This window comes from Lytechinus variegatus, chromosome 8 (assembly GCF_018143015.1).
Source record: "Lytechinus variegatus isolate NC3 chromosome 8, Lvar_3.0, whole genome shotgun sequence".
NCBI lineage: Eukaryota > Metazoa > Echinodermata > Echinoidea > Temnopleuroida > Toxopneustidae > Lytechinus > Lytechinus variegatus.
The window spans coordinates 37,502,819-37,646,997 of NC_054747.1; the positions used below are offsets into that span (position 1 = coordinate 37,502,819).

General features: G+C 37.5%; 12 protein-coding genes and 2 pseudogenes across 15 annotated transcripts in view; 5 read left to right on the forward strand and 9 right to left on the reverse strand.

Moving 5' to 3' along the window:
• Positions 1-4,826: 4,826 nt before the first annotated feature.
• On the reverse strand, positions 4,827-6,614 carry LOC121419696. Its single transcript, XM_041614156.1, has one exon. The coding sequence runs from the start codon at positions 6,612-6,614 to the stop codon at positions 4,827-4,829; it is 1,788 nt and encodes a 595-aa protein (XP_041470090.1).
• Positions 6,615-16,953: 10,339 nt separating this feature from the next.
• On the forward strand, positions 16,954-23,405 carry LOC121420459 (PIH1 domain-containing protein 2-like). The gene is made up of 4 exons (XM_041615103.1): positions 16,954-17,175; positions 18,358-18,481; positions 19,906-20,471; positions 22,127-23,405. Exons 1-4 carry the CDS (start codon positions 16,987-16,989, stop codon positions 22,262-22,264), a joined length of 1,017 nt encoding a protein of 338 aa, XP_041471037.1. The 5' UTR covers positions 16,954-16,986; the 3' UTR covers positions 22,265-23,405.
• A 1,160-nt stretch (positions 23,406-24,565) lies between these two features.
• LOC121419697 (piggyBac transposable element-derived protein 4-like) lies at positions 24,566-25,384 on the reverse strand. Its single transcript, XM_041614157.1, has one exon. The coding sequence runs from the start codon at positions 25,382-25,384 to the stop codon at positions 24,566-24,568; it is 819 nt and encodes a 272-aa protein (XP_041470091.1).
• A 17,193-nt stretch (positions 25,385-42,577) lies between these two features.
• LOC121419698 (trace amine-associated receptor 7d-like) lies at positions 42,578-43,835 on the reverse strand. The gene has a single exon (XM_041614158.1). It carries the CDS (start codon positions 43,580-43,582, stop codon positions 42,578-42,580), a length of 1,005 nt encoding a protein of 334 aa, XP_041470092.1. The 5' UTR covers positions 43,583-43,835.
• A 1,246-nt stretch (positions 43,836-45,081) lies between these two features.
• On the reverse strand, positions 45,082-46,058 carry LOC121419699 (annotated as a pseudogene).
• Positions 46,059-55,454: 9,396 nt separating this feature from the next.
• LOC121419701 (trace amine-associated receptor 4-like) lies at positions 55,455-56,437 on the reverse strand. Its single transcript, XM_041614160.1, is given in 2 exon segments — positions 55,455-56,380; positions 56,383-56,437. Coding segments are annotated over 2 exon segments (981 nt in total).
• A 2,270-nt stretch (positions 56,438-58,707) lies between these two features.
• LOC121420460 (serine/threonine-protein kinase fray2-like) lies at positions 58,708-69,259 on the forward strand. Of its 3 annotated transcripts, none has more exons than XM_041615105.1 (5): positions 58,708-58,777; positions 63,508-63,678; positions 64,445-64,588; positions 66,694-66,822; positions 68,034-69,259. In XM_041615105.1, the coding sequence occupies exons 2-5, from the start codon at positions 63,539-63,541 to the stop codon at positions 68,584-68,586; spliced, it is 966 nt and encodes a 321-aa protein (XP_041471039.1). In that variant the 5' UTR covers positions 58,708-58,777; positions 63,508-63,538; the 3' UTR covers positions 68,587-69,259. The 3 variants fall into 3 exon arrangements, with proteins under 3 accessions (XP_041471039.1, XP_041471040.1, XP_041471038.1); XM_041615106.1 differs by having other exon boundaries at positions 58,765-58,781; XM_041615104.1 differs by lacking the exon at positions 58,708-58,777 and adding an exon at positions 58,805-58,822.
• A 6,223-nt stretch (positions 69,260-75,482) lies between these two features.
• LOC121420855 (leucine-rich repeat-containing protein 58-like) lies at positions 75,483-79,809 on the forward strand. The gene is made up of 3 exons (XM_041615471.1): positions 75,483-76,228; positions 77,474-77,880; positions 79,507-79,809. The coding sequence occupies exons 1-3, from the start codon at positions 75,738-75,740 to the stop codon at positions 79,716-79,718; spliced, it is 1,110 nt and encodes a 369-aa protein (XP_041471405.1). The 5' UTR covers positions 75,483-75,737; the 3' UTR covers positions 79,719-79,809.
• An 11,958-nt stretch (positions 79,810-91,767) lies between these two features.
• Positions 91,768-99,718, reverse strand: LOC121419702. The gene is made up of 4 exons (XM_041614161.1): positions 99,664-99,718; positions 94,479-94,679; positions 93,692-94,102; positions 91,768-91,982 (listed from the first exon to the last, which is right to left on the reverse strand). Exons 1-4 carry the CDS (start codon positions 99,716-99,718, stop codon positions 91,768-91,770), a joined length of 882 nt encoding a protein of 293 aa, XP_041470095.1.
• Positions 99,719-99,860: 142 nt separating this feature from the next.
• On the forward strand, positions 99,861-105,100 carry LOC121420856 (dnaJ homolog subfamily C member 24-like). 2 transcript variants are annotated; one of them, XM_041615474.1, is made up of 5 exons: positions 99,861-99,967; positions 100,594-100,750; positions 102,067-102,193; positions 103,008-103,073; positions 104,762-105,100. In XM_041615474.1, the coding sequence occupies exons 2-5, from the start codon at positions 100,649-100,651 to the stop codon at positions 104,932-104,934; spliced, it is 468 nt and encodes a 155-aa protein (XP_041471408.1). In that variant the 5' UTR covers positions 99,861-99,967; positions 100,594-100,648; the 3' UTR covers positions 104,935-105,100. The 2 variants fall into 2 exon arrangements, with proteins under 2 accessions (XP_041471408.1, XP_041471407.1); XM_041615473.1 differs by having other exon boundaries at positions 100,589-100,750; positions 104,762-105,099.
• Positions 105,101-117,798: 12,698 nt separating this feature from the next.
• Positions 117,799-120,567, reverse strand: LOC121419703 (flocculation protein FLO11-like). The gene has a single exon (XM_041614162.1). It carries the CDS (start codon positions 120,565-120,567, stop codon positions 117,799-117,801), a length of 2,769 nt encoding a protein of 922 aa, XP_041470096.1.
• A 50-nt stretch (positions 120,568-120,617) lies between these two features.
• On the reverse strand, positions 120,618-122,207 carry LOC121419704 (uncharacterized protein DDB_G0271670-like). The gene has a single exon (XM_041614163.1). The coding sequence runs from the start codon at positions 122,205-122,207 to the stop codon at positions 120,618-120,620; it is 1,590 nt and encodes a 529-aa protein (XP_041470097.1).
• A 227-nt stretch (positions 122,208-122,434) lies between these two features.
• On the reverse strand, positions 122,435-133,764 carry LOC121419705 (annotated as a pseudogene).
• Positions 133,765-138,906: 5,142 nt separating this feature from the next.
• LOC121420461 (upstream stimulatory factor-like) overlaps positions 138,907-144,179 on the forward strand; it is a 26,792-nt gene continuing 21,519 nt past the window's right edge. The window contains 1 exon segment of the mRNA XM_041615107.1: positions 138,907-139,084. Coding sequence (XP_041471041.1) covers positions 139,053-139,084 — 32 coding nt within the window. The 5' untranslated portion in view covers positions 138,907-139,052.

The following is a 144,179-nucleotide window of genomic DNA, read 5'->3' on the forward strand; positions in this document are numbered from 1 at the left end:
AACTTGGCGCCATCCTAGATAAAATGCATCATCAACCCCCTAAAAATATGTTTAAAGGTGATATGTCAGTGTGGCTTGCCGTAAACGCATTTTCTCTCAATGCCGACGGTGGCGGGCGGTGTGCAAAGAAGATCATGCCTACGTAGGACATGTCTGGAGGTGTCTTTCCAAGGACCATTCTTCGTATCGCCCAAATCGGCTTTGTGAAACAGTTGAGCGATATCTCGTTCTTACGTAGAATGGTTCTACGAAAGACCATTTCATGCAACAGGCCCCTGTTTCCTTGAAAATCGATGAATCGGTAACAGTATCAAAACGTTCCAAACGTATGTGTATAAACTGATGTTGAATTTAAACAAAGATGAGCATTATATTCAGGGATAAAGGATCCGAGGGTGAATTTCAAATATTGTCATGGAACCATTAAAAATCGACAAACAAAAGAAAAAGAAAAGAAAAACAAGTCAGAAGAAAAAGAAAGAGCGCCCCCTAGTGCCGCATCAAGAACGGCAACGTGATGATACACGGAGAATAGTTACAAATAGAGGTAAATTTAAACTAAAAATATTTCTATTTTATTTAATCTTCCTTTTTTGTATTTCAATTATTTTATTGTGACAGATCGTCCATTGATTATGTTAAATGCTCTAAATCTGTAGAAAATGAAGGGGAGTGATGGTAATGAAACCGGTGACGTGTCGCAATCGCATGCCAAATCAAATGGGATAAAATAATGGCGATGGCATGGCACTCGCCTCGCCGCAGGAGTCTGGGGAGAGCAGCCATTGTCGCCCGCTGGATGTGATATGATGTGACTGCGTCTCCTCGTACTGTCCACTTCACCGCACGCAGGAAAATCAAGCCATTGAACAATAAGAAGTTGTGTGTTGTGGACAAGCTATGTTGGAAAGTTACAAATAGATGCAGAGGTTCGAGCCCCGGTCACATGTTTCATATCTTATCTGGATGATAAATGTCTGACAAAAGTTGACTCGAAATCCATTGCCAAGACCAAGTTCGTGTTTCTTTGTGCGAGGTTTATAGTATGGTTGGAAGGAACTACCCCTTATCCACCACCTAATCTTCTAAGCATCGTGAAAGGGGTAGAATACCTGAACAAGAACCAGACTTCAGACAGGATAGTTTTAGAGTCACACAATAACATTAAAAGGCTTTATTCTACAGATAACTCATAACCAAGACCATAGCTTTAGCAGCTTTCCCAAAAGTCGCACTCCCCTCCCTTACATGTATCAAGCAGTCCTCAGTAATATATATGAAAGCTTCTAGTGCAAACAATACTGTGTATGTCTGTAAACCCTTACACTCCCCCCCACTAAAATAACCCTATGGGTTTTTATTAACCACAATGAATCAAATGTAATACATACAATATCATGTCTTGTCATTAGTACATGCAACGATACTCCACTTATAAGTTCAATAAAACATTCATATACGAACTTGACGCTAGCAATTTAACAGACATTTTTACCCTTTGTTTCATCAGCGTAAAATACTCATTTGACTGAATAAACAAAGGACTAAATGCGATACATTAACATTTCTTATCAATAATTCATGTGACAAGATTCCCCCAATAAATCAGATATAACATGCATGTACATGTACAGTAAGAAACTGCAAATAGCAATTTAACAAGTCTGGAGGTGTCATATCCTTATCCTTTTCACCGTCCAAAAGCTAACAAACATTAATAGGCAATAAAACACCTTAAAACATCCCAGCGCAGCTGAAGGATGAGAACAGCAAAAGCAAAAGAACCAATCAAAATTTATCCAAACTGGAAAATGTTGGCTGATAACAAAATATCAAGAACAAACAGTATCAATATAATTTTGTACATGGTAATATGTAGCTTCACAGTGACACATTTGCATACTCAATTTTCAAAACTTTAGTATCTAAATTGTAATGAGGCATGCAGTTGGAAATATTTAAAGAGGTTTCAATGAAGTATTTTCGACTTAAAACAAATGATGTTCAGATGCTTACAATCACACTTTAGTTTCAACACATTTCTTTTGGTTGTTTGATGTTTTGATTTGTTGTATACATGTAACTGAGTATTCAAGAACGATATGGTTGGTACATGATGTAATCATACAGTTATATATGCATGCAAGTTTCATTTAGTAAATTAGATCTAGTTCACATCAGATTTTGTTGGTTTATATACTGCCTTTGTTACATAACTGAGTTCTCAGGAATTACTCGACCAATAGTTTTCACAATGTTCATAGTCCATTGCCGATGAAATCATGGGCAGAGTTTTAGCTGGTCGACATGGACAATGCGAATTTTGTTCTTATTCTTTTCATTCACAATCTCAAAGTTTACAGGAGTCAGTTGCTTGGTCACTACATACATTTCCGACCAACGGGGAGCAAGCTTTGCAGTGAAGCACTTCTTTGCATCGGATATCGGGTAGGTCTTGACCCGCACATGATCTCCCTCCTTAATATTGTTCTCTCTTCTCCGTTTGTCATAGTGTTGCTTGGCTTTACCCTTCGCTAGTCCACTACGCTGTACAATGTCCTCCACACTGGGTTGGCTAACACCATCAGAAGGGTTAGTTTCAAGTTTGTTGCTGAGGGGAGTGTTTAGCCTTCTCCCAAACATGAGGAGTGCTGGTTCTGTCCCAAGGGTATCATGAGTAGAAGTGTTCAAAGCGAAGCCAAATTCTGCTAGGTGTACATCCCATGAGCGATGATCCCCTGACACATAGGACTGAACCATGGCCTTCAGGTTTCTGTTGACTCTCTCCACCCAGTTAGTCTGTGGGTGGTAAGGGGTAATGAAGACCTGTTCCACTCCCCACTCCTTACACACTGCTGCTAATGCCCTTGCCCGAAACTGTGGACCATTGTCGGACAGTAGTTTCTTGGGGGGTCCATACCGACAGAACACTTGACGGACCAATGTGCACGATACCACCTGGCTGCTTGAAGACTTTAGGGGATCACTTCCGTGTACTTGCTGTAGTGATCCACTACAACCAGTATATGTTCATGTCCACCATAGCTCTTGGGAAAGGGTCCCATCAAGTCTACTCCAACAATCTCCCAAGGCTTAGATGACGATGTGGAGAGCATCATACCTGCTTTCTTCTGGTAGACAGGTTTGGTCTGCTGACAAACTTTGCAAGCTCGGACGAAACTGCGGACTTTTTGAGACATTCCCCTCCAACACAAGTTGTTACTTTTTAGTCGAGCGAGAGTTTTCCGCCGTCCCAAGTGCCCGGCGGCAGGTTTCCTGTGGCACTCATTCATCACAGCGCTTTGTAGTTCACTGGGAACTACTAAACGACCGTCCTTCTTCCACAGAAGCCCATTCTTCATTTCATATGAATGGGCAGGTTTGAAGTCAAGGTCACCCCTCTCCAAGTTCAAGATAAGGGGTAGGAGTTGAATGTCGCGCCTCTGGGCCTCGCGGCATAGTGTTGCATCGAGTTCTGGGATCAGAATCGGATTGTCCACATTCTCAGGTCCTGGAGCTTCATCTGGTAGGCACGAAGGGCAAATGTAGAGATCCATCATCTCTGCCTCCTCCCGAGTGATACCAACACAGCTTTGGTGGTACCAACGTCTACATTGATCGCAGAACACCCAGTCTAATACATCATCCTCTGGGTAAATGCAGTTAGGATCAGCACATTTCTCGTCATTATCACTTGAAGAGTTAGCATGGATTTCCTCGACTGCTCCAACTACTGCAGATTCTCCACCACATCTTGAAAGAGCATCTGGGACATGGTGTTGGGATCCCGGGCGATACACCACCTGGAAGTTGTAGTCCTGCAAGCGTAGTACCCATCGAGCAAGTCTACCCCCTTGCTTCCTTTTTCTGAAGAGCCAACACAGGGCTTGATGGTCTGTCACAACTTTACATGGTCTGCCTTCTAGGTAAGGCCTCCATTTTTCTAGGGCCCAGATTATTGCCAGACATTCCTTCTCGGTAGTACTGTAATTCCGTTCCGCACTTGACAAGGTCCGGCTTGCATAAGCTATGGTCTTGGTCAGGGAGTCTTGTTTCTGAATTAGAATAGCCCCTAGACCTACATTACTGGCATCCGTGTGAACAACAAACGGCAAAGACTTGTCGGGGTATCCTAACACTGGTTCCGACATGAGCGCCTCTTTCAACCTGTGAAACACTATGGTGCATTCGTCCGTCCACTCCCACATGGCATTCTTTTTCTTCAAGGCATATAGTGGGGCAGCCTTATCTGCAAACCCAGGGACAAATTTCTGATACCATCCAATCATGCCCAGGAATCTCTCTAGTTCCTTGACAGAGGTAGGCACCGGATAATCTCTGATAGCAGACACCTTATCTGGGTCAGGCTTTAGGCCATCAGCTCCAATGAAATGTCCAAGATACCTCATCTCCCTATGTAAGAACTGACATTTCTCAACATTAGCAGTAAGACCAGCAGCTCTTAATCTGGTCAATACCTCCCTCAGGTCTCTGTAATGTTCTTGTGGGCTACCAGAAAAACATACAATATCATCTAGGTAGACATAGCAACACCTCCCAATGAGATCCCCAAGGACCTTATACATCAATCTCTGAAAGCTAGCTGGCCCATTGACAACCCCAAAGGGCAGGACTTTAAACTGGAACAAACCATTTTCACAAATGAAGGCAGTCTTCTCCCGGTCTTCAGGAGCCATTCCCATTTGCCAATAACCACTTTTCAGGTCTAACGAAGAAAACACCTGAGCTCCATGCAAAGACTGGAGGATGTCATCGACTGACGGCATGGGATACGCATCAATCTTTGTAACAGAGTTCAACTTGCGTTAGTCTACACACATGCGATAAGTGCCTCCCTTCTTCGGCACCATGACAACAGGGGAAGCCCAGGGAGATGATGAGGGCTCTATCTTCCCACATTCCAAGAGTTTCGATATTTCTTCATCTAGGGCTCTTTTCCGCTCAGGACCAATCCGATAAGGATGTGAACGAGAAGGTGTAGCGTCACCCACATCAATGTGATGGCAATCAACATCTGTGAAACCTGGAATGTCACAAAGAACATCCTTGAAATCACCCAGGAGTGACTCAAGCTCTGCCTGCTCAGTAGCTGAAACATCTAACTTGGTTCCACAAGATACAGGGATAGTATCCCTGCCCTCGTCGAGTTCATAATCTGGGTACTCTGGCTCTCCAGACTGCATTCCTAGCATAGGAAACTTTACAGGTTTTTCAACCCCGAAACTGGTTCCAAAGCACCCTTCGCCAAAATCCAATACCAATTTTACTGCATGAGCAAAATCCACTCCCAAAAGAACTGGAGCTGGCAACGTCTTGACTACCTGAAATTTAACCTGCAAGGTACTAACTCCGAACTCTACTTCTGCACTTGTTACCCCATGTGGAGTCACGGTCATTTCTCCGAGAATTTTCAGAGTGGTACCCTCACTGCAAGGGGTCACAGGTAAAGACAACTTGTCACAGAGATCTGATGGCAGGAGCGAAACCGTAGACCCAGAGTCTACTAGCCCATATGTCTTAACATGTGCTTCTGTCTCTCCTCTCAGAACAAGTTCCATCATGGGTAGTCCTTTCTTTGGGACATCTGACAAGTTAGGAGTAATTAACTCTTCTGGAGCTACAAAGTTACAGTTGCCTGTTTCTGAACTATGTTGTATTGTGTTTGGTGCAGGTGTTTGTGTGTTGGGTGTGAAGGTGTATTTGGCAGACCTTACTGGGGGTGGCATGGGGCAATCCACAATCCTATGCCCCAGCTGGCCACAGCGGTAACAATTCTGATTAAATGTCCCTCTGCGGTTAGGATTTGAGTTAGTATGACCTTGGGAATAACTAGCAGTGTTTGGACGACTATCAGTCGTACCACCATGCTTCTTCCTGAAATTTGCCTCATCTCTGCGAGCTACTGAATTAGCTCGCCTATGCAAGAGCAACTCATCTGCTGTGCGGGCTAAGGCAATGAGTGAGCATTCATTGCGCTCTCTAAGTTTCAGCCGTAATGTTTCATCAACCACAGTGCTCAAAAACTGATCAATCATGATCAGATCAAAGCACCGTCTGACTTCAGGGTTGTGAAACGTAGAAGGCGTTACTTCCAGCCACCTGCAGAAGTTGTCCTGGAGACGGTTTGCATATTCCTCAAAGGTTTCTTCACCTTGTTTACTATCGGTTTTGAATTTAACTCTATAGGCTTCCGGGGTTAGCTGATACCTCCGTAGGATAACCTGTACAGCAGCATCATAATTTTCCTTTTCTGAATAGCTCAAGGAGTGAAAAGCCTGTTGGGCCTTCCCTGTCAAGTACGGTTCCAGCAGTTTAGCCCATTCATGTCTAGGCCTCTCTTCCGCTGTTGCCATACGTTCAAAAGTGTTGAGATAACATGATATATCATCATCTCCTGTTAGTCTGTGGAGCCCTGGTAACCTACATTCTACCTTAGCCTGTGGACTTACAGTCATCTTCATCAGAGACTCGCATAGCTGCTTGGTCTCTTGGTAACGAGACATCTCCATCTCCTTCATCAAGCGAGCCAAATCTTCAGCACTCATACCTGTCTGACTGGGCTGAGCACTAGATGGAGTAGTCTCTTCAATCATCTGTGGTAACTGACTTAAGCAATTGATTCTTTCTTCTTTTGTTTTTACTTTAATCACATCAATATGATTCAACTCACACAACCTCCCAATGTATTCTGCAGTAAAGTGATTCAAATATGTACTTCGATCCATGGTAAGAATGTAGCAAAACCCAATATTCAATGTTAAATTGAATAATATTTTATTTTTTATTTATTTATTTTTTTTTTGTTGTTGTTGTTGTTGGTTATGTCTCAAATAAATCTTTTACTGTTTATGCATTACTCCATGTGTTTATATTTAAGATTATCTATAAGATCCAGAGTGAAGAGTTTGTTGGTGTGTCTTTATTTACCTGTATTTATTTATTTATTTATTATTATTTTTTTTTTTTATTTGTTTACTTATTCATGTGTTCGATTTGACTGATTAGTCTTATTTATTTAGTTTAATTTATGCGTAAGTCTCAAGTATTAGTAATAAATGTTTATATTTCAAAATCTTTTGTATTAAGAGTCTGTTTCTTTCCTTATTCAATTCTTTTAACCTGTTTATTTTCCCTATCCATTAATTGTGTAATAGATGTTAGATCTGTTACTAGGCCCTATAACCCAGGATTTGCTTGATTTGTATATCCAGAGCAAGTTACACTTGTTATTTACTTTCTTTACTCACTTCAGTTTTCACTCACTGAATTATATTCTAATTAACATAAAACATAACAAATTATTGACCGTCTAACAACAGACCTATCGTTCAGTCACCTAATTTGGCAGCGCAGAAAAACAAAGGGGAAAGAACAAAAGGGAAGAAAGAATAAGAAAAGGTCAAAGGTCTGGAGAACATTCAACAAGAAGAAGTGAGGAGCTAGAAAAATGAGAGTGAATGATTGAGATTATACTTTGCTAATTTATTTTACTTTATGTAACTAGGTTGGTTGACTTAAGATCTAGATTCAGATTCTAGAATGACTGGCACAATTTCAAACTTAATTTCACACTCATGAGTCAATTGGAAATAGCACAGCAAAGAGTAATGATATGATCATTCATAGACAACACTAACCTTGAGTGTGTATGGCTATACACACATGTATGTGCATGAATAGTAGTGATACAGTCACATATATCTGCACACACACTACTGTACTGTGTACTGTCAGTAGAGGTGGGCTATAGAGGGTGACATTTTCAGAACATGCTCATCACACCTTAGTTTGATGAATTAGTGCACACTGACACCATAATCAGAAAAAAAAATGAAAAAAATGTGAAATCCAGGGTGCCCTGGCCGAAAAACCCGAAAATCCAAGATGGCCGCCGGATTGCCTTAAAAAACATGTTTTTGGCCATTACTTGGTCATTTTTTCATCTTTTAGCCTAGTTTTGGTGTCTAAACCTATGTTTTGGGGGTCACTGAACTCATTTATGGTATTCATTTTAATATATTAACTGTTCAAATTCATGTTATATCAGTATTTAATCAAATTTCTACTTATTTTCTCCAAAATGCGAATTCTTGCAATATGAATTCCTACAGATGACATGTGCATCACAATCAACAGTTTAAGCTTTCTTTTTTTCTTCTTCTAGTCTCATGCCCATTATCCCAAATGATATCCACTTTGTATTAAGGTAGGCCTATGCACAATAGTTCCAGCACAGCTCCCTTTATCACCGCATGTAATATACCACTCGATCTCCCCACTATTACAAACATCAAATAGGAGCTTCTCTTAACAGTCAGCACATCCCTCTACACATGTGTTGTATGTGAGTCACACATGTGAGATATTTGATGCAGGCAATATTATCTCTACCCTTGTTCAGCATGAAGTCAAGTTAGGGCTACGTGAAAAGTTAATTGCATACTATGCCATACATGCCGACCCTGAAATCCTTCCTCAAGAAGAGTGGTCGGTTGTAGCAGCATTACAGGCACTGACAATAAAGTATAGTTAGGACGGACACAGGTCATCCATGTGGGAGACCTTCGAGAGTGAGGTTGCATCTGCAGGAAAAAAACAAAGAAGCACAGCCTCTTCAATGAACATCAATTTGCTCAGATGGGATACACTGCTGCAGTCATTCTATATCACATCCCGGAGTATGAGGCGACATTGCAGAACATCGAATCCAACAGCCTACTTGTTCAAGCATGCCATCTGTACCTTGAGTGTGACTTAGTCATGATTGAAGATAATGGCCTGGTTCACATACTGCATAACCCTGAAATCCTTAACATGGTGGAAGTCAGCTCACAGAATGATCTAGTGACCATCCTCCCACGTCTTCATAATGATATGCTGAATAACAAGACAGACATGCTGTCTTCATACAAGGTACCATACTCTTTCCAAGTGGAAAAATCTGAGACCTTGTAGGCATGTATTTGCAGCAAATGTGTCAGCAAGCTGCCAAAGATTTGGATATTCAGAGAGGAGGTGAATATGCATTTAAGCAAACAGCAGAAACAGGTTTTGCAGAATCTAAAGCAACTGAACTCTAGAAACTCACACCAGAAGATCTCGTCAATCTACCTTCAAACAATTTGCAGTGTGAGCGGGATCTGTCAAAGTTTGACAAACTAGCAAAGCTTTCTGCTGCTGCTCTAATAGAAACTTCACTGCTAAGGGTATTTGAGATGATATGACCTTGAACAAGGCTGGTGTAGTACATTGGAAACAGTGACCCATATAACACTGCAAAAATGTTGGGTAAGAGTGAGCAGAAATGGGTGGAAGAGCAAAACATCCTCTCGCAGGAAAATCTTCAGCAGAATGTGGCCCAAGCACAACAAGCAGTAGAGTACCAGGTACATGTATGTGCATATAGGCTGTTACAGAAATGTAAAAAATGGGGAGGTCCATTAACAAACGTTGATGAGCTTCAGGATACCCAGGATTCAACCAAGTTTAAAACTATGTTACGTGCAGAGCTGTCATATCGCAGAAACACATCCCATCTAGATTACTTGGTGCGCCAAGACTTGTATAAGGTCAACCAACTACCGTATGTGAAACAGAAATGAAGGTGAACTTGACTCATCTATTGACTGGAGGAGAGTCTGATTATCTCCCTACCCCTTACTGCCTACTGAGGATGACATGCATTCAATCTAAAGTCATCCAATGGGATCACACAGTCAACTGCCCATTCAAACCTTGAAGAAAATACTGACAAAGACTAAGAAGTGGCATCAATGAGTTCTGCAGTGTGAGTGTGATATGGGATTACGACGATGAACGAAACTGGTATACCTAACATCGTGAGGGATATGAAATCGAGCACATGGAAAGATACCGGTACTTCAAAGATAAAAAGGGGCAGATCAGCATTAGCACTAGAAATGGCCAAGGCAAGCTGATGTACAGACAGTAATGCCGATGCAGATTCTTCTATGTACCCATAATGTACATGTAATTGGCTCATGGGCTACATCTTCCAGCAGAAACATTACTTTTGTGCTTGGCAATAAGCATATCATTTTACAATTAAATATGTATACCCACAGTGGAACTGTATAGTTCTCCCTGACTAGAGGTCTGATGACCAAATAATTGTTACTTTAAAGCAGATACAGTATTAGTACTGGCTCCACAGTTACCATGCATGCCGGGCATGTATGCCGACTCCGAATTCACTAGCCACATACTGGTACATGTATCTGCACGACAATGTATGTAGTTTTTGGTATATTTCTCGATGTATTGTTTAAATTGAAAAAAAACTTTTAGTAGCTCGAATTTATTATTAGTAGTATCATAGCTAGTATGACTTAAAGAAAATACAGAAAATAAAGTACAAAAATTGCGGTTGGGGTAGGAGTGAAGGAGAGGGAAAATTTAACATAAAATATGGGGGAAATGTGGGTTTAATGTAGAAGGTTAGGTTTTACACTAAAAATGTCATATTCAATTTCTTTGACCCCTAAAACATGGGGTTAGACACCAAAACTATTACAATAGACAAAAAATGACCGAGTTACAGCCAAAAATGTCTTTTTTTAGCCGAAATGGCGGCCATCTTGGATTTTTTACGTTTTCAGTCAGGGCACCCCGGATAACAAATTTTTTTCATTTTTTTTCTCAAAAGTGATGCCAGTAGGCACAAAGTCATCAAACTAGGGTGTGATGAGCATGTTCTGAAAATGTGACCTAAAATTTACCCTCTATAGCCCACCTCTACTGTCAGTGCAGCACCAGGGACTACACAAATCACAATGCAATGAACCATCAAACAATCCAAAAACAATCCATAAAAATCTTCCTTGTCCAGTAACATCCAATCCTGCTGACAACGCCAAATGAAAGGGGTAGAATACCTGAACAAGAACCAGACTTCAGACAGGATAGTTTTAGAGTCACACAGTAACATTAAAAGGCTTTATTCTACAGATAACTCATAACCAAGACCATAGCTTTAGCAGCTTTCCCAAAAGTCGCACTCCCCTCCCTTACATGTATCAAGCAGTCCTCAGTAATATATATGAAAGCTTCTAGTGCAAACAATACTGTGTATGTCTGTAAACCCTTACAATCGTATCTGCGAAAATATTCATCAATTTTACCCAGTTTTCGTCTCATATGTGCAGAAAATGGAGAAGATCAGAATCCCGTGTTTCGCTTGGCGACTCCGATTCAATCCGCGTATATATCGACAAACAACAAATGCGACGATTTTCCAATTGCTCATTTGCACCCGTCTTTTGAAATCGACCACCCGCGGTACACTAATTTACGGCCGATTCTTGTCGCGGTGGCGAATTATTTTTACTCTTTCAAATCAGTTCTCTATGACGTCAATATGCTAAATGATTGCCTCACTACTTCCACTACAAGCTCCGGCGCATGATTCGACGATTGACGATGGATATTTGTTCTAAAGCCGTTTCCTATCGGATTTCTTGGCTTTTCAGCGGGGTTTGGGTTTGGTCATTACAAATTTGAATAATTCTACTGAATTTTTACTTTTTGTTGCTTCTTTTTTCTCTCGTAAAATCAATTCTTGTCATTTCTATAGACACTGCACCTACAATTTATGTACTCTCCCGCGCGTATCGTTTGCAATACGCAATGATTTTAACGCGCGCGAGGTGGTCGGTTTCGAAAGATGTGGGGCCTGTTGCATGTAATGGTCTTTCGTAGAACCGTTCTACGTAAGAACGAGATATCGCTCAACTGTTTCACAAAGTCGATTTGGGCGATATGAAGAATGGTCCTTGGAAAGACACCTCCAGACATGTCCTACGTAGGCATGATCTTCTTTGCACACCGCCCGCCACCGTTGGCAATGAGAGAAAATGCGGTTACGGCAAGCCACACTGACATATCACCTTTAAACATATTTTTAGGGGGTTGGGATGGCGCCAAGTTATTTTTTTACCTGGGGGCTATATCACTTTTCAGGTCGACAAGACGACCAAAAGGGAAGTCATTTTAACTTCTCTGAGGGTAATGTAAGCCCAAATATTTTCAAAATATGTTTTCTTTTATTCCTTCTAGTCCTATCCCCACCCCTTTTCCATTAAAAATAAATAAACTTGAACTATGAAATGGGCTGCACTCCCTCACTGACTCCTTATGCTTTCTCAATATAGATAATTAAACAACATGAAAACAAATTTCTTAAAAAGCAATTGTGTAAGTAAAAAACGTGTTTATAACGTTCAGCAAAAAAAAGACACAAAACTAAGATGTTAAACATGCTAAATCATTTATTTTTATTCATTATAATTATTATTTTTAATGAGCTTGATTATAATCAATGAAAATTAATTCTTGAATGGATTTGGGATAACTTAAGATGTAACAAAACAAAGATCTGCAAAAATAGCTAATTGAATTTAAAGAGAAATTCCAGTAGTTGCAGTTAACACTGATTTCATGAGAAAGTCTGTAAAACAAGGCTTAATTGCCAGTATATCATCGAGGATCTAGATCTGGTACAGTTACTTTAACTGGACTTTGTGAAATCTTGAAATCTATGCTGAAAAATGTTCACACCGAAAATCCCCAACACAGATAAGCGCACGTGGGACAATGTATAATTATTGCTTAGGGCGTCGGGCCCAACGCCCTACCCGAATCCCGTGCTTATTTGCTGATTTCTCAGCAATTACACAATTTCTTCCAGAATCCTTTGGCACATGTATGCGTTTTATTTATACAAACAGACACTTTAGTGGTCATTTCATTGGATTCTGTACGAACTCATTTTGATATCGTTACCAAAACTAGCATTTACCTTTAAGATACAGATTATGCCCATAGATTACGAATCCATCACAATGAAGATAAGTTCACAAAGAAAAGATTATGAAAAGTCCATACGAAGAGGCGCATTTCAAATCGCAGGGTAGGCCCCAAAAGAATCACGTTAGTCATATATATTTTGTATATTCTTAAACCTTATATTCTTATATAAATTTCCATTAATTCAGTGATCAACTTTAAATATGACCAACGTTTATGATCGTTGTAATTTTTAGCATTATTTCCGGTTAACGTTATTTTTTCCATTGCGGATTACACAGCTTTTTCTGTTTTAATTATTATTGAATAGCACTACTTTATTCACTTGGCCATGTTTGCAACAATGTTCATATTTTCCTTGTCTTCAGATACTCAGCATGCAACTGAGGTATGTTTATACTCTAAACACTCACATTTGTATTTCTTGCGTTATATCTAACAAATAAAATAAATAAATTACATATTTCACACGCAGCCTCTCATATTTTCCTCTTTAGTCTCGTACAATCAGACACTGTTGATTTTGTTTACACCATTCAAACCCTATTTTTACCTCAACAAATAACATAATAACGCATAATTTGCAAAATTGTCATCAGAGATAAGTATTATATAAAATATAGAATACTGAACTACTATAATGTCTAAATTACTAAGTTAAATCAATTTTTATATCGGGCAAGGGTCTCTTTTGTTGAAATATCAATGAAAGGTGTCTTTAAAAGGACACCATGTTCTAAATAAGGGAAATAATGAACATTTCGATTTTATTCAGTTATGTTTGTGAATCTTTAAAGTTTTTTTTCTCTTTTTACCTCATAAAGTAAGCTCCATACATCAATTCTACAATCAGTAATAAATAAAACATCATTTGATCTTTTTTTATTGAAATAAATGATTTAAGAAAACTCGTCATTCCGAAATAAAAGGTTCAGGTGACGATGAAGACTAAATATTTTTCCGATACTATCGATATAAAACGATGTCGCGGACTTGGAAGACAAAATTGCCTTCGTGAAACGGAAAGCGCTGATTTGTCGCCAATCTTCCTATCTCGGAAGAATGGTCCTAGGATGTTCCTACGTATCGCTCATCTCGTCATGCAACAGGCCCGTGGTTGATATGTGGTAGTCTCACCATACAGTATAACCCCACACTACTGACTGTGACTGTAGGTGGTGCACTATCAATCGAAACGTGTGTCTAGAATTTCCTATGTTAATAATGGTTTCAAAAAAGTTGAAATGAATTGAAAAAGTTTACCAAAAAAATACAAATCTTTCTTGGTAAAATTTGTGATAAGGTCACTTGTGCTTCCTCAACTACTGTATATTTTTCTGTCCGCCGTATTAAAGGTCAAGTCTAGACAGTCCAGAAAAATGTTGATTTTAATCAAAGAAAAATCAAACAAGAATAGTGCTGAAAGTTTCATGAAAATTGGATGTAAAACAAAGTTATATTTTAAGTTATATTCTTTGCAAAATAGTTGTATGCAAGACTAAGTGATATTATGCAAACGAGAGTGTCAGTGTCCCTCACCATTTCTTCTGTTTTTTATTGTTTGAATTACAATATTTGGATTTTTATTGATTTGACATTAATGTCAAATTTTTTGGCAAGATGGTCCTTCAAGGGAAAATTCACCCTGAAGACAACTTTGTTGTAAAAATAGCAGAAAAAATAATAAAAAATATTGGTGAAGGTTTGAGGAAAATCCGTTAAAGAGTAAGAAAGTTATTAGAGTTCAAAATTTTGGATTTGTGACGTCATAAACGAGCAGTTGCCCCATGTGTTATGTAATATAAAATGTATGAATTTCAAATTTTGTATGGTTCCTGATGACTTAATTTTGTTTTCTTTTCATGATCTGGTGTGAAATCATTTGTCTATTGATATACAAAAGTTACAGTGAAAACCATTTTCAATTTTCTGAGAAAATGACATTTCATTGATTTTTTACCATTCGCTATGTAGGAATGCTGCTCGCATATGACGTCACAAATCAAATAATTGAAATTCTAATAACTTTTTAATTATTTAGTGAATTTTTCTCAAACCTTCGGCAATATTTTTTATTATTTTTTCTGCTATTTTTACAATAAACTTTTTGTCAGGATGAACTTCCCCTTTAATTAAGGACCATCTTGCCAAAAAATTTGTTGAAACAATGGTAATTCCACATGTTCAGGGAAGAAGAAAACTTTGTTTCACATGAGAATGAGTAGAAAATCAGAAAATTTCATATAATGAAATAAAGAAACAATAAGTGAAGTCATCAGTCCCCTCATTTGCATACTGACCAGGATGTGCATATTATTATCAAACTGTTTTGTGAAATTAAACAAAGATTTTTCAATGTCAAATCTTTCTTTTATTCCATCCAATTTTGAGGAAATTTTCAATATGCTTGTTGGATTTTCTCTTTTTATTCAAATCAATTTTTTTTGGGGTGGACTTGTCCTTTAAAGACCCAAGGTCTATCTTCATACATTGTTCATCTGTCATGGCAACAGCACTTCACCAGACCTTTTCATTGCATTCCATTCTCTCATTTATTTCCTCTGTTATGCTTCATAGTTTTCAATTCCTTAGTTCCACTCCACATGGCCTCGTTTTCTAGTTCTCATTAGTATTCAGTTCCACCTCATGGTCACCCTTCTATGATTTTAATTGGTTCCTATTTTTCAATAGGGTTAGTTCATTTTGTGGACACTTTCCTTTGTATTTGATTGGTGGAGTTGATAAAATGTGAGTGCATTGGCATTGGCACATATGATTTTAGGAGGCTAATGCCCGGTTGACACTTGCACGCATTGTGGTGCCCGCATTGCCCCGCATTGATGCGTGCCAGTGCGGGACACTTTATGGCACGACTTGGCTATATCAGTGTCCCGACACGTTCACGACATGTTTGCGCATTGTTTGCACATAGTTCGCGCATAGTTCACGCAGTGTTCGCGCATAATTCATGCAGTGTTCACGCACTGTCCCGACGTGCTTTCAGCAAATATTCTCGACACCCTATTCTGTGACGTATCTAGCGCAAATTTAAATATTCAACGCTCTTGTGTTGACACCCTCTACGTTTGTTGATTAGGACGACTCATACTGATCACGTGGTCTGCACTCACAATTTTGCGCATATCATTCGTGAACTATGCGTGAAGTATGCTTGACATATGCGCAAAGTATGCGCGACCCTGTCGTGAACTAGTCGTGAAGTGCGTGCCACTACCCCGGGGGTGTGCCTACTATTCTTTGCGCCACGAAATTTCTATTTCGATGCCACGCAGTGGTACACAGTGGCACGACTAGGTTGCGCATAGTTCACGAATTTGTAATGCGTGCCACAATTTTCAACATGTTGAAAATTTTGGCACGCACTGCCACGCACCTATCCGCAAGCTGGCACGCATGAGTGCGTGCCCATGCGCAAACTATGCGGGAACCACAATGCGTGCAAGTGTCAACAGGGCATATGTCAGTGCTCACCTGTGCCGACCACAAAGTAATGTTGTTAGCCTAACAGAGGCTAGCGCTTGTTAGCTCAGTCACATTTTTCGGATTGTGAAGTCAAACGGTTATTTGAATTTGAAAGCAATGCATTGTTGTAACATTAGGCATGGCTGCCATATGACCAGTTGTAACAGGGCTCCTGTTAGCGCATTGTTAGCGCTAACAACGCTTCAGTGCGGTCAGTACAGATATACGTGTACTGTATATTGCCACTGAGAGTCTTGACCAGTGGAAAATGAGCAGCTTTTTTCAGTTGAGGCTGAACTAAAAGCATTCTTTGTTACACCTTATGGAGGGTCCATGGATTGTCGTTTGCGAGTGAGTTCCATATTCCAGGACATATCAAGAAGAATTTCAACTATAGTAACTTTGCCATTATTGTATTACTTCCATGGAAAGCTTGATTGCATATTAGTTGCTGAACTCTCTTTTAGTATGGTAGTAGTCCTAATGGCTGCTACAGTTGGTCCGTACATGTGCCATGGTTGTACCTCTTTTGAAATGTCCCCCTGATTGTATAAGAATTCAATAATGTGCTACAGTTGTACATACATGTAGTTTTGTTGCCTGCCTGTCTTTTCTTTTGAACACGGGCCTTCCAGATCGTTCAAACACCACACGGTTATGATGGATATGGGACTAGGTGAAGATGGTGGTACACTGAAGCAAGCCTCTCATGTCTGGGCTATGCTTGATGAGATGGCCAATTCTGATCCTGCGGCATACCAGAGATTCATCAAGAAAACCATGGAAGAAGGAAAAGAGAACATGGATCTTCCCAAGCCATTCGCCTGCATGAAGACATCTATCATTGTATGTATTTATTTCTATCAAAAGTCAATGGCCCTTATTCTGAAGTCGGGTTTAACTTAAACTCAGGTTTAAAGTTGTGGTTTAAGTATGGACAGCCAATTGTTACATAAATCACTAAGAGTAGAGATATCATAATTCAGCTCAGTTGGCTCTCAAATCATTCATACATGTAATTGTCTCGGAAGTATAAATAGAGTGGTCGTCTTCACCATCGATGAATCCGGAAAGAGCACACTAAACATAAGAAACATACAACTTAATAAATACTTTGAGACTTTTGGCTTCCCATAATTTTAGCACAGAGTTAGACCATGGTCTAAGTTAAACCTGACTTCAGAATACAGGCCAATGAGTAAATGTATTATTGCATTTTATGAGTTTGTTTTCTGAAGCCTCCCCCTTCCTCATGAATTCATTATTTTTATTCCAATAAGAGTATATGGACTTGAAAAAATATTTCTTTATACATTCACCACCCTAACATCACATTATTGGAACATGAAGCCCACTCAATAGCAAATTACAAACATCTATATACATGTAAAGTACTTTCTTTTTACTGTTGAAGGGCAATCTGATTCAATAATTTCATGTGGCAGAATTCATGCACAGCAATGTCCATTTAGTGTATAGTATATCATAATATTCAGTATTAATATTGAATATTGTAATTGAAAGAGTCTCGTATCAATTTGTTTGAATTCTTATGTAATTGATGATTCATTTTTAAAGTGCATAAACATATTATATTTGCTTTTATATTTCATCTACATAGATCCCGTATATGTTTTGGCTGTACATCAAATTTTGTAGCTAGATCCCTTGCAGCTTCTAAAGGTTCAGACTTAGATGCAGTAGCCATGTTTTCCAGCCCTTTCTGGGGCTCTCAGATTAAATGCTATTTTTATCAAAACCTCTCATATACATGTATGAATTCATCATTGATATTTCTATTTGATTCAGACTCCATCAAAGTCTGTGTTGTACAGGTACATCAAGTTTTGTAACTAGAACCAGATCACGGGAACCTGCTACAGGTTCAGACCCAGATGAAATAGACATATTTTCCAGCCCTGTGGGGGGGGGGGGGTTCTTTCATATTACATGTATCTTCAAAGTGATCTCTTTATGTCCCCAAACCTCCCTTGATATATTCATCATTGGTATTTCTACTTCATTCAGACCCCATCAAAGTCTGTGTTGTATATCAACCTGTGTAGCTGGAAGAAGATCCCTAAACCTTCTACTGATTCTGACCCCATTGCAGTGGCTACAGGACCTCTTGAAGATAGCAAAGATGCTTCAGGTAAGAGAGGAAATCAGACCTTCTTCATACCAGAGAAAAAGATACATGAGGGCTGGGGGCTACTTTCACCCACATACATTTGTAATTCCGAAGCTTCATGTTTCCGAAGGTTTGGATATTCCGAAGGTTCGTTATTCCGAAGGTTCCTAATTCCAACGGTTCTTAATTCTGACGGTTCGTTAGTCCGAAAACGAAATGAGGTTCATTAGTCCAAAAACGAGGTGAGGCTCGTAATTCTGAAGGTTCATTAATACGAAAACGAAATGAGGTTCATAATTCAGGAGGTTCGTTAGTCCGAAATCGAAATGATTAACGAACCTTTTTTCGTTTTCGGACTAACAAACCTTATTTCGTTTTCGGAACAAAGAACCTTTGGAACAACATACCTTATATCGTTTTCGGATTATCGAACCTTCGGAATAACGCCACAAATGTTCGGATTAACGAACCCTTTTACGTTTTCGGATTAACGAACATCGAGGTATAGGCAATTAACGTGTTACAGAATTACGAACCTTCGGAATTACGAAGTGTAATCCTTTCGCCCCAAAATGCTAAAAAAAAATGCCCCAGAAAATCAAATATAGAGTCCTGGGAAATCCCCATTCATTGCAATGTTAAAGCTTCACCAATGTAAAAAGGTTTATAAAGCCAGTAAAAAGTTGTTAAAAGAAAAGTAAACCTTGAAAATGATAAAATGGATAATTAATTGCATACTTCATACTGACTTTGTATGAATCTGAGCAGAATTACTTAGAGTAATTACAGTGTACTTCATTTATTTGCAACGGTCAGGACATTTTTTTTTATAAAGGAATCAGTGAAAATCTGTTGTGTATTGATGGTTGAACAAAGAAAAAAAAGATGAATCTTCAAGATTTTAGTTCTAGATTTGATGACATGCCCAAAAGGCCTACACAAGGCACTCATGATCACCAAATAAAAACATACTGGTGTTTTAAATAAATTGTGTACCGGTAGTTTGCTCTTATAACCCTTCAAGCTAAACACAATGCAATGGAATATATGAATTTAAATTAATTATATAATTAGAGAATTCACACAGGACAATGACTTTGTTTACAATACATGTATGTAGTTTTCACATTTTCCTTATTTTCATGATAATACAATTTATCTAAATGCTGCATACATGTAGTATTACCCCCGGCTAATACTGAGTATTTGTTATATCAAGAGAAAAGGAAAATGTTCAGGAGCCTAATTGGAGCAGGACAAACACCTATTGACAATTAGCTGTTCCTTCAAGCGTATGTCAAGCCAGATTAGACAACATCGTTATTTGGCGCTGAATATTAAACAAAAGCAATGCAGCCCCTAAAATAGTATTGTGTTCAACCTGGCTGGATCTGTTACTGCTTTCTTGATTAAAATATCCTGTATTTTCATTTTATCATTTCCAGGTAAATACAGTGTTGTCCGATTGGCTTTCAATCCTTACGTTCTAGAAGAGAGTTTTCAAAATGCTGTCGATCGTGACCTTCTGATCAACCTCGGAATGGACTATGTGGAGAATCAACACAAAGTTAAACTCTCCAGGTCGTACAAAGAGTGCCAAGGCCTCAAGTTCAAAGGAGACATCTCCACGTTGACATCGGCAAAGCGGTTCTTCGGGAAGCGGGAGAAGACGGAAGCAGAAATCTTGGAGGAGAACCTTGCGGGACTCAGCCCGGACACGCTCCTGGGGAAGATCCATGAATTGTCAAATCAGGACCTAGGGCAGTCAGAACTGGAGGACAGGCTGAAGGATCTTGCTGTACAAAAAAATGTAGGATCCACCAAAGATCCAGGTGGAAACAGGAAAGGTGGACTGATCCAGGAGATCTCTAGCACCAAGTTGGAGCTGCCAGAGCCGGAGTACAGTCTTGATCTCCAGGAGGGTGATGAGAAGGGTCCCAGGAGACTTGAGTTGAGATTGGAGCTTCATGGTGTACAATCCGTCTCTCAGTGTGAACTGGACATCTCAGAGGTAACATATTATTGGCATACCAGAGAACTGATTCACGAAAAGTTTTGTCAGTTATTTTTTTATTTTACTTCGAACGACTCACAGGACTTTTAGTGGCCCATGACATTGAAAATCACTGACTCGTTATTCTCCACTGGTCTACTGTTCACTGAAAATTAACAGTTTGATGATCTATATACAATACCTCTTTATAGATATACCAACCCCATTCTTAAAAGTTTAAATGTGTTGTATAGCTGAATTTGATGATTGTTAACCCTATCTAGGCTGGGGATTTTTTTCTCTTCTGTCGATTGAGCCAAAAAATTGCATTTGTAAGGTTTGATCAGTTTCTTTTGGAACCTAGTTTATATATGCTTGCAAATCCAAAGATGTCTTATCAAACATTGTCTAGGACATATTATACATAATTGTATCATTATTTCATGCAAATCACTGTAAAGTGATTATGCTAATTTATGCATAATTAGTATGCAAAATGGTTTTTCCTCTAACTCCCAAAATAAAGTTCCAAATGCTCTAATATTTGGTATATAAACTCTTTTAGATATTGTTTGAAGGTTTGCATGGTGGCATGTACAATTGCTGATGTGGTTTACGGTACACCATGTGGAGTGTTGTAGAAGCAGTGGATAGAAGAAGAGAAGGAAGTGGATAGGCGAGAAAGTGGAGATTTGAGAATAGAGTATTCTTTCTTGAGAATAGTCCTGAAAAGGACTGTAAACCAGAAGGAATGTTGAGTGAGAACAGCTTGAGTAGTAGAGCTGATGAGGAGATGCTGGCTTGCGTCGGCGAGTAGAGATGATGAGTAGTAGAGAGACTCGACGTTTCGGACAGGTTGACACTCCTGAAGACGGACAGTCAACCTGTCCGAAACGTCGAGTCTCTCTACTACTCATCATCTCTACTCGCCGACGCAAGCCAGCATCTCCTCATCAGCTCTACTACTCAAGCTGTTCTCACTCAACATTCCTTCTGGTTTACAGTCCTTTTCAGGACTATTCTCAAGAAAGAATACTCTATTCTCAAATCTCCACTTTCTCGCCTATCCAATTCCTTCTCTTCTTCTATCCACTGCTTCTACAACACTCCACATGGTGTACCGTAAACCACATCAGCAAACTCTTTTAGGTGTTCTATTCACATTTATGATTTATGTGTTACAATTTCTGTGTTTTTTCTACTTTTGTTTTTCATACTTTTTTCAATAAATTGTATCAGGGACTCTTTTGAGATCATAAACATTATAAAACCAATCCATTGAGGCCACCAAAACTTAAAATAATCATACATTTATGATTTTTTTTTGCTGAGAACACAATTTGCATCCAGTTTGTACGTGAAATCACATTTTTGAGCAGTTTTTTGTCTGACTTGCACTTCAAAATGTTGCAGAATTTCGGAACCGTGTACCCAGGCATTGTGAAATTGGTCTCAAAAGTTTTTTTTTTTTTAATTTTGTGTGAATCGGTAAGGTTAAAAGTAATGTTTTCACCTGTCAATGCATATAGTAATTGTGGATTTTCACCCTTGTCAGAAGAATTTCTGATGGTGGTGATGATGATTGTGATGATGACGATGGTGGTGATGGTGATAATAGTGATGTTGATCTTGATCATGATAATTCAGATGTTTTCGTATGTCTCATTTTTCAGGATGAAGTCAGCCTGTTTGTCGAGGGGAAGTACGACCTCCACCTACGTTTTCCAGAACTGATCTCCGAGTCTGACGCGAAGGCCAGGTTTTACAAGAAATCTTCAGTGCTGTTGGTCACATTACCAACCCAGAGATGACATCATATGAGGAGGCTTTCACAGGTGAGTTAAGAGCCAAGACTGCTTCAGGCTGTCAAGTGTGCATCTATCGAAGCAAAGATGGTTGACGCGTCAAGAAGACCGTCGCTAACGGAACCCACAAAGACAACAGGTGTGCGCGTATGTTTATCATTGATTCAGAGAGTATCAAATGTCATGTATTCCTTTAAAGGGCTTTCGCACCTGTGGCCCATAACATAAAGCTTAGTAAGATTTTCATCATAGAACTTTTTGTTATTGATCGCATAGACAATTATTTTCAATCATTTAAAATCAAGTGTACAAGTAAGCACAATCCTTTGTGTTACGGCACCCTGCACGTTCTAACGAGCCATTGTATTACGTAATTATAATATTATTTAGGTAGCAGTTCTTCATATCAATGTTTAATTGTCAGAAATAAATGTAGGATTACATTAACATGCTTAAAAGATTGAGGTGTACTCAAGGGTTATAAATCAATAATGACTACAGGAATTGTTGAAATAATATATGCTTAATAGCTGCTAAATACAGTGATTAGCTGGATCAATGAGGAAAATTTAGACATGTTTTAGATGTCAATTTCAATTTTTATCCACCCTTTCCTATTATTTGTGATCGTTTCTGTTATGTAATGAAAGCCTGCTGGGATTGTGACATACAAACTATCAGTCATTTAACTTGCTCTCATTTGAGAAAATTTTTGGTAGCTACATGTATTGTGCAGTAAATATTCAGTTCCATGTCTTAATCTAATAATACCCTCGATCAGAATTCGTATCCTCGTCGAAATAACATTCTATTATGAATCGGTTAAGATTCCAATGATATCTTATCGCGACCCAAACGTTGATCAATGCCACAAATTCGTGGGCTGAGATACGATTGAGTTTGTACCAATTAAGGTAATGAAAATCTTTAAACTTTGATGTAGATCTAGATTACCATTTTTGTCAAGTTCAACTAACTTCAAGTTTTGGCAACGTAATCGTCAGGACACAAGTTTGCTTGTACGGGACTATTCACTTCAGCGCTGCGGATCTGTTTGAACTCTGGGAAACATTATTTTGGTTAAGACTTCTCAATGCTTCTGTGTTATTTACTGTCTATCCTGTACTTTTTTTAATATTGGGTAGAGTTTTTTTTTGGGGGGGGGGGATTGTTGTAACACCTTATTATGCTTCATAGATGTAAGGCAGGAAAAGTGACAGTTTTCGGTGTCTAAAAGTGAACTTGAGTGAATGAGAAATTTAATTATCGGTCATCTGCTCACCCGCGATGACGACCGACGATAAATTCCAATGCCAATATCGCATCATTGTCCTGATCGGCGTCGTCATCGAAGGGATTGGATAATTGAGTGAAATCATGTGGACAAATGTCCTTTATCAATTGAGTCATCTGGAAGGGGGTCTTTGGTGGAGACCCACCTCCAGTTTTCCTTTTTTCTCTAGTGTAAAGGCCATACTCCTTTTTTGCAGTGACTCTGCATCTCTTCCATTGATCTTTCATTTGAGCCAAGCTCCACTTCTGTCCATACTTATTAACAAATTGTTGATAAATCTTTTTCCATGCATTGATTTTCCTTGAATTTGTAATGTGATTTGTAGCCTTGTTGATTATGTGGATTCTATCTGCAATTAATTCAATCAAATAATTCTTGCAATTCTGCCAATTTGGTTTCCTGTCCCTCTTATTAATTCCTGTATCTTCCATGATTATTAATTAAAGTTTGCACTGAGCATGCACAGAAATCATCCTGTAACTGAGCATGGAAATAAGAGGGTCGTTTTGCATGTGTGACACAGAAAATTGCCGGTAAGCCAGGGTGAGGCTTCCAAAGGGCGGCCGGTCACGACAGGGTTAAATCTTACTAAATCACTCAGTGAGTAAACTCACCAGTTAATTTCTACTTTGATGGTCAGGATGCTGGAGTATGACAGAAGTCTTGATGGGAGAAAAGAGGGTTTTTCTCCAGGCTGTGGCAGAACTGTGTGGAAGTTGACGGTCAATGCAGGAAGATGCACCAATCAAAAAAAAAAATTAAACCATGGACTAATTAATTAGCGTGGGCTAAATTTTAGTCCATGGTTTAAACATCGGTTTATTCACCAACGGTGAAAAGATCCTTTTCCACCACTTCAAGCTTCTGTGGATCAGTTGGATCCGCTTTGTCAACACCACCCATGTGCTTATTGTAAGTCGAGATGGCTGTGGGGCGGGAGATCTCATGATGACCGTCTGCATCTTGACGCGACTTGATCCGTTTGACAGCCTCCTCAGGACCGTCAAGAGTTGTTAACCGTTTTTTTGGTCCATGCAAACAACACGCATCTGGCCTTTCTTCTTGTAGTATTTTGGACAGCCTCCCTTCTTCATTTTATGTACTTTGGGATTTGCACCCGTGGGAAGTCCCTTCGCCAACGGCCTTGCAGTGCCACAATATCCAAATCCATTCTCAGTCAGCTTTTGAAATAATGCAGGGGTGTAAAAATTGTCACAAAAGAGCCAGTATCCCTTCCCCTCCAATCCCTCAACAAGGGAGAGTACAACTTTTCCTCTAGCACATATCGACGATTCAGGAGGGTGGCTGTTTGGTCCATCATGGTCTCCAGCATTCACTACTTGAAGTGCTTCTTCATGTCCAGTATACACTTCCCAGTTCCATGTATAACCTGAGTCACTTTCGCACAGCGCCCATGCCTTTATTCCCCATTTGATTGGTTTCTTCGGCATGTACTGCGCGATGCCAAGACATCCTTTGAACTTGATCATGCTTCCATCAGGTGAGATCATCTTCTTAGGAAAGTAGAGGTAGTGGAACGTGGGGGTGAGAAGAGAAAGAAAAGATTCCAGTTTATGTAGACGGTTGTTTTGGTTGGGTGCGGTGTTATCAGACAGATGTAGAAAGGGACGGAGTAAAGAATAACGATTCCTGGGCATGATGGCAGAGAAGAACGGATGATGAATCATTTCCATTGTTGACCAGTGCAGATGGTAGCGTGGGCACCAGACAACTCCCATCAATAGTACAAGTCCAAGGAAGGCTTTCAGTTTTGGAACGGTCGTAAGATGATCATGCCAGGCACTTGCACGATCGGCATCCCAGCCTTCCATCACTTGCTCTGCGTATCTATTGGTCTCATTTGTCAGCAGCTCCCACACCTCTTGAGTGAACAAGAGGAAGAATACTTTCACAGGCGAAAGCTGAAAAAAATCTTCTGTTGGTCCCTGTGTTCCTATAGAAAAAATAAGAAAATAAAAAAATAAATATCTCCTAGAAATATGCATAGAGGTTTTGAAGAGAAAAAAATATGGCAAAATTGACTCAAAATGTTTTAACATACATGTAATAGGATGTAGCGATGGTGACCTTTGTCGCAACTTGGATCTTTTCATCTGGACATGCTGGTAAATTAAGAGTTAAAAATTTATTTTTATTGACAATTTTGGCATTTCTTCTCTCTTTCTCCTCTTCAATCTTCTTTATTTCCTCCTTCAGTCTCTTCCCCCTCTCCTCTACCTTCTTCTGTTTCTCTGCCTCCTCTGCCAAATATCGTCACTATTCCCAAAAGGTGACGAATAATTTTAAATTTGTATGCCAATTAATCTTGCTGAATTCACTGATTGAAACTAAGTATCATATGATGATGTAATGTACTCACATAAGAATGCACAAATTGATAACAAACAATGAACAGGGGTTCAAGAGAGAGAGTGAGTGAGTTAATGATCAGTTTCAACTATCCTACTCTAAAGAGCTTGCAGACGATTTGACAAACTCAAAACCCTCCCCTATTTATAGACTTTGGAGCCCCCTTCGATTTTGGCAATTTTTAGCTAATTAGCATTACGCCTGAAATTCCCTCTTTCCAACATAAGCAGTTCGCCGTGAGGTGCTATTGCAAGTCTTGTGCTTTAAAATTTCCTGTGCAAGCGCACGTTCTATGCACGTTCAGCACTTGACATCCAAAATTCTGCCGGTCATCGGCTCGGAATTAATGAAAATAACATCCAAACATGAATGAACAAAATTCCAGCAATAAATTAACGTTGTATTCAACTTCCAGAGAATTGACACAAAAGGTAAGATTCTAATTTCGACTTAGAGCTACTAAAACGCTCATAGAATTTATGAAAGACCATACCGGTCCCATAATAGATTATCTTACTGGTTATCCTCTAATCGTCTCTCCTCTTCTATTTTCTTTTTTTCTAACAGCTTCTTTCCCTCTTCATCTAAACGTTTCTCCTCTTCTCTCTTCCTACTTTACTCTAGTTTCCTTCGCTCCTCCAGGATCTCCTCATCTAGCTCTGTCTCCATCCTGTTCTTCCTATCCCTCTTCCATACTCTGTCTTCCTGGCTGTCCTCCCTCTTCCTCCTTTCTTCTTCCACTGCTTCCAACCGCCTCCGTTCCTCTTCTATCTTTTCTTCCAATTCTCTCTTCTGTCTTTGCTCCTCCCTTTCCTTATCAACTTCATTCCTACTCTTTTCCATATCCTTGGGCCTGGAACGATAAGTTCTTCGGGTGTCAACTTCTTTGAGATGTTCCCTATGATTTTCCACATAGTGCGTTCTCCGTCTGAAGAAAAGACTCCATCATCAACGCAGCTGTAATCGCCTCTTCAAGCGTCCTTGGATGAGCTCGAAAAATAGCGGCCCTGATTTCGCCATCGTCAATTGCTTCAGAAAAGTGTCCACGAGCCAGCCTCTCTCTTGCATCATTCTTCAGCTCTGGGTACGCCAGGCAAGTGGAATAGTGGAATATATGGAATATTATTCAAGACCTTCAGTGCAGCGCCTTGCAGCCTCGACATCATCCCCATGATTCGGTCTTCTGCAGGCGTCAAAGTGTCGGCGATAATCCGTCCATGGTACCTTCCCAGCAATGAAAACATGCTCCATGTATGCAGATCCTTGTGTCTCTCTTCTTGTTGCCTTTGACACCAGTGACGCTGCACACTTTCGTTGCTTTGCTGATGCCAGAATGCTACCTCCCACAAGTTATTTGATTGATTAGAGACTTTCAATTTTAATTGAGAAATTTTCCACATTTTGCTCAGATGAAAATACAACACAAACTGTTTTAGAAAAAGTGTAAGACCATATTTAATAGTTTAATTCAATCTAAATTAAAACATAAATTTCACAGCCTTATCACAAAATGAAGTTTTATCAAGTCAAAAATAATTCAAAATTAAATTGTCAAATAGAAAACATTTTGAAACTTTGTTTACATATTTTTTTGGCACTCAATGTTATTGAATTCTTGTATACATTTATTGTTCTACAAGACGAATATACCTCAGAAGCATAAAAGGAGATACTTACTTCAGGCAGATCATGGCTGTTGAAAAAGTGGCAAAAATATGATCAACGAACTCTCCAGAAACATGTGTTGCTCACATCGATCTCATTTATCATTATTGTCCAGTCTTGGTCATTTATTTGAGCTTAATCAACGCTTCAGCTGAATGTAAATTTCTCTTAAAATGAGAATAATTGAATAATTAGTTGCAAATTTTTATAATCATTGATCTTCTCCAAAATGTGGTACCATCTCACTGTGCTAGAATCAACTTTGATACACGCAAAATATATTTAATGTTTAGTGCCGCCTGAAATAAAACTAAGCAGGGGTTATTCCCCCACCATCGTGAAAGTTGGGGCGATGAGAAAATTGCGTAATCTCGAACTTTGCTTGACCGCAAAGTGGGGGTTCAGTTTGCAGTATGAAGTTCGCGAGAACAATTTCGATGCATTGCATACTTTGAGTATCATCCACTGCACTCGTGTCCTGCTTTCCGAGCTCAAGCTTCAGAAAGTTTTTAAGATCGTACGATTACTATGGAGATGTGTTATTCACGGACGGTGCCAACATCCCCATGCTCCCCCCCCCCCCACAGCCTCAGAGTCCGCAATCCCTGCAGTTCTCCTGGCCACCTGTAACTCCATCACGCACCGTATCATCACCGCCACCTGTCCCATCACCGCCACCTGTCCCTTCCTCACCTTCGCATCATGAAATGAAGATTTATTTAAATGTGTATTGTGTCTTTTGCAAGAACAATAAGGAGACATTAAGCTTCTACATTCGCCACTTCTTTACGAAACGAAGGAAAATTTTAGAAATTGAGCGAATTCTGTAATTAATTTTGGACCCCCTTACATGTTCTAAGCTGTTATTCGTAGATCCATATTTTCTCTGGATTAGAGGGCGCTTTATTCTCCTTGGTTTTAGACTTCAACTTGGTCTTTATCACCTCCAGTTCAGCTGCCTGTTGGGTAGCTTTGGTGCCACTTGTTGCTGCTTGGGCTTAGACGTTGTTGACGAGAGGTTTTTTATTGGCGACCAATTTATCCATGATAGAGTTGATCTCCTTATTCATTGATTCAACTTGCTGTTTTGCCTGTTTTTTCCGCACATTAATACAATTAGAAAATACCTGTATTTGTTACATCATATAGCGGAGGGGCTGGTAACTTAGGAATTGTACAAGCATACAATCAATATAACCTATGGGGAAGTTGTCCTACCTTGTCATTTCTCACTGCACTGTCGCCAGACACTGCACTCACTTGCATGCACGTGTGGTGATCATCATTGCTCAACGGAACCTTCACAGGCGGGTTGCTCCGTTACTGATCTTGAGGGTGCCTATTGGTGCCCGGAACTGGTGGAATGACTGGTTCTGAATGGTCGTGGTGCTGGCAGCAGGCATGGTGCGAAGTCTGGTGTGGATGGTCATGACGCGGGCATGGTACGAAGACAGATGTGGGCGGTGCAGGGGCATCGATGAATCGTGGTGATGGAGGCGGGTTGTGTGAACGAAGACTGTCAGTAATGCCGAATAAAATGATCATGACGAAATCCATAAATATCTCTAATCATCATGGGTTCAAGATTAGACTCGCATACTAGTAGTTTCTTTCTTAGCATTTACCGGAAACTTTTAACCTTGTCCCTTCTGTCTGAGAATACAGCTTAGTGAAAACAAGTCTGAAAGACCAACACCTAAGCAAGTTCTTATTTCACTGATTGGATAAAATCAGTAATCAGATATTGACATTTCATAGACTATTTACATATTAGAATTTATATTTTGTATTTAATAATTAGTCACATTGTATCCATAGAATTATCAGAATTTATAGTATTCTGAATTAATAAGCATTCTTAATAACTAAGGGAATAGCATGCTTGACACCTAAGTGATCTTAACATCCAAACACTCATGATGACTATCTTTGTTTGATGTGATCCTCTCCTACTCTTTTCCATATCCTTGGGCCTGGAACGATAAGTTCTTCGGGTGTCAACTTCTTTGAGATGTTCCCTATGATTTTCCACATAGTGCCTTTTCCGTCTGGAAAAAAAAGACTCTGTCGTCACACAGCTGCAATCGCCTCTTCAAGCATCCTTGGATGAGCTGCAAAAACGGCGGCCCTGATTTTGCCATTGTCAATTGCTTCGGAAACTTATTCAACCAGAACTTCTTCTGGTTGACTACTAATTTGAATTTACCTGTGTGATATAATAAATCTTTGATTTTCATTCGAGTCCAAGTATTCTCAGGAATGTGCCTGTTCATCACTATATTGTCTAGTTTTAGCGGGTCTTTCTCTGGTGGCCAAAAGCAAAATGGAGCCCCATCTTTGTACTGAATCCATTCTTGTGGCACTACGGCCACCTCTACAACCCCATTGTTATCAAATTCGGCAACACAGAACTTCTTCTGGTTGACTACTAATTTGAATTTACCTGTGTGCTACAATAAATCTTTGATTTGATTTGAGTCCAAGTATTCTCAGGAATGTGCCCGTGCATCACAAGATTTTCTAGTTTGAGCGGATCTTGCTCTTGTGGCCAAGAGCAAAATGGAGCCCCATCTTGATATTGAATCCATTCATGTGGCACTACGGCCACCTCTACCACCCCATTATTATCAGATTCGGCGATAGAATACTTCTTCTCTGATATGCTGGAGTCACTATCCATGACTTGACTATGAACTATTACAGTGTACATGTATCAAGTTAAACATAAAAGAATAATGAGTTTGCTGATGTGGTTTACGGTACACCATGTGGAGTGTTATAGAAGCAGTGGATAGAAGAAGAGAGGAAGTGGATAGGCGAGAAAGTGGAGATTTTGAGAATAGAGTATTCTTTCTTGAGAATAGTCCTGAAAAGGACTGTAAACCAGAAGGAATGTTGAGTGAGAACAGCTTGAGTAGTAGAGCTGATGAGGAGATGCTGGCTTGCGTCGGCGAGTAGAGATGATGAGTAGTAGAGAGACTCGACGTTTCGGACAGGTTGACTGTCCGTCTTCACTCCTGAAGACGGACAGTCAACCTGTCCGAAACGTCGAGTCTCTCTACTACTCATCATCTCTACTCGCCGACGCAAGCCAGCATCTCCTCATCAGCTCTACTACTCAAGCTGTTCTCACTCAACATTCCTTCTGGTTTACAGTCCTTTTCAGGACTATTCTCAAGAAAGAATACTCTATTCTCAAAATCTCCACTTTCTCGCCTATCCACTTCCTCTCTTCTTCTATCCACTGCTTCTATAACACTCCACATGGTGTACCGTAAACCACATCAGCAATTGTACATGCCACCATGCAAACCTTCAAACAACATCTGAATAATGAGTTTGATGAATTGCCTAACTTGAGCTAATAAATTTGAATCTGACAATTTTGAAACAATCAAACAAGTGAATGACCACCCTTAGGTTGACAATCAAAAATCAGTTCATTCAATCAACAACTTCAAAATACATGAGTAATCAAAATAAATGTATTCATGTGTGCTTTTTTTGTTTGCTTTGAAATGGACACATAAAAATCGTTAAAGCAATTCGGTTTTTAGTTATTATGTCAATAAAGCGAATTACCTTTATCAGTGTTCATCACTGAAAATCATCAAATAGTGTTCTTGCTAGTTTGTACGATTTGGCACACTCTCTTGCACAGAAACATATACAACCATTTTAAGACCTACAGGATATTCAAAAAGTTATGCAAGTAGCTTGTGAGACCAATTCTGGAATGCACGAATGGAATGTACCCAAGATATGCTCCTGGCTTATAGTGTATCCTGACAAATCTATCGAGTCATTTCTTTCTTCCACATGATCAGTAAAATAATACTGGTCTAAATCATGTTCACCAACACTCCTCTCGGATAAATAATCATCAACCTTATGATCATAATCTTTACTTGAAGATGAAATGTCAATACGCTGGGAGTGTTGAAAGCCATCCGCTGGTCTGAATCATGCTCACCAATTTCACCCCCACTACTGGTTCTCTTATACCCCTTTCATAGTGAAGGCGAAGTGGAGTTACTCCGGAGTAACTCCGGGTTGAGTTTATCCGCTTGTACTGCGGACCGACTTTAAACCCCCTTTCATATTGGCAAGCACCGCAGCGGTGTATCCGCAGTCGTTGCCATGGTTTCAAAGCGAGTTCGCGTCATATGTGTGGCCGCAGTGGTACACGATTTTGCAGTCAACAACGACACGTCCGCGAGATGCAAGGAAAACGACTGAAATATAAGTTTATGGAGTTGTGGTTGGAAATAGATAAGTTCTGTAATTACGGTAGGTTTCAGATACTTATATCAGAGAATCTAACTACAATCAACAAACGAACACAAAGTATGAATCAAAATGCGCTGGCGTTCATACACTCAAAATGTTGCACGTGCCTCCTGCTGGGCCTGCCCTCGCAGTCGCAGAGGCTGATGGTGCCGGTTGCCAGTCGGTCAGGGCATTACTTAGGTTCGTAATGCCCTCCATCAGCCTCTGAAAGAGCTGAGATCTTGCCCGCCATAATGTTGACAACTCTGGTCACGCAGTTACTACAGCAGCCCGAACACATATTTTTTCAATTGAGGCCTCTGGGCCTGGCTGTGCTGCTTGAAGTTGAACCTCTCGATCCAAATAACTGGTTGAATTCCCTGCGCAGAATGGCTTCTCCAGGGAACTCTACTGGTCGCTGCGCCTGTGGTGAAGGTCTATTAATGTTAACGTTGGGCCTTTTGCCTGAATCAGAACCTGAGCCTCCTGCTGGGGCTGCCCTCGCAGTCGCAGAGGCTGATGGTGCCGGTTGCCAGTGGGTCAGGGCATTACTTAGGTTCGTAATGCCCTCCATCAGCCTCTGAAAGAGCTGAGATATTGCCCGGCCATAATGTTGACAACTCTGGTCACGCAGTTACTACAGCAGCCCGAACACATATTTTTTCAATTGAGGCCTCTGGGCCTGGCTCTGCTGCTTCGAGTTGAACCTCTCGATCCAAATAACTGGTTGAATTCCTGGCGGAGGCCGGCTTCTCCAGGGAGCTCTACTGGTTGCTGCAACGGGTCTATTAATGTTAACGTTGGGCCGCAGTCGCAGAGGCAGATGGTGCCAGTCGGCCAGGGCATCACTTAGGTTCGTAATGCCCTCCATCAGCCTCTGAAAGAGCTGAGATCTTGTAGTATCGTTCATTTGCCCGGCCATAATGTTGACCACTCTGGTCGCGCAGTTACTATGGCAGCCCGAACACGGACTACTGAAGGAATGTCGAGGTCTCCTGACAAGTACTAGTCGCATGGTAGTGGTTTTAAACTTGCTATATTTGTATTAGTATATAGTGGGCGAAACCACGTTGGCAAAACTTGCCAGCTTGTTCGACAGCGCCCTGTTCGGCCGAACAAAAAGAGGACCCTATTTCTGCCAGGAACGAAATTTACTTAGTTACGGTCTAATACGGCAGCCGCATGTGTTATCCAACAAAAGTGAAAGGATTTGTTTGCTCTCAGAATTAAAATGTAACAAGTGAAATGATTCTTCATCGAAAATATATTATTTTTTTGAAAAGTGAAATATATTTTTTTTTTAAAGTGAAACATATCCGAAGATGTCCTCGACACAATAGATTAACGAAGCGATGACCGAACGACCGCTTGCAGCCTATTTTTCAGACTAGTCAAAATGTGTACAATCATCAGGTGCGACCCTGTTTAGAGCCAGCCTACCATGACTGTCACCACGGCAACCGAAGTCACACTTCAGTACTCTATTGAACCTGACTTAGAAGATGAATGAACAAAAGGAAAATTACAAGGTTTTTTTTTTTCACTTTTTTTAATATTTTGTAAAGGATGTGTCAGGTTAAATCTTGGTTCATGTTCCCCTTCTGGTACGCCTTGAGGAATCACTATCAATCAAGAAAATAATTATTTTCATGTCAAAATGATGCAAAATGCATTCTCAAAGCATGGAATCAACCAAAATGAGAATCTATTATACCCAAATTTGATTAAATAGGTTGGAATCTACACGGTTTTCTTCCATACAGTTATAAAGCAATTCAACCTCTAAGCTTCATGAAACTGCGTGAACTCTTCAGTGCAGTGATATTGAATTCCAGCAGGCTTTTATCATCTAGTAGAGCTCTTTCCTTTACAGGAGATAAACTTAGTAATAAAGATATTTGTTCTTTGTTTGATGGGGTCTGAAAATCATTCCAATTCCAATTTTGTATTTTTGTGACTCCTTCTTACAATGCAATTTCAATGGTTGTTAGATTTTTCAAAAGCAGGTGTGTAAAGAGGGGACACATGATGTGCCCCCCCCCCCCCTTACCCTCCGTCTTCTTTAAATGTCGAGAAATATATGTTTTTATATTCATAATGAAAGCTTGATTTCATGAATGGGTGTCAGTGCACAGGATTATTTTTTTTGGTTGGGGGGCGGCAACAATAGCTGGTCCCCCATCCCCATGAGCAAAGGATGATCCCTGCACTGATGTCCATGATATCATGTTGTATCGATTGTGGGTAAAGTCTTGCAAAAAATTACTGGTACGTGGTTGTGCCCAGTCACCTAGGCCATGTGAAATCGAAGCCATTGATCATCAGTCTGGCTGCATATTCTTTGTTTATGGTCAATCAAGAGATTTACCCAATTGTGTGACTTGGCAATGAAGAGGTATTGTGGCCCAGTGGATAATTCTCCGGACTTTGATCCACATGTCCAGGTTCAAATCCCACCACAGTACACAGCAAACAAAAACTGTGGTGTTAACCAGTGTACATAGAGGACCAAAACCAGTTATTGTACACTGGTGTTAGCTTTTCACCTATATGTGTTATTTACACTCTTTGGTGTTATGTTCAATCTCTAGGGTGTTATTTTAATACCACAGGGTGTGGTCCTCTATTAAGTTTTAAAGTCAGTTTTAACACCACAGTTTTTACAGTGTACTTACATCCTTTGGCCAGGCGTTTATATTTGTCACTCTCTACCCAGGTGTAGTAAATGGTTACCCAGTAAGAAGGTATTCCTTGAATGCTCGAGCACCCTATCAGGGTAGCAGTGCTTTAAGCTGGGGTAATAGTAGGCAAACATTTGTTTTAAGTCATATGTAAATGTTTCAATATTATTATCATTACTGGGCCTAGAGTAGCATTATAATCCTGCGTTTTTCATTTTTGTTTTTCATTCCAAGATAGAGGAATCTGAACTCTGGTTTGAATTTGATCATGTTTCAAGTTTGAGCTTTAGACAAATAATGATAGCCAAAGTAAATAACAAAGATTTGCTTACATGTTGTGTTCCTTTTACTTGAATGTTTCCTTCAACATTTGATGTTTGTGAAAAAGGGTTAATAGTAGGCAAACATTTGTTTTAAGTCTATGTTGTAATATTATTATTACTGGGCCTAGAGTAGCATTATAATCCTGCGTTTATCATTTTTGTTTTTCATTCCAAGATAGAGGAATCTGAACTCTGGTTTGAATTTGATCATGTTTCAAGTTTGAGCTTTAGACAAATAATGATAGCCTAAGTAAATAACGAAGATTTGCTTACATGTTGTGTTCCTTTTACTTGAATGTTTCCTTTAATATTTGATGTTTGTGAAAAAGATGATATGAAGAAGGTTTATGATCATTTTTTTAAGTGTCGAATGTGCTGATGGATTGAACGTAGTTGCATTCTGTTTTGCACCGCATTAGCTATCATTGATCAAACCCCTTTTCAAAGTCAGGACCACTCTAAATTCCTTAGATTGAAAAGAGATTGTGATGATGGACCAATCCTAAGTTGGATTTAATTTCTTGAATGTAAATTTAGAATTCAATTTTATTTAGTTGAAACTTTGATCCAACTTCTGATCAAACATCTAGTCCTAGATGACAATCTATTGTCTTTCAAACTACAGAATTAAGAGAGCATTAAGACATGCATGAACTTCAACCAGAGATGTGAAGACAGGCAATAAACATCTAGCCTTTGCATGTGATACTCATTTTTTTATGAACAGAATTGTAAATTGTTTCCATCCAGGGTCCTGGTGCATAAAATAATGTTAATATTATGGCAACTTGTATGGCATCCTTGATTTTGATTACTTGGTGATCAGTATTACCATTTGATGGCAAAGTTGCCATTATGTCCAATACAAGCCATGTATTCTCTACAGATTATTTATTTTCTACATTTGATGTCCTCATAATTTGTGAAATCGAGTTGATATTGTTATCCGTCCAGAATAATTTCTAGTGTCTAAAATAGAATGTGTAAATTGATTTTGAAGTTGAATAGAACTTAACCAGAGATCTGAATACAAGTCATTGTCTCTATATTTTTGATGTCTTTATGAGAAGAGGATTGTAAATTATTATCCGTCCAGAAATGTTTCTTTAGTGTCTTTCATATAAATTATTTGTGAATTCAATTTAAAATATTAATAAAATTATCATTATTGAATCATCGATTAGTTGCTTGCATCATTGAATGGTTGTTGAATTGTAGATTGATTGCATCATTGTCTCATTGAGTGGTTGTTGAATTGTAGATTGATTGCATCAGTCAGTGGTTGTTGACTTGTTAGATTGATTGCATTATTGAGTTCTTGTAGATCGATTGCATCGTTGAGTGGTTGGTGAATTGTAAATTGATTTCATCATTGAGTGGTTGGTGAATTGTAAATTGATTTCATCATTGAGTGGTTGTTGAATTGTAAATTGATTTCATCATTGAGTGGTTGTTGAATTGTTAGATTGATTGCATCATTGAGTGGTTGTTAAATTGTAGATTGATTGCATTATTGACATGATTGAGTGGTTGTTGAATTGTAGATTGATTCCACCATTGAGTGGTTGTTGAATTGTTAGATTGATTGCATCATTGACTGGTCGATGAATTGTAGATTGATTGCATCATTGAGTGGTTGTTGAATTGTAGATTGATTGCATCATTGAGTGGTTGTTAAATTGTAGATTGATTGCATTATTGACATGATTGAGTGGTTGTTGAATTGTAGATTGATTCCATCATTGAGTGGTTGTTGAATTGTTAGATTGATTGCATCATTGAGTGGTTGTTGAATTGTTAGATTGATTCCACCATGAGTGGTTGTTGAATTGTTAGATTGATTGCATCATTGACTGGTCGATGAATTGTAGATTGATTGCATCATTGACTGGTCGATGAATTGTAGATTGATTGCATCATTGAGCAGTTGTTGAATTGTACATGTAGATTGATTGCAGCAATGAAGATATAATGCATTAATCAGTTGTTATTCCATGAGTATTGTTTTTTTAATGAAAAATAAATCTAATTTCATATAAAATACAAAAGAGCATGTGGGCAATTCCACAGGTTGGTGGAATGAGCTTAAAAATTCAAATTCAATATTTTCTTGATTTTTCAATAATTTAAGTCCTTCATATATGATTGTTTAAGGAACAAGAAATAAAAAGTTTATTGTCATATGTATACTTTGGAAAAAAAAATGGTCAAAAGTTGTGTCTCCATTCTGTACCAAATTACAAGAAAAATAGTGATTAAATTAAATATGCCTTATTACCATTTTGTTATTGCAAAAACATACCACTTTATATATTTTTTGAAGTTTAGAAGAGTCAAATTACTTAAAATTACACAACAGCTTTTCAAGTGAATTTGTAGTACTCATTAAAAAATGAATATTGCAACCCTGCTCAGGTGATGTAACGTGAGTAACCGAAAAAATGATTTGTTTTCTGAGAGAAAAAAATTCTTCACAGTTAATTGGTGGGATTTTAAATTCTCTTCATTCAAACAATCTTTGACACAGTGATGACTATCAAAATCATTAAAAAGTACAATTTTTTTATAAAAATGATGAAGAAAAACTGTAACGTGAGTTACCATCATGTAATTTGAGTAACCAGTAAAATTATTCAGTTAGGTAACATTTTCTGTGGGAAGTCAAGTTTTAAGTCTCATTGTGAGTTATGAAGTTATTTTTGAATAATTAAAAGCAAAATGAGGGTACACCTCTTTGATGTGACTCTTTGTTCTTAAAAATATCAAAGGCCATACAATCACACACAAAAATTGAATATTAGTAGAAGTATTCACAATGCGAGAGTGCATTAGTAAGACTTGGTTTCGATTAACCAAACTTTAAAGAGTGTTCGAACAACACCTTGAATGCCCTTACCTGTAACCCTATCTAGGCCGGGGTATTTTGGGAGTTGATATGGCCCGGGGGGATAAGGGGGCCTGGGAGGCCCCCCCCCCTCCCTTGAGATCTCGGCCATTGGCCGCATGTTCACGCCGAAAATTTGCGCGCAGGCTTTCTGTGACATAATCTACAATACTACACAGTAATTTATTTCATGCAAATTGGTATTAAGCGATTATGCTAATTTATGCATAATTATTAAGCAATATCATACTTTTCCCTCTTACTCCCTAATAAAGCTCAAATTAGTAAATTAAGAGGCTTTTATAGGAGGAAATTATAATTTGTTTAACAAATTTTCGGCATTACTCATCGAGCAGATCGAGCATACTGATCTTAAACAAATAGGAGTAATGCCGAAATTTGTTAAACAAAGCTCAAATTGTTCCAATTTTTGGTATGAAATCTCTTTTTGATGTTCCTAGCAATGAATTTTACACACATTATTTAATTTTTAATGACATGTGTGTTGTTAACCATACATGGACAAAATGTAACGTGAGTAACCATATTATCTGCACCCCAAGTAAAAATCTTGTGTTCCTTAATATATTTTAATTATATACAAAGTTTGTCTCCCTAATATACTTCTTTGAAATGGATATAATCAACTTTCATAAAAGCCTTGTATGAGGAGACTTTTCACTTATGTCGACTTTTCATTTTATGCATGTCCAAATCATGTAACGTGAGTAACCGACACATTCCAAAGATTTGCCAGGAGCATAATAAAATTTCCCAAGTTTTGTTTTTATACAAAGGATAGTCAGACTGTGTACTTTGTTGTGATAAGGAGATGTTTAGTTCCTATCAATAATAATGGAGTTACAGCTCCAAGTATGAGTCAAGGTGTCTCCAAATGTAACATGAGTAACCGTGGAATAGCCCATGTAGGGATATGAAATCAGTTTGCTCAATGAATATTCATGAAGACATGCCTGTTTTGAACTGTTTCACCGGAATAATGCAAATCTTTTAAATGCCTTTGTTATTCCCTGTCCATTTTTATCAAATTTTCACTTTGTGTGGGGTTTTATTTTTTAATCTGTTCAAATCATATCTTCAGCCTGGAGTACCCCCTTTAAGCCACTAATGAGCAAACGTGAAACATTCAACTTGGATTCTTTTTTTCTTCATATTTAATTCATTCTTTTTAATATGGTACTGATGGTAACAATGTAACTGGTTTACAAACATGGGGGGCTCTTAAGACAATATACAGAAAACATAAAATTGATTGATTCAGGTTTTAAGAAAACCTAAAGGCCTGGTCACATCGCCCAAGCGTTGTTGGAGCGGTAGGGAGAGAAGGTCAAATTTCGCTCACAAAATTGGGGAAAAAATAAAAAAAAAGAAAAATCGAAAACAAAGTAAAAACAATCGAAATCGAAAATGGTGAACGGGAGCGAGCGGTGATGATTTTTTTTTCTTTCCGCTCCACGACCTCCCAACAACGCTCGGGCGGTGTGACCAGGCCTTAAACTACAGACGAATTGACACACACACACACACCACCCACTAACGCCCTAACCCTCATACACATATATATAGAGAGAGAGAGAGCTAGGCCAATATGAAAATAACTTGTTGAATTTGAGTTCATGTTGGACCAATTTCATAAAAATTCACAATGACTGTTAAAAGCTACTGAAATCCTCCCAGTGTGATTGGCTGAAAGTAAATTTTGTTAGTGCATTTGTTCTCTCTGGGCGCATATTTAGCTTGTCCCTGGAGTTTACTGATTCTCATGTCTTCACGTAGTCCTGATTGGACCTTGTTGTTTGGAAGTGCCCTTTTCCCCGAAGCTAACACAGAGGGCACATGTCTCCCAATCTCTAATCAGCACCAATCCACTCAACTTCCCTCCCCAACAGGGAAGAGGGAAGATAAGTGGATTGGTGCTGACTACAGGTTTCACAGGCCTAATTCATTCCCCATAGACTCATGTGTTAAATTGGCACTTTAAAAAATTCATAAAAAATAAGGATGAAATTCGGGGGTCGAATGTTTACTACCAGTGGATAGGATATATATCTGGCAATCCATATCTGACTAGAAATGGGTCCCTCGACCGGCTCATTTTAGAAATGAATTGGCGTGTTTGAAGACACCTTCGGGGGGAGCAGATTCATCACCTCAAATAGCAAAATAGCCCTAATCCTTCCGCCAGTCAAAATATAGTCCAAAATTGGTGATATTTCTTCCCAATTTGGGAAAAGGAAGTTCAGTAATTACCAAAAATAGAATCAGTGTTAGATGGACAATCATATGCATACACTTTGTCAATCAGCCATATCAAAATAAAAAAAATAGCAATGGGTTGGCTCGAATGAATATCTATGGCCTGCCACTAGTGATTAGGCCTGTGTAACCTAGAGATTGGGAGACATGTGCCCTCTATGTTAGCTTCGGGAAAAGGGCACTTCCAAACAACAAGGTCCAATCTGGACTATAGTCTTCACGCTGCAAGGTGCAATCGCTGGGGGATAAAAGACCAGTTCGTAGTTACTTCATGGACAATTTTGGTCAAATGACCTTTCATTTCTTTCATTATGATAGGCAGATTTCAAAGCAAGATATTACGTGAGCTTGCCTTACATAGCAGGATGAAGAAATTAAATAGACCGGGTGACTAGAATAGCACACCAATGAACACTTTATGAAGGTATTTGTTGTATTCTTACTCTGAAAGTATATCATAGCATGTTGCACAATGTACTTGGCAAACTGTGAAATACCAGTCGTTCGTGGACGCTTTGTTGTTTTTTGTGGATGTAAATGAAGACCACAATTCAAAAGAATATATGAAAAATCAAGACATCAAAGTTAGTGCTTATCTCATTAGATTTTAAACCACCATGTCACTTTAGTACAAAATTATGACCTTCCTCTGATCATGCGTAGAATCTTTTGATCATGCGCAGAAAGGATCGAACTACGAACTGGCTTGTTAAACACTTACCTTTGTATTTACAACATAGTCATCACACTCACAAGCCTATATCTATGCTTCCTTTTGGATAAAATTATGTTCAAACGCAATTAGATCCTGGATCCAGTCGTGTTAATTTACTCTTAGAAAAAAAAAGAACTGGAACCTTTTGTCCGGTAATGGAACCCTCGACAGATGGTTCCCAAAAAGTTATCGTTTTCAAAAACTTCAAAAAGAATTCAAAGTGGCTGTTTAACTTAATTAGAACCATTATTAAAGGTCCATTTACGGGGCAAGTATGAGAACCCTTAATTTTTCTTGGAATAATCAACTCAATTGATTTCGTCCAATCAGCAAATTCGTTTTGGAATTGACAAGATATTTGAAATCATTCAGTAAGATACATCAGCAAAATACATAAAAGTTTGAAATTATAATGTAAAGCATTGATGAATCAACATGGTATCAACAATTCAACTTTTAAGCACAAAGAGATGATCCAATCGTAAAGATTACGAGATCCAAGAATTTTGTCAGACAAGATGTCCGACCTGGGGTCCATTGCAGAAAGAGTTGCGTTTAAACGCAAGACAAAAAATCAATCGTAAGTCCAAAATGCGCGCTGTTGATTGGTTGAAAATCAATCAAACCAAGCGCATGGTTTTTAGAGTTGCGATTGATTGCAACTCTTTCTGCAACGGGCCCCTGACGTACAACGTTCCTTGATTTCCATTGGCTAAGATAAACTGTTGCTATCAATGGTAACCGTCTGTGGGATAAAGCGTCTGACTGGTCCTTTCACGAGACGCCCCATCCCCCCCCCCCCTCCCCACCATCATCTGGACGAGAGCCGAGGTCAGGAGAGCGTTTCATGGAAGGACTTGTCAGATGGTTTATCTGACAGTTAAACAGAGCCTCTCAGCCAATCAGAATCAAGGAAAATTGTCAGAAAAAATATAGACGAAACGCTCCCTGGTCATGTTATCATCTCTTCGATCTGTGGTATGGATGATTGCAATACCACCAAGATGTCCAAATGATCGAGGAGATCGGGTGGGTGTTTCATGAAAGTTGTCAGTACTGACTAAATTGTCAGTGCTGACTATTTCAGTGGCTGAAAATGCATGGCCTCTGACTGTTGCTATGGTAACTGTCGGAGAAAGACAACTTGTCAGTGCTGACAACTTTCATGAAACGGCTCCCTGATCTTATATGTCTACATTCTTAAGAAAAGATGATCAGGGGCACGTTTCATAAATGACTTGTAACTTTGCCATAATGGCAACTACCATGGTAACAGGGCTCAGCAGCCAATAAGAATCAAGGTTTCCATGGTAGTTGCCATAATGGCAAAGTTACAACAGTTGCAAGTCCTTTATGAAACAGGCCCCAGATTACAGATCTCATCATAATGGACGATGTCGCCTGATGAAGTTCTTGGATGTCGTACTTTTACATCTTGTCATTAATTGATAATCTCTTCTAATAGACGTGACGAGATCGCAGATCTACTACTTCAATGCCTCTCTCATGTCTATCATGTCTAAGCTACAGAAGATTAAACGACGAGCTATTATTATGTCCAAATATCAAGATCTGGGATATCGTCGTGTTTACATTCTGAAGAACAGAATGATGATCGATCGTTTCAGGAAATTTGACTAGGTAAAAATAACTAATTCATGATCGGATTACAAGTTCTTGGATCTTAGTGCCCTCTTTGTCGATTCTTAATATGACCTTCGTTTAGTGGCCGTCATTCTGATGAGCCATGCGAGGCATTATTCTCGTGTATTAGGATAAAGTTATTTCTCATACCATTACCATGTGCCGCTCTGTCTACGAAATCTCCCAGGTTCCTGAATCTAAGAAAATGTAGATTCGGTGGAACAAAGTTTTCTCCAAACAGCTTTGGTCTTAAAATACTTCAGGGTATTTTCACGGAATGTGCGATTGTGGTAGCAGTATATAATTGGATTTACAGCAGATCCGCAAAAAAACATGAACATTGTGACGTCATCAAATGGACGAGAGTACAGATGAGCCTCAGTATCGAAAACCACAATGATATGAAACACACTCATTGGGATGCATGTAAGAAAAAAGGCAAGAGTGATGAAGGTGACTTTCTTTGATGCTTTCACACGAGATGCGGTAATATCGTCTTGTGCTCTTCCGATAGCCTGCTCCATATCGGCTATTCGGCGAGCATGTCGCATTGCAGTTCGCAGAATCAGCAAGTTGAGGACAAGTAAGGTTGATACCGATGCGATGATCGCTGTCATCACGAGGAAAAACCATATTCTACTGCCGAGATCATACTGGAAAGTAGTCCCAGAGCAGTAGACTGTAGCGGTAGTTGGACTTTCTTCTAGTTTGCTGACGAGGTGAAGCATAAACCCAACGATACTCATCAACCAACTGATGAGTATCCCGATCGCGATTCGCTTCGTGGTGACGAGAGTTTGGTATCGGAGAGGTCGGTGAACGGCGATATATCGATCACATGTTACCATAATAATATGAAATAGATTATTGCCACCAAAAAGATAGCTGAATGCTGAAAAATACCTTGAGTACATTTCAAGACATGTTATGTCAGAAAATACAACTCTCCTATAGAGTTCTAATGGGACTCCGATCAAACCGTTTAAAAAGTCTGTAGCGGCTAAACTGGAGAGAAGATAATAGGTAGGTGTCCTAAGACGTTCAGTTTTGAGAAAGGTTGCGATTACCAAGAAGTTCCCTACGACCGAAACACAAATGACGAGAACAGCAAACGTGATGCAAACCCCGGTGTATACTGGGTGGTTAGAATGAAAACTCATAGTAGTATAATTGACAGGAGTCATCATTTTAATGTTGAACATTGATCAATCCATCCGCGGGATAATTTTTAGGATTAAACGTAAAATTCATAAGCCCGCTTAATTAACTCCTAATAAAACCATTGACAGGCTATAATACAACCTTTTCCATGTTTTTCCTGTTTGCACGTCCGCTCGTTTAAATGTCTTTCCTCTTTCCCTCTTTTAAGAACTGGGTATCTTGTCAGCTAGATCCGTGTTTCCCGAAACATATCACCAAATCAAGAATTGGACCTGCAGTTTTTGACGGATCACCTTTAATGTGTGTTATTAATATTACACACTTTCATCCATGCAGACAAAAATATTTAGATAATCTGTTAATTTATCCGTTGTCGTAAGGCATTTTGCGGTAATTGTATTAGCTGTGATGCGTGACAGCCAATTACATTATTGTGAAAGGTATAAAGACGGGAAATTAATTGAAAAGCAAGGTGTGCAATCATCCGTGATCAATTTCCACTGACTACCTGGTGTAAAAGAGGTTGCTTTTATGATCATAGCGACAGCAATTTCTCTAATAAACAACCCCAAAATGGCATAATCAAAAGATGAAAGTAAAAAAAAATAATATGCTGATTCTTGCAACAATATAACGTGAAGTATAAAGGGTTCCATTGCCTCTTTTTTCTTTGCTCCATATCGCATCTCTTGTTCGGTGTTAATTGAACCAAACAACTTGGCTCAATAAAGACTGTATATCATGACCTATATAATAATCCTATAATATATAGGATTATTTTTATACAACGAGGTCCGAGAGTTTCGAATCCGACCGCATTATTCGCGGCACCAATGCTTGAGCCCCGAGGAACGAACAGCACAGATAATGATGATGAATGATGATGATGATGATGATGATGATGATGATGATGGTGGTGGTGGTGGTGGTGATGATGATGATGATAATGGTGATGATGATGGTGGTGATGATGATGATGGTGATGATGATGATGATAATGATAATGGTGATGATGATGGTGATGGTGGTGGTGATGATGATGATGGTGATGATGATGATGGTGATGATGATGATGATAATGATGTTCATGAACAGCATTTTATTATGCCATTTATCTGTAAAAAAAAAAAACCACACATTCAAAGGCGCAGGCACCCTATTATGTCACATATTGACTCGAAGAGATGGGTCTTTAATAGTTCATATTTAAAGGTTTAAATGTTGTTACAGTCATCAAGTTGGTTTGGTAGAGAGTTCTAAATTGCGAGGAGCAACTGACGAAAAAGCTCTACATATATCCTCTAATGTCGGGGTGATATAACAATAGTTTTAGGAACTGATGCGGCTATATAGGGAAACATGGCCTTTTTTTTATTCCTACCATTCTTAACTTTAAAGTCCCTTAAAATACTGAGTAATATTATAACAACAATCAAAATGGTCAAGGATTGTCGCAAAGACCTTGCCGGACTACACCATGCTACAGTTTACATGGCTCAACGGATATTCGCCACCACTGACCCTTCTTTTGATCCCGTGCTTAATCAAAAGTACATGTAGATTCAGAAGAACAAAGTTTTCTCCAGACAGTTATGTCTTTGAAGTATCTTACTGCATTTTCACGGAACAGACGATCACGGTAGCAGTATACCGGGTTCACCGCAGAGCTAAGGTAAAATATAAACGCTGCCATGTCGTCAAAAGGTCGATTAAACATACCATTGTCGACAACAATGGCGACATGAACTATACTTGTGGGTATGTAACAAACAAAAAACGCAAAGGTGATCGTGGTGACTATCTTTGAAGCCTTGATACGAGAGACTCTTTCCTCTTGACGTCCTCTACCGACGGCTTGTTCCATCTGAGCGATCCTCCGCGCATGGTGCAATGCCGTACGAAGAATCAACATGTTGAGGATGACCAATGTTAGTAAGGACAAGATGATGATTATCATCAGGAGGATGATCCCAATCCTATACAGGTGACCGTCAGAGTGATGGTCCCAGCGCAGTAGTTTCTGACGAGACTTGGATCTTCTTCTTTACCAACCAGACCAATGACGAACAAGATGCTCATCAACCAGCTGAGGAGAATCCCGACTGCGATTCGCTTCGAGGTGACCAAGGCTTCGTACCGGAGAGGTTTACGAACAGCGATGTAACGATCAAAGGTTACCATGACGATGTGAAGCAGAGAATTCCCGCCAAAGAGATAGGTGAACGACGAGAAATACCGTGAGAAGGTGTAAAGACATGTCACTTCAATGAAGACAGATCTGTTAAACGTTTCTAGTGGTAAGCTGATAGCACCGTTTAAAAGATCGACAAATGCTAAACTAGACAGAAGATAGTAAGTAGGTCTTCGGAGACGATCGGTTTTGAGGAAGGTGGCGACTACCAGAAAGTTTCCGACAACAGTACTGAAGATGAGAAGAATAGCCAATGTAACAATGAAAGCTGTGTAGATTGGAGGGTTGGGGATCCATGGAAGGGTACTTGCATTCACTGAAGCCATTTTTTTTTCACGGTTTGATTTCAAAGATTTCAACACTAAAGAAACAAATCAAGATATAGTGGTTAATAGGCTGTAAAGCCATTGCCTTCAAGCTCCTGAAGATGTCATTAGGAAGTTTATGAGAATTATAGAATTAGGAATCAGCAGGATTTTGTTCCTGAAAGCTGGCTTCCTTTACTTGTTTGCCACGATTGGTCCTCGTGAGTAGTATATGGTATGAAGAACAAGAAGTGCAATCGTATACGATGTGCTTGTATATATGCTGAGAAAAGCCAGCGATGTCAAATGAAATAATATGTCTTCAGGAATCATGGGAATTGTAAGAAGTGACAAAATCGGATGAGTATTCGAGCTAATAGTGCTATCATAGTTAGCTTTGGATGATCGATACTATACCGTATAGGGCAGGGTCTCAAACTTTTAAAATGAAATCCATGCCAGGGTATCAATTTTAAAAAATATGAATTTATTTTAGCCTAATTTAATTTACTTCAACTTGTTTACGCATTGTTGATTTTAGATGCACGGCAGCATTAAAATACAGCTCATGGCACAATACATTAAACTAATTAATAAGGGTTTTGAGATGGCAGCGGTTGCTGCATCGGTTTTCTTTTGCCGTACACTTTTTTGGATGTCATATACTACGGTCGATCACCATGATTTGAATAGGAGTTCGCTTTTAATTCACTTAAGTGTTTCAAGCACTATTTCAGATGCACGGTAGCATAAAAACAATTGTGCGACCACACGTGTCCCGATGTGTTATACTAATTAATTAGGGCTTCTTTATATAAGAGCGTAGGCTGTTGGGTGTACTGGGTGAACGTGCACCCTTTCGCTGAGGCAGATGAGTTTCGACACTGGCAAGCAATACGGAAATTGTACCCCTTCTTTTGCTTTTAACAGCTGATTTCAAACTTTGGTTCCATCTCCCCGGATGTGCACCTCCCCATGCTCAAACCAGCCTACACCCTTGGAGTAATTTATTATGAACTTACTTGGACGTTCCCTTTTGAAAATAATCTATTAACCATTACATTAATCAATCTAAAAAAATCGATAGATTAATTAAACATTCAATATATTAATCAATTAATCGGTTAATCCTTCGATCTGCTTATCTAATAAATAACATTCGGTTACCTGACACTTCGTATTAATTCCGAAGGCTCTTTATTCCGAAGGTTCGTAATTCCGAAGCACGTAAATTGCCTGTACCTCGATGTTCGTTAATCCGATCATTTGTGGCGTAATTCCGAAAACGAAATAAGGTTCGTTGTTCCGAAGGTTTGATAATCCGGAAACGAAATAAGGTTCGTTGTTCCGAAGGTTCGTTAATCCGAAAACGAAATGAGGTTCGTAATTCCGAAGGTTCGTTAATCCGAAAACGAAATAAGGTTCGTTAATCCGAAAAGTAAATAAGGTTCGTATTTCCGAAAATGAAATTAATTCATTTTGGTAACAAGAACGGTGTTGTCCTTGCAAGATAACAAGATGTTACGCAACGATAAAACAACGATGATACATGTATGTGTTGTGGCCAAAGCATGTATTGACTTAAAGAATAGGCGCCGGATCAAGCATACGATTAATTTCGATCTTATCTGAGCAATAGCTGCCCAAGCAAATGGTTTAAAGATACAAGGGATTAAGTCTGTTGGTCGCGTGCAGGTATAACATTTGCGAGAAGAACACCGTTCTTGTTACCAAAATGAATTAATTCAATTTTCGGAAATACGAACCTTATTTACTTTTCGGATTAACGAACTCATTTCGTTTTCGGTTATTAAAGAACCTTCGGAATTACGAACCTCATTTCGTTTTCGGATTAACGAACCTTCGGAATTACGAACCTTATTCGGATTAACGAACCTTCGGAATTACGAACCTCATTTCGTTTTCGGGTTAACGAACCTTTGGAATTACGAACCTCATTTCGTTTTCGGATTATCGAACCTTCGGAATAACCGAACCTTCGGAATAACGAAGCTTCGGAATAACGAAGCTTCGGAATAACGAATGTATGCGAAAACATTCTTATGTACATAAAAAGGTATACCCAATGTTGGGTAAAATGTGAACATGCATGTTGGTTGGGTAAAAGAATTACGCAATATTGCATTGAAATAGCCCAGTATGTTAAAAAATACGCAGCAAACATGCATTTCTACATTTCCTTTCTACCCAGTTGGGTCAAATTTTAGTCAGTGGTTTAAAAGTGTATCAATCAATTAATTAATTAATTGATTCAATATATTTAATCAATCAGTTAATCATTAGATCTGTTTATGTAGGTCTGATTATCTAAATGTGCCTGCCATTTTAGTCAAACGAAAAATCGATCAATCAACGATTAAGAAATTCTATATCAATCAATTATAGGATCATTCGATCTTTTTAATTGATAAAATAATTTCAGTAATGTGTCGGTCAATATTTTTTTTTATTTATATCGTATTTTTATTGTCTTCTCTAGAATCAAATATGTAATTTACAATATAACTCTCATAACAAACTGCACAATCATTAAAACAAGAATTATCAAAGAATTATACAATAGTACAGCGACCATTGAGGATGGAACATAATTATGTAATGATAAGAATATATAACTTGTCTCTAATATAGATTGAAATTCATTGGAATCAGCAATGAAAAGAGAGAAAAACAAAGATAAGAGTAATATTTCAATTGACAATCTATCAATCAATAATTAGAAAACATTATGGGGTTTTTTTTTCTCATTTACCCCTACCGCACCGCAATGCCCCATTCATTTTACTACCCTTTTGAATACAGCTTATTTTTTTTTAGTTTTTTAGTTTTCTTTATTCAGGTTCATGGTGCAAAATAATTGGAGAACATACAAAACAAACTGAAGAGAAATTAAGGCCTATAAGAGAGTCCTCAGAACCATGACGGCTAGTGTAAGTAAAGGTAAATTTTTAAAGAATATCACGATGTGATACATATTGTAGTTTTGTATTGTATTGTATTTATTTATTCAACCATAAAACACATATCAAAATAGCAATGTACAATAGATGATAAAATTAAATTATGGTTTGGGACACCGAAAAGCAACATGCTTGTACATGGTATCCCAAAAAAAAATTAAAAAAACAAGAAATAACTTACATAACAAATGCAATAACAACATAAGTTCACACACCAACATACGTACACATACACACACACACACAAATTCCTGAGACTAAAATACTTAAGGGAGGTACATATATTTAAAGAGTGTCTATAAGTAGTGATTTGAACAGTAATTTAAATTTATTCAGAGTTGTACTTGATTTAATATCTGGTGGGAGTTCATTCCATTTCTTTACTCCATTGATTATTAAGGACTGAAGACCAGCTGTAGTTTTAAAAGAGGGATATAAAGCTTGATACCTTGACGAGTGTTATAAGGTGCAATTCTGAATTAAATACAAAAGGATTATCCTTAGACTCAGGAATGATATTACTAAATGTGGAGTATATAAATATAATTGTATTAAAAGTGACAAGTTCATAAATAGGCAGTATTTTCAAATTTTTAAATAGAGGAGCAGATGGGGAACGAAAATCAGATTTGTTGATTATTCTAACTGCTTTCTTTTGAAGTAATTCAATTTTGGATAAATGAGTTTTATACGTGTTGCCCCAGACCTAACTTCCATAATTAAGATAAGACAAAATTAGGGTATTATATAATATAAGCAGAATGTTTAGGTAGAATATACTTAAGCCTTGATAATATACCAACATTCTTTGATATTGTGTTGCAGAGGTGATGTATATGTGTACTCCAGTTTAGATTTTCATTAAATATAATCCCAAGAAATTTAACATCACTTAATCTATTTAATGTTGTATTATCAATATGAATATCATCTAGGTTTCCAGGAACCCTCCTGTTCCTTGTCCTGAAAATAATATAATTAGTTTTTGAAACGTTTAAGGATAATTTATTACATTGGAACCAGGTGTTTATTTTTTTTAATTCGACATTAATGGATTGAATAACATTAGTTAAAGATTTATTAGCCATCATTGCACAAGTGTCGTCAGCAAACAAAGAAAATTTAACCAAGTGTGATGAATTTACAATATCATTAATGTAGACAAGGAACAGGAGGGGGCCTAAGACAGAACCCTGGGGTACCCCACATCTATTCGATTGAATAGATGATTTGACACCATTGACCACCACGTATTGTGTTCTATTATTCAAGTAGTTCTCACGCCGTAATGAAGAAGCTTTTGTAAAAGAATGTGGTGATCAATGGTGTCAAATGCTTTGGACAAGTCCATAAATATTCCAACACAGTACTTCCCATGTTCTATATTTGATAAAATATGTTGAAATAAATTCAAAACTGCAAGTTCAGTAGAATGTTGTTTTCTAAAACCATACTGGTCTTTTATCAAAATATTATGCAACTGAAGATAAGAATACAATCTTTTGTGAATGAGTTTTTCAAGTAGTTTTGCAAAGATTGGGAGTACTGCTATGGGTCTATAATTAGTCATTTCGTTTTTGTCACCTTTTTTGAATATGGGTATAATTTTTTATATTTTCAGTTTATTAGGTACAATTCCATAACAAAGTGATTGGTTGAAGATATAGCTTAATGGTTCTACAAAAAAGTTTATACACTCTTTTACCACACGAGGTGATATATCATCAAAGCCGCTCGACTTTGATGGATTTAAAGTGGAACATACTTTCAGAACTTCAAAAACCGAAGTTGGAGTTAAAAACATTGAATTTATCGGGGATTCATTACTAAGAAAGGAGCTGAATGAGCATGGTGTAGATGGAATATTCTGAGAAATGTTACTACCTATGGAAGCAAAAAATGAGTTAAATTCATTTGCAATATCAGGTGCTGTTTCATACTTTTTACCATTATTAAAAAAACATAACATTAGGAATACCACGAAGCTTTCTTTTCCCTAGCAGATGGTTTATTTGGTTCCATGTTTTCTTAATATCTCATCTAATATTATTAAAGAGATGGAGATAATAATCTTCTTTTGCAGCACGTAACAAATGAGTTAATTTATTCCTATATTTGTTCAACTTAATCTTATTTTCCAGACATCGATTTTTCAAATAATTCTTATGCAGTCTGTTTTTTTTATTAATAGATCGCAACAAGCCCTTTGATACCCATGGTTTTTTTAATTTGTGTTTATGTGTTCTTTTAACTACCTCTGGAAAAGACTCATTATACAGACATTGAAATTTGTTGAGAAACATTTCATAACATACATTGACATCATTGATTGCACCTAAAATACTCCAGTCTGCGTTTTTTAGTTTTCTCTTAACTGCATTGATATTGTCATCAGTAATTAATCTCTTCTTTACAGATGTATTAGGACATTTGTTCACATGTGTAATCTTCTTCACTGCACAAATAGGAAAGTGATCTGATATATCATCGATAAGTAAACAGCTTTTTATCATATTGACATCATAAGAATTACAAAAAATGTTATCGATGAGAGTTGCTGATGCGTTAGATATTCTTGTGGGTTTGGTTATTAATGGATAAAAGCTATGACTATACATGAGATTCAAAAATGCATTAGTACTCTGACTTGTTTCAATATTCAATAGATTTGCATTAAAGTCACCCATAATAAACATTTCAAGATTATAGACTTTCTTTTCTTGCCTTTCAATTCAATAAATAAAGAATCACATATATCAGAGCAAGTAGATACATCCTGGTATGTTTCAAAATCAAAATCATTGTTAACATAGATACACACTCCACCTCCAGCCTTTTCAGATCTATTTACATGTACAAGAGTATAACCAGGAATATTAAACATATCTGTGATTGTATATGGTTGAAACCAGGTTTCTGATATACCAATGACACTGAACTTATGTTGAATTGACCCCAGTAAGTATAAAAATTTGTCAAAGTTTCTGATCAAACTCCTTGCATTAATATGAAGCAAGGAAAATAAATCATCTGGATCCCAGTTGAGCATGTTATTGAACTCGTCAGAAAATATATAATTACATTTTAATCTTTCAATAAAGTTTTCATTGTCCAAACCATAAGAACAAATGTCAAAATCTAGATCATTCATTTCGAATGGGTTTAATTTCATACATCTAAATCTGTCGTACTCAATATCCTTATTCAACTTAAAGAATGATAATAACTACTTAAAGAATGATAATATTGAATACACATAGGCCTACATGCTAACGCACACACCCTCATCCAGACATATTATTAGGCAGGCCTATAGGCCAATATGAAATTACAGTGTAGTATTGAATTTCATATGGGACACATTTCATGAGAATTTGCAATGGCAGTTAAAAGCTACTGAAATCCGCCAATCCGACTGGCTTGAAGTGAATTTTGTTACTTTCTTCATATCATAACTCTTTATGAAACGAGACCCTTGCTTGTCCGTGGACTTTATTTACTGCTTCTCATGTCTTCACGCTACATGGGTGCGTTCGTCGGGGGTAATAAAGCATCAATACTATATGGAACAATGCATTCAGATTGCATTAAGAAACTCATTGAAAAAAAAACACACAACCCTTTACCATTGACGCAGTCATCAGCACCGTCATCAAACTCACAAGCCTAGGTCTTCTTCCTATTCGATAAAATAATCAGACGCAATTAGATCTCGGATCCAGTCATGTTAATTTACTCTTAGAAAGAACAAAGATAGCTGCGAACTGGAACCATTTTGTCGGGTATATGAAACCCTCGACAAAGGTCCCCAAAAAAATATCGTTTTCAATAAATTCAGAAGAATTCAAAGTGCCTGATTAAAGGAAACCAAAACCCAAGAAGAGAAGCAATCTTATTGGAAAGAGTAAAATGAGAGAAACAATTTAAAAAAAGTTTCATCAAAATCGGTTATGAAATAAGCAAGTTATGGACGATTAAAAAGTCTTGTTTTACTTACTATGTGGATCCTCAAATTGGCATACGTGCTTCAAAATGGCTGATTTTGTGGACAACTCTCCATTTGTTTTGTACACATATTTTCAGATTTTCCCCTTTATTTCACATATTTCACATTATCTCCTCCCGACCTAGACGTATATGGTGTGGATTGTATTTTCCCATGACATATGTTGTGCTCAGAAGGAGGCAAGATACAATTTGAAAGATAATGAGGAAAATCTGAAAAATTTGTGGACAAAGCAAATGGAGAGTTGTCCACAAAATCAGCCATTTTGAAGCACGTTTGCCAATTTGAGGATGCCCATAGAAAGTACAACAAGAGTTTTCAAACTCCCATAACTTGCTTATTTCATAACCGATTTTGATGAAACTTTTTTTATATTGTTCCTCTCATTTTACTCTTTCCAATAAGATTGCTTCTCTTCTTGGGTTTTGGTTTCCTTTAATGTTATTAGAACCGTTAGAGAACCTTTAAAGATCCATTTAAAGGGGAAGTTCACCCTGACTGACAAAAGTTTATTGTAAAAATGGCAGAAAAAATGATAAAAAATATTGCCGAAGGTTTGAGAAAAATTCATCAAATAATTAAAAAGTTATTAGAATTTCAATTATTTGATTTGTGACGTCACATGCGAGCAGCATTCCTACATAGCGAATGGTAAAAAATCTATGAAATGTCATTTTCTCAGAAAATTGAAAATGGTTTTCACTGTAACTTTTGTATATCAATAGACAAATCATTTCACACCCGATCATGAAAAGAAAACAAAATTAAGTCATAAGGAACCATACAAAATTTGAAATTCATACATTTTATATTACATAACACATGGGGCAGCTGCTCGTTTATGACGTCACAAATCCAAAATTTTGAACTCTAATAACTTTCTCACTCTTTAACGGATTTTCCTCAAACCTTCACCAATATTTTTTACTATTTTTTTCTGCTATTTTTACAACAAAGTTTTCTTCAGGGTGAACTTCCCCTTTAAGGAATCTCATATCTCATCATATTGTCATCTATTCATCCTTTTGTAATGCCTGTCAACGGATCAAGTTCTTGGATGTCGTCCTTTCTACATGTACGTATTGTCATTAATTGATCATCTCTTCTAACAAACATGACGAGATCTCAGATCTACTATCTAAATACTTCTCCCATATCTATCATCTCTAAGCTACAGAAGATTAAACGAGCTATTATTATGTCCAAATATCAAGATCTGGGATTTTGTCGAGTCTACATTCTGAAGAATAGAATGGTGATCAACTGACAAGATCTCGGATCTCGTTATGCCACCGTTATGTGAAAGAGATGATCAAATTACAAGAAATGGGCCATCATTAATCTGTTCTAAATGGATGTTGACATGAGATCCAAGAACTCACCATGTCTACAGCATCTTGAGAACCTTGACTTGCCTACATCCATCCTAAATGACTTCACTGGAAATGACCCCCTCATATTCGCATCCTCCATTCTCTTCCCCTCACACTCCCTGTCCTCTTCTTCTGCTTCCCTCTTTGACATGTCACTGCTTAGGGTACATTTAAAAAATCCATCTATGCCGGCAAAATCATCTAGAAAGGACCTGAACCCTGCGGCTTGCCGCCGATCTCCGTAGACCGGAGGTAGGAAATTTACAAGTACAAGTACATGGGAAGATCAGCAGACAAGTTCTTGGTTTGGTTTGTACCGAGGTTTTTTACCTGACTACTAAGAAAGCACGGATGCCTGTGAGCAGGCAACAAGGGGACCAACGGCTTAAGGTCCTCTCCGAGTAACCTGGTAATGTTTACATCTTGCCATTGATTTCTATCATCTTTTTTCCAATAGATCTTGACATGAGATCGCGCCATGTAATTATCTATTCTTATGAAAGCTTAAACATTGTTAAAAGTGCCACCCAGAATCTCCAGATTTCGATTTCACCATTGCTACAGAGATAGACTTGGATCTCATTATATCGATCGTTTTGGAAATTTTGGCTCGGTGACAATAACCTAGTTATATGTTGAGGACAAGTCCTTGATAGGCCCCGGGCCTTTGTTTGTCCCTTCACTTTTTAATATTCTGTTAATGTTCCGTTCTTTGTTTATCCATTTGTTTTTGTACCAGCAAGTAAGTCTATGTATTGTACTATTCATTGTTCTTTGAATCACTTTGTGCAATTTTGATGTAATTTTTATTGAATTGTGGAAATAAAATTGAATTGAATAGATGATCAAATTACAATATCTTGGAGTTTAGTGTTCTCTGTTGATTCTTAATACATGATGACCTTCGTCATCTTCGTTTAGTGGCCATCATGCTGATGAGCCCGTGATCATGGTGATACCTAGGCGAGGCGTTAATATTCTCGTATATTAGGATAAAAGTTATTCCCGATACCATACATCTGCCGCTCTGTTTTCAGAACCTCCAAGGTTTCTGAATTTAAGCAAATGTAGATTCGGTAGAACAAAGTTTTCTCCAAACAGCTTTGGTCTTAAAATACTTCAGGGCATTTTCACGGAATGCTCGATTGTGGTAGCAGTATATAATTGGATTGACAGCAGATCCGCAAAAAAACATGAACATTGCGACGTCATCGAATGGACGAGTGTACAGATTAGCCTCAGTATCGAAAACCACAATGATATGAAACACACTCATTGGGATGCATGTAAGAAAAAAGGCAAGAGTGATGAAGGTGACTTTCTGTGATGCTTTCACACGAGATGCGGTAATATCGTCTTGTGCTCTTCCGATAGCCTGCTCCATATCGGCTATTCGGCGAGCATGTCGCATTGCAGTTCGCAGAATCAGCAAGTTGAGGACAAGTAAGGTTGATACCGATGCGATGATCGCTGTCATCACAAGGAAAAACCATATTCTACTGCCGAGATCATACTGGAAAGTAGTCCCAGAGCAGTAGACTGTAGCGGTAGTTGGACTTTCTCCTAGTTTGCTGACGAAGTGAAGCATTAACCCAACGATACTCATCAACCAACTAATTAGTATCCCGATCGCGATTCGCTTCGTGGTGACGAGTGTTTGGTATCGGAGAGGTCGGTGAACGGCAATATATCGATCACATGTTACCATGATAATATGAAGTACATTATTGGCACCAAAAAGAGAGCTGCATGCTGAAAAATACCTTGAGTGCTTTTCAAGACATGTTACGTCAGAAAATACAACTCTCCGATAGAGTTCTAATGGGACTCCGATCAAACCGTTTAAAAAGTCTGTAGCGGCTAAACTGGAGAGAAGATAATAGGTAGGTGTCCTAAGACGTTCAGTTTTGAGAAAGGTTGCGATTACCAAGAAGTTCCCTACGACCGAAACACAAATGACGAGAACAGCAAACGTGACGCAAACCCGGTGTATACTGGGTGGTTAGAATGAAAACTCATAGTAGTATTGACAGGAGTCATCATTTTAAAGTTGAAAAAGGATCAGAGTATCCGCTGGATAAGCTTCTAGGATTCCTCAATATAAGATTCAAAAGCCCACTTAGCTCACATGAGTTTAAATCCTAATAAAACAATTGACAGGCTATAAAACAAACGCGTTTAATTTCCATGTTGTTTTTTTTTCCTTTTTGCACGTAGGCCGGTTCGTTTCTCTTTCCTTTTTAAGAACTAGGTATCTTGTCAGATATAGATCCGTGTTTCCCGAAACGTCACCAAATCAACAATTAGGCCTGCAGCTTTTTACAGTAAAAATGTATATTTAGGTTCTCTGCTTATTTACCTGTAGTCATAGGCATTTTACGGTAATGGTGGTAGCGACGCGCGCGAGACAGCCAATAACATTAATGTGAAAGTAGACGGGAAAATAATTTAAAAAGCAAGGTATGCAGTCATTCGTGATCAATTTCCGCTGACTGCCTGGTGTGACCGAGGTACTAGCTCTTACTATCAGCGACAGCAGTTGTCTCGACAGCCACTAAAACGGCATTGTCAAAAGATCAAAGTAAAAAAAAATGTTGAGTATGATTCCTGGTATAACGTGATTAAATTAGGGGTTCAAAAAGACAAAAGATAGGCAAAAGAATGTAGAAGAATCAATGAAGAAGATTGGCTCAAGGATAGCTCTTCTCAGTAGGCTTAGAAAATACCTCACGACTGACAGTTCAAAGGTCTTAGCTAATTCACTTATATTACCATACTTTGATTACTGTAGTAATTCTTGGAGCATGTGTGCACAGTATCTTTAAGATGGCTTAATCAGACAGCATAAGAAAATGGCCCGTCTAATCCTAAAAGTTAATTTTTCTACACCTATTGAACAGGTGCTCAATAGACTCAAATGGGTTTCGATTGAAAAAAGATGGAAATACCATAGATGCAAAACAATTCACACTATCCTTAACGGGGAAGCGCCAATATATCTCTGAACTCGTAGTAAGATCTAGTAATGTCCATTCGTACAGAACGAGAAACTCAGTTCAGAATGGTGTAGTGGTACCGCTTGTACGCACACAGGCTGGAAAAAGGGCATTTTCTCATAGTGCTGCCATTCTCTGGAATCAGCTGGATAGTGGTACCCGTAGTGCAGTCTCGAGGCAATCCTTTGCTACATCTTATTGGAGAGCGAGAAACTGCTGAATTAAAATAACTACCCCTATCTGGCTGGTTCCAGGGACAGCAATCAAGTACTTAAACATAAAATTAATCAATAATCATAGGGAATATATAATTGTCTAGATATGCTTATGCACAATGTTTTTATGTTAAATTTTGTTCAACATACACATTATTTTAGTAGGTATGTATATGTGTCCTGCAGGTTGCTTGTCTAAGAACATATTTTCTTCCTTGTTTTATATCTTTTCATTGTTTGTACTTGTTAATTTATGTATGTATTTGATATTTGTATGCAGGGCCCCCAAGAAAAACAGTGCTTAGTCCACTGATGGGGTTACCCTGGGTAAACAAAACAAAATAAATAAATAATTAAAAATAAATAAATTCTCTTATTATATTCTGTAACCCGGGGGTTAATTATGTGCCGCGGAGGGGACCCCCATTTTTACACTCAAATTTCCGTTCCAATGCATAGCATTTTTGCCTTGTTGAGAAAAAGAACAAAGAAAGCCGCTCCAAGGCATAGCATTTTTTGAGATCAGACCTGAAAGGGATATTATGAAAACTTTATGGAATACAAGAAAAAATAGGTCCCTGATGAATCAAAATTTGCGAGCGCGCGGCGTAAGCAGAAAATGTTCATATTCAGACCATAAAACTTACATTTTTACAGAGCACAAAAAAATCAATTTGTAAATCACATAAATGATGAAAGTACGATTTGTGAAATGTGTTGTATATATCGACTTTCAAACTTGATTTAAACTCCTTATTGAACAAGACATGTAACTCACTTTACAGGCATTGCGAACGCGGAGCGCGAGCGAAAATTTTACATAGTGACGGAAAAATTCTTTTTATTTTCCAAGTCTTAATAATAGTACATCGTCCTTCTTCTCTTCTTTTTTTTCTCCTCCTTTTCCCTCCTTTTGGCCCCTCGGCCCCCTGGATCCGCCTATGTCCCCCCCAAAAAAAAAAACAAGCAAACAAAAAAGGGGCAATTACACAGAGAACAATATCCCCCGGATCCCCCCCCCATATCGACTCCCATGGTACACTTTTTTTCTTTTAGATTTGTCGTGTTTCCAACATCCTACAGTTCGTGGATAATCTCTCGCTAGCGCTGCATGCACTGCATGCACTGTATTATCAGGAAAAGTCGCCCGGGAAAACCACTCTCGACGAGCAAGTATCAATAATCAAGAGAATACTGAGAATAATTTTTTATCTGTGTGTTGGAAATTCAGATTTTTTTGCATTATGAATTCATAATCTATTATATTTTTCTCTTTAAAAAACATTTTTCCAATAACAGCCCCACATGCAGTGATGCACGCTGGATTATTGCGCCCGTGGCGTTGCGTGTACTTGACGGTACACCCAGGCCGCGCGTTTCCGTTTTACACCATGGCGAAGGCATTTTCCGGAAAAGTAGCCAAAAAGCGACTAGTGAAGAGTCTACGTTTGTTTACATTATCAGCTGGGCGCGCGATCCAAAGTCCGCACCGAAGTTATCCGCAGAACATACCGTAAATGCAGCTGAGCTTATACTTTCCAGGTTCAATACGAATGTTTGCCTTGATCATTTGCCTTGCCGATTTGCTGATGTCTGTCTTTCTCTCTATCCGGCTGTCTATGTATCTATCTCTCAAATTCTATCTTTATCTATCTATGTAACTGCAGTATCTATCTATCTAATAATCTTCTCTGTCTCTCTATTTCTTTATCTAACATCTCAAATTCTCTCACTCACTCTCTCTATCCATCCGTCTGTCTTTCTCTATTTCTCTCTATCTATTTATCTATCTATTTTTTAACTATCTATCTGTTAATTTGTTAATATTCTTTGTCTCTCTCCCTCTTTATCTATCTAACATCTATCTATCTCTCATCTATCTATCTCTCAAATCCTCTATCTATCCATCTCTGTCTTTCTCTATTCTCTCTCTATATATATCTATCTATGTATCTATCTATCTGTTAATTTGTCTATCTTCTCTGTCTCTCTCATTCTTTATCTTTCTATCTATCTAACTATCTGTCTCTCAAATTCTCTATCTCTCTCCTCTAGCATCTGTCTGTCTTTTTTCTCTCTTTCTCTTTGTCCGTCCATATTTCTATCTATATCTCTCTCTCTCTCCCCCCCTCTCCCTCATATATCGACCTCTCTGTCTCTCCCTCTCTCTATTTATCTATCTATTCATCCATCTCTCCCCTTTCTCTCTCTTTCTATCTATCTATCCACCTCTCTCCCTCTCTCTGTCCCTCTCTCTTTTTCTATCTATCTATCGATCTGTCTGTCTATCTTGTCTCTATCTATTTATCAGTCTTCTATATCTATCTTTCGGCAGCGAGTGTATCAATCCATCAAACTTCAATTTGTCTTTCCATTATAAGTATCTGTTTATTTTGATTTTGTATGTCATTCTATTCATTTACTATTTAGTCAATAATTTATTTAAAAAAAAACTATCATAAACAACGCGACTGCAAAAGCATGTTCGGATTTCACTGGATTTCACTTCTGACTGCCGCTCTCTCTGTACATGAAGTGCCGAGGAACTCTGTGCTCTGATCAGTAACTGCAAATTCCATGCGGTGGTGGACTCGCCTGTGTCGCACCAAGGAGATATCCTTGGTCGCACGCTGCATGCAACCAGCGACGTGTGTAGACTCTTCACTAGTCGCTTTTTGGCTACTTTTCCGGAAAATGCCTTCGCCAGGGTGTAAAACGGAAACGCGCACCCAGGCCAGGCAGCGCGTTTCCGTTTTACACCCTGGCGAAGGCATTTTCCAGAAAAGTAGCCAAAAAGCGACTAGTGAAGAGTCTACACACGTCGCTAGTTGCACGTCGCTAGTTGCACAACTGGGCGTTGTGGCGTGCGCCTGTAATCCAAGCTGTGGGGAAGTTACAAATTGATGCAGAGGGTCGAGGTTCGAGCCCTGGTCACGTCTTTCGGATGGTGACGTTAAAGGTCGGTCCCAGACGTAAATAATCATATCTGATTGATACACGTCTGACAAAACTCAAATACACACACACACACACATGCATGCAGCGTGCGACACAGGCGAGTCCATGCAATTTGCACAGTTCCTGATCACAGTACAGAGTTCCTCGGCACTTCATGTACAGAGAGAGCGGCAGTCAGGAGTGAAATCCGAACATGCTTTTGCAGTCGCGTTGTTTATGATAAAAAATAAATTATTAACTAAATGAATAGAATGACAGACAAAATCAAAATAAACAGATACTTATATTAATGGAAAGACAAATTGAAGTTTGATGGATTGATACACTTAGAAGCTGCCGAAAGATAGATATAGAAGACTGATAAATAGATAGAGACAAGAAAGACAGATAGATAGATAGAAATAGAGAGAGAGAGAGAGAGAGGTGGATAGATAGATAGAAAGAGAGAGAAAGAGGGAGAGATGGATGGATAGATAAATAGAGAGAGGGGGAGAGACAGAGAGGTCGATATATAGAGGGGGGGGGGGAGAGAAAGAGAGAGATGTTATAGATAGAAATATGGACGGACAAAGAGAGAGAAAAAAGACAGACAGATGCTAGCTAGAGAAGGAGAGAGATAGAGAATTTGAGAGACAGATAGATAGATGTTAGATAGATAAAAAGATAAAGAATGAGAGAGACAGAGAAGATAGACAAATTAACCGATACTGTAGTTTCATAGATAGATAGATAGATAGATAGATAGATGAAAGACAGACAGATGGATAGAGAGAGAGAGATAGAGAGAGCTGGAGAATTTGAGAGATAGATAGATGTCAGATAGATCAAGAGAGAGAGAGAGTGACAAATTAACAGATAGTTACATAGGTAGGTAGAGAGAGAGAGAGAAATAGATAAAGACAGACAGATGGATGGATAGATAGAGAGAGATAGAGAATTTGAGATAGATAGATGTTAGATAAAGAATGAGAGAGACAGAGAAGATTATTAGATAGATAGATACTGCAGTTACATAGATAGATAGAGATAGAATTTGAGAGATAGATATATAGACAGATAGAGAGAAAGACAGACATCAGCAAATCGGCAAGGCAAATGATCAAGGCAAACATTCGTATTGAACCTGGAAAGTATGCATTTGCAAGTACGGTATGTTCTGCGGATAACTTCGGTGCGGACTTTGGATCGCGCGCCCAGCTGATAATGTAAACAAACGTAGACGTAGACTCTTCACTAGTCGCTTTTTGGCTACTTTTCCGGAAAATGCCTTCGCCAGGGTGTAAAACGGAAACGCGCGGCCCGGCATGGAGCTCAGCTCCGGCGGGCCGGAGACAAGCCGGGAGTCGACCGTGCAAAACGAGGGAGACACTGGGGTAGATTGGGGTCTCAGTAGTAATCTTAATACAATGTATTAAGTACAGTTTAAATGTGGAAATTTTTATTATCATATTATAGGCCTCGGCCTATTTCCAGATTTTATGAAATATCTAGGCCTAGGTCCTTGAGTTGAGCTTGAGAGAAGTTGAAAATAAATTGGAATGGAATTCAACAAATATATTCAACAAAAATTGATGCAAATTTAATTTTGTGAAAACTGAATCAACATTTTAGAAAAAAAGCTTAAAACATCAAATGTTGATTCATGTTACTCTCTTGGAGTCTCTTCAGAGATCAGCAGTGAAATGAAGAGAGGACCTAAGGCTAAGACTTATTGTCCATAGACTAATTGGAAATCCTTGTTGTTTACATGCCGTACAAATGATAGATTAAAATTAGGTTCTCTCTAACAAAAAAAAATGATATTTTGGCATTTGTACAGAGAGTGCTAGCTTAAAGAGAAATTCCAGTAGTTGCAGTAAACACTGATTTCATGAGAAAGTCTGTAAACTGATGCTTAATTGTCAGTTTATCATCAAGGATCTAGATCTGGTTCAGTTACATAAACTGAACTTTGTGAAATCTTGAAATCCATGCTGAAAACTAAGTGTTCAGACTGAAGATCCCCAACACAGATAAGCGCACATGGCAGTATAATTATTGCTTCGAATATCGCGCCCGACGCTCTACCCGAATCCGGTGCTTATTTGCTGATTTCTCAGCAATTACACAATTTCTTCCAGAATCCTTTGGCACATAGACCCTATGTTTTATTTATACAAACAGACACTTTGGTGGTCATGTCATTGGATTCTTGACAAACTAATTTTGATATCGTTATTGTGGAGCGTTGTGGCCCAGTAGATTAGCGTTCGGACTTTGAAACAAAGGGTCGTGGGTTCGAATCCCAGCCATGGCGTAATTTCCTTCAGCAAGAAATTTATCCACACTGCTGCACTCAACCCATGTGAGGTGAATAGGTACCTGATAGGAGGAAATTCCTTGAATGCTTTGAGCGCCTAGGCAGCCCAGCTAAAGCCGGGGTAATAATAATAGCAGGGCCCGCTGGAAGAACAGTTTTTGCATCTGAGGCGGCTTCCCTGGGTAAATATACCCATATTATTATCATTATCGTTACCAAAACTAGCATTTACCTTTAATGTTGTTTTGTTTGTATTAGGGCGGCATTGGACCAGAGCGTGTTGGGAGAGATGTCTGCATGAAGGTTAGGTACCTTGACAGGAGGCTGGCTTCTGAAGAATGTCCTTCATCATACCGAGACACACAACAGACTACAAGAAGTAGAGATGTGGGAGAAGAGAAAGAGTTACCAAAACTAGCATTTACCTTTAATTTTTGTTTTGCTTGTATCAGGGCGGCATTGGACCAGAGCGTGTTGGGAGAGATGTCTGTGAAGGTTAGGTACCTTGATAGGAGGCTTCTGAAGAATGTCCTTCATCACACCGAGACGCACAACAGACTACAAGAAGAAGAAGAGATGTGGGAGAAGAGAAAGAGTTACCAAAACTAGCATTTACCTTTAATTTTGTTTTGTTTGTATTAGGGTGGCATTGGAGAAGAGCGTATTGGGAGAGATGTCTGTGAAGGTTAGGTACCTCGATAGGAGGCTTCTGAAGAATGTCCTTCATCACACCGAGACGCACAACAGACTACAAGAAGAAGAAGAGATGTGGGAGAAGAGAAAAGAAAGGAGATCGCATGTACCAAGCAGCAGGTATGTTATGGGTGTTTGTGTGGGTCACCTTTTCTCAATTTCCACCAATAGAGGGCCTCATAAGAATATGCTCAAAAGTGCTGTTCAGGGGAGTGTTTCATCAACATTTTGTCCGACAAGATGTCAGATCCGACAACTTCTCTTCATGCTGATTGGGTAAGAAGCAGTGTTACTATGGTAACTCGGATGAAATGGGGCTTGTTGGATAAAACGCCCGACAACTTTCATGAAACGCTCCCCTGGGTTATATGGTAGATATTACCAAAACAGAAGTAATCGGCCAGCAATAGGTGGCTCACTTTGTACATCATCCCAGTTTAGCTTCCTGTATTAGCTGCCAAAGAGTTCATCAAGTATGGACCTCTCATCAGCATAGGAGATACATACGGGTGATTAATAATGCCCTTTCACCCACGTGACATAAAAAACGGCTATAAAATTTGCAGTATGAAATGCATTTAGGTGACCTTTTTTTACTAAAGTTGCCCCAAATTCTTCCACAAACAATATTAACATTTAGACAGCATTCTAAATTTGACAGAATGATACTCTTGTCAGCGTTATTGCTCGTTGGGTCGAAAAGTAGCCTTTGAATTTAAAGACAGCCCCCAAAATTCAGCAATCACCTCAATTTGGCCGAAAAATATAACCCCTAATTTGTGTCTTGCCTCTCTTCCAATGTGCAAACTTTACTCTTTGTCAAATACCAAGCGCTGATAATGCATGTTCAATCTTTGTTATTGTTGAATTTTTTTTCAAATGCAAGGTCACGAGGGCCAGTCCGGTATGGGCAGATGTACAGTGACTCTCCCAGAGAAATATATGGTGGAAACAATGTCAGCCGGGAAAGATGGAATCAGCGTCGGTTGAATCGAGGAGGTCGATGGGGCATGAACACTCAGATGGAGAGGTAATGAAATAATATTGAATTTTTTTGTGACTGATCTTTGGGCAACTCTAGAAAGAATGGTCACCCCAAAGCATTCATTTGGGGGAAATATTGGGGCTATTTGGACTGTGATGGGGGCAAAATCGCCCTCATGTGTAAGGGGGATGTACAGTAGGCGCTTAGGGGGAATACTCAGAGAGGTACATGTATGGGGGAGGTAAGACAGGCGATAGATGTCGAGGTAAGAGGGGGGTGATTAGATGAGATGTAGAACAAAAACATCAAAGGGTTGTTCAACTTTACTCAGGATCTAAATGTATTTTTTTCTCTTGCACCTAATACTGTAATCATAAATTCAAACTTTTAGGCCAGACAGGATTAACCTGATATTTTTATTGGAGAATGAAGGTTTTGCCTTCTGTATATTTTACATTAATACCATTTCCAGCCTGATGAAATTGAGAGGAAGACAATGCACAAAACTTTAAAGTAACAAATCTAGAGAGCTAACTGATGGTTTATGAAATATGATGATAGAAATAAAATGCTGTGGTGAAAAAATAATAAAACGCTCGAATTGATCCAGACAGTACAAGAGAATGAAACAACGAGATATTGTTTGCGGCAGTAAACAAGCAATCCGCAGCTGACTATGCGATTGCTTGATGATCAGTTTGATATAGTGAAAATTCTAATGTTATTTATGCTCTTAAAAATAATTCAAATGTAAAATTTAACTGTATGAAAAAAATGAATCAAATATACATTGGCTAAGAACATGTTTAGTTCAGTTGGAAAATACAACTAGTGTTGAGTTTGTCGTAGAGTTTTAATAGTGAAAATAGGCCACAGTATAGCCAATGACACACGTATATTGTAGAGCACAAAAACGTCACACTCCACTAGAAGTTCAAACAAAATGGCAGCATTCAGTTTCACGTGATACTGTAGCACTCGTTCGATTTCAAGTAAGATCTTCTCAAATATATATATAAAATAAGACAGATTATGTGTTTAGTCAAGTTAAAAAGTTAATGTTGGCTGTGAGAAGCCCAAAACATTATGTTAATCTTTATTCTCCTTGAAGCTAATCCCTCACTTGATTGCTGCTATAATGATGACTTGGAGCCCATTTCATAAAGGACCTGCAACTGTTGTAACTTTGCCATTATGACAACTACCATCATAACCATGATTCTGATTGGCTGATGAGCCCTGTTAATGGTAGTTGCCATAATGGCAAAGTTACAAAAGATGAAAGTCCTTTCTGAAACGGGCCCCCCGCTAGTCACAGTCCATATGGACATGGGTTAACAATGTAGGCTATGGTGGGGAAAAACATAACTGTTTTTACTGTTAAGACTTATTGCAAAGCATTTGTTGATGCTTATGCAATAGAATCGTCTGGGTTTCCTCTTGATAGATAATTGCATGCACTTTTGCAGAATGTAAAGCCCAACAGCTCAGAATTCTGAAAATTTCACAAAGTTTCACATCCCTTCGAATGATCTATGAAGGCCTTCGCCAGGTTGATGATGATATGATTTGAACAGATGGCGGAATATCAGGCAAACAGGCACAAATGAATTTCATCAAAATTGGACAAGGGATAACAAAAGGCATGAAAGGGAGCTTGTGGGTATGATCTTTTGCCGGGTCATAGCAAAGACTTGATAGATGGAACCAATTGCCTTCTCATAATAACAATAATAATAGCTGGATTTATAAAGCACTTTTTGCCAGAGCATACAAAGCGCTGCTATTATTACCCCGGCTTTAGCTCGAATTACTATCACCGTCGCTCAGTGCATGCAAGGAATTACTCCTGCTGGGTACCCATTCACCTCACCTGAGTTGAGTGCAATACTGTGGATAAAGTTCTTGCTGAAGGAAAATACGCCATGGCTAGGATTCGAACACACGACCCTCTGTTTCAAAGGTGAGAGTCAGAACCACTAGACTACGACGCACCCACCCAAGCTTGGCACCCAGCATTTACATGTAGATTTGAGAAGGGTATGATGACAGGATATGATGTGGAGGGCCTGCTGGTTTTAACAGCTGAAATGACTACTCTGAGTAAATAAGACATCTTCATCATTATTATTTTTTTTTCTCAATTTTAGATGGAGTCACAATGGTTTTATGGAGCTCTATCCAGAAGAGAACATTAACAGATCATCCATGGATGATACCAGTGATGAGGGGGCAGAGGTCAAAGGTCATGACAGGAGAAGAAAGAAACATACTAAGAGGTAAAAATGAAATGTCTATCTTGAATTGATATGTTTACTTTGATAAAGCCGAAGTAAAACATTGGTTAAGAATTCGTTTTGATTCCCTCAACATCATCTAAGTTCATTGACCCTAAATGAACTTTGACCTTAGTCAGGTGAGCTGAAACTCACAAAAGATGTTCAGTGATACTTGATTACCCTTATGTCCAAGTTTCAAGAACCAGATCCATAAACTGAAACTTATGATGGAAATCAACAAATACCTCCAACATGGCAAAAGTTCATTGACCTTAGTACCTCGGTCTCATTTGCTTTGTACCAGCTACTACGACCGCTGTAGAGCAAATTTGACCGAGATATTAATGACCTGTGCCCTTGGTCATGTGACCTGAAACTCAGGCAGGATGTTCACTGATACTTGATTAACCTTATGTCCAAGTTTTATGAACTAGGTCGATATATTTTGCAAGTTATGTCATTTCAAAAACTTAGCCTTAGGTTAAGATTTGATGTTGACGCCGCCACCGTCGGAAAAGCGGCACCTATAGTCTCACTCTGCTGTGCAGGCAAGACAAAAATGGCAATTATGGGTCAAAACAGCCTTTTAGCTTGTTTGATAGTACATAGGGGCTGCGGAAATGGGGGGGGGGGGGGCTGCAGGGGCTTCAGCCCCCTCACCTTTTTCCAAAACTGTACAAAAACATAAAAATTATCATCTGATCATGATTTTTTGCATGGTCAGCTCCCCCCCCCCCACATTCAAAGCTGTCTGCGGCCCGTGGTACATTCCTTTGATCTGAAGTGCATCGAAAACATATACTCTTTCTTGAAAATATTTGTTTTAATCTGACATCTGAACTTTCTGATTAAAAAGAATTTGTAATTTCCTCCTGAATATTACACAGTGTGACTCTTTTTAGGGTTTTACCATGCCAGGGCTCCGTAACACAAAGATTAGCAATGAATAGCAAATATGAAAGAACACCTCTGATTGGCTCCTGGTCAGTATTTTGCGCCAAATGCGCGTGTAATGTTGATCTTGATTGGCTAGTTCATTTAGCAATTGATCGCTAATCTTTGTGTTACGGAGCACTGGTCACAAATGATGATTTTCACTGACAACTGTCATAAGCTACTGAAATACTTTCATCTCATTGGCATTGAACAAAGTAGTCAGTAGAAATCACCGTCTATTTGCCTCATGAAACACTCTCCTTATTTCATCTCAGATCTGAACGAAGGCGGAAGCCGTCTCGAGGTGAGGATGACGACGACGAAGAAAGCTCCTCGGAATCGGACAGTTCCAGCAGCTCTGATGATTCGGACAGTTCTTCAAGCGAAAGCAGCAGCAGTGAAGAAACGACACACAGAGGAAGACGATCCGACGCAAGGAAACCACGTAGGGACGACAAGAGAGATCATTCAAGAAGAGGAGGAGGACGCAGCCGCAGGAGACCGACGAGGGGGCGGAGACCGAGCGCTGAGAGGAGTCGACGTCATGAAAACGGTCATCGTAGGAGCAGTAGGGAAAGGAGACATTCCGGGAGAAGTGAAGGAAGGAACAGTGAAGATGGGAAATACAAGAGGGACAGGAGCGATGATAGGAACAGACGTAGAAGACGACACAGGAGTCGTGATCTACCTAAAGACAGGCACCATCGGAGGGATGATGATGATAGAGAATCAAGAAGGAGAAAGAACAAGGAAAGGAGGAGCGATAGAAAAGATAAAAACAGAGACAGAAGAAGGAAGAGAAGAAGAAGTAGAAGTGGGAGCAGATAATTGGACTATTGTGATGTACTAATGTAAGTCTTGGTTGTGTTAACATCATACGGACATGCCTAGATGTTCTTTTGCATATATACAGTAGCCTTTGCGATATATAAGTCGAATTCAGACCAGAATATGTGAATGTGATTTGAACACTTCTTAAGTCAAATTTTGCCCAAGTTGAACAGATTTTGGTTCCAACAGATTTGACTTGGATAGATTCACATGTATTATGGTATGTCCTACATTTACATTGTCACTGAGTTTCGTGAAGCATAAAATGTGGCAAGCAGTTGGCTTTTTGATCCGACTATTGCTGGTTGGGACTTCAGTCAGTACTGATTCATTATCTTACCAAGTAATTAGAAACCATTTTAATGGACATACATATAGTCACTGGACTGTAAAACCTTGTGTCTCAAATTTTAACAAATTTCAAGGGGAAGTTTACCTGACAAAATGTTTATTGTAAATTAGCATGAAAAATAATGGCGAAGGTTTAAAGAAAATCCATCGAAGAATAGAAATATTATTAGAATTTCAATTATTTGGTTTGCGACGTCATATGTGAGTAGCTTTCCTTCATATCGTATGGTAAAAAATCAGTGAAATGCAATTTTCTCAGAAAATTGTTGAAAATGGTTTTTATTTTACCTTAAGTATTTTAGTACACAGTGAATTCACACCCACTCCTAAAAAAAGGTTAAGCAAAAAGTCATTAGTCATTAAAAAAATGAAATGTATGCATTTATATTACACAACATATGGGCAGCTGCTCGTTTATGACATCACGAATAAAAAACTTGAAATTCTTATATTTTTCTTAATTTTTGAATTAATTTTCTTCAAACTTTCAGCGATATTTTTAATTATTTTTTTCTGTGATTTTTACAACAAAAATTTTTTTGTCAGGGGCAGTTTCTGCTTTAAAGGCATCTCACAAAATAGCTTGATTTCAGAGATATGACATAAGAAGCAACCTTCTTTGGCCTTGAAAATGTTCTCCACAGGAATTTGGAGACTACTTTTGACAATGTGAGGTTTGCCAGCTTGCCGCCACTGCAGCATTGCTAATGTTACAGTTATTTTGTTCTTAGTTGCCCTGAAAATTTGTAGGTTTTGAGGTACAATGTTTGAGCAATCCAGAAATGATATACTGTATCCTTCAAGCCTCTTGAACACCTCCTGTAGACTAAGAATGCTCAGAGAACCGTGCCTACCCCTTAAGGCGACCGCACACCTTACGATTGGTCTGCGACTCAATTTTGGAATAAAACGTAGATTTTGATTCTAATATTGAGACTTGGAATATCTTACCTTGTAATGTTCGAAATCATCATACAAATACTTGTGTTAAAATCTGTGACTATACTATCATCTTTAGAATAAAAGCAAGTTTAAAATCTAGTTGTAATGACGTTATAGCAGTCTTATGATTGGCTACGATTTGAAACTAAGTTGGACTTTACTCCAAAATAAAGACTTACAATCTTACAGAATGGTTATATTAGTATTCTTTCAATTAATTTTAACCTCAAATAAAATATGATCCATTCACATTTTCAGAAAATGAGCAAAATGCGATTTGTTCCAAAATCAGATCGCGAACAGTCGTAAGGTGTGCGGGGCCTTAATACTGTAATACTCGACTTCCCTATTCATACACAAAGGTTGATATCAAGTATAATTTGATGAATGTACTACTATGATTTGCTTTGACTTTGTTATTCTTGGAAAAAATATTGCACCAAACAAATTTCTGCATACCAGGCTAGTCATTGTAGTGGGCAGAGCACTGATTGACAGAGACTGACTGAGCAAGGCAAAGCCAGTTGACAAATTTACAATCATTCTCTCAAAGAAACTAAGCAAAAAAGAAAAAAAAGTTGCGATCAGTAATTTTCCCACTAACCCGAGGCATAATGGAGACACTTATAGAATCAAACAATACTTACACAGAATTATAAACACTATAAATAGATTATTCCTGCCAAACAACTTTTTAAGAAAATGTATAATTATAGAGTAAATTAATGAAAATCAGAAAAACTACTGAAAAATGCCTGTCAATCTAAAGTGTTGTCCCCCATGTGGCTTCCTGTGTTAGCTACTTCAGGAAAAACTTATGGTATTGAAGTTGGATATTATTTCAAGCAAGCCTGAAAGTAAACTTTGTTCTAAATAAGCATTCTGGTATGTGGTACACACTGTAGGATTGCTTCCAATCATTTCCTATCGAAAAATAGATTTTGAAACCAGAACTCGAACTGAGCTTTAATGTTCCTTAAATCTTTCAATTTTCACAGAAGGCCTCTGCTATCCAGGAAAAAGATGTCAAACCACAAGGAAAATTAGGGTTCTTATAATGTACAGTGGTGGTGCATGTATTGTGAAATACATGAATTTATTCAAAATCATGTAAATTTATAGGATCTTGAAATATTTGGTTAACCTGTAGCCTACTTGAACCAGATGGTGTCTGTGCAAAGCCTACAGAAATTACTAAATTCAGTATTCATCGGTTAATCAAACATAGAGGCGTAATGATAACAATGACAATCATTGTAATAATATTCTATATTGCAATGTTCACGGCTCTGGGGAAGAAAATAAGTAAAACAAATTTTATTCGACGAGTTACAGGTATACGTTCTCTGGATTCAAGGGAGCGCTGTTGGACCATTTTATTACGTGCTGTCAGGCATTCAGAACATGGCATCTGCGTTAACATCCTATATATGTTTGCGATGGGCAGCTGGTGCCACTTGCAGTGAGTATGTCTAACAGTGAGTAGTATGCAGTGAGTATGTCTTTGAATCCCAGGAATGGATACCACTACATTATTTTTGTATCACTTTGCTTGTTTGCAAAATTATGGTTTTTAGAAATGTTGAAATCATGTTGCAGTATTATCAATCCATGCAATAGAAACAAACTTTTTTAATTTGCTTTGTGTATGTATTAGCAAAGAACCTCAACCCATCAAGTTGTCATGTTCTATCCCTGCACAGTTTGTTGGCTCATCATACCATATCATGGATACCATTATAGAGTACTGAACTTATGACGTCACAACATACTTTTTTTGTATATCAGAATTTTTTATAGCATATTTTGGTAGAACATGATGATTACATGGGGGCCTGAGATACATGTATGACTTCATTAGGGCCCCATTGAAGTCAATGTATTATTGGCTTGGTTCTAAAAGTTAGGAACCGAGTCAGTGTATTATTGGCTTGGTTCTAAAAGTTAGGAACCGAGTCAGTGTATTATTGGCTTGGTTCTAAAAGTTAGGAACCGAGTCAGTGTATTATTGGCTTGGTTCTAAAAGTTAGGAACCGAGTCAGTGTATTATTGGCTTGGTTCTAAAAGTTAGGAACCGAGTCAGTGTATTATTGGCTTGGTTCTAAAAGTTAGGAACCGAGTCAGTGTATTATTGGCTTGGTTCTAAAAGTTAGGAACCGAGTCAGTGTATTATTGGCTTGGTTCTAAAAGTTAGGAACCGAGTCAGTGTATTATTGGCTTGGTTCTAAAAGTTAGGAACCGAGTCAGTGTATTATTGGCTTGGTTCTAAAAGTTAGGAACCGAGTCAGTGTATTATTGGCTTGGTTCTAAAAGTTAGGAACCGAGTCAGTGTATTATTGGCTTGGTTCTAAAAGTTAGGAACCGAGTCAGTGTATTATTGGCTTGGTTCTAAAAGTTAGGAACCGAGTCAGTGTATTATTGGCTTGGTTCTAAAAGTTAGGAACCGAGTCAGTGTATTATTGGCTTGGTTCTAAAAGTTAGGAACCGAGTCAGTGTGTTATTGGCTTGGTTCTAAAAGTTAGGAACCGAGTCAGTGTGTTATTGGCTTGGTTCTAAAAGTTAGGAACCGAGTCAGTGTGTTATTGGCTTGGTTCTAAAAGTTAGGAACCGAGTCAGTGTGTTATTGGCTTGGTTCTAAAAGTTAGGAACCGAGTCAGTGTGTTATTGGCTTGGTTCTAAAAGTTAGGAACCGAGTCAGTGTGTTATTGGCTTGGTTCTAAAAGTTAGGAACCGAGTCAGTGTGTTATTGGCTTGGTTCTAAAAGTTAGGAACCGAGTCAGTGTATTATTGGCTTGGTTCTAAAAGTTAGGAACCGAGTCAGTGTATTATTGGCTTGGTTCTAAAAGTTAGGAACCGAGTCAGTGTATTATTGGCTTGGTTCTAAAAGTTAGGAACCGAGTCAGTGTATTATTGGCTTGGTTCTAAAAGTTAGGAACCGAGTCAGTGTATTATTGGCTTGGTTCTAAAAGTTAGGAACCGAGTCAGTGTATTATTGGCTTGGTTCTAAAAGTTAGGAACCAGGCTAGTAATGCACTGACTTCAATGGGGCTAATATGAGTTATGTACATATTCATGAGGTCATATCTCATGCCTCCTGTGGTACAAAAAATGCTGAAATGCAAAATTGGAAAATTGATGAGGTCACACTTCGGTATTCTATATGTGACGTTTTAATTTGAATCACGAGTTATGACACCATTTTCTTTTTGCTCAACATTTGTTATATAGTTTTTTCAAAGTGAATGCTTTATGACAGTTAAAGTGTATGAAATGGTCGCTTGATTGGACTATTTGTATATAATGCACCATCCGAAACTTGAGAAATATCGTGTTAAAATGACCTACATACTATATAGTACAACTGTACAAGCAGTATTGTGACTTTTTCCAAGGTTATTGTGTTTTTGCAATTAAAATGTTTTTTAAAAATGTATTGTTAATTATCTGACTAGTACCATAACGCTTTTGTTTGTATTGGTATTTGCATAATGATTAATAACCAAAAGATGTTCTGAAGAGGGCAATTCATTATTTTTGCCCAGAAGCCGAGTGGGTGTTTGAAAGTACATGTATATGCATGGATTACCAATTGTGACACATTATCTTCACATTCAGCAAATTATTAAAGGTCAAGTCCACCTCAGAAAAATGTTGATTTGAATCAATAGAGAAAAATCAGACAAGCACAATGCTGAAAATTTCATCAAAATCGGATGTAAAATAAGAAAATTATGACATTTCAAAGTTTCGCTTATTTTCAACAAAATAGTTATATGAACGAGCCAGTTACATCCAAATGAGAGAGTCGATGATGTCACTCACTCACAATTTCTTTTGTTTTTTATTGTTTGAATTATACAATATTTCAATTTTTACGAATTTGACAATTAGGACCTCCTTGCCTGAAGCACAAAATGTTAAAATAATGGAATTCCACGTGTTTAGGGAGGAATGAAACTTCATTTTACATGACAATGACGAGAAAATAAAAATATTTCATATAATAAAATACAAAAGAAATAGTGAGTGAGTGATGTCATCAACTCTCTCATTTGGATGTAACTGGCTCGTTCATATAACTATTTTGTTGAAAATAAGCGAAACTTTAAAATGCCATAACTTTATTCTTATTTTACCTCCGATTTTGATGAAATTTTCAGTGTTGTGCTTGTTGAGTTTTTCTCTTTTAATTCAAATCAAGTTTTTGTTGGGGTGGACTTGTCCTTTAAAAAAGTTAAAACATTTCAGCTTCCCATAATTTTAGTACATACTTTGAATATGGCCTTAAGTTAAACCATACTTTTGAATACCAGTCTTTGGGGAGGGGTAGGGGTCTTGGGGAAATCCCCCCCCCCCATAATAACAATGAATAAAGTGATGATAAGGATTAATACTGATACAGTTGCAGATCAGGGGGGGCACATCAGGCCCTTGCCTTCCCCCCCCCCCTTGAGAGCCATAATCAAATTGTTAAATTAAATGCCATTCTCATGTACAAGTGTACCCCCCTTCCCTTTTTAAGTCACAGCATATATATTTAATCAGAAAGTGTTGTTTATACCCAAGTGAGGACCTTTTTTTTGCTTGTCTAATTTTCCTTGGGGGGGGAAATGCCCCCTTTGGAAAAATCCTACTATAAGTCTAACAAATGATAGAACACGGGATAGAACATGGCATAATATGATTGGTTCGTGAATCAGGATTCACCTGCATAGAGGCCCTTACCATGATGATATGAGTTTTAGAGGAAACCCCAGGAATTTCCTCATACAGGGGCATGAATGGGTTGAATTTCCTCGATCAGGAAAAAACACAAAGCCTGACCCTATATGCACGAATTCAAATCGTGACAAATTGATGTAATATAGGAGCTAATAACGTCACACTGGATTCTGCATCCATTTGAAATTCAAGGTAAAATCCTATAATGTTATCCCCTCAAAACATGTAGATCATTATGGAAGCCCCCCCCCTAGCTTGCCAGGCATCGGCCCTTGCCTCGATCGTTTTGGATCCGGATTAAGTCACCGCGCCCCAGTCGCGCGTCGCCCACTGCTCATTTTTTTGTTTGGCTCCGCTGATTCATTCTTATTTTTCAATTCAATTCATTTCATTTATTTTCTCTTTCAATCTTCTTACATTTACAATGATAGATAATATAGTCAAAATCAAGCTAAGATCAGTCGGGTCCATATGGTACGCCGGATGGTACGTCTATCAAATATACACAGTCTCGAGATCAAAGTTTATTCCTCAATTATGAAATTTGACCCATTTTCTTGCTTCGTCATCTTTCATGACGTCATCGTTACGTGATCATGCTTCGAGCGAGTGATTTCGTAAGTGACCGTGTTGTAGTAGTCTTAAAATCAATGCGGTATTCACAAAACTTAATGTGGCGCACATTTTAAGGGATGTTTCATAGGCATATTCGGTCTCTGAATACATATTAAGAGTCATATTGTCGATTTTACTGTATATTCTATTCGAAACAAAAATAATTTCATTTTTTAATTCGGAATGTCTTTCATTTTAAAGAACATAAATCAGCTACCGATAAATTACAGTCTGATTCATAGACTGGCTTCCTATTATTGCCCATTTTCGGTTCGTCTCATCCGCCGTGGTCCAACATCTCCTTGTTGAATATCATCTTTTCGGAGCAATTTGTTATATATTATTGGTGAAATTCATCACACTCTATTCGATTTTTAAAATTCGTTGTTTGTCTTCCTGCACAAATTTTTAACATGGATTTTCTCACAACTTCAACAAGAGTCTGTCATCAAGTTCGGCTGCTCTGAGAGGGCCAGCGCTTGCTTGAGTTTGCTTTGAGCCGAAGGACAAGGCGTGGGATGCGAAGAAAACCTCGCTCGAGACGAACCGACGCTGACATGTCGCGAACCGAATCGAACAACAATCAAAGAGTCGCAATGTATTCCCGAAAAGGCATCGATGTTTTTCCTTTTGACGATTTAATTGAACACAAGGAGAGACTAGCAATTATTGACGTCAGTAGGAACAATATATCCACGATTCCTGCAAGAATAAATAACTTTTTGAACATTATCGAGCTGGATTTGAGCACAAACAGAATAACGAAACTGCCAGATGAGTTGATACAACTGACACATTTACGGATTCTAACGTGCAAAAACAATCATTTGAATAGTGACTCTTTACCAAAGGAATTCGGAACATGTAAATCATTACAAACTCTCAATTTTAGTGGCAATTTATTCCTTAACTTTCCTGTACAGTTGACTGAAATTGCTTCTCTACGGGTCCTTCACATGGGCGGTAACAGAATAAGAGAAATTCCACCAGAAGTTGAAAGGTTATCCAGGTGAGGTAGACCTACCGTACATTCTTTTAATTTCGGGGTATGGTAGGCCTTAGACAGCTCGACAGCTGGCAGCCGTCTGTTTCGAGGAGTTTTTTAAACATTTTTTTTATTTCTCCTCGTGCACAGACGGCTCGCTATCGTGCAGCCACCATCATGACCATTACTAGTTGCAATGCAAAATCCCCCCGTCAGGGCTATTCAATTTTTGTCTGTAATAAAAATTTTGAAAATTAACGCGACCAAATTGCAAATTTATATTCCCTCTTGGCATGCATTAATTGCCAAAAAACAGAGAAAAATCAAGTTAAAAGGAACAAAAACAGTGACTTACCTCAGCTGTCGCGCAAATTCACTTCCTTGTTTTATCCGATCTTAAGTACATGAACATATGGCCATTGAGTCCCCTGTACAGATCGCGCTAGAACTTCGGTCTCTATATTTGGTGAGTGAAGCCAACGGAGTTCAGCTGAACAACCGACATTAACAGAGACCGAAGCTTTTGGTCTAGGTAGGCCTATAATATAGAAAAGGAGCCTCGGTCAAATATGGCTGAAAGTGGATCATTTTGAATAGTGGAGTGGATATTAATGATTAAGTATAGCCTTGGCTTGAGGAGTCCATGATGATATTTTTTAATTGACACACGAGTACGACATGTAAGTTACTCCTTCATCGCGTTCATAAGAGACACATTAACAAAGATAGAAATCACATAAATGTTAGTGCTTTTATTTATTTTTACACCTTCATACACCTAATGCGTGTGCAGGTTTCAAAAAGTGGTTGATATAAAGTTGGAAAATTGAAGGTTTCTTTAATACCAGACCAATCTTGTGTAGATCCCTTGATTCTTTTGTCAACAAAGCAAATAGGTCTGATCCTTGAACCGCTTTGTTATTACGTACCTTAGATCAGCGATGTTACAAAATGCCATGAACACTTTATAGATAGAAATTACTATGTATCAAATGGGCAATTCCATAAAATATGTAGATGTACGTCCGACCCCTTTGTGTGGGACCTTCATGAAATTTTCTGTCTCTGATTTCTGGTTCTTTTACAGCCTGTAATGCTGTCAAATGACAATGAGTCTTGGTCAGTTTATGAAGTGAAGTATAACTTGAGAAAAATGGGGGACGGACGTACAAAAAAGTTTAATCATTTTATGGAATTGCCCAAATACTAAAATTTAATGCGTGATTATGAATAATTATTATTTTGTTTTGTTTTTTGCCTCATTTACAGATTACAACATCTTTATTTGGGTGGTAACCATCTTGTCACTCTCCCGCCGAATGTTGGTCATCTTCCAAACCTACTCTCCTTAGTGCTGTGCGATAATCGTCTAACTTCCCTCCCGGCTGAGCTGGTCCAGCTCAAGCAGCTTCGATCACTTAGCCTACATAACAACCAACTAACCATCCTGCCACCAGAGATCATCACATTGACTGAGCTCTGTGAGCTGAGCTTAAGAGGTAACCCATTGGTCGTTCGCTTTGTCCGTGACCTGACGTGGAACCCACCGACCCTCCTAGAGTTAGCAGCACGATGCGTGAAAAACAATCATGTTCACTACACCAAAGAAGATTTGCCTGGAGAGCTTATGAGGTTCCTGGATTCGGCTAGACATTGCCTGAATCCAAAATGCAATGGTGAGATACGCAATTGTCTGAACGGTTAAAACTTCAGTTTTAATAGGTTAGACCTACACTGGTTCGATTTAAAAAGATTATGATTCCCCTTTGTTAACAGCACTGAATACTTCGGAACATTGTAACAATTTATGTCTTTAATTGCTCTTTTCAACAGTTATCAGATCCTGGCTCGCCCACACACCAATACATGTACATGCACTTTTTCCACTCCCTAGGGAGTAATACAAGTTAAATTGCTAGGCATAGTACTACATATATATATACAGAAATAGGCTTTCACATTACCGGGTATTAACACCTGGGTGGAGAAAGGCAAATTGTGGATTTACCTTTGGTAGATCCTAATTCTAACACTTATTTGTCATATTTTTTCCTCTTTATTGTGTTTTTTATTTATTTATTTCAGGCCAATATATTTTATTTTGTTGTTTATTTTTCTTATTAGGCCTGATATCTATCAGGGGCCGATTGCACAAAAGGGTCTTTGCAAGGACCATCTTTCGTGTCGCCAATCTTTTATGATGCGCCATGCGAAACTCATTTTAAATAAATCATCTGCAAACATATTTCATTCGTCCGTTAAAATAAACAAAATATGTATGTATAAAATGATGTGATATATCATGAAATTGTATAAAATTTGATTTAAAAGCAAGCTAACGAATCTTATTCCTTATCATAAATTTCAGAAACACCCCGCTTATAGCGTATGATAAAAGATGGGCGACACGAAAGACGGTCCTTGGAAAGACCCTTTCGTGCAATCGGCCCCAGGTTCTTCATTTTGTCAGAAAAGACTTGATTGTGAATTTCGATTGGATACAAGAAAATAGAACAAGAGTACAAGATATCCAGGATGTCATTGATACAGCTTTGACTGTATGTGCAATCACAAGGTTACTTTCAGCCGAATGTCAATATCCATCTGATGTTACTACTTGCAAGTCTCTATGAACACATGCACTTGATAATATTTGTGTTCCAAAGTGTAATTTTTATAGCAGCTGCATTCTGCAGTCAGACTGCAGAGTTCATGTCCTTGTCCTGAAATGATTGACCTTCATGATTACATACATGAACTTTGCATATTTCCCAAAACAAACAGCCTCGCTGATAATTCATTTATTCAGCCTACATTAGTTGTATAACATTGTTATCAGTGACCTCTGTTTATCGTGATAGAATTCCTTTTTATCAGAATCTAAATTCCGCTTTGTAGCTTGAGGTACTGGGTGACAAAGTGCTCTTGCCTGGGTTTACTTTTGTTGTTGTATTTTTAAAGCATGGACAGCGCTTTGGAAGGAGTGAATGACTTCTCCCTCCCCTTTCTTCACCGTGATTCTTTCAAAGTGATGAACGTAGTGAACTTAAACCACCCAAAAGATTATGGAGGAAGAAAAAAGGCTCGTTGTAAATTAACATTGCTGCAGGGATCAGAAATAATTTTTTTTATATTATTAGTGAAGTTCATACGGTTATTCCTCAACACACGGCTGCATGATTTAGAACCATAATATCCTTGAATGATTATTATCATGGGTTACACTGAATGTGTCATGAACTAAATTCTGGTAATTTAGGTTTTAATTTTAATTATGTTTGGATGTATTCTCATATCTGCAGGTGTTTATTTCAATGCCCGCTTCCAGCACGTCAAATTTGTGGACTTCTGTGGCAAGTATCGGCTTCCTCTGATGCAGTACCTGTGCTCCCCGGAATGCTCACCTCCCAGCGGTAGGAGCAGCTCAGAGTCGTACAGCAGCAGTGAAGATCCAGACTCGGAGGAGGAGGTCCAGGTTCCACGAAACACGCTCAAGAAAGTTCTACTTGGCTAGACTTTGGGAGGCCTGTTTCACAAAAACCCTATTGGATAAGGTTGGACTATGAAAGTTGAGCAATTTTTTCCATGGTTTTCAGGTGTTTGAGAACAATCGCTATAACTGTTGCTAACTCATTCATTCATCCCAGCCATGACGTAATTTCCTTAAGCTAGAAATTCGTCCACATTGTGCTGCACTCTACCCAGGTGAGGTGAATGGGTACCTGGCAGGAATTTATTCCTTGAAATGCGTGAGCGCTGTAATCTTAGTAATTTGGAAGTGCATAGGGACATTATTCATTATGTGATATGCGCTATACTACAAGAACTGTATATTATTATTCAAATCCAAACGTGAAAGCGTATAATAACTACTATGTAGTGCTGTTTTGAAACGATGCACTCAGAGTTTTATCCACTGAGCCCCATGATTTCTTCCTGGCTTGGCACAAGAGGGGCCTTTTTCTTAAACTCTCACCCATGCATCATGTATTTGACCAATAGGCAGACACATCTTATTTACAAAGGGAGACGTTTTGATAGTAAATCAATTGGCTTTCCATAGTTATGATTGATTTGAATCAACTCTTCCTTAGACTTCAGATATACCCTGCTCTGTGTATGTAGGTTGTCTGCTTTTTTTTAAATACATGATACTTTCACGACGGATGGTAGCAATTATGAGCATGAACACTTAAATGAATTATGGGCATTATTTTAGGTCTTAACTATTACTAAAGCATTTTAACTAATGCAATTAACACTGTGCAAAAACAAGAAAAAATACTGTACATGTAGACCAATATGGAAGAGGAGTAGAAAAATACATGTAACATTTCATTGTCATGCCAACATGCATACATGTACACATAACTTTTATAAACACAAGTTTGGTACAGTGTTTGGCAAGAGATAATGAACAGTTGTAAATCCTTGCCTATTTTCATTGTATTCTTAATCAGAGCCTCTGGTTTTGCTTAATAAGATATGGTCATTTCTATATGAAAAGTGAAAGCTAAAAATTAAAAATATATGAATCTGCTGCACAGAATAAAAAATATATATATACATGTACATATTTTGATTGTCCTGGTGGATGTTTCATAAAGCTGTTCGTAAGTTAAGAGCGACTTTAAGAACGACTGGTGATCCCTTCTTGTGGTAAGTGGTATATTGAATTGGCGATGGTTTAGCGCGTAAGAAAGGATCACCAGTCGTTCTTAAAGTCGCTCTTAACTTACGAACAGCTTTATGAAACAGCCCCCAGGGATAATACTAAATGCTTTACAGAGCTTAAAATGTAGTAAATGAACCCTGATTAACATATGGACATTTTCATATCCAGGCTTGAGATTTCTTGTCCTATTTTTCTCTTCCTAATGTGTACAAATTCTTCTTCATGCAACACTGCCTCCTTAAATTTAGAAGATTCTTGCACCTTAAATGTAAAAGATCTGCATTTAACTACGTACATGTAAGAATTGACAATGTGCCTTTTCCCTCATATTTTACAAAATTAGCAATGCTTCGGATGCAAGTTATGTCATTTTGATTTACGAACAAATTACACAAGTATGTTCTTGCTTACAATGTTCATGTATTACCTATTTGGTTCATGTATTTATCTTGTTTTTTGTCTATTTTTAATGTATGCTGTACATTAGTTATTAGATAAATGTATGCATGTATTACCCAATGTTAGCACTCTAGATGGACATGTACATTTACATGTATGGAAATGTGTATTGTTATCCAAAGTAGGAATGCAGAATCTGAATGCAGCCCCATTTTGGCAGTGGTTTTACATTCGTACCCCTATATTTGCAATTTTAGGTAATTTTTCACAAGCTCAAAGGAAGAAAAATTGTAGAATGTTGCAATTAAACCAGATGGAAAATGCTTTTATCAGTCATTGATTGAGCTCGAATATCCCTTTGATCAATTTTGGGGTACAACATGTACAGTGTGTAAGTTATTGATTTTGAAACGGCATTACTTCTATTTCTTCACACAAGGGGGTGTTTCACAAAGATTTAAGTATGACTTAGGTCGCACTTAAATGTCGACTCGTACATGATATGCAATTGATCTTCTTGATAGATACGCATTAGTGCACGTCCTCATGACACGATCTGACCAATGCGGTCAAGCCTTTCATACCGTACGCAGCTCGGTATTTAAGTGCGACTCTAAGTCATACTTAAATCATTGTGAAACACCCCCAAGGTTCCTTTGTATTAAAGTGAAATTGTGAACGATCAAGCTTGTACAACATGGTACCCAATTCAATGTAGATTGTAAACATCTAGGGTTACATACATGTACTTACATTTGCCACACGCTGTATCGTAGTATCGGTAACATTGTACTGGCAACAATCATATGTGCCTCTTGTATCAATAACAACTTTTGCCTTGTTTTGTCCTGTCTTCCAACATTATTGGCTCAAGTTTACATGTTTTTGAATCCATGGTCTGAACCCACAGTTTACTAGTATACTACTATATCAGGAACTAATTTTTATAATTTTGAGGGGGGCAATGAAAAGCTCCTAAAACTTTAAAGGGGAGCAGTAGGGGAGCACTACAAAAAGCTCTTCTTTGTCATACAAGGGGAGCTCTTTTGTCTGATTTCAAAGTAGATGAAGGAATGTACACTAAGTTACAACCCACAACCAAAGAAGACACAAAATCAGATATAAATATATGCAATATTTATGTCAATTAATTATTAACATTCTTGCTATGTGTGTTATTGCTCACAATGTAATTGTGTATTGTGGGTTCTTACCTGACTGAGAATGAGTTTTTCAAGGTTGGCTCTATAACATTTTGGTCATTGACTGACACTAGTAGCAATCGCTGAGGCGAGTGATAAATCACCCTACCTGAAATGGAATAAAGCAAGCTGTAGCTATAGTGATCGCTCTCGCTCACCGTGAAACTGAATCCCTGCTATATAGATTTCATGTATTATGCTAATTTACGACATTGTACATACATGATACATGTAATTGAGAACGATGCCAATACAGGCGCAATGCTGCTAAATTCACACCATTGTTAATGATCATTATTAATTTTGATAAAATACTTAAACAGTAAACTTCTTAACTCGTAACATAACAAAGCACCTGAATTGAGTCTTACGACAAACTGTGCTTGTAATTATACTGCACATGTGCAGTGTAAATCAATTCATTTTATGAATAAAATGTGTACTAACTGTGATTTCAGACCATATTACTGTACATTCAAATCGACATGTGAATCCATGCCATGATGTAACTTCAAAACAAACGAAGTTTTTCATTTACATTTAGATGTTACACATATTGTGATTCCTGTAGTGCACAATGTACGTGTTAATTTCCACCAGAGATGTCACCAAGAATCATTTTTACTTTGCACTTTAAACACCCTTCTGACAATCAAAAGATGAAGAAATATTCACTTGTAAAAGCCATTTGATAGAATGTTAGTACATGTAGGGGATATTCCTGCCTAAGTGCCTACATGTATAGTGGCTTGGTGCAGTTTCTTAAAGGAGCACTTTACCTTTACTGGCCTACCGAAGAGATGAATAGTACTTCCTTTATCTCCATTTATTATTTTAGTTGGGTTTCATCAAAATTAAAAATCAAATCTATTGTTTACATTTCTATGCCCTGTTCTAACAGGATATTGAAATCAATTTTATCTTGAAGACAGAGATTGCAATTGATCATAACTTTTTTATAGTGTGTTAACTGTTAAGTCATACTGTAGCCTTACAGTTAAATTGATTGTATTATATAAGGCTGAACACACAGGAATAATGAAAGAAGTGGGCAAAAATGATTTCAAAGGAAGTCCATACTTCTTATTTTACAGTCTGATGAAATTAACATCATTTTAACAACTTCACCTACTTTCATTTGTAAATTTGTATTATTATTTGAGGTTTCGTCTTCATTTTTTCCTTCTTTTGGTAGGATTGATATTTTGCATGCAGTTTATTTGGTCATTCAGATGACATTCTTACATGTACTAATCTAAAATGCCTTTTTTTTTTCATTGTTGCAATATAAATTCCCAATCCCAATTTCTGTGGACATCATTGATTGACATGTGTTTGACTTAAATGGGTAAAGGGATTACAACGTACAACTTTTGTAAGGTTTTATTGAACTTTTGTATGTAAGATCAGTCTATTTCAAATGCAACAAACCTTACTCCAAAAACCAGCCCTGTGCCGGAAAACACCAGAGAAACTTGCGACACCATCAGTTTGGGCTTACACCAGACATGCATTTAAACAACAGTCAGTGATAAAATAATATTGATTTGGTTCTAAACTGGTGCTGTTTCAACACTTCTGGTGTTTTCCTGGGATGGTGTAAATTAACATTAGCTTAGCCTTTTTGCTATTGGTTTTATTGTACAATATACACACCACCTTGATATATGATGATTAATGAAATAAGGTCAACTAATGTGGTTATTAAATATGTATAAAGTCTAACTGTAGACTGCTTAACTCAAATGCAGGGGCCGCGGAACCGGGGGAGGGCTTCAGCCCCCACTTTTTTCCAAGACCATGTAGAAAAACGTAAAAATTACCATATGATTGTGATTTTTAGCATGGTCAGCCCCCCACTTTGAAAACCGTTCCGCGGCCACTGAAATGTAGTGTTTTGTTGACTGTTTTGATGATGAATACATTACATTTTTATTTTGTTGTGAGAGTAAATATATACTGTATGTATTGAAATTTTATTGAATGTTATATGTATGTAAGGTCAATGAAACAGGACAAATGTCTCCTTTGCCACTTTCTCTGAAGATTTTTATAAACTAAGTCCATATTTTTTTCTGGTTGAGAATAAAGTGGCAACTAAAATATAAGCCATGGAATTGATAAACTATGGTCATTATACATAGAGACCTGTTTGCACCAAGGAAGGCAATCAAACACATGTGTGTAAAAACAATGAGACCCGTTCTCACAAAAGATTGAAATCAAAGTTATAACTATCGTGAAACCTGTAGATACATAGATTGTATGATGAGACCAGTTTTCACAAAAGAATGTAATCAAGTACATGTATCAGATTGATTGAAGGTGTCATTCATAATTATCACCCTGAAGAATCAATGAGACCCGTTTTCACAAAAGAATACAATCAAATACATACATGTAGATGTACCTGATTGTTGATCCATGTGTGCCCTAGTATGTACCCCAGTGCATTATGGTTAGTAAAAACAAACTTATAGTACGCGTTAATTTTACAAATAAAAACTGAAATGGGGTGTTGATTTTGACAAAATGTCCATAAAAAAATTCTTCTCCGACTTCAACTATGTTTGTTGGGAATAGGAATGTGAAAAATGTCTGTCCCATGGATATTTGTAGATTTGTTCACATCTATCTTGTGAAACCCTGTACTGATAATCCAATAAATCCTGATCATGTAAAAAAAATCTTTGAAATATATTATATCAATAAACAGACAATATGAATGAATGAAACCGTACTCCTTTGTTATGCATGTTGTTTTTTTATTGATCAATCATAAGTTTAAAAACATTAATATGCATTAGTTATTTATTTAGCTATTTACTTTTGAGGAGGCTAGTTAGTAGGATGCTTCCAAAATCATGATGAGGGGCGATTCCATACGTGTCGTACGGGACATTTTGTCAACAATTTCTAGTCTCTTAGCTGATTGCTTGAGCAATGAAAAAATATTTTTAGTCAATGATAAAGTTAGTGCATAGTCATGTGGAAAACTGATTACTAACAAAAAATATGTGATTATGGCTGAATTAAGGGCAACAATGTTGTGTGTCGAATATACGGGACTCAAAAATGTCTCATGTACGACACCCAACATTTTTACCTCTAATTCACCTATGGACAGCATATTTTTTGGTTGTCATTTTCTTCATGTCTATCCAGTAGTACTCTATCATTAACACAAAAGAAATTGAAGTTCTTCATTAGTTTGGACAATAGGTTGAAAAATGTTGCAAATATAGCTGATTTTTTAGCATGGAATCGCCCATGGAAGGATAGAGGAGAATAGATTCAGATAATTTGATCATACATGTACCTCAAATATTTAGAGTAATACAGTTGTGCTCAGAAGTTAGTGAACCCCATGAAAAAATAGCAGATTTCAGGTGCTCAAATTTTGCCTTGTTTTAGATACTTAATTGTGAAGTTTGGTGATAAAATTCACTAAAGTTTGTTTCTCCGGGTTCACTGGACATGGTACACTGCAAAAATTCCGGTGTTGATTTAACACCAGCCCGGAATCTATGTCCACACCAGAGAAGTATTGACACAACACCACACTGTAAAAACTGGTGTTAAAACTGACACCAATTGGACCACACCCTGAGGTATTAAAATTACACCCTAGAGATTGAACATAGCACCAAAGAGTGTAAATGTAACAACCAAATGTGTTGTAATAACACCTATAGGTGTCAAATAACACCACCAATTTAACAGCGGTGTAAAATAACTGGTGTGGTCCTCTATGTACACCGGTTAACACCACAGTTTTTGCTGTGCAGTTTAGAATCAAACCGAGGCTGTTTTGATACTGGATTACTGGTGTTGTATAAACACCTTTCTGGTGTTAGACCAAAGCGGAACTGGTGTTGTTTAACACTTGTCTGGTGTGGATAAATATAGATTCCTGACTGGTGTGCAACACCGGAGTTTTTGTGGTGTAGAGTTGTTTACATTCATCACTCGGCATGAAGAAAGTGTATTTTATGGCGGGGTTCACCATTGACTTATTAGCACACCTGCATGTGGCGTCATGCATGAGCAATCAGTTGGCCCATATAGTCATATGGCATTTGATGTAAGTAATTTGGATTTTGAATTATTGAATTCAACAGTCATTTTAATAAAAAATAAGAGTACAACCAATATGTACATTTATGCATATATACAGTGGGGGGTAACAAAAGTAGGTCTATATACCTACTTATCTGAGTTGTCCCCTACAAACGATTACTAGTACATTACATTTACAAGTATAAGTTCACATAAAAAGATTGAACAATACAATGTAATAAAACGGATTTTTGCTTGTACATAATTAACAAACATAATGGCGTACATGTACACCGCACCCCTCCCCCACAATACATGCACACACACCTTTACTCGTACAGGAAATTAAAAATAATGTTTCAATCGTTATGTCTCTTTTTAAAGCAGTTAGGAAATGATGTTTCATGGGATATACGTTGAATAAACAGCTAAAAACTTCTGAGTAAAGAAATAATCTGTTGTCTCACGATGCGGCAAACTGAAATTGCGAGGTTTCGACTGCACCTGCCAGCTAAAACGCTAAAAACTTGTTCAATTCTCTGAGAAAAATGACTTTTTTTTGTACTTGTCGCACGTGATAGATTCTTTGATTGATTTTTGCTGAAACCTTCATTAATATAATTATTTTGTATATTTTTCTGTTTTTGTTTAAAAAAAACATTTAAGACAGGGTGCATTTCTACCCTTTACTTACGCACCACTAGAGGTTGTAATATTTTTTTATCAACTTTCATTTTTACAACTTTTATACATTTCATAAAGGTAAAATATGTCCTTTATTTCTTTCGTACTGACACAGAGTCAACATGAACTTCCCTCCTCCAGAATTCCAGCAACACTAGCCAATTTATACCTTGGTCACATGTTCTACGGCGGCCGTACGGCGAGTCGAAAACAGTCGTTTTATTAATTTTTATTCAAACCACCTATATGTAGCTGGTACAAAAAAGGTTAAAACGGCTGTTTTTGTAAATACCGTCGTAAAAAAAGAGGGGCTTTTCACCATTGCAAGATTTTCCTCTATTTTTCTTGTTCAAATTTTTAAATTACATTCGGGTAATAATAAAACAAACCATACAGCATAATTTATTTAAACCCTCGATACAGCCAGGGCTCAAACGGTTTGCAAATTTAATGGTTACAGTGCAAACCCCAAAATGAAGGAAAATTTTCACTCTAAAAACGAAAAGATTGGAAGAGGTTAATCATCCCTTTAGTGAAAAAGTAACCATAGTGACAGTTTTTGTAAAAACGGTGGAAAACAATATAATTTCTTGACCTTTCCCATAGACCTATATCCTCCCCATTCTTTTTTCTATTGGGTATAGTCCTATATACATTATTCAACAATAATCGAAAATATTAATTGATAGAAAATACAAAATATTAATTTCCGAGGGGGAAACGCTTACGAAATAATACATTTCCATTCGCGTGTTTGGGGGAGCGGTCTGGGGGGCGTTTGGGTTTCGTTCGTGTGTCTGAAGTTGACGTTTTGTTCGGCCAGTTCAACACACTTCAACAGAAAGTCCAGAAATTCATTAGTCTTTACAACGTTCTCCTCATGGTTTGCCTCCGTGTAGTTTTCAAAGATCCATACATGACTAGGAGGTATTTCACACTTTTTGACAAGCCAGTCTCTCATATATGTTTCATCATCTGTAGCCAGCTCATCCTTGTGTGTCAAGACAACGACCAAACGTCGACCTAAAGATAAACCAAATTTATTGAAGGCATATAATTTTCTTAGCACGTTTTACTGTTCGATCGTGTTCGAATTTTAAGAAAAAAACACTTTTGATGAAATGTATCTTTTTTTATAATTTTAGGTGCAAGATTTGTTAGGTACCATTCAGACAAAGAAAGTGCCTCATGATTTGGTCTAAATTAAAATAATGTTAACTTGAAACCAATTTCAGTACTCCAGTGATCTATAGTTCTGGTCCCTTTTAACTCGTTTACTGATTTTTTTTTTGTTGCAAAAATACACAGTAGAAGTGGTGGAACGAAAACATGTTTGCCAGATATCGGTCATATCTTTATTGTTGAGAGAAAAAAAACATTTGTTTTTTACTTTATGATATGATAATCAAGTTTGAGTTAATGCAGCCTGCATCATCGTTATGAAATATCAGATATCATTATACTCACCAAGTAGTTGATGAACTTTCTTTGTAAACTCCGAAATAAAATTCGCGGCAGCATTATCACCACGACTCTCTCCACTATATAAGATTAGAAAGAATTCGATTTTTGTTCATTTTGTATTATTCTTTTTACTACGGTATAAATATGAAATATGATTCAATGCCATCAATAACTAACACAAAATGATTTATATTCTGTGAGATAAATGGAGCAAGTGATTTTTCTCAAGTTGCTACCAAACTCTATAACCTTGGTAAAGAGTCCGACCGGTAATGAAATGAAAATAATGAATACAGTAAATAATCATCCAAAATATAATGTATATTATCACCCGTATCAGACATCTGAGCTGGTCATTTACAAAACCATATTGCCCTAGTTTCATAAATATCGGGAAGGGATAGGTATATATTATTTGTATTTTCCTTGGTCTCAATGCGCATATTTACTTTGCATGCAGAGACGACGCAAAATATACCTTTGTATTTTCCCTGGTCTCACATCCGGGCATTTGAGGATGCGTATAAAGAGATACGCTTCATAAGGATCTGCACGCCAACAATATACGTCATAATAAAGTAATCACTGGATCCATGCGCTTGCAAGTACGTCATAATGGTAAAGTGCAGAGCCTAGACCCTGATATTAACAAGACACAATATAACTATTTTAAAAAGAAATATCACCAATATCACGATTTTTGCTCTAGATATCTGATTTGGATGATAATAAAAATATTGACTGGCTCTTCTTTCGGGGAACATCAAATATATTGCCCTTAAAAGACCCATATTGCCCTCGTCTAAAGACTCGGGCCAATATGATTCTTTTGCTGGCAATATATTTGATGTTCCCCTCAAGGCCAGTCAATATTATATAAATATTTACCTGAAATTACATATCAGAATGGGACAATCCACGGTATCACCATTTTGTACCACCCTATGTGGGACTTGTCCTCTATTTCCTCCTGAAATACGAATACAAATATTGTAAGAGAGATAGAAAGATTTGTTATAATGAATGAATGAACGAATAAATAAAGGGATGAATGTATGTGAATGAATGAATGAATGAATGAGTGAGTGAGTGAATGAATGAATGAATGAATGAATGGATGAATGAATGAATGAAAGAATGAATGAATGAATTAATGAATGAAAGGATGAATGGATGAATGAACGAATAAATGAATGAATGAATGAATGAATGAATGAATGAATGAGTGAATGAATGGATGAATTGATGAATGAATGGATGAATGAATGAATGAATGGATGAATGAATGGATGGATGAATGAATGGATGAATGAATGAATGAATGAATGAGTGAATGAATGAATGAATGAATGAATGAATGAATGAATGAATGAATGAATGAATGAATGAATGGATGTATGAATGAATGAATGAATGAATGAATGAATGAATGGATGAATGAATGAATGAATGAATGAATGAGTCACAATGAATGAATGAATGAATGGATGAATGAATGAATGAATGAATGAATGGATGTATGAATGAATGAATGAATGAATGAATGAATGGATGTATGAATGAATGAATGAATGAATGAATGAATGGATGAATGAATGAATGAATGAATGAATGGATGTATGAATGAATGAATGAATGAATGAATGAATGAATGAATGAATGGATGGATGAATGAATGAATGAATGAATGAATGGATGTATGAATGAATGAATGAATGAATGAATGAATGAATGAATGAATGAATGAATGAATGGATGAATGAATGAATGGATGAATGAATGGATGAATGAATGAATACCATAGAAAATTGCAATAAATAGATGAATAGATAGTAACTTAAAGAAAACATCCATGTTCGGTCACGTTGGTTATATTAAAAAAACATCGTACCGAGATATTTGACTCATAATGTGATGGTTTCAAAGTGGGGGATGACCATGCAAAGAAGAAAAAATGAGATGTCCATTATATTACGTTTTTGTACACCCCTACCTTATTACAAAAACGTTTGTACTGCGCGCACGACCAAGTAATCTAGATTTGCATGCTCTTTCTTTTTCAATCCTTTCTGTTTCTTCCTCTTTTTCTTCTTTCGAGAAAAAGAAGAAGAAAAAACCCACAGAAGTACAGACAGCCCCCCCCCCCCGGCAAGAAAATAAGAAAACAACGATGACTTACTGATCTGGTTTATGAGTTCGGGAATGACGTGATTGTTGTAATTCTTTAGACCTTTATTATCCAATATTTTTATAAAGGGAGTCAGGGTTTTAGCTTCTCTCCACTCTGTCCTCTGTTTTTCTTCGTTCGACTCGTCGGCGATAGGCGAATATTCCCCTGTTTAAATATACATGTATATATATATTATATATGTATATATATATATATATATATATATATATATATATATATATATATATATATATTTATTTATTTATATATATATATATATATATATAATTTTCATATGTGAATAAAGAGAGCAGATATATTTTTCGATGCATTATCTCGCTTGCCTAAACTCAACAAGAAAGTACACATTCGACCAACTCCCGCAATTTTTGTAATTTGAAATTGATAAAGCTTATTGACAAAAAATATAATGCATGCATGTACGATTCATCAATATATCTATGGACTAACATTGATTCTATTAAGGAAAAGCAATGCATTTTCTTTGAACAAATGGAGGGAATTTGAATGTTAAAAATATATATATACAGCAATACTTCTGACTGCCCCCCCCCCGGTTATTTATGAATAAAGAGGTTTTGCATATTTTGATGAGGTTGATGCGTAACTAAACACCTCATTCAATTCGGTCATCGCTGCTCTAAATTTACATCAATTTTCATGATTATTGTGTATCATCGTAAAGGAGAAGAATCATTCTTCACATTCTTCAGGGCATGTGCTTGAAATATAGTTTGAAATGTAGGTGAAACTTTTTATCTAAAACATATTTACAAAATGATGATTTTCACTTGACAAAAGTTGTTGTTGTTTTTTGCAAACAGTGGATATGGGGGAAAGTTACAACCATGAAACATATTATTTGTTTGATAGGCCTATATCCACATTTTCATTCCAAACCTGTCATAGGCCTACCTTTCAAAGCAAAGTACAAAGAATTAATGAAGGCAGACTTTCCAGCTCGTGATAGGCCGAAGACACCCAGGTGTACGGGCGGAGGTTCCTCCATTTCACCTGAAGTAGGCGTGGTCTTGTTCTGGGGTCTGTAGGCCAAAACCTTTTCTCGCTTTTCTTTCATCATGTTCATTTGTTTCGTGTTTTGCTCTAAGTGAATACAGAAGAACACGAACAATATAAATCATAAGAATATACAGTGCGTATCAAAAAAAGTTTATACTTTGAACAACCTTCACCTTTTTTGTGCCAAAGTAGGTATTAAGCGCTATATAAGCAAGTATAATTATTATTATTATTATTATCTCTCTCTCTCTCTCTTAATATTACTCAAGTACAAGAAAAAGATCCCAAATATTGCTCAGATAGTTTGGTTCATAATTTTTATACTTCTCGAATCTGGGATACGTACCAAGCAGTTTTTGTCTTTCTTGACTTTCCTCTCCTTCTTGACTTTCCTCTCCTTCTTGATTTTCCTCTGCTTCTTGATTTTCCTCTTGAGTTGCATAGAAAGTAAATATTTCATAACAAACAAAATTAATAATAATTTATGGCTTAAGATGATATACGATGAAATTCTGAATGAAGAAATTGAAAGATAACCAGTCCAAAGCGAAATATCCTAACATTGATTTTGTAAACATCAGTGTTTGTCTGTTTCTGAAATGTTTGTTTGTTTATAAAATGTTACTGAATATATCCCCCTATGTATCCCTATATCGCTTTGTGCAATAAACTGTACAAATTAATTGTTCACTTATATTGCGCAATTTTTATTATACATAAAAACAGTTTCTTTATTATTAACATTTTCTTTGTCATGACAATTTTGATAAAACATTTTTGGAACGACATTTTTAGACTATATAATGATAAAAAAAATTACCTGCCTTTTCCCTCGGTCTCCTGATAAACCTTTTCCAGACAATAAAAACAACAAGCGCAGAAATTACCGCCAGAATAAAAATTACTCCTACGACGATCCCCACTGTTGAAGGACCTGATATACACACGATACAAAACAAAGAAAGTTTAATATATAAAGACAAAGTATCGAGAAAAAATCTTAAAAGTTATTATTGATAATGGACCTATAGTTCATGTAACGTTTGTAATTTCATTCTGATTTCATTTAAATCGTTATAATTCATATATTTTTGTTCTTGTTTTGCCCCACTCATCCTTATTGCCAGGAGTGTAATTGATCCATGTTCCGGACGGGGATGGGGGAGGCAAAGTGAAGAAAATATAAAAAATTACTTCAATATTTTAATTGAGGAGGCGATAATCCCCTGCCCCCCCCCTTCAGTATCGACGCCTCTGTCATTGTCTCCTTTCCGATCAAAGGCGATACATCAGCTATTAAAAAAAAGTAAAAGTTGATATTGCCGCTGTTTAAAAGAGTTTTTAAAATGAAGTTAAATTGATTTGTACAAATTATACTTTGATAAATACTTTTGATAGTTGAAAGTGGGGTTTTCTCACTTAGGAGGGGGTTATTATTATTTATAAGGTGGCAACTAAATTTCCTTTTTTTTTACTTTCTAATGTATTTGTTATTCCATCAAATTTACGTTGCCGTACATGTACTTTATTTAATTCCAGTGTATCACTCAATAAGTCTGGCCTATCTGCAGAGAAATGTGTTATCTATGTTGTTTATTTGTTTTTGTTTTTTTTTTCATTTCGTTATTATCAATTTAAAAAAAAGGAGATGTCTGAACCGATTTACATGGGGAGAACATTTTGTGGCGTCCCTGAGCATTGATATAAAACAATGATCTAACCAATACAAGCATTTCATCAATTTGCCTTTTTCAGACAGTAGAGAAAAATCATCATGGACCTTTTTAACATACCTTCTTCAGGCATTCCTGGTTCAAATTGAATAGTCATGATAGTGACGTTTACGGTCTTCGTAGCGTTGGGACCTTGAGCCAAGCAGATAAACTGTTTTCGCTCCGATCCCATCTCTTCAGTCTGCAATCTCAGAGAAATTTTCTTTAGATATGTTCCATCTTCCAGTATTTTCTCTCTGGAAGATGTGGTGTTCAGGGAAATATGGAGTGCACCCGCATGATGCCAGGTGAGAAGAACAGGTTGATGGGCGCCCTCTACGATGCAATCAAGTTCCAGGATGTCCTGGTCTGGGTGGACTTTGATGATACATGGTGAATCCTGATCAAACTGGTCTCTTTCACACTGGGTCACCCGAAGATAAGTATCGTCATCTCCGGCTTCAACTTTGTCAACCTCATCTGATTCTTGAACTTAAGGAGAAGAAACAAAATGTTATTAAGTGCAAGTCATTCCGTAAGAATTATTCTTCTTCCATGTTACATGTACGAGTCTAAAGTTTGTGATTTCGTTTTATTTTGCTTCCCATAAAACTATACACTAACAAATTACACATGATTTATATTCATATATAAACCGTTACAGCACATGGATATGAAAAACAGACCTACAATAATTCTAGTCGTAATTATTGTTGAAAATATTTGCAGTCAGGAAGGCAGGAGATCCGCCATCGTGAGACTTTAACAGATGGCAGCATCTGAAAGGAATTTGGTTGAACAAAAGTCCACTTTATCGAGACTGCACCATTAATTTATTCTAGATGAACGATGAGTTCATGTACCTCACCTAACACTGTAAGATCCGTATGGTTTGAGCTGAGGATCCCTTGATGATTCGACACCCTGCAGTGGTATCTCCCGGTATCTGATATCCCAGGATGCTCAAATAACAGCGAGAAGTTTGGGCCAAACTCAAATCCTTCATTCCGGGTGGTTATCTCCTCTTTGTACCACGTGATAATCGGCACTGCTGTCTGTAGCGACTCCCCTTCAAGAAATGACTAATATTTTACTTCTCTATATTCCAAGAATGGAAATATTTTAGAGATCCGAAAGGAACGACTCGACCGTGAAGATTAGCACCCCGGGGGGGGGGGGGGACTTCCATTCACGAGTGGATACCATGCGCGACCATGGGGTCTCGAAAAGCACCCTAAACACGTAATTTCCATATTCTGAAAATGCACCCCTTAACAAGTATTGGCGTGTGAAACCCTACCCTTAACATGTATTGGAAACAAAACGATACTCTTGGCAAATATTCCCTGAAATGAACCCCTAAACAAGTACAGGAATGTTTAATTGTTATAACGGGTCCTTCGGTCGTCGGCTTTACCTTATTTGGTTTAGAACGACCCCACCTTCTACACCTCGCGCAAATTGGACTCTAAACACGAAGTGTTCGGGCAAACAGGACATCCTTTATAAAACATTTTAATTTATGTTTATTATCCCCGCAATTCGGACCCTAAACACGTAATTTCCTAGCGAAATAGATACCCTTTTTTCATTATTTTTGTGTTTTTGACACCCTTATCACGTTACGTACGTAACGTGCCCTATCGTGAAAAAGACATCCTTTTTACGTGTTTTGGGGGTCGCGCATGGTATCCACTCGTCAATGTAAGTGCCCCCCCCCCTCGGGTTAGCACCCTTCGGGGGTGCTGCTATTCTACCAACCCATCAGGCTAGGGTTCCCTTCCATAACCCCTATCGGCATATGCAGGAGGAATTTAGGTTAAAGTTTCGTTGGAAAAACAGTCACGTGAAGATATAGATTCTTAAAGGTCAAGTCCACCTCCGAAAAATGTTGATTTGGATCAATAGAGAAAAATCAGACAAGCACAATGCTGAAAATTTCATCAAAATCGGATATAAAATAAGAAAGTTATGACATTTCAAAGTTTCGCTTATTTTCAACAAAATAGTTATATGCACGAGCCAGTTACATCCAAATGGGAGAGTCGATGATGTCACCCACTCACTATTTCTTTTGTTTTTTATTGTTTGAATTATACAATATTTCAATTTTTACGAATTTGACGGTTAGGACCTCCTTGCCTGAAGCACAAAATGTTAAAATAATGGAATTCCACATGTTGAGGGAGGAATGAAACTTCATTTCACATGACAATGACAAGAAAATTAAAATATTTCATATTTCATATAACAAAATACAAAATTAGTAGTGAGTGATGTCATCAACTCTCTCATTTGGATGTAACTGGCTCGTTCATATAATTATTTTGCTAAAATGAGCGAAACTTTAAAATGCTATAACTTTCTTATTTTACATCCGATTTTGATGAAATTTTCAGTGTTATGCTTCTTGAATTTTTCTCTTTTTATTCAAATCAAGTTTTTGTTGGGGTGGACTTGTCCTTTAACAAAGATGATAAAGCTACTGTTGAAACATCATTGTCTGCCTTTGAGTTCATGAAATAGTCTTTGCAAGACTGCTGAAGCTGTAAGCCTGAATGTATTACAGTTCCAACATGGCAGTTGTAAAGTACCCTATACACTGTTATAAAACACTGGATTTCCATAGTGATTTTCCTTTTCTTCGAATATCTCTAAAATATGCACTATCATTGTTTTCTGGACTCATCATGATCTGTTTCACGATTGGAAACTATATTTAGTATGAATATAAATTTGACCATATTCGACTCTGGAGTGTCAACTTTTCACAAAATGCGCATGGAGCGTCATGTTTAAAGTTGACGCTGTAACCTTAACTGATATGTATTTCATTTTATTTCTTTTTTCGAGTAGCAGGTTGTGTGCGCATAGTCTTATAATGTTCATTATTATCGGATAACATCATAAGGATTATGATAAATCATTTACCTTTTAACCAGTAAACAGCAATGGGATTCCCTCGAAAGGAGCACTTTAATGATGCACCACTCTGCCCAACAAAGAACGTTTCAGAAGGTGATGTCCATACTGGGACGGAAAGTGGACTGGCAGTGACCGGAAGTAGAGCTAACAAACATTTCGAAAAGGACATTAGCGATAATATTTGGAATCTCGCCCGCCCCCTCCCACTCTTTAAAAGGTTGGCCCGGGCTGAAAGAATGTATAGCTTAATAAAGAAAGTATAATAATATTCATGGAGCAAAATGCCTATAAAATTCGATCAAAGTCGGATAACAAATTCAAAGTTATTAAATCGTAAATTTAAGCAATATTTTGTAAAAACAGTCGTCATGATATTCATTAGGTGAGCTGATGATGTTTAGTCACTTTTTTTCCTTCAAGAACTAGAGAAATTGGATTGACAACTGATTTAGTGCAGTAGATATTTAATTGCCGCAACTTATTTCATTATAAGGGAGACATATTATTCGCACAAGTATGAAATAATGAAAAAAATCATGATTTTACTATGATGTGATAAGAAAACGGAAAGTGGAGATGTGACATCATCAGCCCACTTAATGAATATTCATGACGACTGCATTTTCACAAAATATTGCTAAAATTTAAAATTCTAACTTTATTATTTGTTATCCGATTTTGATAAAATTTTCAGTATTTTACTCAGTGAATTTTTCTTTATATGTATTAAGATATAATCATTTTCAGCCAGGACCATTCCTTTATTTCATGTGAATATGAATCTCTCTCTTGTTCTCTCCCCATATATATATATATATATATTATATTCATAGAAATATTGAGGTATCTCTGAATTTCTCAAATACCAATATATATATATAAAGTTTTCAACATTAATTTCAACTTCATAATTTGAATATCGCCAACACAGCAAAAAACAAAATTCAATGATCGGTCCCATTTACTCTAATACAGTTCAAGGAATACCTGGGCTGTTGCATAAACCTTTTTACCTGATAAAACTCTGGTAAAAACTGAAAACTAAGGTTAGTCTGATTTCTGCCACTGACTTTAACACAGGGCAAAAACTCCGGTATAAAAACAACCTGAGTTTTCTCAGGTAAAAAGTTTTATACAACGGGCCCCTGGTGAATTGAATATGAACGAAGAAACACAGAATATAAGTAAAAACTGATTCATTAAACACAGAATAAGTTGTTCTAATACTTACAGTGTGTACATGAAAGTATATAAATCAATACTAGCGCCAAACCCATAGTGGAATACTGGAATTGTATTTTCCTTCGATCAAGTTTTGTGCGAGAATATTAAACTTGAGGAAGCCGTTAGATCATGTAGATTACCATCCCTCTATACACATACACACTATATACCGTAGATAAGACCGATGATTATGATATTCATAAACTGGCTCCTCAAAAAGTTACAAAGTACAACTTCGATTCCGCATAATGTACACATCATAAAAAGTTTTAAAAATGATAGGTAATCACTGTATAAAAAATACCAACCACCGAACATTTGTCACGTAGACCGGCCCGTGTCACGTTGTCTATATTATAAAAAACAGTTTTAAACAATTCAGTTGTTTCCATATATCATTATGTTCTTGGAGTGGTACATTTTATAGGCTTTTATATAAATAATGCATTGATTTGCAGGAAGAGGGCTTAATTCATTGTCGAAAAACCAAAGAGGCCTTACAATGTTCGCATTTACCCTTCAAAAAACATACTCTATACAACATTGCATGTGTATACTACATATCAGTGTTAAATATCTGAGCTGAATTGGGCGCGAAAGATTAATTGGCCTCCGCTAACTTAAACTTCATTTTTAATCTTCAAATTAAGGGCTCTATATAACGCCCCTGTAAGGGCCCTTCATGTACTGAGCTTTACTTTGAAGCACAGCGTACAATGGGGAAGGGGATGATTGTTTTCACAGCCGAGGGGACATAAAAGAATAATGAAGAAGGCAACGAAATGGAAAGCATTAAAAAACTAATATGTTATTTGCTGAAGTAATGCAGGGGTCGCGGAACCGGGGGCTGGGGGCTTCAGCCCCAGAACTTTTTTCTAAAGCCGCGGTACAGAAACGTAAAATTGACCAACTGATTATGATTTTTTTTTTGCATGGTCAGCCAGCCGCCCCCCCCCCCCCCACTTTTAAAACCGTTCTGCGGCCCCTGGTATGTATTTAAAGTATATACCCGCGATTAATTTTGATTTAAAATAGCGGTCATTTGTAAGGTTTAAAATTGATTTATTATCGATGAAGTTCGATCGTGCATAGCACAGCTGGCATACAGATGGAAGGGGGGGTGGGGCGGTGGCCCCCAAATTTTCCATGAGGTACATGTATTACGGAATTTTCTGAATGTCATGTTTCAAGCTATCTCGAAGCCTCATGAACAGGTATTTTTTTTCTCGCTCGCTTCTCTCGCTCAGGACTTATATTAAGCAACACTTTTGTCACACGTGCCATCTTGTGCCCCCTCCTCACACTACCGCCGCTTAGAGCTTAGTCCAGATATGCTCATGAACAAATCCTCGGTTCACGGTTGCTACGATGCTTACAGAGACCATGAAAAAAAAGAGAAACGGCCCGGGGAAAAAGGAAAGAGAGCCTCGGGCTGAATGAGATTATTAACTGAATATTATGTCAAAATCTATCACAAAATTTGATTTTTGTAATAAATATGTCTCGCTGGATCGCAACTTCTTATTTTTTTTTTTTTAAATAAATTTTGCTCAATACGCCATATCTGAGCCCCTCAAAATATTTGCCTCATTATTATTGGCCTGTTCATATACCATTATGACCGTGAAGGCTTTACTACTACCCCCCCCCCCCCCCCACGAACCCGACGGTTAAGACAAAACTTTTCAACCCTCTGTCTAAAACAAAATATTGCTCCCGAAAAAATTGAAAAGCAAAAAAAAAGGGGTTCACAAAAAATGGAGGTCATTTTGGTGCAGAGAAATTTTAAAAGCAAAAAAAAATTAGTGAAGATCATCCCGTTTTGTTTAATACATTTATCCATTTATTCACAACTGAATTCCAGAATTTCAGGGGTGTTTAAGAGGCCTGTACGCAGCACTTACCTCCAATGAAAATCTTGGGAGTGGTTCGATCAGCACCCTCGCTTCCCAGAGCCATGTAAAAGACAGAATGATTAGATAACGGCGCGCTGCACCCAAGACATACCCCCTTTGCTTTACCCCCTTTGATTTTACCCCCTTCTACCGGCCGCGCATAATAATTCGGGGAAACCCCTCCGCCACTCATCGGTGATGAAGTCATCAGTGCGCAGAACATCATAACGCTACTCGGTCGTACATTGTAAGGATCGGCCCATCTAATTTTGTTTTTAGTGATAGATGCATGTTCTTAACGATATATTTACAGGTATGTATTCATACTTTGTTTAGTATGATCGATAATATGATATTTACAGGATTTTCTGCATGGAAAATTCACAAATTTTAAGTTGCTTTCGTACTAACAAGTCGCATACCGTCGCGCTGTTCACGTATAAAAGTTATGTTTCATTGGCTGTACAAGAAAATGCGATTCCCAATGGTGTCGCAGTGTGTTATATTCGGTTGAAAATATTCAGTTGAAATTTAAGTTCAATTCTTGAATTTCAACTGAATATACGCTACTATTATCAATTTACAACTGATTATTTTTTAATAGCTGGTAAGGATGGATATAAAGTCTTTTTAAAGAAAAATCAGAAATATTGCAACTTATCATGCAAGATATGTGACACCAAATTCAAAAGATTGCTTAAACAGTTTTTACAAAACAAATAAGAAAAGTTCCAAAGTTGGGAGATGCAAAGAACAAATGAGTTTGGATAGAATGCCAACGAGCATAATTTTTTTAAAAATCATTTTCTGTCAGAAAAATTTACAGGGGTACATGTACATGATGCATGTAGCCCCCGAAAATTTGTACGAGACCCTCTTGGTAATTAATTAGTACAATCTTTATTGGTTTTGTTATTGTTCTCATCATTTGAAGGAAAGCCTTGCAGATGAGAGAGAGAAAAAATTGATGGAAGAAACAAAGCCTGGATAGAGAATGCAAGAAATGGTGGATCAAGATTTATACACCATTTTGGAATCGTCCTCGTCAGCCTCGTATGAAGAATTGAAAGCTAGTTACAGGAGACTTGTTCTAAAGGTAAATGAAATTTCAAAGCTTTCAAATGAGTGCAGGGAAAGTGATGATGAAAAAGTTGTGGTGGTGGTGATGATGATGGTGGTGGTGGTGATGATGATGGTGGTGGTGGTGGTGGTGGTGGTGGATGGTGATGATGATGATGATGATGATGATGATGATGATGATGATGATGATGATGATGATGATGATGATGATGATGATGATGATGATGATGATGATGATGATGATGATGATGATGATGATGATGATGATGATGATGATGATGATGATGGTGATGATGATGATGAATTGATGTGGTGATGATGATATTGATGATGATGGTGATGATATTAATGGTCGTGGTGGTGGTGGTGATGAGGATGGTAATGAAGATTAAAGTGATTGGTTAACATTGGTTTGACTTTTAAAAAATCTGAGTTAGAAGGTCACACTTGTCGACTGTGTCTAGGATATGTTTAAAAAATGAAGCCCAGAAAAAATTGCGTTAGAAAATAATTATTTAGGGCTTCAAAAATTGAAATATAAAGTGACCGAAACACCATCTTAATTTCATCCCATACACTTATGTGTACTATTTAGGCTCTATAAGATGCCTGTTTACAAAATCGGGGTTTGCCTTGTAGTTTCAGCTTTTCATTCTCAAAAATGGTTGTTTTCAGGGTATATTAGTTCTAATGCATGCACTGGTACACATGTTTCATCTTGGTTTGAGAATTTTTTAAATTGGCTGCTCACAAAGTTAAACAATACCTTTAAGATGATGATAATTATGATGGTAATGATAACTGATATTGATGGTGGTGGTGGTGAGGATGAAATTTTGTTATTGATGACCGTGATGATAATAGTGATGATTATTATGATTATGATGGTTATGGTGATAGTGAAAGAGGAGAAGGAAGAAGACGGTGATGGTGATAATATTGATGATGATGATGGTATCGATGGTGATGAAGTGTCAATGACTGCCAGTTATATATTGTGGATGGTGATGTTAAATTAACAATAGTGGATGATTGTGAATGATGATTAGTTTCCTTTTGTAGTTAATTAATTTTTCATTCATTTCATTTATTTTTCCACAATAATGACAATTTCAATCAAAATACAACTTAAGAAAAACATACAACTCATTCCGAAACAGTACATGTATGCATCATTACAATATAAATACAGACTTTAAGTGGATGGACCTAAAGAAAAGCTAAAGCTTGTTGTGGATAGGCCCTAATTATGAAATTCATGATTAGAATTTGAAATCTACATGTAAATGTTATTTCATTAAAACGTCTTTTCTCTTGGTTTCTCTGAATCAGTATCATCCAGATAAAGTGAGTGAAGATGAGAGGGAAGGCTGTCATTTAGAGTTCCAGAGATTAGATAAAGCTTGGAAGATCCTCAGTGACTCAAATCTTAGACACCAGTATGACACCAGACAAAGAGGTAAACACCAAATACCATTTCACTACTAAAGCCTGGCTCACACCTTGGCTTTTTAAAGGTCAAGTCCACCCTAGAAAAATGTTTATTTGAATAAATAGAGAAAAATCAAACAGAAATAACGCTGAAAATTCTATCAAAATAATTCAAAATACTAGTTATCAATCCCTGATAATTATGAACAATTTGAGTGTCAAATGATTTGATAAATTGGATGTGTACTGGTAGGGATTTCTGCCCCAGGATCCCTAGTTAAACCACAACTTTAAACCAGGGTTTGATGTAAATCTGAGTTCAGAATATGGGCCAAAGGGTTTAGCCATGATGGAGATTAATAGACAATAGTGTTGTGGCACCTTAATGCTCAGCCTTGGGTTTGAGGATCAGAAGCCTTGAAAAACTGAGGCATTTTCAAGGCTTTTATATTTTGCATTTATTATTAGTATCTAAAACAATTGTTATGGATAAAAAAAAGTGATATTGTTTTCTTTACCATACATGTAGAATACTAGAACATCAAATTGATCAGTTCCATTGACCTTACTTATCAGTCAAAATCTGTGATTAATGAATGATAGTAATTTTGAAAGAAAATAGAGCATTTACTTTGAAGGATAACAAATTATACTTGTACTTTTTAAGTTGAGCTTAAACTATCCTAAAATCAACTTAGACTTAACTTAAACTAAACTATAAACTAACTTCAACTTATCAAATAAAGTTTCAAAGTATGATATGTTTATGTTGTGAATAAATCTGAATGGGTGTCATGCTTGATCGATGAACCTGTATATTTTCTCTGTTGTACTTTTTACAGCCACCCAGTTGACTAATACTTTGGTTAATGATGAGATCAATCTAGATGACATGTCTTGGAACGAAGGTGGGTATTATACTGTATCTATTAAAGATCAATGCTAAGTGTGCTAATGATTTTCAATTCAATTTTATTCAACCATAAAAATATGAATGTACAAATCATACAGAGTACATAATTATGTAATAAATGGTACAAAATATGGCTAGGACCGTAAAAAGCAAACTGCTTGTAGAGAATGGCCCCCAAAATAATAGCATTGACAAAATTTACAATTAGAAAGAAAAAACTAACAAAACGCAAAGCTTATCAGCAGATATAAATGCAAATATATAAACATGCACACACCCAAACCCTGGTAATTTTAAAGATTTTCCATTACACAGGCCCTACACATTTTTTTAAAACAGGATATAGTTGAGCAATCTTTTAGGGAAGTTGGGAGTTGATTCCATTTTTTTTATACCGACTAAAGCTAGTGAATTTAAAGAAGAAGAAAGTGTCTCTTTCGGAACATGGAAATTATCTTTTTGTTGAGTAGCGTATTTCAAAATGAGTTCATACACAATCCAATCAAATGACCACCCAAGTTTCTGTATGTTTTTAGGAAAAAATATGTGCCAAAGAATTATGCAAGAAATTGTGTAATTGCTGAGAAATTAGCAAAATAAGCATGATACCGGTAACCCATTAATTTTAGGGGTATTTTTTTTCTAAGCTGTAATTGTGCACTGCCCCACACGTGTGCTTATTAGTGTTAGCGATCTACAGTGTGACCGTTTTTCAGCTTAGAATTAATTATTTCATAAAGTTCAGTTTGTTCAGTACCAGTACTTCTAGATCAACAATGATATAGTGAAAATTAATCTTAGTTTAACAGACTTTCTTGTGAAAACAGTGTTTACTGCAATTACTTTCATTAATTTTTAAGGGAGCTTTTCACTTGCAATGTTGCTGTGACCCAATCAGATGTGAAGAATTCAGTAGCTTATAACAATATCTATTTTGTGAAATACTCCCCAGTTTTTCTAATAATGATAATAAGAAAGTTAGCATTTCATGCAACAAAATAATGCTTTTCACTGGCAGTGTTGCTGTGAGGCAATCTGACGTGAAGAATTCAGTAGCTTATGATAAAAATCATTATTTGTTCATGAGTGCTCCATAGGTTTTATATTGCTCATGATGCATTTCATTTCTTGAAGGTTAAGTATGGCCTTATAAAATTGTTATGTTGCCCTCATCGAACCGACTCTAATATTAAAAAAACAGGGTCATTATCAGTTTTAAGCATACCCAAAATATGCAAGTGCAATTTTTTAGTGAGAAAATATCAGATTTGGGCTGAGAATTTGCTCAAATGTGTGTACCATATGGCTTAAAAAAGCACTTTAACATGTGTTTCGACATGTTTGACCACATGGGCCACATAGCTGAATCATCCCTGTATTATTTTCTTTTTACAGTGCAGCATTAAAGGTAATATTATGAGGGCAATGTAACAATTTGTTATAGGCCTAATGATCTTCAAAGAAAATAATTATTACAGGTGTATATTGAATGGCTTTTCATCATGAGAATCGGAAATATTCCACCTGTTAGAGCCAATAATACATTCCTATTACGACTCATGCAGTATTCTCTTAAGTCATGGAATAATTCAATCTAATATCCCATTTTGAGCCATATAATATGAATATTTTTTCAATATCTAACTATTGACCTTATCTGTAACCTTTGACCTTTCCCATCAGATGACCTGACCTACAGCCACCAATGCCGATGTGGAGGGGAGTATATCCTGAGTGAGGATGATGCATCGGAGGGATCAAGGCTTGTCAACTGTTCTAATTGCTCTCTGTGTATCGAGGTAGTGGTAGAAGAAGAACTCGATGAATCGGTGAAAATGGATGTGACAAAGAGATGATATTCCAAACTTTGGAGACTCCAGAATAATAATAATCCACTTTTATATAGCACTGAAGACATCAGAAAGCAGTCTCTAAGCGCTTTACAGATATATTATTATCCCGGTCATCGGATTCCGATGTGCCGACATACAGTGTATGCACTTTTTCCACTCCCTGGGGAGCATTCCAATAAGAGTTCCGAGACTTGATTGCTAGGCATACTACATAGGCTTTCGCTTCCTACGGGTACCCATTTAGCACCTGGGTGGAGAGTGGCAAAGTGTGGATTGACGCCTTACCAAAGGACGCTAGGCCATGGTGGGATTCGAACACGTGATTCTGATTACAAGGCGAGAGTCAGAATCGCTACATCACGACGCTTCCAGAGAATTCAGCCGCTACGCTTATCTTCTCTGCTCCAATTAGGACTTGCACAGAACCTCTCCGACTGCAGCTCCATTGCTTGCCTGTGAGACAGAGGATAGCCTTCAAAATTTTGCTGCTAGTCTTCAAGTCACTCAATCACAGAAGTCCAGGGTACAGTAACACAAAGGTTAGCGATCAATCGTACACTTGATTTTTACGATTGATTGTACACTGTAGCCAATGGTATCAGTCGTAGAAAAATGTTCTACGACCATTGCTAAGTTTTGTGGTACGGGCTCCAGAATACATTGATAACGTTCTAATTCATCGTTATCAAGTCCATAATACTTGTTCATCATCGTCATCAGCCTGGCTTGTTCAGCACCTTTCCAAGAGCCGTGCAGGTGAAATGTCCTCCTCTATGGTCAGTGCAAGACTATGGAATCACCTGCATGCTGCAGTTCAGGATAGCCATCTGTTAGAGGAAACCAAAACCCAAAGAGAGAAGCAATCTTATTGGAAAGAGTAAAACACGAGGAACAATTTAAAACAAGTTTCATCAAAATCGGCTGTGAAATAAGCAAGTTGTGGACGTTTAAATTGGCTGATTTTGTGGACTTCCTTACATTTGTATTGTACACAAAGTTTCAGATTTTCCCCTTTATTTTACATATTTCACATCATTTCCTCCTGACCTTGACATATGTGGTGTGACTTATATTTTCCTACGACATATTTTATGCCCAGAAGGAGGCAAGATGCAATTTGAAAGATAATGGGGAAAATCTGAAAAATTATGTACAAAACAAATTGAGAGTTGTCCACAGAATCTGCCATTTTGAAGCACGTTTGCCAATTTGAGGATCCCATAGAAAGTGCAACAAGACTTTTTAAACGTCCATAACTTGCTTACTTCACAACCAATTTTGATGAAACTTGTTTGAAATTGTTCCTCTCATTCTACTCTTTCCAATAAGCTTGTTTTTCTTCTTGGGTTATGGTTTCCTTCAACTCCTTTCCATCTTGATATGAGGACAATGAATCTCATGGACAAAGCCTTTAGATGATTCTGAGGGTCCATGATATACTTTGTACACATGACTTTGGCCAAGGCCGGGGTCAAGACCGGCAAAACTTTGCGTTGAGGCAGTCCTTGACTACATCCCAGGTAATCATATCGCATAAATAACATGTTTAGATCGTCTTCATTCATATGATGCAACTTAATATGTAACCTTCATTATGAAAAATAAGTTGAATAAATTACCAACATATCCACAATGCCATCTCTCTTGATCAATTTAAGACCTTGCTGAAAATCTATCCTTCAATGTTCAAGTATCTCCACTCTGTATATCGCTTGTGGGTTGGTCTATTATGGAGGTGCACATCTTTGTTTCATTCTGTTTTCTTTTGTTTTTTTTTAATTTAATTAATATCATAATTTAAATATAATATAATTACTGTTACAAGACATTGACCATATAAACCCTATGTTTAAATCAACTTTATTATTCGTGCTGTCTTGTAGACTTATTTATACTTGTCATCTCATTTGTAAACTTCATTTTTTTGTAAGCATTATTTTGCATTTGTAATGCACAAGTGAAAGGCAAATTTCCCGTCAGGGGATAAGTTATCAATTCAATTTGAGATTTGGCAATTTATTCATTTATTGAATACAGAAGTCCTGGTAAATATTAGTTGAAAATTGAATCCTCAGAAACATCTGTATGAAACGCCTTACAAATATTTAAAATCATATTTATAATGTAGCATGTATGGCCATTGCATTGTATGCATTTGACAATTTGTAAATGTATCTTTTTTTTATACAGTCAAAATGGCTGTAAAGTCACATGGATTGAAAAGGAAGACCCTCAGGTTTTAGTTATTTATTTAATCTCTTTTCTTTCTCTGCATCCATGTGGCTCTACGTATTGATGCAGTATTTGGTACCCTGGGGTACCAAATAATAATCCGCCATTTTGTTGAATTATTTATTTTATTTTTTGCGCTGTACCCTGGGTTACCAAAAAATGTGTACAAGTATATTTTAATGTTTTGTACAGATTTTTTTTTCTTTTTAGTGATCTTATGTAACAATTAATGCATGCAAATGATAACTTTATTCTAATTTTCATGCAATACCATCGCAAATGCGCGAGTAATAAGCCTACACCACCCCCACCGCGTGTACCAGGGCGAGTTCTGGGACTATAAGCTAATCTTTTGTGTAAGTTAGTTGTCGAAAAGTATACTTAAATTCTTAAGTATAACATAAATTGTTTACTATTATTGGTATTAGATTGTATTACAGAAAGGAAATAGGCATTGTGATCATTGCCCTCATTCATTGTCATGATTGTCGCACCGATCGTACGACCGTGATCACCATGACAACAATGTAACTGTACACTATTACAACACGAGATGGCGCTGCACAACGCCGTAACCCGGGGTACTACGGTACCCCGGTGTACGGCGTGGTGCATCATTATATACTACTTGTGTATGTTCCTTATATATTTAATTATGTCTAATAAATGAATAGTAATAATGACAATGATCTCCCATGGACTTGGGTCATTCTTAGAATCATGTGCATTTGCACATACAGTTTTTGCAAAGCTTTTTCATCTTTGTTCATTTATTACAAGGGAAGTTCGCCCTGATTATGATAAGTTGGTTTTAATATTTAAGCAGAAAAAATAGAGAAAAATATTGGTGAATGCTCAATGAAAAAGTGTCAGATAGAAAAAAAGTCAAAGTTTTTATTTTTATTTCATATATGCTATCTTTTTGTTAAATTAACTGTATTTATTCCTTTCCCTTTTAATTTTGTTTTTCAAGCATTTCAAGAGCTCTTTCAGCACAGAAGATTTGCACAGTTTTTGCATGATACAAATCAGTGCGTTATATGACGTGTGATATTAGCTCCCCAAAAAAAGAATTGATTTCATATATTCATGTGTTGTGGATACATCATCACTTCAAATTGTCTTTTATAAGCAAAATAGTTGTATTCTTCATAATCAATTTTAAAAAGGGGTTTTATGGGATTGATATTACATGATACATGTGTACAGGGAAGGTGCTTGCACATATGAATTCACAAATTTAGAACTTTAATATTTTGAATAATCTTTTCCTTAAAGGAGAATGAAACAATTGGAGCAAGATGGCTTGTGTGAAAACAGAAAAATCAAAGAAACAGATCAACGAAAGTTTGAGAAAATTCGGACAAATAATGAGAAAGTTATGAGCATTTGAATATTGCGATCACTAATGCTATGGAGATAGCAAATTGGCAATGCGACAAAGATGTGTGATGTCACTTGTGAACAACTCTCCCCATTACTTTAGTATACATGTATATTTCACTAGAATTGCCTCTTTTATCACATCTATCCATAAATCATGTGTTCTGTCTACATGAGGGCATGTAATGCATATTTTTTAAGAATACATCATGGATAAAGAGTTTGTATCATAAGAAAAAGCAAAAAGAGACATTTTGAGGGTATTTTATAGTCCACCAAAGGGAAAGTTGTTCATCAGTGACATCACACACCCTTGTCGCATTGCCAATGTGAGGATCTCCATAGCATTAGTGATTGCAATATTCAAATGCTCATAACTTTCTCATTATTTGTCCGATTTTTCTCAAACTTTCTTTATTCTTATTCTTTGATTTTTCTGTTTTTACACAAGCCTATTTGTTCCAAAGGTTTCATTCCCCTTTAATGGATTTTTATGAAACCTTTACCAATATTTTTCTATAACTTTTCTGCTTTTATGAAGACCAAGCTAGGGCAGTGCTGCATTGGACAGATATGATTCTTGTTAATTTGTAAATATGGTATGTTTTGGAATCATTTATATAACCTTCCTCTCTCGCTGTCACAATTCTGTTATTCTCCCCTCCCCCCCTCTCATTTTGTCCCCTCCCGTGTGTGTGTTTGAGTTTAACAGACGTGTAGCAATCTGATTTATTTATTTAGGACCAACATTTAATGTCAATATTGAAAAAAGGGATGGGGTGGGGTGTTTCATAGAGTCAAGTGTGACGTAACTTGCCAACATGCAATTTGATGGATGCACAGGATTGCACATTCATGATCTGAGCAATGCATTATATACCGCATATAACTGGGAATTTAAATGCGACTCCAAGTAGCACTGAGCTGTTCAAGTTAAGAGTGAGTTTAAGAACGTCTAGTGATCTTCCCTTGTGGTAAATGTTCACCGTTCAATGTTCATTGGTGATTATTTAGCGCCTCAAAAATGGTTCACAAGTTTTTAGTCCCTCTTAACTTGTGAACAGCTTTATGAAACGCCCACCAGCGCTCAAATCTCAAACCTATGCATCAATTTGTAACTTCCTTAATTGTAGCTTGTACCTGCTTCCCATCTCTCTCTTTTGCTGTTTATACCACCCTCTCCTGCCATCTTCTCTCTCTCCTTTCTCTTTCCCACCTTTGCCTCATCTGTCTCTCCCTCACCCATTTCTAACCCACACAATCCCACCCAAATTCTCTGAAAACCCATGGTGTATCAGGCTCCATGACATTTGCTCTGGCGACAATTGCTTCAATGGAAAATCTGCATGTTAAGCCAAACATAAAACCATGCCTCTAACACTAATTAAACCGTACTCCCATATCTTTCCATTATTCTGAACCATAAACTCTATTACAATCCTACATGTAATAATTAAGATAGTGAGACCGGAGACAATGTGTCATCGGTGCATTATACCCGCATACATTCGTAATTCCGAAGCTTCGTAATTCCAAAGCTTCGTTATTCCGAAGGTTCGGATATTGCAAAGGTTCGTTATTCCGAAGGTTCATATTTCCGAAGGTTCATTAGTCCGAAAACGAAATGATTAACGAACCTTATTTAGTTTTCGGACTAATGAACCTTCGGAACAACGAACCTTATTACGTTTTCGGATTAATGAACCTTCGGAACAACAAACCTTATTCGTTGTCAGATTAACGAACCTTCGGAACATCAAACCTTCTTTCGTTTTTGGATTAACGAACCCTTTACGCTTTCGGACTAACGAACATCGAGGTATAGGCAATTTACGGAATTACGAACCTTTGGAATAACGAAGTGTAACCCATTATACCCACCCAGTCTGTCTGGCATACAAAATAGTCTGCAGGCACAGACCCTGATTGAAACTTTGATCAACAAGTGTGTCTCCACGCAAAGACTAGCACATGAGCAAGAGGGCCTTCAGTACACAAGGCTGCAATTCAGACCCTTTACTCGAGTGAAGGGCTTGCACAGCAAACTACATACAAAATACTAATCAAATCACAGTCAACTGAAAGAATTCTGTAATAAATACTCAAACTCCTCTTTGAGTTTTATTGAATAAAATTCACATTTTCATGATATCAAAACAACAAACATAACAAAAACATAGAACTTTACATATGTACACCAAATACACAGCTGTACACTTTACACAATGACTTCAAAAACGGACAATAAAAAAACGGTGAAGTCACTCACTTCGTCTCCTTCATACACGTTACTAAAACAATATGACAATACGTAAGTGATAAGTACAACAGGAATAGTTTATATACATAGACACGTTCATGTTCCTAGTAAAATAAAATTCATATTTTGTTGCATATAATTTGTTATACATGTATTTACACTAGATGAAGATTTATAAAATGCACATCGCTCCAAGTCAGAGTTATCTTTAGTATGTGCAAAATAAACTATCATTCTTTCTAAACACACATTTATCATAACTATGTGCAAATATTCTAAGCACATAATTTTCAATACAATTTATTACTCTATGATATATACATAGAAATGTTTCCTCCACTGGCTTTTGCATGAAAAACTATCAGAAAATTGCATTTGTTAATTTTCCATGTAGAAGCCAGGGGTAGTTAGTCGTATAATAGATATTTCTAATAATTATTTCTTGATGTTGCATCTGTGCATTTCATAAACGTATCTTTTCATCGTGAATATTTCAAGCAGATTTACAGGTTGAAGTGAAAAACAGAAACAAATGGCACTTTGTTACTCATGAGCACAGACCCGATAAAAAAAAAAAAGAAATGAGTGCTCCTTCAGAAAGCAGTTGATCGTAAAGTTAAGGCTAGAGTTCTAGCATGAAAGGGGAAGTTCGCCCTGTTTGATAAGTTTATTTTAATAAAAACAGAAAAATTAGAGAATATTTGTGACAGTGAAGGTCGGATGAACATCCCTCAAAGAATAAGAGTTATGAAATTGACTGTTTTTTGTTTTGTTTATGAATCATATGAGAGCAGCTTGCCTATCATATAATATACATTTCAAGAATTCCACGGGGTTTTTTTGCGCATAGAAGTGGGTACATGCATTGATGTGTCTGATGCTATAGACACCCCACAAATAAAATCACTTTCATTCTTTTAATTTTTTTTTAAGGAGCTGCTCCCCTATGACATCACAAAAATACAAAATTACAAAGAAGCAAGTCTCCTCACACCGCTCTTTATCAAAGAGATGCATCAACGAATGGAAAAAGCTCCCCTCAAATGTAGTCGAGAGCCCATCTTTAAACAGCTTCAAATCCAATTTCTTGGAACATTGGAACTCCATAAAAGAGAAATTTGACCCTCATGAAAGTTTTGCCTGTCCATGTTCGATTTTTGTACAGCACCGTTAAAAGTGTTTGGAATTCTTCATGAGAAGTCACCGAGAGGCAAATAAGTTGTTAACTTTATATGCCTACATCCAAGGTATAAAATCCAAGTTCAAACAGTCATAACTCTGTTTTTCTTTGGATTTTAATCTAACCTCCAACATTTTCTATAATTTTTCTGCTATTATTCAAACTAACTTATTATCAGGGATAGTGTAGCTTCCCCTTTAAGCTTTGTTCCAGAGAGACCCTCTCTGCAGGGATGCCAACCTTGTAAGAAAATGGCAAATTTTTTAGGGATAATAAAATTATAAAAAACAATAAAAGCAGGGGTATTTTCTACTTTCCTGTAATTCCAGATTTTGAAAAATAAACAAGAAAAAAAAATCTCTGAATCCAGTGGTATTCAACAAAAATGATGAAATACAATCACAACACCTAGCACCTTCCAATCCATCAATGGGCACAAAACAAACAGTATTTTGAGAAGTGACAAAAATATATAAAGAGTGAGTTTTTACGTAATGAACCCATTTACATTGTTATTCTCTTTTAGGACTGTATTCCGCAGTCTGGTTTAACTTTGGACATTGTCCAACTCTATGCTAAAATTATGGAAAGCCAAAAATGTCAAAATTCTCTGTTCATTCATTCACTGTGTTTTGTCATCATGCTATAATGGGGATGAAAACTAATTCAAATATTCCTGAAAGGTTATGAATGAACTGGGCAAGGACAATCATGAATGAATTGGGCAGCAAAGGTACTGATGAATTAAACATCTACTGTTAGATATTAGTGTCACTTGGCTTTCCATAGTTAAACCAAAACTTGGAGACCAGGGACCTGTAACACAAAGTTTAGCAATGATCGTATATCATTTTTCTATGATTGATTCCATTGACTACAAAGTACAATCAATCATGAAAATGAAGGGTACAATTAATCGCTAACCTTTGTGTTACAGGACCCAGGATTTAAATCAAACCAAGTTCAGAATAAAGACCAAGACATTTTGGTGACAAAGATGTACATGGAAACATAAAATGACAAATACAATTATGTGCACAATAAAATCATTTACAAAGTCATGGAATATATTAAAAACAAGTAGAACAGCAAAATTTTGATTTTCCGAATAATGGATTTGATTGAAATGCAGTAAACTTCTGAGTGTTTGCCTCTCTCAATCCCCATTGACTTGTGTTGCTAGTATGTACATGTGTACGACCGGCCCGGACCACATCAGGGGCCAATTTTTAGCAGGGTGATCGGCAATCAAAAGCAACTCAATTAAAGGGATGGTCCGGGTTGAAAATATATATATCTCAATACATAGAGTAGAATTCACTGAGCAATGTGCCAAAAATTTCATCAGAATCGGATAACAAATAACAAAGTTATTGAAGTTTAAAATTTAGCAATATTTTGTGATAACAGTTGTCACGAATATTCATTAGGTGGGCCGATGATACCACATCTCCACTTTCCGTTTTTTTATGTTATTATATAAAGTCATAATTTCTTCATTATTTCATACTTGTGTGAATAATATGTCTCCCTTATAATGAAATAAGTTGCAGCAATAAATATCTAATGCACTAAATCAGTTGCCAATTAATTTTTCTACTTCTTGAAAGAAAAAATTTGAATAAACCTAATTTCATATAATAGAATACAAAAGAACAAGTGGAGATGTGACATCATCAGCCCACCTAATGAATATTCATGACTGTTTTCACAAAATATTGCTAAACTTTAAAATTCAATAATTCTTTGTTATCGGATTTTGATGAAATTTTTGGCATTTCGCTAAGTGAATTCTACTCGATTAAGCTATGCATACTTTCAGCCCGGACCATCCCTTTAAACACAATTTGATTTTCAACAAATCGAAAACGAGCATTTCAGTTATGTAGGACATGCATTTGATATTTTCAGTTGGGATAAAACAAAATCTTTCTGCAATGCGCCCTCCCACTGATCACTATGTAAGCAGCTGGGCAATTCCATGAAAATTGAACATCCAATGCCCTAACCTTCATGAAATTTTCTGTCTCTGATTTCTTGTTCTTTTGACAGTCTGTAATGTAATCACAGGACCATGACTTGGTCAGTTTATGTTCAAATTCTTTCATTCTGCAATTTACATTTAGGTTAATAATTGCAATAACATCAGTGCTCAAGTGCAGTTTCTGAAATTTTACACTGAAAATAAAAAAAAAGTACATGAGGGTGGTGCGACATGAGCTCCTGCGACATCATCTACGGTCATAAAGATAGATATTAAACAGTTGCGGTAACAATCTCAAAATTGGTTCAAACAGAATACAATAAAATGACCACCCAAGTGTTTGTATTAAATATGAAAAATGGCTGTTGAAAAATAAAATGCATAAAAACAGAAAAAAATAAATAGAAAAATTAACTTGAGTCTGACATCATAATCTCATAAAGAGCAATGTCAAATCAGGTTTACAACAAATTTTGCAAAAGATTTGTATGAAAAAAAATCCTTATTTGAAGGAAATATCAAAAATAAAAATACATGCACCAATTTGCATAATCTCAATAAAATACAAAACATACTTTTTCAGCAACAAAAAAAATAAAAACATAGCTGCACCCTTAAAACGTATCTTAATATCTCTTTAAACATTGTCTAGATTGAAGATTTCAAGACCGGGCATACCACTAAATGCTGTTTGAAAGCTAACATGTACACATCCTCATTTAAAAATTCTTAAGTGTTTATCCTAATGTAAAATGGGGAAGGTCATTCAATGAATATTGTTCAAGAGCTACATGTACATACTGGCTTATTCTACATAAGTAATGGTTGGAATATCAACACGCAGATGTCTAGGCACCCTGTCAAAACCCTTCCTTCTCTATATGGAGATCCTGCTATAAGATTACATGCTTCTTTTTCATAGCAGCTTTCCTGCTATTCCAATTTGTTTTGAATAGAGTACCAAAGTGTGACGTCACATTGTCATGACATCAAACCGGCTGATTCTAAACAGAGCCGCAGCTAACGATCGTCTATACACATTTGTATTTGCGAAAATGGTGATTTTTTGTCCCTGGTTGCTACCAACTGCAGTTTTTATAGGTTTCCCAAAGATGAAAGTGAAAAGCAAAAATGGATTAAGACAGTAAGATTGGTATCAATTTTATCAATGTCATTTTAGTGATCAAAACAATGTTGATCGATTTGCTTTTTGCTACAATGACTTTGGCTTGTCTGAAGAATAGGTTGCACGCGATTAAATTCAAATAACAGCCTTTCATTCCTATGAGAAATACGCACTATATAGAGCGATCATTTGTTTAGAACCAGGAAGCCGATGTCATCACTTTGGAATTCTACATGATGCAGTTTGAGAATTTGTATGAAGATCTGGGGGGCGTTTCATGAAAGGACTTGTCAGACGTTTTATCAGACAAGTCCCATTTTATCCGACAGTTACCATAGGGACAGTGCCTCTCAGCCAATCACAATCCTGGAAAGATGTCAGATCTGACAACTTGTCGGATGAAAATATTGATGAAACGCTCCCCTGTTAGCGGATTCCCAGTCAAAAGATAAAGCCTTTGACAAGATGTCTTGTGGTTCTGTACTGACCGAAAAGAAACTAAGCGCTGACAGAGGCCAAGTTACAACCAGTAATGTGGCAGTGATGCCTACCTAATGTTACAACAATGTATTACTTTACACATTCAAACAAATGCTTTGATGACACAATCCGAAAGATGTGACCGTGCTTTACTGTTAGCGCTCTGTAAGGGTAACAACGTGATGAATTGCCAATTCGTCCACTGCCAACTCGTCTACTCACATGATCAACTTTCATTTAGTCTCATGCCGTTCTGTCCATCAACATTTTGTCTAACAACCATCTGGTCCCAATAACCATTTGGTCCAATTATCACTTCGTCTGATCACCAGTTCATCTTTGACGATTCCATCTCATAACCAGTCGGTCTTATATTTGTTTCATTTTTATTCAGTTTTTCCCAATTAACACTTAGTCTAATTAAGACCAAATGGTATATGGACTAAATGGCTATTGGACCAACTGGTTATTAGACGGGATGGCATTAGACTAAATGAAAGTAGACCATGTGGTAAGTGGACAAACTGATGGTAGACCAAATGATAGTAGACAAGTTGGCAATGGGACCTACCGGTAATGAAAATAAACCAACTACGTTTCTGTGCGGCCGGCGAAGGTAGACAATCTGGCACTATTAGGTCACTGGCAGATCAATATTCATTGTCTGGTATTGTAGAAGTTAGCTTTAAATTGTATGGCTCGTATTCTGAAGTCGGGTTTAACTTAAACTCAGGTTTAAAGTTGTGGTTTAAGTAGGGGAAGCCAAAAGTATCAAAATTTTTATTTTAGTTGTTTCTTATGTTTACTGTGCTCTTTCCTGATTCATCAATGGTGAAGACAATCATCTATTTATACTTCCTACACAATTATGAATGATTTGAGAGCCGAATGAGCTGAAAGTATGATATCTCTATTGTTAGTGATTATGCAACAATTGGCTGTCCATACTTAAACCACAACTTTACACCCGAGTTTAAGTTAAACCCGACTCCAGAATACGGGCCTATAACTATAACAAAATTCTACGCATAACAGGTGCTATAGGTTTATCGACGTGTGAAAATAAATAAAACCAATTGACATAGAATGCGGCATAGCATCAACAATGAAAATATTATCACAATAATCATGGTTACCAATGCCCCGAGAAAAAAAATAATTGAACAATTTTTTTGTGTATCAAAAGAACTTGATTTTGTTTTGTTCGAAATCATATAAAAAAGAAATAATCATTTTCATTTAGCAAGTTTATGTTTCCGTAACTACATTCATGATTACTTGTAAATTTTCTATACACATACAGAAAAATTAAATCACACACATTAATTTCCATTAAATAAAAGATTTTGAATGACTGTTATCAATGATACATACAGTACATCTGCAAAACCAATATCAAAAGTTTTCAATGAAGAAAAATATACTGTTTCATGCGTATAATAAAAAGGATCAATAAGTTGTCTTATTCAAAATTAAAAAAATTAATGCTTGGATAATTCTAAAAATAAATAATAAAGGAGATTCTCAGATGTATCTCATTTAGCCCAATCCTTGTGATAACTTGGGCTAAAGCCTCTTGGGGAATCCATAAAACATGTTCAAAATGTGAAGCTAAGGATATCATTGTACTTAAAAAGAAATCTGGTAACCACTTCATTGCCCAATTTAGCAGAAATCATGTTCTTCAATGAGTCTTAAAGATTAAAGACTGTCGCACCTGGAAATAAAATGCACTGCAGTCGTAGGTGTCAAAACTCCCCATGTGTATTTTGGGTGAAAGGGTTCATGTTGTAATAAGGGACAAGTTTATGACAATTTTGTTTATGGAAATCAATTGAATCAATTTCTCTCACCCCCCCCCAAAAAAAAAAATCACCTTAAAGTGAAAATGCATAAAGACGTAGCACCCTATGGACAAATCAGAAGGGACCCGAATGAAAATTTCAAAGAAAGGGAACATTACAATATGATTATTTCTTTCCAAGCACCAGTTACAACTGATTGGCAGTTAATATTTCAGATGAATAAAGATAGCAGTCATACAATAATAATGGCCCCGTAAAACAAAGGATAGTGATTAATTGCTAAATGAAATAGCCTATAAAGTCCATCCTCCCATGCACATTTTGCTCAGTAGACCGACTAAGAACCAATCAGAATTGATCTTTCAAATTAGCAATTAATCAATGACCTTTGTATTTACCGGGCCATGGGGATTTTATTCAGTAGTGGTGCATGAAAGAAGAGCTATGAAACTGATGGTGAGGTCTACCCATCGGCGTCGGGACTCCCATCGGTGGGCGATTCTGAGCCAAAAGACCAAACGGCTGAGCAGGATGTCTCTGACTCATGTTCCCATGAAGCACACTTTCCTCCGAGGGCAGCGACGCATTCCCATGGAGGTGGACGGTTGGGGTCAAGCCAATGCTGTGGTTTAATGTTTGAGCATCTGAGACGTGAGTGCTCGAGGCCACTTGGGAGGATTCATTAAAAATGTTATTGAAGTTGAAAGGGGTTTGGGTGACACTACCTGGCAGTTGGTTGGACTTTGCGATGTTGAAGCCGCCTGGAGGTTGGTGCTCATGAAACACTGGGAAATTGGCAGTCATGCTGTGAATGCCAGCTGTCCGGGAAGGTGTGAACATGGGATTGAAGGAAGCGATGTCCGTCTCCCGCGTATGGCTTCCTTTGGTTTGTGGAGGACTTGGAAGAATGGGTCCTGGGAGATGGGACGGGAGGTAGGTGGGCATCTCGTTCTGTCTCAACCGTCGAGAAGGTGAGATGTTTGAGATGAGCGATGAACTAGTAGACGAAGATGATGTAACAGTCTCCGATTGACCCTGGGAAGTCTGAGAGCTGGGGAAATTGGGCAGGAATGTCGGTGGTGCGGTCTCATTGCTACTAGATGTATTTATTCGAGCTGAACTACCAAACCAGTTATCTTGCAGCAGAGAGATGGACGTACTGCGAGTTCCATCGATCTCGTGCGGATCCCGGGCAAAAATACTGTCTGAAGGGTTTGGGGCTCGCTTCTTGGACCGACTGCTTTCTTGTACTCTTCCACCTCCACCTTGTGATGGGTACGTGATTCGCTGGACTTCCCCGCCTGCAAAGACACTTTCAGAAGACTGGTTGGGCGTATTGGAAGTTGATGAATGAAACTGCATCAAATTGCTGTGGCCTTGGGACTGGGGGTTATTGTGCATTGAAGAATGATGCCTTGAGTCGGGATTGGACTGTTGGGTAGCTCTGCGACCAGAATGCATCGCACTATGTGCTTTCTTGGCCACATTCAAGTGATGCCCATCTGTAGCTGCTCTCTTGATCCCTTGTCCTTGGTGGCTACTCTGAACCATAGGTGACTGTGTCATTCTCCTCTGCTGCTGAGGAGTTTCAACGCTAGGAGGACCTCTACTGCTAGAGTTTGAATGCGGCATCTCATTTATCTGTGACATATGGCTACCTTCCTGTACATTATAATTCATAGGACTGGGCTGCATTGGGCTTGGTTCCATAGATGCCACACTAGACCTTCCACTTGGTACTGAATAGGATTGGTTCTGAGGAGTCTGTCTATCAGATGGAGTGTGCTGCTGCTGTTGCTGATTAGATGATGGAAAGGGAGGCAAACTTGAGAAGTCTAGATCATCACCTGACCCAAGATTTGAGGAATCTCCAAAGTTTACATTCACACAGTTATTACCTCCACGTTGATGCATTTGCTGCATAGGGGGAGAAGCAAGTTCTTGCATCTTTTGGGAATTACCTCTCGCGTTTTCCCTATCTTCAGTCTGTTGAGGTTCTAGATTCCACTGCGAGAATGAGAATGTATCTTGGGGAACATTAGAAAAGTCACTTTGTAACAGAGTGTTGGGATTAGAGGTATCAACTCTGGATTGCTTGTCTGCAGGTCGTGATCGACCTCCAGATCGTTGGCTAGGTTGCTCAGACGGCCTAGATATCATAGAGGAACTCCCCAAGGAATTATCAAAAATATCCATATTGACAGAGGTCAATGAGGTTGGAAAGTTAGAACTGGTTGATGTAGAGTTCAAGAAGTCAAGACCATCATCTATATCTGATTGTCTCAAGATCTGACTAGGACCCCCGGCCTTTGGACGCTGTGAACCTTTCTTCGTCGAAGAAACATTTCTCGTCTTCTCTGGGACTGTGGGATTTCCTGCCATGCTTCTTGCTAGAAGTGCCTGCTGTGTTGCTTTGTTGACTGCAGCATTGACAGCTGCCTGGACATCATTTGAACTTGATGCTTGATACATTGGAGGTCTATTGTTTCCAGTACTTTGTCTATTTTGTAGAGCTGTGTTCATAGAATTTGGATTGTTTTGATGGCTTTGATCAGCAGAGCTGAGGGGATGGTGCCTTTGAGTCCTGTCCTGTGAAGTTTGCTTGGGGGAGATCAATGAGGATGAAGCCGAAGATACTGGAGGATTGGAATCAAAACTTGAGGGATTCCAAAGAGATTGATTATGTGAATCTGCTGAAACTGCAGGAGATCTTGAAGGATACGGAGGTGGATTCTGGACAACTTCTGCCCGACTTGGATTCCCTCTAGACTTTGGCAGAGAGCTCTTTGAAGAACTTTGAGAGATGCTCTGGACACTAAATGCTGATGGATTAGTATTGCTTGTCTGTTGGCCCATACCCCCTGCCTGTTTATCACCCGACTTTCCATTAGCTTCAGCAAGCCAAGGGAACCTATTGACAAGAGACTTGTCAAGTTCTCTCCTCCCAACATTATCTTCATCCGTTGGCTTTGGAGGTTCGATCTGTGGCTTTTCTTTCTGTCTTTTCTTTGAACCTTTGCTCTTTGTTTTGGTGGACTGCTGTGGAGCTGATGCCTCAGGTTGTACACACTGGACAGCAGGCTGTTGTGGGTGATGTTGAGGCTGCTCCGGTACTGTAATAAATGGCAATTGTTGAGGTGCTTCTTGTGGTGGCTCTGGCTGCAAGGGGGGCTCCCAATTCCTCATTCTGGTCTTTTTCCGAGCCACCTTCTTCTGAAATATCAGCAGTAAGTGTTCTATGGAGAGTTGCGGTTGAAAAGTTTTTCACTGGTAACTGAGATTTCTTCGGGGTTTACACTTTTCTGATTAGTGTTCCTTTGCTTCACTTGAGGTACAGAGGGAAATTTTTGTGCACCAAACATACTGCTATTGGTTTGAACTGCAGGAGAGGATTCTTGCATGGCAACAGATGCCAATGCCCTGCTTTTTGGGTGAACGTAGCGACTCTGACTACTGCTGGTAACTGGTCCAATCTCGGAAACAGGCCTATTTTTCTCCTGGATTACATTCTCAAACACTTGTTCATTTGCTGGATTGCTTTCTACATGATTTATGTCAGGCACTTTCGGAACATTCTTGGCAGCAGTAGGGGCTTTCCGTTCATTGTATTTATCTACTACAGCTGTCACCCGATTTATCAGCGAATAACTTGGTGGCGCATTACTTGGCTTTGATGAACTACTAGAGGATGATTGCCTGTTTTGATCTAAAGGAGATTCTTGGAAAACTGAAGTCTGCTCCATAACCGGGGCGGAAGAACTAGTAGTAGTCTGAATGGAATACGGAGGAAGTCCTAGGAAATTATCCCTGGTGACGGGAGTGGATCTGGTCTTATTTGAATCTATTATACTTGAAATGCTTTGGAAAGGATCCCCATTTGACACCGTCTGAGTGCTCTGTCGAGTTTCACCAAAGGGAGGCAAGCCAAACAATGATTCCAGTGAGGGTTGGGACTTGGGAAGGGCGCCATGAATATCAGTTGTACTTGACATGACCTCTGTGTTGGTCTGAGAGGCTAAAGACACCTTGGTGGCAGAGAATCCTTGGAGAATATCTACTAATTGCTGCTGTTGTTGCAAGCTGGTGCTTCCCAAGTCTGGCTGGCTTGCCACATCCGACAGGTTATCCGTTGAGGGATTCAACCAAGGCTGTGAGAGGAGGTTAAGTGGAGGTGAAGACTTGCTTCCGTTACCCGTATTTGAACTCTGCAATGATGTGTTTGGAGGTGAGATATTTACAGATGGGCAAGTACTCACAGCCATGCTTGTGGATGTAGCCAGCGTTGTGCTTGTTGAACTCATCAGGGAGGGTGTGCTGACCGGAGAATGTGATTTCGCTGGTTGTATTCCCCGAGCTAGCTCTGAAGCTTTGGAGTGATGTGAGATCCAGCCATGTTGGAAAGGTCCACTTGATGATGGTGTAAATCCACTTGTAGGAGAATCATCCTTTTGTGTGCTTGATGGAAGTGATGAAATGGAAGCCTCTCTTTCTGCACTGGTAGTTTGCTCTAAAAGGCTACTGATTGAGGGGAAGCTGGTAGGTGACATATAGCTTTGGAAGCCATCAGAAGTAGGCGTAGTTGCTACTTTGGATGAATCTGGCGTCTTTTGTTCAATTGGAATCATCCTATCTGTGCTCTGAGGCAATGACAGAGACAATGAATTACTTGGCTGGTTCTGAGTACAGGCGCTTGATGTGACAACAGATAATGAGGTTGGGACGTCCTCACTGGCTGTTGATGTACAGGGTGGGCCTTCACGAGAGTTGTTTCCTGGAACTATGTCTTCCTCATCATCGATGTACGTTGGAAGGCCACTAACACTCATTGAATTGCTGAGAATGTCGTTGAATGTACTGAAGATTGCTTGCCCATTTGTTTCTGATGACGAAACAGTGGCGGACGACACTTGTGTTGTATTATTCTGATTCCCTGCTAAAGTTTCCCGTGTATTTGAGTTCAATAAGGCTGCTGCTGAATAATTGGAAATTTGGACATTGCCATTCGATGATACTGGGATATTACTATGTAATGATGGATTCGAGGAAAGCTTCATCACAGTCTCTGTATTACTGCTATCATCAATGCCTCCTGTTCCCAGGGTTTCTTGCATAAGACTCTCCAATAATGCTTCTGTAGCCATCTCTTGATCATCACCAATATCAGCATTATTATCGGAGCTTGGAACGGTAGGCAAAGGAAAATCTATTTTCTTACTCTTCTCCTTATCTTTCTCTTTATCCTTGTCTTTCTTTTTCTTTTCTTTCTCTTTGGACTTTGACTTTTTCTTCTTTTTCTTCTTGTGTTTGCCCTTGCTGGAGGATGTATCCATCTCATCTGGGAGATCATAGATCTCGATTCCTGGTTGAGTCGTCTGATGACCAAATATTCCATTTGTGTTTTTGATCACTGACTGATTGGCTGCATGACCATGGGAATCGTGCAGATCTCCAAGTTGCATAGGAGATGTCTCAGAATGAGTGGAGAAAATGCTCTCGGTTGCTTTGGCCAGGATGTCATTGGCAGCAAAGCCACTATTTCCTTGTCCTCTTCCTTGATCACTATGAGTTGATGTGGTTTCAATGGCAAGAGAGGTCATCAGGTCATTACCCTGAAAGGAATTTGAAACCACCTTGGATGAGGAAGATGCCGGGATGGTGCTACTATCTAATAGATGTGCCTGGCTAGAAGCAATAGGAGCAGGTTGGGTCATGGCAATGCCACCGGAGGCAACGGCAGCTCCAGATACCGATGCAGAAACTTGGTTGCCAGCACTTTCCATGGTGGCAGCAGACTGAACAGGTTGCGAGGCAATACTTTCAGACCCCTGCATTTTTAGCTGCTGCTGTGGTTGATGTTGCTGTTGAGGTTGCTGCTGCTGCTGACCTTGTTGAATAATGGTGTTCGTCTGTTGGACACCCTGTTGAACACCCTGCTGGACATTACTCTGGTTTTGCTGCAAGATGACAGGTATGAGTTGTCCATTCTGCTGGATGTACACAATGTTCTGGGTTACAGGAGGTTTAGGAACCACCTGCATGGGCATTTGCATGTTCACACCACCTGAAAGGATCGTATTTGAAGGCTGTTGGAGGATCACCTGACCCTGACTGGTCATCACAACCGTACCTTGTTGATTGGCAGTAGGGTTCATCGGTAATCTAACAGTGACAGTGTTAGGAGCTATTGGTTGCACGTTGGATTGGGGAGGCTATGGGAGAGTTTGGCTTACGGGAGTCTGGTGGGAGAGGGCAAAGGTTCTTTAATTTCGGCTGTGCAGGTTGTTTCTTCTTCACTGGAGTCTTGGGTTGGATTGCACTGCCTCGAGTCCCAACGACATTGACGCCCTGCTGAGAGGTAAGGATCACCTGCTGTGGCTGATTCATCTGTGGTGCGATTCGAACAGGGATATACTGCCCAGGTTGACCAGGTAACTGGATCAGCACAGTCTGACCTTGCGACTGGACCGGTTGCTGCTGAACTATCCTCACACCACTCCCTGTCCCGGACTGCAGGAGGACTTGGTTCTGCGATGCTGGTGTGGTGATCGGGGTACTTATGACCTGCGTTACAGCGGTGGTGTTCTTTGATTCCGCAGTTGTTGTATTAACCTGCCCGACAGAGCTATGATTTGAAGCCTCATGCGTGCAGGTAATTGCCGAGATGCCTTGCCCGCCTTGGCTCGTGGCAGACACAGCATTGTCCTCTCCAGTTTGGCCCATCGGCTTTGGAAGCGGCGACTGTCCCTCCGCTTCTGGTCTTTCATTGCCAACCACATTGATTTGATTGTTTGCTAAGGTCAGCGATGGCTTGGAATCGGTTCCTGACCTGCTTGTAGTCACCAGCAGCATTCCACCTTGATTACCTCCACCCTGCATGACATTGCCATCCATCCTGTTCCCACTCGCGATGGGTATCGTCATCTGATTCGTAGGCATTGTGACAAGGTTGGGAGACCCCATGACTGCAGTTGTAGGAGACTGAATGATGATGTTCTGACCGGCTCCTAAGTTCTGACTGCTCCCCAGCAGCTGTTCATGAGGGGGTTCCGATTTGTAATTTCTCTTTCCTTTGCCCTGCATGACAGCTTTCATGTGAGTTTTAATGTCAGTGTTGATATTCATTGTTTTCAGAAATTCCGACCAGTCTTCCTTTTCCTTCTTCAGCTTGGCGTTCTCTTCCATGAGACGTTTGATTTCATCAACTGTAGAGGAGAGAAAGTAAAGGAAAATCATATATTAGTATTTCTTGCATGTAAATGGTATCGAGATGAGATCATAACATGCAAATTTCTTCAATGGAATCTTATCTACTTGAAATTTAATGCTCAAGGATCTTATTAGATCTTGTCAAATTGCATTGACAAGCAATATTGGCTACATGAAAGTTCAAGTACTTTCACACAATAGCCAGGGTTCTATGAATCATCTTGTGTGATTGCACATGATGAAGCAATTAAATGTTTTAGTATATGTGAAAAAATTGAGTTTTTAGTTTTCTGTAATAGAAATTTGAATATTGTGGAAAAGTGAACAAAAAAATATCAAAATTTAATGCTACAATGGACAGAAACCTACAGCTCTAGACCATACAATTTGTAATTTGTTTGGTTCTTATTTGCATTACATTGGTCGTGACTGACATGTCAGAAAAACTTGGTATTACATGTGAATGAAAGATACAAAGGAAAACTGGCACAAGACAAATGGCAAATCTGTCAGAAATATTTTCTAGAACAGAAGGTTTGATCAATTTGAGCAGGAAATGACTTGTAAGTTATTTTTGAGTCCTTTTTTGAAGATTTGACTTATTTCTGTAAAATAACAAAAGTAATGCAGCTTTTAACTACATAAATGCATACATGTACATTGACGCTATGAAGTCTGTTGACATACAGAGGTGTCATGTCATCATCAAAGAAGTCGGGCCGATGAGCAGGGCAATAAAGGACAATTCTCAGAGGCTCACAAATTGGTTAAGCTAGACTATCATACAGATTAGGAGTAAAATTCTCGTTTTCTTTTCACCTGCATTGTAAAACTGTCTTGTAAAATACAGGGATGCCAATTAGAATTGATTTTAAAAAAAGGTCTGAAAATCATCTAGAATGACCCCTTGCCTACATGAAAATGTTGTTTTCTATGGTGGAAAATATAATGAGAAAGTCTGAAGTCAGAATTTAGTCTGCAACAAGGCATCCCTGAAAAGAAAGTAAAACTAAACTGTCAAAACTTAGTTGCTCATATCCCATTTTGATTAAATTGCCAGTGTTATTCTTGTTGTTGTTTTTTCATATCTTACCCCTTGCCTACATAACACCTTTAAGCTTACCTTCTGATTCTGGTGCATTTTGGATCATAAGGTGCTGGCATTTCTTCTGAAGCTCTATCACCAGATTGTAAGTATCTTCAAGGATCTGTACTTTGCTCTGGAATCAGGAAAATGTACATAAAGAAAAGAAATAGAAATTTATTACAACTTACATCCCTGTGTAACCTCTATTAGAGTTATTTTACAATGTACAACGCCTACTTTAATAGCTTGCTGTATGCGAGTAAATGGGAGGCTGAATGTCACACAATCGTACCATTGCACACACGACGTACCATCCAAAATGTACCATTGCCCAGCTTTAGGAGGTGACGTCATAATACGATTCAATTCATTGCACTTAGTAAAAAATGAAGATGAAATACGCGCATAGCTTGCTGGCTACATGCGCAATGCTGCCAGAGGTCATTTGCGTTTGTGGGATTTTGCTTAAAATTCACTTTCAATGTTTTTGCTCTCTTTTCATAGATTACTTCAGGGAAAAACTTTTTCTCATATTTTCGCTAAACTCTGAGCAGTGTACAACACAAATAGCAAATATTCTTATTCGTGCAATGGTGCGAGATTTTGAATTCGGTGAAAGAAAGAGACACTCTATTCAACTCGGCTAACGCCTCGTTGAATAGAGCATCTTTCTTTCACCTCATGCAAAATCTCGCCCCATCTTAACTCATGCCTATTCGCTATTTGTATATATTCATGTACAATCTCTCATAAGTCAAAACTTTTCCTCAAACCTTCTCACTATGAGCACCAAATACCCTACACAATAAGCGGATGGTCTACACAATCTTTATCTAGACTTTACATTCCATTGGTTTATGTTCAATTGGTCTAATGCCAATTCGTCCCATTACCAACTGGTCCACTATCATTTGGTCTACCATCATTTGTCCACATTGCTTATTTGCCATTCCCTCCACTCACAATTTTGTCTAATTTCAGTTGGTCCAATAGCCATTTAGTCCTATACATTTTGTTTGGCCATCTAATAGGACTCAGTGTTAATTGGGCGAAATTAATGAATTTAAAATAGATATTAGACCAACTGGTTATGAGGAAAATGGACTTTATACACACTGGTGATTAGTAGTACTAGTGATTAGACAAAGTGATTATTGGTGCTTATTGAACTAAATGGTTGTTTGATGAAAAGGTGATGGACAGATTACATTAGACTAAATGAAGTTAGACCATGTGATAAGTGGACCAGTAGGCAATAGACAAATTGACAATTAACCCATTCCATCTTGTCTTATCCCATAAGGCCTAACCCTTGTATGTCTACAACCAATTCATCTCCTTACAATTTGCCAGCGATCCCATTTAGCCAATTAACCATTTTGTCTACTACGCAGTTTATAGTTCATACATGCACATGTACCCATTTTCTCTTATTTCCAGTTAATACATCAAGGCTATATCCATCCTGTCTAATATTCACTTGGTCTAAACTTAATATATATACATAAGGTTAGATGATTTTTTGTTTTCCTTATTCTTATTTGAAAAAATGAAAAAGATGCTGCATAGATGTAGTAGAAAATTATTCCAACTAGGAATCAGACTCAATGAGAATTAGGCTACAGACCAATCAGCAATGAGACAAAATTGATGGTACACTGTAAATCAAATCGCTTTTTTAGCCCATGTGATAAAAACATTTGAATGCATGAACTGCATGTAAATGCAAATCAGCATAAACTGTACAAATCGCATGAAGAACAATATCCTACATAGATTAAATCCTGAATAGTGATTGGTTCAAATAGCATCATGTGACCAAGTATATTCTAACTATGATGTTGCGTATCAATGTCAGACCTCCATATATTTTTTATATAACTCTTACTTGAGCTTATCTCTTGGGAGGTCAGTCAGAGCGAGCTTTCGCTCCCGAGCAAGTCCTGTGATGCCTTGGCGCAGGCACATCCGCATTCCACCGAGCAGGGCACTTCGGAAAAAGTAGCTCATTCAACACAAGTAACCAGACTCTGCAGGCTCATCGCATAGATTTTGGTTTTGATTTATTAGAAGTAGGATAAAACAAAAATATATCAGCCGTTTCCTTTGAAAGAATAGTGGGAATTATTAATCCTCGGTTGGACTGGCAAAATAACTATTATTCCTCGGGACTTCACCCCTCGGGAAAATATAGTAATTGCCAGACCAACCTCTGAAAAATAATTCCAACTATACTTTCACAAAGCCTGGTATATTTCTAAATTTTTCAATTATGACGCATGTCTGGTGTGCGGATTATCAGAATCAAATAAAGTTTACAGTAACTTACTCTTCTGGCATCTTGTTTTGGGAGAATCTCAATGAGTTTGTTGATGCCCTCATTGAGTTTTGACTTTCGTCTTTTCTCAATCTCCGCATGGTGCGATTTACGCTTGACCCTCTCCACATCCTCCCTGTTTAAAAAAAAATAAAATAAAACAAAGATTAATCTCGTGAGAAAAAGAAATATAAAACGTTAATTAAAAAAAAAGTCTTTGTATTTCATACACGTACAAACAAACTAATTGAGTAAGTGACATCGGGGGGGGGTTCATAAATAGCTTGTTAGATGTTAACATGACAAACAAGTTCTCCCCTGGGGAGCTTTTCATCAACGTTCGATTCCGACAAGTTATCAGATCTGACATCTTTCTCTGATGTTGATTGACTTGAGAGGCATTGTTACTATGGTAACTGTTGGTTAAAACAGGATTTGTCTGATAAAACGTCCGACAAGTACTTTCACGTAACACTCCCCAGTTTTATCCTTGTTTAATAGAATACTTGTGCTTCTCAGCAAATCAAGGTCAAGGAAAGTCTTCAGATCTGACAACCTGAAAGATGACATTGTTGAAATGCTCCCAATTTTGATGACATCTCTTGTGTTGTGCCAGTTATTACATGCATCTCTAATAGATTCATAGATTCGAACCCACAACCCCCTGTTTCAGAGTCCGAAGACTATTCCACTGGGCCACAACGCTCCACATCACATGAACACATTGTAGGGGCATTACATGATCAGCACTTGGTCCTTGTTTAATCAGCTCAGGGGTATCAAACAATGTAGGCATCTTACGATCAGCGCATGATCGGTAGTGCAGGGGCTGGTGATCCCTTAGTGGCCTCTGTACAGCTGTCTCTGGCCCTCTGGCCTAACGCATAAAATCATACAATTGCTTTGATGAACTTGATTTTAAAAATTGATGAGAAATATCTCTTACTCACCCTTCAATGTCAGTTGAAGTACACGTATCAAATGTGGTTTCCAATGCACCAGCAGCATTGATGGTTAATAGCGCAGCTTGAACCGTATCTGAAATGAACAAATTTAGCAATACATTGTAAGGTTAATAAGGCCCATCTTAAAGGGGAATCCAACTCAAATAAAAACTTGTTTTTTAGAAAAAGAAGAATCAGACAAGTTGATAGGTGAAAGTTTGAACAATATTGGACAACCAATAAGAAAGATATGATTTTTTAAAAGTTGTAAATATTGGTAATCACTATACCCATGGAGACTTCAAATTGGCTGCATATGGGATGTCATAGTGATGTAAGGCAAGGACTACTCTTCCATGTACTCCAATACATATTATGGCTAAAATGTCATTTTTCCCAAAGGTTTTATTTCAAATTATATTTTTCGTTCATAAGGACATAAAACAATTTACTACCTGGATTATATTACGATTACTGCCCCAGGGGAATGGGTACTTAGGAGAAAACCACAAATCCTGATAATAAAGTAAGAACATGTTCCAGTCGTTTGTAAAATTATTCGTAACTTTACGAACAGCTCTATGAAGCACCCACCAGATCAACATCAAGTACTTGTATATGGAAATCCATCAACATCCTAACTTTTTCTTTTGGATATTTGCACAATGTCCTTTGAAAACAAGAGAAGCACAGTGAATTTTCAAGAAAACTATGAATGTACATGTATGAATAGACATCACATCCAGAAAATATTTTGAACGAACAATTAGATAGTTGTCTGATGCATCAATCGCAACTGTTGCATATACGACAGGGGACAGGGCCCTGGAATTATATTTTGACGGGGGAGGGGGGTAGGACCTCGAGTGCAAGGTGTAAACAGGGGGTCTTGATTGGGAACAATGAACTAGCGAGCAGTGTGAAAAGAAGGGTCTAGGGAACCGCATATCTTGTCAGTGCAAGAATGCCCTTTTGCAATGCACCTGTAAGCATGCTGGGTGTTTTCACGCGCATGTAATGTGCGAAGGTGTGGTGGTACAGTTAGCAGGCACAAATTAATTTTTCATTTTAGGGGGCTACTTTTCACAAGTTACTGCTTAAATCTGCAACATTGGATTAGTTTAAACTTTGCAATGAATGGGGATTTTCCAAGGCTCCTGGGAGTTTCATCTGAGCATTTTGGGGGTGAAATTGCTTCAAGCCCTCCAGTAATTTTTTCCCCAGTTTTAAGGGCGTTCTTGCATCGACACAACGATATTGATGTGTATGTGCTACATGTATTTACCACAATATGAGAGCAGGTGGGTGTTTCATAAAGCTGGTGATCATTTCTTGTGGTAAATTGCAAACACCAAAACTCTCATTGGCGATGGTTTATTAGTGCGTAAGAAAGGTTCACCAGTCGTTCTTAAAGTCACTCTTAACTTACGAACAACTTTATGAAACGACCCCCTGGTCTCCAATGAAGAATTCAAGTAGGCAAAGATTTTTTTCAAAGGGCACTTTTTCATACAAAAGGCATCAATTGTAAAATGTACTTTATTAATGAATTGGATCACTATACAGTATCAATTCCACAGCCAAGAAGGCAATTATTTGGGCTGTAAGTCTGTACAAATATTTTGAAGAGCATCAAGGTCATTCTGATGGCATCAGATGCCATGGCTTTGGATTCAAGCCCTGCATGAGCGTGCTCCATTTCTATAGCGAGCACTCTTATATATCTTTGTCTGTAGTAGTCAATATCATGTCACAGAGCACTACATCTACATGTATGGTTGTCGTTGGGAGACTCTGAATAACAAGCAAGCTACATGTTAATCATGCAATTACAGCCAAAGACCAGAGCATGCGACCACAGCCTCCTTGCTTCTTTGCGTACTTTGCATGTGAATGTTTGGGATTAAACTTTTAAGGTGGTATTAATTCAGATTGTCCGGACTGAGCAGCTTTTAAACGGTTTCTAAGCAATACTGAGTACCTAGTGAACTTTAGCAGGGATTTCAATCCAAACTTGGTCATAAAATAATATGTGGGAAAGGAGAAAAATAAGTTAAACAGAATGGTAAAAGTTTGACAGAAATCAGACAAGCAATCAAAAAGTTATGACTGTTTTAACATTGAGATCCCTAAAATTATGTAAATTTCAAATTGGCAACTGGGTAAGTTTTTATGACAAGTGGGAAGGACAACTTTCTCATACATTTAGGCCATGTAAGGATTTGTGGTTTTCTCTGACGTACCTACACATATTCCCCTGGAGCGGTAATCCAAACATAACCAATGGAGCATAATGCTTTATATCTTCAAGAAAGAAAAATATAGTTTGAAATAAGAATTTTAAAAAAAATGACAACTTTATGAACCGTGTAATTGGAGTGAATGGAGGGAAGTCCTTGCCTTACACCACCGTGACACCACCACCTTTTAAAAATTCAAAACTTTCTCACAGTTTGTCAGATTTAATCAATTTTTCTTCTTGAACCAATAATAACTATTTATTTGGGTTGGATTCCCCTCTAAATTGAGGTCTTAAAAAGTGTTATCAAGGCAGCATGTCCTGTATCATATTGTAATAGTGCTCTCACCCCCCCCCCCCAAAAAAAAAAAATAATAATAATAATAAAATGAATGAATCAATCAATCAATCAATAATAAGGAGATCAATCAGTAGATGAGAGAGGTTCAAATCCTGTTGGCTCCAAGATTTTTTCGGTTGCAGTTTTATCATTGATAATTAATTTAAGCAAATCATGTACATGTAATCACTCCTTGCTTCAAGAAGTAGATTAGCAAATCTTATGCATAGTGTTTCACAAATTTATTATCAATTACAAGATATGTAATTGATTTTGGGACCAGAAATGGTCTTGCAAGTGAGTATAAGTTTCTTTTTTTCTCTCTTTCAATGATTTTTTATTTTCATAACTTCGTATACATATAACAAACATAATCATTATACATACTATATACAAAGTGACATAAAATACAAAACAAAGCAAAATAAAAAAAAAAGGAAAAAAAAATAGAAAACATTCCAGGATTGAATGGTTATGACAACACATTGGATTTCGTTTTCCATCAAGCTGCCCAAACTATTACATGAATGAGGGAAAATAGAGTTTTCCATTTCTTTTCAAACTTTGATAATTGTTTATTCTGAATGCCAATTTTCTATTTTGTATATTTGTTTCAGCTTTACACAGAACAAATTATCAAAAGATGGTAAAATATTCAAATGTCTGCATGTATAAATCATTTGTTTAGTTACAACTAAGCATTGATTCAAAAGTGATTTATGTGGTCTTCCATCTGATACCCAACAAAATATCTTCATCATTTAGTTGTAAATTAATATTAAATTTTGGATACCACCATTTCAAAATTCTTCCCAAGAGGTACATGCATGCTGACCTTCTGTGAAAAAATGCTCCGTTGTTTCCACCTCTAGTTTACAAAAGGTGCATAATTCAGATTCTACAATTTTCATTTTATATAATCTTTTATTCAAGAGGAGAGTTCTTGTGTTTATTTTATATTGAAAAGTTCTACTCTAGTATAAGTTTCTTGTTCTGCATCTTCCATTAGTTTGACGTTGACTAGGCATGAAAAATTCTTAAAAAGAGTACAAAATATGAACCAAAAAAAGATATAGAAAAATTACCTCAATAATTCTTTTCTCAACTTTTTTCGAGATTGGCACAATTTTCTTTGTAGTGTATTTTCTGCATGAAGGAGTGCATTTTGTGGTGGAGTTCATTAAAGGAAAATGAAACCTTTGGAGCAAGATAGCTTGTGTGAAAACAGAAAACTCAAAGTTACTTCAACAAAAGTTTGAGAAAATTATGAGCATTTGAATATTGAGATCACTAAATGCTACGGAGATCCTCCTATTGGCAATGTGACAAAGATTTCTGTGATGTCACTTGTGAACAACTCGTATCAAATTCTCTGCGGAATCGAAAATGGCGAATTGCGCATGCGCGGAGATCTGTAGCAATTTTAGGTACGGACAAGTTGCTGTAGACCTCCGCGTATGCGCGGGGTATACTGCGATTCGGCTTAAAAGACAGTTCAATACTTCTTTCTATTTACCAATTTTGAGACATTTTGAAGAAAGGGCAAGGAGGGACGCGAGTTTGCTGAAAAAAATTGGGCGGCAGCGGCAGGCATGTCATTGATAATTTGAATGCGCGCTGCACTCAACTTCAAGACTCAGTCATGTCAGTTAGTCATTGATTGTCAATGTCAACTAACTAACTGAACTGTCAGTGTCACTGTCAACATCATCATGGTCAATCGATCCCATGCCTTTTTTTTTACGACACGTCGACCGTCTCTGAGACGAGACTGAGCTCTGTCCGTCCAAAAGAACTGAACATCTAGGTAACGTTTTCAAAGAGGATCTGCTAATCACCATAGTAAATGCAAAGTATTTCATGTTGGTCTAAACAAGGTTACAATGAATGCGAAAGTGACACTGAACTCACAAATGAACAAGTGACATCGAAACTGATTGCAATTATGGCGCGGTCACACACAAAGTGAGTGCAAGTCCCATTCATTCACGCACACAAATAAATTTTGCAACTGATCAAACTTACTGTCGGCATCTCCGTTTACAAGATTCTCTGCCATTCTTTATTCTTTACAAAACCTTAACGAAGAAAAATGTTGATGCGTTGCACAGTCTATGAAACATGAATTCGTGGGAAACGGTCATGCTATCGAAGCAATAATGATGTTACACGGCAGTGAAAATTTACATGTTTCTTGTGGCGTACGCTTTCTCGCCATCTTGAAAATTGCTCGAAATGCATATTCCTTTATTCCCGAAAGATGGCGCTACCACCTTTACAATTAATTTTTTTATTGATCAATATAATTTATAAAAAAAATTTTTATAAATATTGAGATGATTTTTCCTGCTTCTTTTTTTGTTGTTCAGTATGTACTTTTTTTGTAGAGTGTAGTGGTACTTGACTGAGGCCGCAATCACAAAAACACATGGCATTTGAAGGGGGCATTATTTTTTTGAGGGGTTAAACCCCGGGTATATGGAAGGGGGCCAGGGGGCTCTTAGCTTAGATGAAACGTCATTATTGCTTACAATTAAGTTCCTACCAATCTTCTTTTTTATGGACACAATAAAAATCGATAAAAGAAAAACCAATGAAAATTATGTATTTTACAACAACTTGTAGATCAAGTAGAGAGGGGTGGGGGGCGACGTACCGTTTGTCAATATTTCTCAAGTAGGCCTAATAATGAAAAGGAAGGGGGAGAAGAGAAAAACAAAAGGAGGTGGTGAGTGATCCAAGACGGCGACTGGGTCGTGCGATTGTTCACTTTTCTCCAAATTTTGACAATTGAAAAAGGAAATTGGGTTCCCCCCGCCATTGTAACAGGTAGACTGCCTCAATATGGTATTCTGATAGCAAATAAAAATATTAGACAACACTTGTGGTATAAAATTATGCTAATAATGCTGCAAAAAGTCAAGTATTGAGTTGTGAGATTTCAAGAAAGGGATTTACAAAAAAAAATATTACGAATTTGAAAGGACAAATCCACCCCAACAAAAAGTTGATTTGAATAAAAGATAAAAATCCAACAAGCATAACACTGAAAATTTCATAAAAATCGGATGTAAAATAAAAAAAAAAGAGTTATTACATTGTATAGTTTCGCTAAATTTCACCAAAAAAATAAAATGCACATTCTGGCTGATGGTATGCAAATGAGGAGACTATGACGTAATCCACTCACTATTATTATATGAAATATTCTAATTTTCTCATTATTGTCAAGTGAAACAACGATTAATTCCTCCATGAACATGTTGAATTAGCATTGTTTTATACTATATGGTTCAGTCAAGTTGGTCCTTATTGTCAAATCCGTAAAAAATTAATTATTTCATCATTCAAACACTAGTAAAAAAAGAAATGGTGAGTGATGGACATCGACTGACTCATTTACATGACACTTCTGTGCATATCACTGTTTTGTAAAAAAAAAATAAGCGAAAACTGTTAAATGCCTAACTTTCTTATTTTACATTTGAGTTTGATGTAATTTTCAGCGTTTTGCTAATTTGATTTTTCTCTATTTACTCGAATCAAAAATTTTCTTGGGTGGACTTTACCTTTAATTATAATTGCCACGAATATGGAAGATTTATCATGAAGCCCATTCCTTAGAGTGTGGTTTTAAATTCTAAAACCTATAAGGTTTACTATTATCAGAATTTCATCCAAGTTGTGTTGTGGATCTGCCATTCACATTTCGCCTTGCTCCGTGATATGACCGCGTGAGAGCAAAAAAAATTAAGAAATTGGAAGGCTAATTCCTGCCCAGCCTCATTTTCATACCCTTTGTTTCAGTGGGCAGTGCTCGCTCAATCATGAATAGTTTTCCAACTTTTTTGTGTCATTTGAAAGGTGACTTTATTGGCTTCCAAATATGTGTTTTCCTTCAATTGATATGTATTTTTTATTTGGCATGTCATTTAAAAAGTGTATAGTTTTTTGGGGGGCAAGCACTTTAGAAAGAGTATCTCTCATTCCAAAGATTTATAAGCCTATATAAATTATGTCTTCAAACTTGGATAATCTTAATTATGGTATTCTTTGCACATGTTGCAGATAGATAAAAGATAAATGGTTTATTAATAAAAATCAAGACATCATCGCGGCTAAGGCCGAATTGGGATGTATTCACAAGGTAATAAAGACACAAAAAACTGATTCAAACAATAACGCAGATAATTACAAAATAAATAATATGGATAAAGTATGGTATTGTTGTGGAATTTTGGAAAGGTATAAGAGAGAGGTGGGAAGGAGGAGAGGCAGATAGAGAGGGAGAGGGGGTGGATAGGGAGAGAGGGAGAGGGGGAGAGGGGGAGTGAATGGAAAGAGTTGAGCAGAAAGTCAGAAGAAAAGAAGGTACAAACATGAAAGAGGTAAAAACACGAAGTTGTAAGGCTGTATAAGAATAAACAAAGTTAGAAGAATTCGGAAGTAAAATATTATCCTAAACACATATTGGTATAGTGGTCCATTATCATTTACCGAATTGTACATTAAGAAAAAAGCAGTAGTATTTACAATTCAACATTTCGAAGAAAGAGAGGAAGAGGGATGGATAAAAAAGAGAGGGAGAAATATGGATAGAGAAAGACAATTGGGAGTTGCAAGGAAGGGAGAAGAATACAACATAGAGATCATACGAGTCCATCATTTAGTAAGTATATTGGAATATGTAAACTTTGATTTGCGCCAAAGTAAGGCATGACTGCAATGGATCCTACATTAGTTAGTAAACATATTTGCTGATTCCATTTTAATGAAATTAATAATAATTATGAATTAATAATCAATAATTTTTTAGGAGAGGAGTCTGCGCTGGTTTGTGATAAAATGCGAGAAGCAAAAAGGTTTTTTTCAAGGGTGGATCCAGGATTTTCCAAAGGGGACATTTTCGTACAGAAACAAATTAAATTATACCCCTTTCATAAATCCAATTATGCGGCTAATATAGCAGCATAATTTGGTCGTAAAACTGGAGGAGGACAAAAGTAATCTGCATTATTTTGATGCTGCTATTATCCGCATACTAGCAGCATCGGGACAAGATTTTGAGTTTATGAATGCATTTCCAAACAATGCGGATAATTGCCATGGTGCGGTCACAAGGTCACCCTTTCCCAATACAACCACATCGGAGGAGGCGTGCATGTCCATCAGTTGTCATGACGATTATCCGCCTTTTTCAGGACGAGCGCTCGTAAAATAATGCGGCTTATTTTCGGAGTTTGTGAACGCAATTTTTATTGAATCATCCGCATTATTACTCTTAGGCGGCTAATTCAATTGGAGGATAGGTTTATGAAAAGGGTATAAGACAAACCATGGACCTAGCTACTAGCAAACCAAAGGTCTTCATTCTCAATAAATTGTGATTTACAGATTTATGTCAGGAAAAAAAAATGACAACAAGCGAATCAATTGCCCCCGAAGAATCGATATAGGGACAATTTTTTTTTTTTTGCTTGTCAATTTATTTTCCTACGTCCCCCCTAAAATTTTTTGGGTTGAGAACCTTTTTTTTTTTAATTTCTTGCTTGTCAAAAATTGTTTGGTTGTCCCCTCCTAAAATTTTTGGCTTCCGCCGCCAATGTATAGGGACTGTAACATCGTTTCATATTTTGATTATCACGGATTCAAATTAAGGTCTAAAGAGTCCCTTCTTTTACAATTATTTAGTTGATTTCTTTCAGTTCTCTAAATAGATTCCTCACAAATAAAAAAAAATGGGGGCAATCATGTGAAAAAAACAAATAAAGAAGAAGAATTAAGGATAAAATGGAAAGGATCGTCTGAGCTTGTATTACATTTTATTTCAATTCATTGTTTTATACTCAAAGTTTATACCCCCCCCCTCAAATCCCCATCAGGCCTATATAACCTCAGGGCCCGTTGCAGAAAGATTTGCAATCAATCGCAACTCTAAAAATCATACGCAGTGATTTTCAACCAATCAGCAGCGCGCATTTGGGACTTGCATGAGATTGATTTTAGTGTGTTTAAACGCAACTCTTTCTGCAACGGACCCTGACCTCTGTTATGCAGGCATGTTATGCCGGATGTTATGTAATCAGAATTTTATTTCAAGTAAATGTGTCCAGTTTATAATTTTATACTATTGGACTTTACGTGGCCCTGCAAGCTGGGGGGGGGGGGGGAGTGGTGCTGAGAGTGAAGCACCCTAATGGCACCCCAATGTATTTTGGAAGTGTGTAAACATTGAAAAATGTAACCATCAGAGCCATCATTTTGTAGAGGAAACCCTTTTTTCATATTTCTTGGAACCAACTCGACCTCCATTTGGTAGTGAAAAATCTTTTTTCTTCCTTTTTTTTTTGCTTTCAAATCGACATCAGCACCACCCCCCCCCCCACCCCCCCAAAAAAAATCGTTCCCTTTGATGGACTTTGCTATATCATTATTAGCAGTATGTCCCCTCAGTCTAGGCATATGGGCGATCGACTTATCTCACAGGCTAAATCATAATCATTTTGACTGTATAGGCATGATAGGGATACAAAAAATGACAAGATAATAGAAAAATAAAATTGATTGATTTATTTATTTATTTACTTATTTATTTATTCATTTATTTATTGATTTATTTATTTATTGATTGATTGATTGATTGATTGATTGATTGATTGATTTATTTATTTATTGATTGATTGATTGCATGATTGATTGATTGCATGATTGATTGATTGATTGATTGATTGATTGCATGATTGATTGATTGCATGATTGATTGATTGCATGATTGATTGATTGCATGATTGATTGATTGATTGATTGATTGATTGATTGATTGATTGCATGATTGATTGATTGCATGATTGATTGATTGCATGATTGATTGATTGATTGATTGATTGATTGCATGATTGATTGATTGCATGATTGATTGATTGATTGATTGATTGATTGATTGATTGATTGTTTGATTGATTGTTTGATTGATTGATTGATTAATTGATTGACTGATTGATTGATTGATTGATTGGGTCTTCTACTAGAAAAAAAGGGAATGATGAAAGATGAAGAAATCGAGAGGATGTGGAAAAGTAGAAAGGGAAGAGTAAAAAACATGTAAAAAATAGAAAGAGAGAGAGAGAGAGTCGAGAGAAAGGAAACTTAAGTCAGAGAATTCAATAAAAAAAAAGAGAACGAAAATTAAGCCTAAGGAAAATAAAAAGAAAGAAAGAGAAACAAAATATATAGAGAAAATTGAGGATAACGAAAAAAAAATAATAAAGGAGCAGACTGAACTGTTGAAAAGGGCACCGCTCCTTGTGGGGGGGGGGGGGGGTGCGAAGGAAAACTGCTCTTTGCACTTTGCTCGTGAATACAGCTAGCCCGAGAGAGAAGTCGCCATAATGCCATGTACAGCAGCAGTATGCATAATATATGCTGAAGGCCTGTACTGTCACATGTTCAATCTTTCTCTCACATGACCAACTTGTTTGGCCCCGTGACTAGCGCTAGAAATCCTGATTCGTTTTTGCTTTCCCACACGTTTTAACCACATGGATGTTCTCGATCATACACTAGATCAAGGGTAAGAAAAGAAATGTCGAGTTTTAGACTTTAATTAACCATATTTTGTCCTGCTTTTTCGATGGTTGTTTTTATGTCGTGGCGTATTTCCTGTGTAAGTTTGTGTGTAGTTGGTGTGCAGCGTAGTTTGAGGTCGTTTTACGTTGGGTGGCGATTTGCTGTTGTGCGATTGGCCTTTGTTCATTTCGCGGGTCTCTGGAGCTAAGTGCTGTGTGTGAGCTGTGCAATGTCGTGTACTGTACATGCATAGAGCTAGCTCTATGGTACATGTATGTATTCATGTGGTGCAGTGCACACTGCATATTGTAAAGCAGAGAAAATGTTACTTTGTAAGTGAGATTCCCAAATTTCCCTGTTGTAATTGTGGCCTTGAATGATGTATGCGAGAGAGCTCCACTGCTTTTATAAGATCTTGATTCACTGCAATGCAAACATTAACTTGATAAATGATAATGAAGTTGTTAGTATCAAGTTAACCCAGCACTCCCGCGTGTAAAAAGCCTAAAGGCATACTCACTTGACAAGCGTGAAGTATGGTAAAAATAATTTCCGAATAAATAGTTCAAACAGAAATCAAGCACTTACCACGATTATATGGATGATGGTCTAACGAGTGGCAGTTTTTCTGACATCTGGGCACAGACTGGAACCTCAAAAAACAAAAAGTTCTCTCCTTCTACCCCGTCTCGATCGGCCATTTTGTTACAATTATAACAAAAATGGCCGATCGAGACGGGGGTAGAAGGAGAGTTCCCTGGGTTAGTATCAAGTATGTTACACGCGTAGTCAGTAGACTGAATCACCGATAATTAAGGTAAATGCTAGTTTTGGTAATGATATCAAAATGAGTTCGTACAGAATCCAATGAAATGACCACCAAAGTGTCTGTATCAATAAAACGCATGTGCTAAAGGATTCCGGAAGAAATTGTGTAATTGCTAAGAAATCAGCAAATAAGCACAGGATTCAGGTAGAGCGTCGGGCCCGACGCTCTTAGTCTAAGCAATAATTATACATTGTCCCACGTGCGCTTATCTGTGTGGGTGATCTTCGGTGTGAATATTTTTCAGCGTCGATTTCAAGATTTCTCAAAGTTCAGTTAATGTAACTGTACCAGATCTAGATCCTCGATGATATACATGTACTGACAATTAAGCCTTGTTTTACAGAATCTCATGAAATCAGTGCTTACTGCAACTACTGGAATTTCTCTTTAAGGGGAATGAAACCTTTGGAATAAGTAGGCATGTGTCGAAACAGAACAATCAAAGAATAAAAACGAAAAAAGTTCAATTGATGAGAAAGTTATGAGCATTTGAATATTGCAATCACTAATGCTGTAATGCGACAAGGATGTGTGATGTCACATGCGAATAACTTTCCCTTTGATGGACTATAAAATGCCCCCAAAATGCTTTGGGTTTTTTTTTTTTTCTCATGGTGATACAAACATTGCCAACCTTATTTCACCACACAGGGAGGAGTAACAGAGAACAAGGTTATATCATAACCTTGTTCATAGAATGAGTGCTTTTTACCTTTTGCCTTGGTGATCCATTGCATTAGCTCCATTGTTAATGCCCCTTTTCAATTGCCTTGGATCAGAATGCTGATTTTATTGTGACTCTGAAAATAAAAGACAATTTTCAGAATATGGCCCAAGAATTTTAGGAATTTTGGGTCATCTGACTTTTATATAGACTAGTGACAATGTTTTTAGGGGAAGTTGACAATGACGTGAAGTTTATTTCAAAAATATCAACAAAAGATTAATAAGAAATATTTATGAATCCCATCAGAGAATAAAAAATCATTAGAATGTTAATGTTGGATTTGTGATGTCATATGTGAGCAGCTTCTAAAGTAGTGTTATGTGATGATAAGACATATCTCACATATTCAATATTATATCAATACATAATCTATACTTAATCAATACTTCTACAGGAAGTATACCAGCTCCAACTTTCATTAGAAAGTATTACTCATTCTTCTTCCAGCTAAACTTCTGACGCACACACATTTTATGGGTTTCTTATTCACTACATTTCATGTTCTCCATAAAAGGTCAACTCCCCCAATTCAGAGTAAAGTTATGACGTACAGATTGTTTTGGTCAAGCGTCCAAGGTTGACCAACACCTGTTTGATTGTAAAGAGTCTAGACCAGACCAATATAAAAGGGGTTCACTTCTGAACCAAAATCAGATTGTTAGAGATTGTTAGAGATTACTTCAGAGATTGTTACAGATAGATTAGAGAGTGGAGTATAGTCACCATCAGACTTACTCATGTTCCTGTATTATTTGTCATCATCATCACCTTAGTTATCATCTTCAATAAATGTATATATGAACTGTACAGGCTTTGTATTGACTCCTTCATTTAAGTCTGGTTGAAAGTTAAAGAGCAATAGATCCAGCCCCCAACACAACATGGCGGAGAACCCGTATTCAACCAGCGACAACAATTATGACAAAAGAAGGAGAATTGCTCTCTGTTAACTATTAATTTAACTTCTACCTCCTCAAAATCAAACTTAATTGGCTGCTGAAATGTTATTGCGATGTACTGACACAACGGTTGCGACAGCAATATACCTCAATGATGATGATTACGACAGTGAAAATGAAAGGAGATATGGAAAGAGACCAAGACAGACAGTTCAAAGTGTACTTTCCAGACGGAAGAACAGACGAAAGAAAGAGATGGACGAACAACAACAACAAAAAAAAACCCGATGGTACAACGGACATCGACAAAGGTAACGACGACGATGACGACAAAAGACTGGTATGAACATGGAGATGGCAGAGAGACTGAATCCAACTATTATGACTTCAATCTTAACCATGTTACTTGCCATGCAAGCCAATACTGAACAGAAGAAGACCATGACAGATAGAGACTGTGTTCAGACTGAGGACAATTTATATTCCTATTGATGTTTCATGTTCATGTTTTATATTCCCTTTGCTTCTAAATTTACTTCTGATATTTGGATGGCTCTGGTAAGTCAGACCACTTTTAGTATTATTTTGTGATCATGAGTGTAATCATATTTTAGTTAAAAAGAAAAAAAATGTATTCTACATTTAGAATTTCACTTAAGATATTTCAAGTTGTATGAATTGATAGAATTTTAACATGAATATTTGTTAGCATATTGGTGAATATTAGAAAGCAAAATAAATAACTGATTCTCTATATATCGCTATGAAATAATAAGTACTTACCTGTATATCATAATTTAATTACGACTGGTTTTAGTATTAATGATTTTCTTTCGTATAATATGTTACTTCTTCAGTCAATACAAGGTTATTAAAAATGTTCAGAGAGAATATAAATCAAAGTGTTGAAGGATTGACAAGTGAAATAAGCGTGAACTCCCATGTAGGGGAAATGTGAATGCATAATTTATGAAAATAATGCTAAGATGCATATAAAGCTTGAATTAATCTTCTGATGTGATTTATGTTTCATTTGAGTTTATAATTCAGGACAATATTACATTATGGTATTTTCAAACGAGATATTACTGAAAAGTAACTTATGTATTTCAGTCGAATCTATATAATGTCAAATGGTTAACATGTAAAGCAAAGTATTTTCCAGTGATAATGATACTGGACTACACTATTAATGTGTAAGGAATACCAAAATTACATTGTGCGCTCCAATGTTAGAGTATTTCACCACTTTGTGTATAGCATGAATATAGTCAAGTTTGAAAGTACTTGAAATGACCGGTATAAGACATTATCCGAGCAAATTTGGAGTGAAGCTCATACAGAGTAGGATGATTCGGTTAGTGCGTAAAACTATTGTTTATATACTTCAGTATTGGAAGTGGAAATAGATGCACATCTCCCTAAAGATATGAGGACACCCGCAGCTCGAAAACCGATTGATTTATATGATTTATTGTGAAGTAATACTTAGCTGTACTTATCATAATGTATTGATACTGATGAGAAATCTCAAATTGCCCAAATCGTATTGACAAAATAGTGTAATTGTACTTTGTAAGAACAAAATATTGTTTTATAGGAACATTTTGTTTCCAATTTATATTCAAACATTTCATTGATTATGATCTGAGTATAGGATATATATTTTTCCAATTTAATTTAGGTTTATTAAGGTAAAAATTGATAGGACTTGTATTTTCATATGATGTTATTTTAGGTTTAGTTGATATAGATAGTTATCATTGCTATACTGTAGAGTGTTAAAGGAAACTAGTATTAGTAGAAAATAAATTAAAAAGTTTCACAATATTATTATTTTGTTTTACATGAATTTTAATTGTTTAACTACATGTTTGTTGGACCATTATTTCAATATTTTTAAACAAATGTGGGAAAGCCACATTTTCTAACAAAAGGGGATGTTATGTGATGATAAGACATATCTCACATATTCAATATTATATCAATACATAATCTATACTTAATCAATACTTCTACAGGAAGTATACCAGCTCCAACTTTCATTAGAAAGTATTACTCATTTTTGTTCCAGCTAAACTTCTGACGCACACACATTTTATGGGTTTCTTATTCACTACATTTCATGTTCTCCATAAAAGGTCAACTCCCCCAATTAGGGCTGGGACTAAAACCCGGGTACCCGGGTCCGCCCGGAAGCGTCGGGTACCCGGATAGAAAAATCAATACCCGATACCCGAAAATTGCTCACCAGTATAACGTACATTTGATTTGTATAGCGTAGTGTAAGACATGATTGTAAACTCATCACAAAAGTACACAAGTCTCATTCTGAATCTCACCAATTACCCTCGAAATATCCTTAAATATACTAGTTTTTCAAGTGATGACGATGTGACTGAGATCGTTCAATCGTCGCCATGTTTCTTTTGCAGCGCAGTGACGTCATCCAGCCACTGCGACGCAAGCCAATTTATGAATGAAAATATAGTAAGCATGCGCATTGCAAGCCTCGGCCCCACGCAGTATTCCGTCAAAAAAAGTCTGCAATACTGTGTCACCTCGTACCAAAATCGACCTATAATTCCACTTTCCTTTATTTCATATGGATTATGAAAGGTATTCTCAGAGGATCTGTTTTCTC

Bases quoted from the DNA above. Each gene is read 5' to 3' on its own strand.
- LOC121419696 (XM_041614156.1), bottom strand. From the start codon at position 6,614: ATGATTGAAGAGACTACTCCATCTAGTGCTCAGCCCAGTCAGACAGGT.
- LOC121420459 (XM_041615103.1), top strand. From the start codon at position 16,987: ATGATGGATATGGGACTAGGTGAAGATGGTGGTACACTGAAGCAAGCC. The intron at 17,176-18,357 runs GTATGTATTTAT...TACTTCATTCAG, and splicing joins GCATGAAGACATCTATCATT to ACCCCATCAAAGTCTGTGTT. The intron at 18,482-19,905 runs GTAAGAGAGGAA...TATCATTTCCAG, and splicing joins AGATAGCAAAGATGCTTCAG to GTAAATACAGTGTTGTCCGA.
- LOC121419697 (XM_041614157.1), bottom strand. From the start codon at position 25,384: ATGGAAGGCTGGGATGCCGATCGTGCAAGTGCCTGGCATGATCATCTT.
- LOC121419698 (XM_041614158.1), bottom strand. From the start codon at position 43,582: ATGTTCAACATTAAAATGATGACTCCTGTCAATTATACTACTATGAGT.
- LOC121420460 (XM_041615105.1), top strand. From the start codon at position 63,539: ATGTCTGTGAAGGTTAGGTACCTCGATAGGAGGCTTCTGAAGAATGTC. The intron at 64,589-66,693 runs GTAATGAAATAA...TCTCAATTTTAG, and splicing joins ATGAACACTCAGATGGAGAG to ATGGAGTCACAATGGTTTTA. The intron at 66,823-68,033 runs GTAAAAATGAAA...ATTTCATCTCAG, and splicing joins AGAAAGAAACATACTAAGAG to ATCTGAACGAAGGCGGAAGC.
- LOC121420855 (XM_041615471.1), top strand. From the start codon at position 75,738: ATGCGAAGAAAACCTCGCTCGAGACGAACCGACGCTGACATGTCGCGA. The intron at 76,229-77,473 runs GTGAGGTAGACC...CCTCATTTACAG, and splicing joins GAAGTTGAAAGGTTATCCAG to ATTACAACATCTTTATTTGG. The intron at 77,881-79,506 runs GTGAGATACGCA...TCATATCTGCAG, and splicing joins CCTGAATCCAAAATGCAATG to GTGTTTATTTCAATGCCCGC.
- LOC121419702 (XM_041614161.1), bottom strand. From the start codon at position 99,718: ATGGCTCTGGGAAGCGAGGGTGCTGATCGAACCACTCCCAAGATTTTC. The intron at 94,103-94,478 runs GTGAGGTACATG...CTTCTCCTTAAG, and splicing joins TACGGATCTTACAGTGTTAG to TTCAAGAATCAGATGAGGTT. The intron at 91,983-93,691 runs GTATGTTAAAAA...GTATTCACTTAG, and splicing joins ACCAGGAATGCCTGAAGAAG to AGCAAAACACGAAACAAATG.
- LOC121420856 (XM_041615474.1), top strand. From the start codon at position 100,649: ATGCAAGAAATGGTGGATCAAGATTTATACACCATTTTGGAATCGTCC. The intron at 100,751-102,066 runs GTAAATGAAATT...TCTCTGAATCAG, and splicing joins ACAGGAGACTTGTTCTAAAG to TATCATCCAGATAAAGTGAG. The intron at 102,194-103,007 runs GTAAACACCAAA...TACTTTTTACAG, and splicing joins GTATGACACCAGACAAAGAG to CCACCCAGTTGACTAATACT.
- LOC121419703 (XM_041614162.1), bottom strand. From the start codon at position 120,567: ATGAGGAATTGGGAGCCCCCCTTGCAGCCAGAGCCACCACAAGAAGCA.
- LOC121419704 (XM_041614163.1), bottom strand. From the start codon at position 122,207: ATGAGTGTTAGTGGCCTTCCAACGTACATCGATGATGAGGAAGACATA.